The sequence below is a fragment of the Python bivittatus genome, unplaced genomic scaffold (genome assembly GCF_059951505.1).
Source record: "Python bivittatus isolate LINGU-HERP-01145 unplaced genomic scaffold, Pbiv_v1 ctg000680_np1212, whole genome shotgun sequence".
NCBI lineage: Eukaryota > Metazoa > Chordata > Lepidosauria > Squamata > Pythonidae > Python > Python bivittatus.
In genome coordinates this window covers 2,133,968-2,278,146 of record NW_028277095.1, presented here as the reverse complement: position 1 = coordinate 2,278,146, position 144,179 = coordinate 2,133,968, and the positions used below count along the sequence as shown (strand labels likewise).

Below are 144,179 nucleotides of genomic sequence, written 5' to 3'. Positions count from 1 at the left end.
TACTTAATGCTGGTCTAGCTAACAGTGGTACAATAAATATAGATTCTTGACTTAGTGACCTTACAGCAGTGTTGTCCAAACTTGGGCACTTTAAGATGAGTGGACTTCAACTCCCAGAATCCCCCCCCCCCAGCCAACTCCAATTCTGGGAGTTGAAGTCCACTCATCTTAAAGTGGCCAAGTTTGGACAACACTGCCTTACAGGAACCTTCTTTTTAGATTATAGTAGTAATTATTCCATGTACTTCAGACTGTGTTAAAGCAACTGTTGGTTTTTTTGGCCTTCCTTTTCACTCCACTGTATGGGCCTAAAGTCCTACTTTCATGGCATCACCGATGGCCAGTATACTCACTACTCACACACTCAGCCATTGTACTCTCTAATACATATGTCTTCTCCTCTATAGGAGAAGAAGCAATGGGAGATGGCAAAAGTCATGGTTAAGAAGTACCCCTGCTCTTCTGATGCTCAACTTCTCTCTCCATGGTCACTTTGTGTAAAAAAAAAAAAAGAAGAACCAAACCTTCTTGCAATTTGAGCCTGACCAGCTGAAAGCAAGCTCTCTCCATATCTGAGAAATTATTTTTTCCTCATGCAATTCAATTAGTAGCCATTGGATGGCAGAAAAACATTACAGAAGTACAGGGGCAGATTTTTCGTTAATGCTGGGTGATCTTATTGTACAAGATGCTTTGGAACTAATGCACCTTTGGAAGTCAAGAAGGCAGAGATAGATTGTGACCTGAGGTTTGAATTAAGAGATCTGCAGGTTCTTGTTTGGTCTGCAAGGCAGACTTCTCTACCCTTCATCTAGAACAATGTTTCCTAACGTATCAACCTCCGGATATCAGCTGGAAGTTCTGAAAACTGTACTCTCAATTTGCACAGATGAGGATAACTGTTTCAGAGTCTCTTTATAAGAATGGGCAACCTACAAACCCATAGCCCTTAGACTCATTCTTTTGTGAAAGGAAACAAAGACAGAAAATTTAGTACCAAGTACAGTACAGTCCTCACAATGCCCTTTAGCCTTAGGAAGCTGACAGGAGTAGAGCAAAGTACAAAATGGAACTTGGCTGTTGGCTAAAAGAAAGTTCCCCACCATTGCATGAGCTCATGAAATGAATTAAAAGCACACAGAGGGCATTTGCTCTGTGCATGTATCATACACACATCAGATTGGGCAAAGCTATATATCTCCTGTTACCAGTTCCATATATGCCATAATCACATCTCCCTTATATTCACCACAATGCCCTCACTTGTATTGAAACGTAACCCATCAGCCTCTTACTCTGCTTTATTGTTTGTGCTCAGTTGTATATTATTTAGCAGCTTTTCACCACTCCCTGATTAATTTCTTCTGGATTGAGAAGGAATCTGATACCTGTTTTAAAAACTGATGGAGTTCCAAGAACCCTACTGGTTATTGTTTGAACTTCTGAGATTGAATTTTAACAAACGTTCCCATCGAATATTTGTATTTCATTTGGCTTGGTGAGAAAATCCAGCTTACTGTGCCTACATGGGCTGCCAACATGGACAACGTTCTAACGTTCATCTCACTGATAGGCTGCCAGTTACAATCCAGTGGTTTACATACAGATCCAGCATTCTTCACATCACACACATTTTGTTACTCTTCATTTTCATTCCCACAATAATCCAGGGGAAGTCACTTCACTTCACTTCACTTCACTTCACTTCACTTCACTTCACTTCACTTCACTTCACTTCTCCTACATGGGCTACAGGAAGCATGGTGTTGATCCAGTTATATCACTTGAGAGGATGGAGTCACCAATTTTCTGATTTAAGTATTTATTTATTTTGCTTGAGGGGAAGTTTAAAATGCAAAATAGGTGCACGTGTGCCTGGTGCAATGCAATTGTCACATGTGACCATGAGGATCCATTCCAAGAGTTCTATTCTAGAACTCTTCCTATGGATGGGTTTGAAAAAATACAGTTTTATAGGGTGTTTTTTTTTTTTTTTTTTTAGGAGTAGATTTAAGGAGCAAAGTGGAAGCCTGAAGCTTTGTAAAGGCTTAAGTTACCATTGATGCCTTTGAACTGTGGTGCTGGAGAAGACTCTTAAGAGTCCCCTGGACTGCTAGGAGGTCAAACCAGTCAATCTTAAAGGAAATCAACCCTGACTGCTCATTGGAAAGATTGATAATGAAGCTCAAGCTCAGATACTTTGGTCACCTAATGCGAAGAGAGGACTCTTTGGAAAAGACCCTGATGCTGGGAAAGATTGAAGGTAAAAGGAGAAGAGGACGGCAGAGGATGAGATGGTTAGATAGCATCACTGAAGCAATGAGCATGAAACTGAGCAAACTCAGGGAGGCAGTGAAGGACAGGAAGGCCTGGCGTGATATGGTTCATGGGGTCATGAAGAGTTGGACACGACTTAACAACTGAACAACAACAACAATATTGTCACCAGCTTGACTTAAAGGGGTTTTTAATTTTTATGGTGGACTACAATCTTTCAGCTGCTAGTGTAATAACAAAACTAATAGTGTGTTGAAGTCTATCTTCCAATTTCCCCAGTGGTTTCTTCTTTTTCTTTCTCCTGCTGTATAGTAAGGCTTGGCAGCCAGTTTTTCAGGATCCTATAAGAAAGACAGACAGACAGACAGACAGACAGAAAGAAAGAAAGAAAGAAAGAAAGAAAGAAAGAAAGAAAGAAAGAAAGAAAAAGAAAGAGTCTTCTTTTTATTTGTAAGCTGCCCAGAGTCATCAAGGAATCAGGTGGCACTGAAATTTGATTAATAAAATAAACAATAAATCCCAGTCCAAGCCTACCCACTAATGCAAGGTGATCATGGTTAGTAATGTACAGTATATTTCGGTTTCCCCATATGAAACAAACCGAACCAGATGATTATTTGTACCACATTTGTTTCTAAAATTTAATTGGCCTCAACTGGACCAAATGGCCCAAACTTTGCAAACCTTTAATCAACTCTGAATAGGAACTGAACCAAAATATCTCACGGTTTGCCTCCTTTGCTCCTTTGCTCATTGTTCATTTTGATGACATGCACACAACTTCACAAGATGGATTTGATGTTTGTTTTGGTATCTTTCCACCATTGTTACAGTATGTACAATATTATTAGTATTATGATTTTCATTTTTTTTTAATAAAAAGCGAAATCAAGATTGGGTGTAAATGCTTTAAATAGAATCCAGCTCTGTTCTTGGTCTAATCCAGAATGGAAAATGCTAGATATAGCCTTGCTGTGGTTTTATTTTGGCAACCCTATAGCTCCCACCACCGCTTTTCTTTTTTCTTTTTTCTCCTTCCTTCCTTCCTTCCTTCCTTCCTTCCTTCCTTCCTTCCTTCCTTCCTTCCTTCCTTCCTTCCTTCCTTCCTTCCTTCCTCCCTCCCTCCCTCCCTCCCTCCTTCCTTCCTCCCTCCCTCCCTCCCTCCCTCCCTCCCTCCTTCCTTCCTTCCTTCCTTCCTTCCTTCCTTCCTTCCTTCCTTCCTTCCTTCCTTCCTAGGCAAGTCTTTCCTTCCTTCTCTCAGACTTCCTCTTAGCTGAAGTGGCTGGGATTTATGACTCTGGTTTCTGTCATAATAAAGCAAGAGGTGGGGAAAAAAAGCGGAGGGAGGGGGGAGGTTAGTTAGGTACAATACAGGCCTACATTTTTTGTACAGTGCTGTTACCATTGTTTAAAAGTCATAATAGTCTGACTGTCTTTCCACCCCCAAACCTGAAAAACAGGGTAGGAAAACAAAATGCAGCTCTTTCCATCTGGGAAGCAAATTTACCACCAGGTTGATCACATTTACAGTATATTTATTTAACTTAGCCTGTAGGGCATTTATTTCAGGCATGAACTTGTTTAGGAATTTTCTGCAATTGTAAGCATTTTGTTCATTATGCAAAGTTGCTCTATAGGTTATTTACAGGTATGATCAATCCCTGCAGTCTGATGTCTGTACCTATATGGTAACTGTGCTTGTTATGTTTATTTCTGGACTCTCTTATTCCATTTTTAACTGTCCATTGAAAACAGAGGTGGGTAACTCAGCCCCCCTTTTCTACTTGTCTCTGGAGATCCCTCGAATAGGTTGCTGAAATTTGGTGGAAAGATTTGGCGGAAACAATTGGGAGTGTTTTTTGTTTTATTTTTTTAAATAATAAAATGAGAAGCAAAATCGGTACATTAATCCTCCTCTAATTTTTATGCACTGATTACACATAATTTTCCACAATCTTCTGGGACTGAAATGTTCGGTGACGCCACTTCTGATGGCTCCCTGCTATGCCAGCAATGGCTTTGAAAGTAGAAAAAAAATCTACATGTACCTCTTTTATGTACATCATTCATTGGGAACAATCTGGACTAAGAGTCAGACTGTACCCAACCCTCGTGAAGTGAGTAAGAGAAGAAGGTAGAACTTCAGAGAGACAAATTCCTCTTTTTGATCTACCCCTCCGCTGTCAGTTGGTTCTCCTTTTCTGTGGTTGTTTTAGAAATACCTTTCCCCATCAAGGAAGCAATTGGGACAATCACCCCAGACTTCTCATCATATGGAAACAGGGATCATCCTCCTAACCTCCTAACCATGGTGTGAATATGCTCAGATCACTCTTTTCGTATGACATGTCCTCATAATGTTGCCTTCATCCCATTCCCAGCTCACAGTTAAGGCAGCTTGAAGTTGTCTCGAGGTCTTTCAGTTTACCCTCTTCTCCTGATGCAATTTTCACTATGGATACAATTGGCCATACTTTATCGACAATGTGGTTTCTGATGTGATTAGGGATAGGATCTGCCCAGCTTCTCTTGGCTACTTTGGGCTGATGAGTTCATGAACTTCTCCTCCAGATGTTAGGAACTATCCTCCTCTCCATGCCACCATACAGCCTGACCAGGACTTTCTGAAGTGCTTGTCATGAATGACACCAGCTCCTTATAAACATGGGTTAAATTTGGTTTTGAGAGGGTTCTAGATCAGCGTTTCTCAACCTTAGCCACTTTAAGATGTGTGGACTTCAACTTCCAAAATTTCCCAGCCAGCATGCTGCACATTTTTGCACAGCCTTACTAAAGATAGTACAAAAAATAACTAAACTCTTTAACACTCCTAAATACATGGAAGCAATAGGATGTTTTCACAAAGACTCCAAAAGATAATAGTATATGGGCCAGGTGAGCTTCTTTGGCAAGGGAATTCCATCAATGGGGTGCCACAACTGAGAAGGTCTTGTTCCTTGCAGTTACTGGTTTAACTTCATTGGGTAGGACCCTATAGAAGACAATCTAAGATATATACATAGAATGGAAAATGTTCACATCATATGAACTGAACTATATTGAGTATTAGTTTGAGGCTCCACCTTTATTTGCTTGTTCTGTTTATTTAATGCTCTTTCCTCTCATTTCTCAGGACCTAACTGATTTCTGAGACCTACTTTTTCTTTAGTCAATGCATGCAAAAGTACTAGTATGGTTAACAAACTTGGGCAGTTGCTTAATTTTTTTAATTAATAATTAATGAATGAACTATTAAGATTAGATTACATTTAACAAGGAGGTTTAAAAAGCCCTATTGTTAGCTGTCACATGTATTATTGCAAAATAGTTGAAAAACAAAATAGATCCCTCCATGGTATTTAAAGGTGTGGGAAATGGATGTTGAAAAATAGATGCAACATAAATGCGAAGTCTACAATAAAGAATAAACTGACTCAACTCTGTCACCATTTATTGGTTATCTTAGCAATGTTTTTCATAATAGACTGGATGTTATACTGGATAGAATATTGAATAATGGATGATTAAACTGTTTGTATTTCATCTTTAGCTCAGAGAGAGAGAAAGAGATGGAGCGTGGTTTAGTAGTTAGGGTGCTGGACTAGGAGTGGGAAAACCTTGCTGGTTGGGTGACCCTGGGCCAACCATTCTCTCTCAGCCCTAGGCTGAGAAGTCAAAAAGTGTTTTTCTATCTACTGGACCAGGATGGTGGATTATGGTCCGTAACCTTCAACAAAGAGCTTTTCATCCTGCAACGGATGGGTTTTGGTTGCTGCTGATAATAATAATACATGCAAATGCACATACATGTACCAATTCATATACATTCACAAGTTTTCCTTTCTTTTTTCCTGTTTATTTATTTATTTATCAGATTTACAGTATATAGCTGCCCATCTCACAAAAAGTGACTCTGGGTGGCTTACAAGCAAAACAACAATTAAAACCATATCACAATATATATATATAAAAAATCAGACATAAATGAGAACAAAAATAAAAAACATAAAGGAATAAAACATAAAAGAACCCCAAGATAGCGGGAGGACAACCATCATTTAGCTTTATTTAACCACTGTGCAGGCTCGCCATGGGATCCCCAGGGTTGATGGAAGAACCACGTTTTCAAGGCTTTCTGGAAGGCTAACAGAGATGGGGTGAACTTCACCTCAGGAGAAATGATGTTCCAGAGGGCAGGGGCTACAGAAGAAAAGGCATGTTTCTGGGGTCCCACCAGATGGAACTCCTTCACAGGTGGGACCTGGAGCATACATCTGCTGGACCTGATGGGACAGTTATATGTAACAGGGAAGAGATGGTCCCTCATTGCACAACACACATATAAAAAGAGTAGAGCTCTGATTGCACGGTTGTGACCATCTTGAGTTTTGACCTCCAAGAAGGATGCTTATCTTGTGCTAAGCCCTTTCCTGGTCCCTACTCATTACTGTTACTGCTTCCCCCCCCCCCCTTTATATTGGTTTATTTTCCTTTTCAAAGCTGTATTCTTGTAGTTTGGTTGGTTGGTTTTTCCAACATTAAATATTGGTTTGCATTGATTTACTGGCATTCATTCCAATCACTTCTTCATCTTCCCATTGCCTGTCAAAATTACGTTCAATTATGAGCCTTAAATGTGGAGCATTTTTTTACAGGTATCCATATTACACTTAATATAGCTCTATTTCTGGCCATGCAGATTTATGGACACTATCTGAAAGCATCAGACATATTGTTCATGACATCATCACATCAAAAAGCTTCTATGATTTTTTAAAACATGGGTACTCCCTGCAGAACCCTTTCAAATGTGCTATGAAATTGTAATTTTTTAAAAGTGTGACCCTTAGCCTGAAAATAGTTGGAGACTCTTGCATTAAAAATGTAATTTTCTTTTTAATATTTCCCAAGTCCTATTAGTGCATGAGATTGGTCAGCTTCAGAGCAGATATATTGCATATTTGTGGTTGGAGCAATCTTTCAACTTCTTTTTTTTATAATAACTTTATTAAATTTTAAAAAACAGAAAGATAAAAACAAACAAGAACTAATAACCAAAGAAGGGGAATAGAAAGAATAAAGAGAAAGAAAGTACACAAAAGTGCAGAAAAAGGAAGGAAAAAAAGCAGAAATACCAAAAAAAAAACAACTTCTGACTTCTTTTGCAGCAGATATAAGTAAAATATACATTAAACCCTTATTCTAAGATTTCAACTGATCATCCATTTTTTCTATAATCTATTAATTTTACTAATCATCACACCCATATATCATAACTTCATTTTTTTCTGTTTTCTGCAAAAAGTCTATAAGATGGCATAAAAGAAAATACAGTATATAATACAAAATAGAACCTAGCATGCTAGCATGCATGGCAAAAATGCCTGTAATCATCCTTAATCTGTTTTGCAGTTAACAATACACACTACAACAGCAAGAGATATCTTGGGATCTTTAGACACCCAAAGAAGTTGCACGTAGAAATCTTCTGTTTGACAGGAAATGGGCTGAGAAGAGGTGTTAGCAACTCACGTGGTTCGGTGAGTCACTGCTCCCATCTTTTCAAGGGCAAAGCCTTTCAGCAGAGGCTTTGCAGTTATTTACCCTCTGACACTGTAGACAGTAAACCACAATGGACCCTCCAAAATGTATTGTTTGTAAGTTAGGCCAAACTGAATGCTGATTTGAAATATATTTTTTTTGTTTCCCAACAAGAGTTGCTGTTGAATCAATTATTCTGAATACGTCTAGTGGGCTAGACCCACTTTGTGGTAGTGGGTTTTATTTCCTTTTTATAACTGTGTATGCCACTACTTTTTCCTCTATTCTGCTTTTGATCCCTTCTTTAGTACTGACCTGGATATCTGAGTGTCTTTAATTTCAACTGTATCTTCCAAATGTGCTTCAAATAAATAAAGCTTTAGTGAGCTTTATCTACAGTAGCTTTGCCTAAAATAGAAGTCAGAAAAATGTTCTTGCACCCCAAATATTGTCTCAGAGGTAGAAAAAGGGGGGGGGGGAGAGAAGACAACACAGAAAGTGATCACCCTTGGGTCCCTGTGATGCCAACTGGAGAACCTGAACTAGGTGATTTTTCTCCCAGTAGCCATGCTTTGCTGCTTCAGAACATCTTGTTCTTTGATGCTATTGTTTTGCTCCTTCAAGAATGCAGTCCTTCCTACAGCTCCTGTTCAAAGCAAATAGCACAGCAAGAGCCAAGTTAGCAATGCTTGTCACAGAAGTACGTGCTTACTATTCTGCAGCTAGATGAACTTGAGAGAACATTCACTTGTCTTTATCGTCTTCTTCTAAAAGTGCTGGGCCAACTATGGCAAATGAATGGCAACCTCTAAGGTGACACCTTAGTGCTGTTTTTCAACCGTAATTTTATGTCCAGATTTTTACATCAAATTATTGCTTAATGATGGCTGATGGGAAAACATATGTAACAAACGATGTGTCCCTTTGTATTGGATTTACTTCTATCACATTTCCAAAAATTATTATTATAAATTCTGAGATACACCAATTGGCAAGGGGTTCAGTTCCACTTCCGTGATGTATCCTTGCAATAGAGAAAAGTGTCTTTCATCTCAATCAATCAATCTCCATCACAATTTCTACAGGAGCAGATTCATCAGATGTGCTATGCTGAGGTATCGCTGTGGCATGGACAGCTGCAGTGCATGAATTTCGGGCATTGACTGTATGAACAGCTGCAGTGAATGAAATCTGCTAACAGCCTCTTTAGTTAACATTTCACATCAATCGATTCTGCATAATAGAGGGACCCTGATGCCTTCTAAATATCTTTTGTTCTTTGTCTTTATCTCATGTTGTCTTGGAACTAATGGAAGGTGGAGTCCATCAGCATCTGGATTGGTGTGGGTTCTCCACTCCTGATACAGAACAGCTCAAAACGTTCCTCTCACAACAGATTAACAATCCTGCAATCAGAAAAGAACAATTATCTTTCTAGCTGGTGTTCTCTACTCTGACTGGCAGCATCAATTGAAGGTTGTAAGCAGGGAGAGGCAGGCCTTTCCTGGCACCTGCTGCACATTTGCTGAAACTGGCAAAGCCAGGAATTGAACCTGCAGGCTTGCCTTGTGGAAGCAAGCCATCTATCATGGAGTTGCATTCCCTTGCTACATATAAGGGTTGGCTGGCTTTGCAGAGAAGTTGTAGTGGTTACTAAGAAAATGATGCAGAACTTTTTGAGCAGTCTAAAGTAAATGCAGTAGATGTCAAAGGGTGGGGTTAAGAATGCCGTGGCCGATCAACAGAAGAGGGATTCTGTGGTTCATAGGTATTCTATCTTTTTCTTTGTATAAAAACAGCAATTTCTTAAAATCAAGTTAGAATTTCTTTTAAACATTTCTCCTTTTCCTTCTCCTCCTGTTCCTTCCCTTCCTGCCTGTAATAACTAGATGGATCTTTTCTTTTCTTTTCTTTTCTTTTCTTTTCTTTTCTTTTCTTTTCTTTTCTTTCTGACTAACATTTCCTCTGAGCAAGTGGGTGATTGCATGAGGCAATCACCAGATTAGTCAGCAAGAATAACTCATTCAGTTAAAGCTACCACCTGCAAAGTTTAATAACAAAATGCTTCTTAAAAACAAGTATTCGATCTCTTCCTAGCCTTTGCTTTCCTTTCATCTTCAAAAGCTATCCATGGAAAAACTCCAAATGTGTCTTACCCGTTGGAGCTGAGGGAGCAGAAGTAGACCAAATTTCCCTAGTCCTGAATCACATTGCCTTGTAAGTATGCCAAATCAATCTAATTCTTAACAAAAGGGTAAGCTTTAAAGTAAAGAAAATGAGGGGCTACCATAAATATATTTAGTAATGTACCTTAGGTTCTGGAGTTATTTTACATATGTTCATCACTGTATTTTTATCATTCCTTTTCTCTTGGAGCTCAAGTCAGACCAGAGAAGGAGGGTGGTTCTTCTCATTTTATATCCCCACAATAACTACCACTTGAGGTAGGACTAAGAGGGTTTTTGGCCAAAAGTAGTCCATGGTTGGGGATAAACTGGAAGTTGGATCTCTCCAGTCCAAACCCAATACTTCAGCTGCTACACTATATTTCCTCCTCTCAATGGCAGCTGACTCAGGCAGTGGTAATCGTTACACTTACAGCATGGATGGAGAACTTTTTCCTCTGAAGGCCACATAGCTTCTGGAATTGGAAGTTGGAGGCTACAGAGACTGGTCTCCCATTCATAAGCATATCCTTGTTCACCTTCATTTATGCCAAAGCCATTCATACACTCCGGTCTTGGTCTTTTTTTCGTCACCTCTCCACCAATCCTGAGCAGTTTCACTGGGGAGAAAAGAGAAATGATGAGTCTTCCTCCATCTTCCCAGTCATCCATTGAAGATCACTGGTTCCTTATTGTCATTAGCACTGGGAACCTGGTGACCCATTCCCAGTTAAACTACTAATCAGCTGTATAGCAGAAGTCAGATTGCTGATTGCTTTCCATTAATGGTAGAAAGAATCTTGTGATCTGTTTCCTACTGATCAGCTGATCCTGTAAGTCTTGGGTGGGTAAGCAGCAGGTCCTAAACCACCCAAACTTTAAAAGGAAAAATAGGAATCCCCCTCAGCTTGATTGTCCTGTTAGAGGTACCAGCAAGTTCAAAGTATATTGCTGGCTGTCACTGAGGAAGTTTTTTTTTTTTTTAAGAAATGAATTAAAAATAACCAAATATGTTTTATTTTAATCATAGAAATTGATGGGATTCCATCATTCTGCAAAATGGATTCTAAATGAGAATGGATTTTAATTTTTTTCCCATCCAATCTGTTGAAAAAACCTACACAGCTCATAGCAAGTGTTAGTTCACCTCAGCCTTGATCCCTCACCTTCCATTGCTGCTTATTAAATAATAAATGAATAAAGATATTTATTTATAAATAATATATAGATAAAGGCACCCACTACAGATTCTTAAAGAATCTGACCTCTGCTCTTTTCAGTATAAAAACAACAACACATACTTTGTCAGAAGCCATTTCTACTGTGGTATTTACCTTTCTCTGAATGTTGCAATAGTGGTCTCCTCAGCAGTTTCAATGTGTCTTTCTTCATGGGTGATACCATGTGTCCTTGAACATTATTTTCCCACACTATAGAACAATAATCTCAAAGGAAATTTCCAGTTTTGTTCTCTGCAGTTTGAGAGGGTGGTGATGGTAAGATGTTAATCAAAACATCCGATATCAATTCTCATTTTGCAGACCTTCCGATGGTCTCTAATGAGTAGCAAGATGATTCAAGTCTCTTTGAATGGAAATGATAGAAAATTAGGGTGAAGAAGCATCCTGATGTGGACATTTTTCTGAAGCCTCTCCTTTATTTTTATGCCATTCACCTACTCATCTTCTTTGGCTTTTAAGACTTTCAAACTGCAAGGGCTAAGATAAAGCTGTTGAGTCTGTCCTGTAAAATGATGTCACTGAGGCATGAAATTAATTGTAAAAAATAAACCAGCTGTATATACAAAACCTGGCAGAGCCTAGTGAATTGTGGAAGAGGTTTTCATGACTTTGGGGATACAAAAAGTATTAAGCATATTTCTGGAGGAAATTGCAATAGCTGGTGGTCATGATAGCTTCCATTCACAGATGGTGATAAAGATAAGACAGTTCTGGGCATGTTTTTACTCAGACATAAGTTGTGTTGAACTCAGAAGAAACTACTGCTGACTAAGCGTGCCAAGGAAGTAATGTTTCTAAAAATGAGCTTGGGAGAGAAACCATTTCACAAAGCTATTTCTCCTTGAATTGTTGGCTCAGTTTAACAAACCATCTTTCTCCCAGGGCCATATGTAGCCCCTAATAACCTTCAGTTTGATTCCACCTCCCCCCACCCAGCATTTCCAACAGCTGCTACCAAACTGTATTTTATAACTTGATAGAAGGGGCAACAATCCTATGAATTGCATTTAATTAATTTAATACATGTAGAATTCAATTAGTTTTTATCCTGTTCTTTCCCATTGTTTTGCCCTAACCCTACCTAGGACAAAATCAATCAATGTTTGGTTCCAAAAATTTGAGTAGTTCTTAATTAACCATCCCCTTGACAATCTAGATGGAAGTATTTACTCTGTGGTAGCAGCTAGAACAACTTTCCCCAACCTGATTCAAAAGTGTAAGATTACAGCCTTCCAGGGCTACAGCTTTCACAAATCCCAGCCAGCAAACACATCTGGATGGAAATTGGCTTTAGACCATTGACTGTCTTCTTCTGGTGATATTTGGCAACAGGATGCTTGGAGGTTCCAGGGGTCAGAAGAATGCCCATGACCTCACAAATCAAATCCAAGTATATACATCTTTTTTTTTAAAAAAAATGCTGAAATCTGGAGATCTATCTGAAGAACGCTAACATGTGAAATCATAAGTATGAACCCTAAAATCTTGAGATAAGCTTTGGTGATGCTGTGAGGTTTAGGATTATTTTTTTGAAGAAGAGCTGGCCATTGGATAAGACCGTAAGATGCTATTAAATGCCAGGGGGAAGAAAGCCAATCTCTAGGCAGCAGTAAGATATCGCTAAGGGTTTTAGCTTCTTCATTTCGTTAAACAGTTTCCTTTGCAGCAGTGACCAGGGTATATGTTTTCATATTATTTCCTAATCTCTCCCATGAGAAAATCTAAATGCCAGAGTGAGTAGTTATTCATTACAGGTATTTGACACAGATGAGATTTACTGTGCTGGATTCTTTGTATGTGTTTTTCAAGGATTAGGACCACCTTCTTTACTGGAACTCTTAGTTATTCCAAAGCTAGTGATTAGACTAAAACAATATTGTGGCAGCCACAGCAGAAATTTGATATGTAATGCCATGGCCTAGCAGGAAATGGTAGTGGGGAAGACCAATGAAAAGCTATCACAGGGCATGTGAAAGTTTTGTAAAGAAAAAAGTGGACAATGTTATGTAAGGCTATATGGACAAGGCCATTAATAAGGCAAAAAAGCTAAGAGATGTTCTCTTCTTCTGATGTTCTTTTGATCCACTGCCCTGAATGAGGATTGTCCAGTCTTTTAAAATGAGAGGGCAGCGTGGGAGGTAAACAAGCACAATGTTCAGAAATGAATGTTCTTGAGAGAGTAATATGAAGAAGAGCCAAACACAAAGGGGTTCATTTCAAAAGAAATAGCTTTTGAGACAGTTTGACATGTTTATTTATGTACTTTCTGAATATCACTATTTATATAACTCTCAGGAACAAAAGGATATGAATTTAAGAACATAAATGGTGCCCTGCTGGTTTGGACCTCTGGCCCATCTAGTCCAGCAGTCTGTTCTCCTACAGTGGCCAACCAACTGAACAAGGGAGCCCACTAGTCTCCCAGCAGATGGCCTTCAGGGGCGATCCCACTGCCATCAAGGTTAATAACCATTGATCCCTGTGACTTCCATGAATTGCTCCAACCCTTTTTTGAAGCCAACCAACCTGGTACCCAGCATCACATTTCAGAGTAGCAAATTTCAATGTTGAATTATATGTTCTGTAAAAAAAAAGAAGAAAGAAAGAAAGAAAGAAAGAAAGAAAGAAAGAAAGAAAGAAAGAAAGAAAGAAAGAAAGAAAGAAAGAAAGAAAGAAAGAAAGAAAGAAAGAAAGAAAGAAAGAAAGAAAGAAAGAAAGAAAGAAAGAAAGAAAGAAATATGTCCTTTTATCTGTCCTGATTTTTCCAGGATTCAATTTCATTGGGTGACCTCTGCTTCTAAATAACCTCCCCGAGTTCTTCACCCTGTTTATGGGCAGAGAAACTGGGGTGAGATGTCTACATAGGTAAGAGAAATTCTCAGATTTTCTATAAATTAGAATGGTCATGTCTGATGAAATCTTCCATTTTCAGAATGTTATCGTGCAATTTGCGACTCATAAAATGCACATGAAAAGGTCTATATTAAAAAATAACTGACACAAAGATGCTCATGTACATGCATACAGATTTAATGCAGGCTTCTTTTTAATGCAAAATTCATAATGGTTGATTTTAACCACGATATGCTCATTTACTTATTTGACTTGTATCCCACCTTTCACCTCAGATTAATCCTTAATGCAATGCATGCACCAGAGCTATCAGATTAGGTTAAATAACGGAATAAAAATCTCTGCAAATCTTTAGCCAAATATCAAAAATTCACTGCATAACAACAACAGCTGTTCAGAACCCTGGCAAGAATGATCTGTCTTTTGTCTTCTAGATGCAGAGGAAGAAAGAATGAAATAAGGATACTGGAAAACAAGGGAGAAATAGATAAATTAGACAGAGAGATTGAGAGAGAATATAGATGCCCCCATGAAATTTTAGCTCTGCCTCCAGCCACTAGTTTGTCCAATCTTGCCCATTATTTGTGCAATGCTTCTCCTAATTGAGCTTCAGATGATGATGATGATGATGAACAGAAAGGCAGGAGAACTGATGTAGTTCTGCAAATACTATAATCCCAAACAATCATTCAGTAAATAAGTAAATACGTTAGAGCATATTGAGCACACAGACAGCACACAAAGGAATATATTGGTTTTGATCTTTTAAAGATTGACGTCTTTTAAACAGTTGGAGTAATCCTAGCTGTTTCCTAAATGTGAAGTCTATCATCTATCTTCTAGTGCAGTGTTTCTTAATCTCAGCAACTCAACTCAGCGTGTAGGCTGAGATTAACTCTGGAAGTTGAAGTCCACACATTTTAAAGTTGCTGAGGCTGAGAAACACTGTTCTAGTGTCAACATGTCGTGGCATAACCTGTACGGTGACGCTTACAGCTGGCTTTAACATTTGGAGCAGAACGATATGGACTGAGATAACTTTTTTCTTTCACATTTTACATGAACTTACCCCATTTGTTCTCCTAAACTTACTTTGGATGGGAAAAGAAGCCCCAATTTATTCTTTTTAGAGTTTTGCAATGCTGTTACAAAGTGCATTTTTATGCTGAAATTTGCAATATTCTGAATGTTGTGATTCAGTTCACTGATAATATAATTACTTAGGAAAAAGCATATGTAAGAAAGAAATGAGCACCATATTATACATTTGCATATTTTAGGTAAAAGTCTGCCCAAAAATACAATATATTAGGGAAAATCATGTGTAAAATGTCCATGTGGAGACAGAGAGAGAAAGAAAGAAAGAATATTAAAAGTATACAGAGTAAGATTATTTGGAGAAAGTCTATAGAAAGAACTAGGAGAAAGGTGCATGATGTGGAATTAAAAAAGCAACCTGATTCAGGAATGAACTGAAAGAAATGTAAACCTGGTAAAACAAGAGCTTCTGACAGGAATTTAGGGGAAGAAAAGTCATATTTCCCATTTTTAGTATAGCCTCTCAAAATGATTGCCCCAGAGTTTATAGTATATTGCATTCATCTTGCTCTGCTCTGCTCATTTGCTTCATGAAATGACAAAAATAGAAACTAAAAACTTTTTTATTAAACAAAATAAGGACCCACACGAAGCATACAGTAAGTAACTAAAAGTAGACATGCTTGGTATGCCTAGAATTTGTCTTTGAACTACGCTTGTTGACTGCAGCATTCCAGGAATTGGGTTCCATGCAAGAAAAGACTGCTAAACTAAGCAAAGGCTTGGAGAAACTCTGCTTCCTGGGGGCCAAACGTGGCATCCAGGAAGCAGGAATCCATCAGTGTAATAAATTTATCCCTTCCAGAACTGAGCCGAGGAAAATAAGCTGAGGCTAAGGAGACAGGGACAAGGATTATAAGTAGGAGAGGGCCGCAGCGCTCTTCCTCTTTGGCCACAGCTCAGAGATAAGCGCATTCCGTTCCCACTGGCTCTATTGAATGTTCCCACCATGTTCCAACAGCAAGAACACTTTTGATGAAATTTCAGGAATGACCTTCTATTTCTCACTGAGAAAAGTGCCCAGAGCGATTCTCAAGATGCTACTAGTCTTGCCAGTTTGGTCTTATATCTTTCCTTGCAATATCCGGTCTACTGAGTGCTGATAACTAATGCTTTTGGCACTAAGATTGTAAGAAGTGAAAGACCCATTGCCAAACCCCTCCTACTCTATCTGGAGCATGTTTTCATCTGGACATTCTTCATTCATTGATGCGAAGTATCTGAGAAAAAATAAATTGTGTGCTTCAATGTGCATTCTGAATAATGGATTGATGGGCAGAAATGTTCAGTGAAAGGGTGAGATAGAAGTGGTGCTCATAAGATAGAGGTTGCCTCAACCTGGCCTGTGAGCAAGGAGCAGGGAGCGACGCTTGTAACAGTAGCCATTGTCAAATGTTTCTATCATTCCTAGTTTATTTTACAGCACAGCAGTTCTGGCACCACACTGTCTTGTGATCTAAGTAGCCATGTTCCATTCATTATGGTGGGAGTAGTGGTGGAGACCCAGGAGGACAGTGTAGGGACCACATCTTAACAATGACGAACAGTAAATTGGTGTACACTAATGACATGATAGTTCAACAAAGATGTTTTTATTGTTAGAGTTATGGAGATCCCATACACAACATTTAATTGTTTGATATATAGTGGATCAAGTAATATCTCTAAAGCTTTAGAGATGGAGCGTGCATGATATGTCCTACAAATGTGGTTATAGTCACTTGGATACTACCCAGTTATTAATGTATGTGTTTCATTAATGTGTAATTCACTTTCCTGGAACAAAAATATTCAGAAAGGTTGGCATATATGAAATACAAATAGTGATGGAGGTGTTTCTTGGTATGAGAAGCAGCTAATTTTGCCATATAATGTTTGATTCTCTCCTATCTACTTTAACTTAGTAATTGTAACATTGATTATATGTAATTATATATGTAATTGTAATATTGCAATTAAGATTGTACTTTGAAATACCCCTTATACATTGCTTCAAAACAAGGTTCGTATGGTGAATATTTCAAATGAAAATCACTTAAAACATAAGAAGAATTTTCTCACCCCTTTCTTTCTCTCTCTCTCTCTCCTCTCACACACAGACACCCAAACCCAAAACTAGTACAATAAAGCTAATTAAATTATTATTATTATTATTATTATTATTATTACTATTATTATTATTCCAATTTATATAGCCACCCATCACAGGTGACTCTGGGCAATGTACAACAAAGCTAAAAACAGTCAATAAATACATTAAAAATATAAAAATCAAAAGAGAACAGAGAGTAAAAGGATGCTAAAAATAAGAAAGCCATCTCAGATAACTGTAATGTTTAACTAACTAATTAATTAATATATCAAATTTGTCACCGCCCATCTCACTGTGGGGTGACTCTGGGCGGTTTACAGTAAAAATAGAATAAACGTTAATTAAAATAAATAAATATTAATTAATTAATTTAACATATAAAATATGCTAAAGACCAAACTTCCTTTATAATACTTCCAAGAGGCTGATGTTAATTAGGTGTTAATAAACTCTGGGAGCATGGTCAAGGTGCCAGCCATCTCCAGGGTCGATTGTAACTTTCCTCACCCCACACAAGTTGGCAGAGCCAAGTCTTCAATTCCCTCTGAAAAATTGGGAGGGTAGGAGCCTGCCTCACCTCTGGGGGGAGAGTATTCCATAGGGTGGGGGCAACGGCAGAGAAGGCTCTCCTCCTAGGACCCGCCAGTCGACATTCTCTCACTGATGGGATCCGCAACATGCCTTCTCTGCCAGACCAGGTGGGACGGGTTAATGTAATGGGGGTGAGAGGTCCCTCAGGTAACCTGAACCCATGAACAGGAGGACACTATCTTGTGTCTTGTGCATCTAAAAGTTGATATTAACAAGCTGAAGGTAACATCTATGCAAGCATTCTATACATTCTATAATTTGCCCTGTAGTATGCCATTTGGCATCTGTCTGATATTTATCCACTATCTTTCTTAGACCAACAGGCAGACTGAAATTCTGGTCAATATATCTTTGGCCAGTATGGAGGGAGGGCTTATATTTTTCATAAGATCCAACATTTGGAACCAGGATCTACACCTGAAGTAGGACTGTGTCCAGGTTTTAAAGGGTCCTCAACAGATGTATGACTTTTGTCTTTTCCTTTCTGAACATACAGGTTGTCCCCAGAGAAAACAGGTTCAAGTTGTTTCCTTTCTTTTTCTTTACAAATGCAATGTGCCTTATTTTCGGATTCTAGTGCATTACGGACTGCAACGTGATAGCCACTGCTAGCTGATATGTTCTTTGTGATCACAACCATGGTTGTTTACATCACAATGAGAAATGACTTCACAATGCATTTTAGGAAAATAAGGGCAGAAGCTACAAGCATGGCCGGCCATGACACTGGAGTTGGGGGTCCATGACAAGTGTCCTCTGTGACACGGTTTGGTGCATTCACAAGCATAAGCTGCTAAAAGGCAGCACGATATCAGTACTGTATAATAATAACTTATTTCCAAGAGGTTAAGCATAATAATTGTTTCACAGTTGTTTTGCCCGGTCTCCTGCCAGAATCTGATTCAAAGAAGCAGACAAAAGGAGATGAATGCCAAGGAGAATGTAAGAAGAAACCAGTTCCTTCCCTGATCTGTTTCTTTATTTCTTTTCACGTCCTTGCTTGTTTTTGTTATTCTATCTTCCAGAGCTGTAAAGGGTCCTCCTGCGGCTTATGCAACGTTAGAATTAGCGGCCGTCAAGAATGCACACGTTTTTTAAGTGAGGCTATGGGAAGAAGTTTTTTTTATTATTATTTGTAACTTTAAAAGAGGGTGAAAAGTTAGTATATTAGCTGATGCTTGGTGTGATGAATCCACTTCTTTATTATTGTCTGTGTTGCCTTTTTTTTCTCTCTTCTACTTTTTTTTCCCTGCACCTTCCGAACTTTTCTTTTTCTTTTTTCTTCTAGTTTAGTTCGTATTAGTTTTTACTAGGTTTATTAAAAACTTCAATAACATTATTAACAGAGAGAGAGAGAGAGAGAGAGAGAGAGAGAGAGAGAGAGAGAGAGAGATGCACACATTTTACCTGCGCATATAAAAGAGACAGGGCTTTGATTACATAGTTGTGGCCATCATTTTGACCTTCTTTTACTAACCCCCTCCTGAGGATGCCCATGGTTGCAGTTAAAACTCATGAAAATCACTGGAGCTTGTTAGTGGTGGTTAGGCTTGGGAGAGAAGTTCATTAATAAAACGAATAACAGACCAAGAACAAAACTATCTATCTATCTATCTATCTATCTATCTATCTATCTATCTATCTATCTATCTATCTATCTATCTATCTATCTATCGTCTATCTATCTCTATCTCTCTCTATCTCTATCTCTATCTCTAATCTATCTATCAATCATCTATCCTGCTAAAACTCTCATATCGTAACCTTCAACTGGGCAAAACGGTGCATCACAGGGCGACAATTTTTGAACCAAGGGACCTGTCAGGCCTATCCCAAGGAACTCCCAGAGACCATGTAAATTCAGTCCAGCAATGTTTATTAGCTACAACCTCTAGCAAGAATCTTCCCAGACTGAAACCCCAGCTCCCAAGTAATGCCAGCCACAACATTGTGAATTCCTCAGGGAGGTGCCAGTCTCATCCTCTTATCTCTCCCTCACGCCTCAGGAGATGAAAGAAAATGTTTTTCTCCCTGAGTCTGGCCTTTATAATTCCATTCCATCACAGTACCTCAAATGGGCCAGCTTATGGAACGCATCCAAAATCCGGGACCCGTGACTCCCGTGGGATTGAAATTTGGGAAATTTGTGGCCGCTTCAGCACCGCTGCGCTGCTGCGCTGCAGCAGTCAGCTCAGGTCACGTGATCATCATGGGTGTGTCTCCAACCTCTTTCCTGCCTCCCTCTGTCCCCTGCGCCCAGATGGCTGGCTGCAAGGCCCAATGGGCAAGCGGCGGTTGGTTGCTTTGGAAACGAGGCAGCAATTTTAAATCTCTTAACAGTGGTGGGCATTGAGGGAAGGATGAGGGAGCAACTCGGATGCCTGCCGGCGAGGTAGGGCTGGCTGGGGGGCGCCGGAGGTCGCCGTGTGAGCCTCTTCCTCCCTTGAGGGAGGGGCCCTTGGGGATACACCAGAATGGGGAGTGGGGGTGCAATTTTCCTCATGGTCCGCGGCTCCCTTTGTTCCACTTCCCCTCAGCAAAGTGGCAGGCAGTTCTGCTGGTTAGCTAAGGAGGAGGAGGCTTCACAGGGACTCTCCTGAGGGTTGTGAGGGGAGGGCAAATGGCACAAACCTATATTATATGTGGAAAGAAAGGAAAGGGGGGGGGAAGGAAGAAAGGAAGAGGAAGGAAGGAAGATATCTGACACTCCCTGCCAGCTGTGGAGTCCTTGGTGTTCTCTGAGCTTGGCTGTTTTCTTGCAAATGTTTCATTACCCGGCTAGGTAACATCTTCAGTGCTAAAATGGGGTGGGGTTTGCTCTCTATTTATGTGCTGGTGGGGGTGGGGGTTTTGTTTTGCTCCTCTGGTAGTTCCTTGATTAGCATCTGTTTACTGCTTGATTGTGGGCCTGGTGGTAACCTCTGCTTATCTGGGTGATGATTGCAGGTGAGGCGATCAGAACCAAGCTCAGAGAACCCCAAGGACTCCACGGTTCAACCCTGAGCTACACATATCCGCCTCTTTTGGTCCCTGCCAGCTTCCCACAAGCAAAATCAGTGGGGAAGCTGGCAGTAAGTCATAAGTTGTTCACATTTCTCACTGCTTTTTTTGCCCTTGGTCATTCTGTTTAGGTAAGGAAATATCTCTGAAATGATGACTCAACAGATCACAGGCTGTCTAGTATATTATATAGGTCTATAATTCTATTATGGGCACTGCACATTGTCAACAATGCCGATATTCAGGGGTCTCCAGTTATGAGCCTGGTCATGGCTGTAGAGAGTTTAATCTGGCCCTTCTTTCTTCAGATGCCTAGTTTCCAAGACAATTAAGACTTTAATCACAGTGCTACTATGCTACAAGGGTATTCTAAATGACTACTGCCAGCCAGTTATGGAATGTTGTGGTTTGGCAAGGAGCCATTTCTTCTCAAGTACAGTAAAACATCACCCGCTTCTCCAGGTGGGATCTCACAGAAGCCTTTGGCTTTTTACTGACAGCTTGTAAGTGACAAACAAAGCTTTGTTCTCCATTCTTTTCTGTTGGTGGTGTGACTCAGGAGGGCTTGCTGTCAATAGCCTGCAACTTTTGTGCCCACACAAACCTTTTAAGTTTTCCTTGTCCTGAAGTGAAGTTTCTATCAGTTGGTGAGTGGGGTGGAAGAGATATTAGCTTCCTGGAGAAAATACTTCTCAGATGTTCCCTACTCAGCTTTTTTTCCTTTTTTTTTAAGGCTAAGTTGCAAAAAGGAAGAATGATCCAGGCATGCTTTGAAACATTTGCAAATTTGCTGAGACCTATCCTAGACATTCCTACTGATTTTTAAAATTTATTTTATTTTGGTATCCTTTTGGAGGGCCAGTATACTATAGGTTAAAGTATTGGATTGGTTCAGGATACCCATGTTTAAATCTCCACTCACCATGCACTTCATTGGGTGACTTTGGACCAATTATTTTTCTCAGCCCAGCCTAATTCACAAGATTGGTGCTGTGAGGATAAAATGAGGGGTGACCTCATGTATACCATCTTAAGCTCCATGGAGGAAAGGTGGAAGATTAATGTAAGAAAATAATTGAGATTGTTGATTATAGCTCTTCTCATGCAACCATTTTCTTAGGTTATACTGATGAGTTTTCTGTTTATGTTTCCTTTCTTTGACCAAGAGTATAATATATCATATGATATAGTTCCTAGTAACTCCTAGCATATAACAATAGATAATGTCTCAACTAGCATATTTGATTGCTATAATTTTTAGGGAATTACCTAATCTGAACAGATGATTGTGTAATTTATCATCGGTGTTTGAATTCTATTGTACTTCTACTATTCAGCTGTTGATAGTCAGCAACCATGATAAAAACTGAACAAGAAAATATGGAATTAAGGTTCCCAGTACAAGTAATTTTATAGAATCTCAGGTATTCTCTCAGTTTTGTAATGACGTTTGCAAGGATATTTTTCTTTCTTTCAAACATGCTACTGTTTTTTTCCTCTCCCCCCCCCCCCGGCCGAGAAGTTTCTCTTAAGGTAAAACAGTTTGATACTCCTTTTAAAGACACTTTTTTCCCCTCTGTGTTTTCTTTAATATACATATTTTTAAACCATCTCTTTTAGTTGTAAATTATGTAGCAAAATACTGAAAAATTGTATAGTGGTACCTCGGGATACGAACGCCTCTGCTTACGAATTTTTCGAGATACGACCAGCTCCGGCCCCAAAAATTTACCTCGAATTGCGAACTCCGCCTCGACTTACAAACCGGATCCGCGGCCATTTTCCCTGCTGCCACATGGTCGCGGCTTCCTGTGGGCGAGATCGCAGTAGCAAGGAGACGTTCGATAAGGCTTGTGGTGTGTTTTGTGGCGTTTGGAAGGTTTTTGGTGTGCTTGTCAGCATGTCATTTCCGGAGGGTTATGCAGCGCAGGAAAAACAACTGACTTTAGACAGGTTTTTCCCCAGAACTGAGCCTGCAGCTAAGAGGCAAAGAAGAGAGGAAACCCCTGAAGGAGATCTCCCCAATGTCCCTTTGGAGGGGGACTCTCCCTCCAAACAATAACTGCCTCCCCACCCCATTCTCCCTCTTCATACTGTGCTGTACTGTACTTTTTTTCATGTTTTTGAGGTTTAAAAATAAAATGCATGTGTTTCAGAACTGTTTAGCCGTATTTACATAGAACCTTATGGGGGAAATTTACCTCGGGGTGCGACCAAATTCGGAGGGCGGAACGGATTAACCGTATTTACATCGAACCTTATGGGAAACTTTACCTCGACTTGTGACCAAATCGAGTTGCGACCAGAGTCACGGAACGGATTAAATTCGTAACCCGAGGTACCACTGTATTTGATGTGCAAGAAAATTCCAATTCAATTAAAAAAAAATTCGGTTTCACATTAGGTACATATTAATATAATTATTAGGAGTGGATGGACTTTTTAAAATTCCAGTTGTGATATTAAAGAGATAACTATAAAGATATAATATCAGGGATGCTTTCTAGAGTAATACTGAATTGGGAATATGTTTGCAAATATAGGCAGTCCTGGTTTAGCGACTGCCTCGTTTAGCAACCATTCGCAGTTACGAAGGTGATGAAAAAGTAACTTTACGACCAATCCTCACATGTATGACCTTCACAGGTCTCTAAAGCAAAGGAAAGCTGAAGTGAGATCATAAACACAGTTGCGTTTCACTTAGCAACTGCTTCATTTAACAACTGAGTTGCTGGTCCCACTTTTGGTTGCTAAACAAGGACCACCTGTTCCCACAATGGTAGCAGGCATAAATACAACAATGGTAGAAATTATAAGTACAATGGATCTAGAATAATCTCATCCACTGCTTATCATAGCAATTCCTTTATTTATTTGTGCTGTTTTCATATTAAGTACCGAAGTGAAACGATCGGATAAAATTAGGATAAAATTTTAGGATGTCTTTCAGATAAACAATCAGATAAAATTTAGATACAATTTAGGATGTATTTCAGGTTGGTAGAGAAGCCTTGCAAATCTATCGAACTGTTTCTGTTTTCCCCATTGTGGGAACTAAATAAGAAATCACTTTATTTTCTTCAAACTCACAACTTTCCAACAGTAGTAGTAGTATACTTTATTGATTAATCATTTGACCATATCAAAGCATAGGCATCAGCCAGAGCAAGACACAATAAAATGGAATAAAGTGAGGTACAGTAAAATAGGATAAAATAGACTACAGTGAGATAAAATAGATAAATAAATAGGTAAGATAAAGTAAGGATAAAAAGAAGGATAAAATAGTATAAGATAAAATGGAATGCAGAGATATATAATAAAATGAATATTAAAATTTGAAAACAGTATGTGTTAGATGAATTCATCACCTTTGCATGCAACCCTGATGTGTTCTATAAAACGTGTTCTCTGTTGGATAGCCCTGACTATAAATTTGACAGTTCTATTGGCTACATATTTGTTTGTGCCCTGAAGAAAATAAGATAATCTTTTGTTAGAGTCCCAATATATGGTTCTGTCAAGTAGTGTCTGTAAGTACTGAGCCCTTACTGAGGCATATAATTGACATCCAAAGTAGTGATAACAAGGGGGCAGGATATAAAAGGAGGAAATAAGTGTGTAGTTAAATCTGCCTGCACACATCACACACACATGTAAAGCTAATGAGGGAAAGGAAGCAGTCTTAAGAGAGATATTTTGGAAGGGCAAAATCTGCCATTATTAATATTTAAAAAGGTATGAATCAGTCTACATTAGTTTGTATCAGCATAGCATGATTACTTCATGCTGTAGATATTTTGTGTTTTTCAAGCCACAAAAATACTTTTTTCTTCCATACACATTTTGCTTTGGACAACCTGGGTATTCTGGCCATTGCCAGACCCTTCATAATGTTTTGTTGCTTGATCCTTTCTCAGCAGAAATGTTTTGTCTTGATTCCTCATTAATTGGTATCTTTGCCTACTGATGTGTTGTGCTGGAATTGTTTGATATCATCTTTTGCCTAGCTTGATAACACTCCAGACAGAACAGTGAGTTTCATATTCTGTCTTCAAAGACTGGGTTGTAAATAGACATATTTTCACCAGCCTGACCTCCAGCTGATGATGCTAAAATGGCACCTTCAAATAGTTGATCTGGTAATGTCATTAACAATCAGCATCAATGGTGTCACAAAGAAGTTATTCTGCAACAGATAATATTCACCTGATATAAATGATAGTTATACTGGAAGAACTGAGCAGGGAATGGGTTTGAGGATGAAGATGGCTTGAAGGAACTTGTGTCTAGCTTCCATAGGTCTTTATGCCCATTTGTAACTGTGGTGGAGGCCCATAGTAACCATTTAGATTCCCCAGTTCCATTTATCTTGGCAACCATGAATGTTTGAGCCTTTCCTTACTCATGTCTTACCACAACACAAACACTGCCCTGGCAACCATTTTTTTCCTGCTGTCTTTTTATGCCATTCCTTTCACAGAAGCCCAATCCATACCTGAGGCAGCTTAAAGTTGTCCTCACAACTTTCGTATTCAGGAATTAACAGGCAATTGGGTGCTGCGGTTTTATCAGGGTACAATCTGATGCATTTTATCAACAATTGGTTGGCATCAGATGACCCCAAAGAGGTCAATCTGCCTGCCAGCTATTGGTCAGTTTAGGCTGCTGCAGACATACCCCATCTTTTTCAGTTTCTAAATACTGTCCCTCTGGGCTATTCTGCTTTGGGAAATGGGAAAATCCAGAACTTTCAGACTGTCCTTTCCACCTCCTTCTCACCAGCATTTTGAGCTGATCCCTGATAGAAAAACATGGCTATGAAATAGGGATCAACTTGGCCAAAGGTGATAGACAAGGGGGAAAGGGAGTCTGTGCAGTATGGTGGAAGGGAACAATAGCACCGAGCAACCTTCCCTCTGCTTGTTAATCAGGTTATTTAAAACAAGGGTTTATAGGGGGTTATTTTGGGGGGTGGGGGAAGAACGCTAAATTCATGTTTTAAATAGTTTTTAAACAGGGGTGTTACAGAGTGAAGTAGAAGGGATCTGATCTGAGGGCTTCACTGACAGGAACTGAGAAGCTGTGCAGTGATTCTCAGGATAGGAGGAGAAGCAAGAAGAGCTAGCTTTTTACCAACCAAGTCTTTAACCCATGGATCAGCTACAAGATTTTGTGGATTAGCTTTGGAGACCTCGTGGATAATGAGATAGCTATTCCCCTTCTTCTACCCCTCCCAGCCTTAGCATTCAGCTGCCTTGATTTTGTGAAAACCCTGTAGTAGCTTTAGACATAAGGCCAAATCTGCAGCTCTATCTGTCAAAATGTGCCTCCTTCCCATGCCAGACTCAGTGATTGGTAGATGCTGTGGTGAAGCTGGTGGAAGGGGAGGGGAACAAAGCCATGAAACCCATAAATCTCTTTCCTTAATATGCCCTACATAGATCAAAATGCCAGCCTTTCCTATGCCAGGATAGGGACTGGCAGTTTAAGTAGGAAATGTTATATCTGTATAGTTTTCTGTCAGCTAACGAACTGGTAGATAGCACCATCTGAGATATGGGGAAGAACCATCTCTTTCTCTCTCCCAATAGCTACCATTGTGTAGACTGTAGAGTTTAGCGGCAGCTCCAGAACTAAGAGCTTTGATGCGCCCAATATGTCCTCCTTTGCAACGTACACATAAAATGCTTTGTATAAGTACAGTGACCATTATGGGGCAATGGATAGCAGGTGACTCCTGACATTAGCAGTTTGTGAAATGAACTAATTTCCACTCTCTGTTTTGCATTACCAACGTTGTTGGTTCCAAAAAAAGAGAGGAGTTGAGTCAACCAGGAGAACGTTAGCAAGCTTTTCTATTAAGGAAGAATGACAGAAAATGTAGTCAAAAAGACATGACTGTGCTGAAAATGCGGTAGGGATGGAAGAGGAAGGAAGTTGAACACAGTGTTTAGCATCACTTAATTTTAACAAGTCATCCAATTGGGTACTTGACAACATGTTTACAAAGTTATGAAACGTTTGAGAATTTCCAAATACTGAGCAAACCAGAGGGGATAGGAGGGGGAAATTGAAAGCCTTTTTGAAGTTGTACTAGCCAGATATATTTCTCCTTTTCTTTTTTAGCTTCTTGTCAGCCACAACTAATTTTGTATTATTATTTCCCATCCTATTGTTTCCAGTGATAGCGAATTGACCATGTCACCAATTCCCAGATACTCAGTCACTTGGGATCTAGTGATGGAAATGTACTCCAGGAATACCCTAATACACCAAAATGTTCATCATACTTCTCTCTCTCTCTCTCTCTCTCTTTGTGCATTGATGTCATGTGTTTATACAGAGATGGGGGGAAGTATCTGAACAGAACTTAAACATCAGCAAAAAAGGTTGTTTGGAACTTCTTGATGAATGTAGAAGGTCTAAGACAGAAGGTGGGAGCCATTGGTTCCTAGTCTGGAGAAAACCATGAAGCATCTTTCACCTGCTTCCTGAGCCAATCAAGAGATTAGCCAACTATTTGTGAATTTAAAAGGGCAAGAGAAAAAAAAAAGCCTAGAACTTCAGCTCTGAAGTATAGAAGCTCTGATTTCTTAGCACTGTTAAGAACAATCAACTGTTGAGTATTAGGCTTCATTCTTGTCTGCAGTGAAGACCCTAATCCAGTGAAACCATTCCTGAGAGTCTTCTGCCAAGACAAGTCTAATTCTGAATCAGGGGTTAAGTGTCTGGAGAGCTGTGAAAATTGGAGAGCTGAAATCTGACCATCTAACCTGTTCACAATTCTCTTGTTGCCTTCACAAAAATTTACTTGGGCTTAAGTAAAATCTTGCAGCATTCTAAGAATGGGTAGAAATATTGTTGCCCAGAGATAGTCAATATTTTGGCGAGATCTATAGACATTTCATCAAAGAAGTAATTCCTGCCTTTGAAATTTGATTTAAGTGATATGACAACTCAATTATTTATGAAAATGTCCACTAATCTGACAACTATGAGAAAAAGTAAAAAAAAACAACAACAGACCAGGTAAAGAGATCAAACAGTGAGATAGGACAGTAAAAAGGCAGGAATTATTTCTATGTGATCAGGTCAGCTGCTTATGTAGAACAGCCATATAACAGAGAACCAGGAACATTTATTGAGAAGTGAGATAGTGGGGAATAACAGTTATCATGAGGACTGACTTTAGATACTAAGATTAGAAAAACATATTGTTTGTAAGCATTCAAAGGCTTTTCCATTTCAATTGGCTTAATATCTTAGGGTAGGAATGTGTTTGGTTTAATACAAAGGTGTGATATCTAAACAGCATTCTATTGCAACAAAATGTTGCAGCATGTTCCTTTGTGGTTTTTAGGTTAACTTTATTTTCAATCAGTGCACAAAACTGTCTTCCTAGTTTTTTTGTTTACTTAGCTTTTGAAAGTACAGTTGTTGCTTAAACTGGAAGCAGTAATGACAAAGCCACCAAGTACAATATGATAGTAACACTGGCACTGATTGAAATACCTGATTTTTTTCTTTACTTTCCAGAATTATCTGTGCATCTTTTTGCAAGGATGTTTATGTAAAGACAGCATTTGGAGGCACAAACATTTGCCTCAAGGGGTTCACCTCATAATATAGTTAAAAAGAACACACCGATCATTGAGATGTAGCTTCTTGCTCTAAAGTCTAAACAATGATTGAAGTTCTGCTGATAGTTTGGGTAGCTTTCTCCAACTTTGGCATCTTCCAAAGGTGTGGACCTTATCTTCCAGAATCCCCTAAACAGTGTGATTATTGTTAAAGAATTATGAGAGTTGATCCACACATCTAAAAAGTTCCAAGGCTGGGAAAGGCTGATCTGAGGATTTGCGAATGCCTTATGTTATTGAACATATAGCCCATGAGTGTTATTTTGTATAAGCCTTGGAAAGCAGACAGACAGATGGAGGCAACACTTTTAATATCTTCATATAGAACCAACCATATAATGAATGAATCTTTATTACAGCCAAAGGCCAGAGACCAACTGTATATGCCTATGGCACCAATATGCGCATAAATACATGCCAAGACAGCATAGACTAGTAAAAAGCTACATTATGGGTAATCACTGGCCTGTGCATTAGATGTTGCTTGTGGTAGGTTAGAATTTGGCTAGCAGCTTCTCCCTCCTCCCCCAAACACAGTAAGTATGCTTAAGAAAAAAGTGTGTATTCTTTCTAAGGGTATTGTATTGTCGCTCACTCTGTCTATTTATCTATATGAGGAATGATAGCTGAGGTCAGAATGATTAAATCTAATGTACCCTGCAAACGCCTGCAAATTGTCTCAAGGTGGCAATCTGGCAACATTTTGCATATTTATTCTAATGTCCATTTTTTGCTTTTTTTAAAAAAGGAAAATGGCCCATAGGAGAGATTTCAGGGGAGAGAGAAGATGGAAAGAATGGGAGGAGAAAAAAGAGAGTAAGAGAGAGACACAAAACAGTTCAGCAAGACTGAGCCTGGTTATTATTTGGACTTCCAGGAAATTCTGTGGAAATAAGCTAGACTGGTAGAGAAATCCCAGAATGTGTTTTTTGCCATGGCAAACTTCTTTTGTATTATTGCTGCTGAGAAAGCTACCTGGAAGCATGTATGCATTAATTAATTAATTAGTATCTGCCAAGCTTGGCTTGAAGCAGACTGTGCCTTAAGAGCAGAAAAAGGCCCAATACTGACCTTACTTATTTTGGCATGTGAACCTAATAGAAATTCTCCTGAACTTAATGCATGCCCCAGTGCACATCCCTTCCTCTTTTCCCTTGATTTCTGTTCCTTTTGTCTTCTGAGAATTTGTCTCAGAGGTGACCCTAGGTGGTGAGTTATCATGTTGTAATCAAAGGTCTTGACTTTAAGCTATCTATTTCTCAGATTTATGGGAGGATGTAACTGAATTTGACATCAGTGGAACTCTTCCTCTGTTAGTCACATTCATCATTCCAACCAATCAGGGATACTGTTGATATAATGACTTCGTTGTATAAGTGCAAAGCTAATTTTCTGTGTGTTTGTGAGTGAGTGATACAAAGAGAGAATGCAGGCAAGGATAAAAGTAAACACACAGGTGCATATTTGTGCAGATTCTGTTTTTCAACAAGGGGGAAATGAGAGAATTTTGGAAATGCAAAGTATATTAATATTGCTATGAAACTTCCTTGATGAAAATGCAACCTTATTCTATCATCCTTTTAAACCTTTATTAAACCACCATACAGGGGTTTTATACGCTTAAAAACCAATGTAATCCACGAGGACTCAATTTTCCTAACCTCTGTTCTTACTTATCTGTTAATAAACTGAAATGAGTAGTACAATCTTAGGTGATCATAGAAAAGTAATGATGTGATTGAGCTGTGCAAATGTTAGCTGTTTGGGTCACTGCTACATTGAAAACATTTTTAGTCTGCTTGTCCCCAAACCTCAAAATATTGATCTACCTGAGTAAGAGTGATAAATTATCTTTTATTGTACAAAACAGCATTACTCATATCTGCAAAAATGATTTTAGCTTGGAAGGAGATCAGTTTCTGATTGCCCAAGGAAACTCAGTGGTATGAAAACTATCCATGAGTTGTTTGCAAGACAGTCGATGTATGAGTGGCTGTTAATCCTAGCAACTTAATCCTGCCTACCACCTTCACTGCTCAGCCCTGGGCAAAGAAGGGACCTCCAGCAAATTGGCACCCTCCCTTGAGAAATCCTCCTTGTATTAACATTCCCAAGCAAGAAATAGGAAGCCAGTTGCAAAAAGGATAGGGGCTTGTTCGGTTTTGGTAGTTACCTAAAAGGGAAATTTAACAGGTGTACAGTAGTCACCATTCATACGAACTGTTGTTTCATGCAAATCTCTTTTGATACAATTATTAAAGCTGTGGGAGCCCTTTTTTTCCTTTGCATGTGGCCATCCTAATATGCAAAGTTCCCTGATTGCAGTCAGAGTGTTTGAATTAGCCCTGTTTACTGGCAGGCACGATAGAGTGTAGGGAATCGGAGAGATGACCTTGATGGAAATAGGCAAGAATGGTTGTATGAGCAAAGAGGGCTGAAACATTCCTTAAATCCTGGGAAACAGGCTAGCATTTTGAAGAGTCTCGGGCAGGCTTCTCCCTGATGCACTGGGATATGAGAGGGAGGGGAGGTAAAGCACGGTCAGGCTGGAAGATTGATGTCAGCCTTTTGGGGTGGACCGTGTACAGTTTGAATGAATGTTTACCTGTTGCTCAGATGACATTACAATGACTAAAGGATAGAATAAAAATTTCAGCTAGTTAACTAAAGCATTGCTCGTAACACTATTAAATATGGGGATTTTTGGAGAACGCAAGAAACATGGACAGTGTTTCTGAGAACGTGAAGCAGAAATGTCCCTGTGGGAGAATGACATAAATATGTTTACGACAATACTGTTTGCAATACTTCTTGATCTGACAGACATCCGTTATTATGAGGACAAATGACACATCCTTCCTGGATGAAGACACTGAAGATCAACTTATTCTGAATGCAGATTCTTTACCACCAGCTTCTCTTGGTGTTATGTTAGTACAGGTCCTCCAGATGTTGAGGCAGTGCTAACCAGTGTGGCTAATGATGAGGGATGCTGAGAATGGTGAGGTGCTAGCTCAACATCTGGAGTGGTTCAAGTTGCTTCTGCTAGCATGGAATAATATTGGGCCTCCATGAGATGCATCCCCTCTCTCTCCCCCAGAAAACAAAACAAAAACAAAAAATCAAAATCCACCGTGGATTAATTTAGCAGATGAAGAAGGAGCAGTTATTTGGAGTTCTCTTCCATGGGAGAATGAACCCTGCTGTTTTTTATCTGGTGATTGCAGAATTAGGACAAAGCCAGACCAAATTTTTGGAGGAGGCTTTGAAAATTCAGTTCTCGAACCCACTGTTTGACACAGGAATTCTGAGCTACAGCACCCTCTACAGATGTTTAGGGTCTGGGTGAAAACCTCTGGTGGGAAACCCTTCACCTCCTCAGCTAATTGGATTCAGTATCAACTTTCTCATAATGTTCAACCAGTACCAGTCCTTGTGTAACTTGCAGCCATCAGAGCCTGTCCATTTTCTGAGACAAACAATAAAAATTGACCTCTCTCTGTAACTTAACATAACAAGTGCCTTCATTCCTTTCTCACATGACTTGTTCTCCATATCTATGACAATTTCTGTTGTCATTCCCTGAAGTGGTTCCAATTTCTCCACTTTCCCCTTGAATAGTAGAGACCAGGACTGAACATGATGCTCCAGATGAGGTCTGAACAATACAAGACTAAAGTGAAACTCCTCCTTCATGGAATTTTGGAATTATATCACTAATAATGTACCCCCAAAACATAGTGACTCTTCTGCATTACATTGAGCTCAACCCCATTGCAATCTTGGGGACTTAAGCTGCTACTCACCAAGAGCAAACCAAACCCACTGGTTCTCTATTATACCATGGGGTGATGTGCGTTTTACTTGCATATGTATGCTTTTTTTTTCATTTCCTTTGTGAAAACTAGCATTTTTATTGCTTTTCTCTCTTTAAAACTGTAATCCAGCCAGAGAACGTCTGCTACTGGGGAGGCTAAGAGTATGCAGATCAAGTAGAAGTGCCAGTGAATGAATTGTATCAGGAGTATTAATGGTTTCCTGTATCATTTTCCTTACATTTTAAACTACACAGTAACTGGACTTCTCTGGGCAGTTTACAAATTAAAAACTGAAAATATAGGAAAATAAACCAAGGGCAGCAAAGTAGATCTGATGAATAAAAGCAGAATGATAAAATCCCAAGGAAGGGTCTGTAGGAGAGATAAGAACACGGATCCGAAACTTTGGTTGACTTGCAAACATGTCCAGAGGCTTAGTCAAAAACAGTTGGAAATCATATCCAAGTGCTCCTAATTTTTTTTTTTTTTCTGGAAGGGAGTTTGTGGTTTGGAAGGTTTGCAATGGGGGTCTTAAATCTCTGCAAGGCGTAAGACATTCATCTTGCTCCTACACATCTCTCTCCAAGCAAAACAAAAATGAAAAAAAGGAGGGGTTTTTGGTTTTTTGGCTTCTCCCATTAGTGTCCTTTGAGGGGTGCAAAAGGATTGCTGGTAAGCCAGGCTACCCTTTTTGCATCTGAATTTTAATAAACCTTCTTTCTTGGACGAGGTGTTCTACCTTATTTGATAGGGGTAGCTAGCAAAGAGCTTTAGATTATGATCTTAGGTGTCTCGAAGCGTGGAAAATGGGAGTGCTGACTGTGAGAGGAGGTTGGGTTAACAACAGTCTTTCTTTTTTCCTTTCTATTTTTCTCTCTCCCAAACTTTATTCTTTATTTTAGAAGATTACAAAATATGAACAGACTACCAGAATACACAATAGCTGCACACAGCCCTTGCACGCAAAATGCAAGATACTCCACCCAGCAGAATTTCTTCTTTGAAAGGAATTCTAAACACATTTCCTTTCACCCACTTGAATAAAAATAAATGCCACAGCAATTTCTTTGACTAGCACTAGTGACTTCCCTAACAAAAGTTCTATACGTAGCTTTTCTTCATAGTGGGGGAAAGAAGGAAAAATAGATGATGATTTTACCAAATGAGGCAGCATATGGAAGGAGAGAACAGATGGGGAACCCTAAAGCCTAGCATTCCCCAGAATGTGGGAGAAGAGGTGGAGAAAAAAGGAACTTGGACTGAGCTAAAGAAAGAATTGGAAGCAAATTTAGGTAAGGGGGGGGAGTTGAGGGAATGTGTTGGGCATAAGTGTCAGCAGATGGATTGAATGACTAAAAATAATACACAGAGAATTGGCCTAGGGAGTAGCTAATTCAAGTCCGTCAAGAAACCTCCTCATAGTCATTAACCAATTGATAAAAAAGAAAAAGACAAATTCTACTTCTAGCAAATGGAACTTCAATAAAACTAAACATTCTAATTATTAAATGGATGTAGTCAAAGTACAACATATTTTACAACTAGTAAAGCAAGACAGCCACATTCAGAGAAATGAAATCACATTGGTCAGATGATGATAATTTAAGTGGAATAAACTGGGACTTCTGGATATGAACAACAATTATTGTAAGGAGGAAATATGAGATGATCTGGAAGTATCCTTGTCCATAGACTTGGGAGTGATGATCTCTTCTTCAGAAGCTAAATACAAGGAGACAAATTATTGGGGGAAGAGGTTGCTCAGTGGAGTAGTGAGTAGGAGGAATGACCTCAATGTGGAATGCTGTAGTTTTTCATCTCTTCACACTTTGATGTTCTAAAACAGAACCAAGTTGGATAAGTCATTTTAAGGTGTCTGCCAAAAAGCTGGCAATGGGAGTGGGTGGGAAAGCTTTTTCTCCTCCTTTCTAGTATGAGGGAAGAATTAAGAGATTCTAGATCAGACTCGGCATCAAGTTGAGCTAACAAAGGCTCAAAAGCATGCATATATTTGCAGAGGCATGCATATATTATAACACTGGTTTATCATTTATTTTCCCCTCTAGGTTAAGCAGAAAGGTTAAAATCAGCATAAGATGTGGCTTGAGCCTACTGTTATAGCTCTTCCCCTAGACAGGCTTTGCAATTTTAATTAGCTGGGTGCCATTCAGCCAGGGGACTGCTGGTGCTGGTATGGGCAGAGGTACTGAAAGAAAACAACGGGGCCCCCAGAGATGCTTTCAGAGGCTCAAGCATCTTCTTGCCTTGAGGTTCTGAAATGAAAAGAAGCTGCCTTTGCCTTTGCTCTGCTGGAATGGAGCTGCTGCTTCTACTGTGAGCTCTCCTCCCCCCATAATTGCTTAACAGAGTAGTAAAAAGTTGATCTTCCTCTTTTTCTTGTCATTTACCAAAGATTTTTGCTTTGCCTTAATAGGAGGGTGGATTCTACACCTTTCCCCCCATCCTTATTCTGGCCTTGTAGATGTCTATCACAGGTGGAGACATAAGGGGGATTATGAGGGAAAAGGGGGATCCTCTTAAGGCACTGGGAATGATTCCCTGTGCTCTGTGATTCACCTCATAGTTCCTGTTCCAAAGCCCTTTGAGTGTATGTTACTTCAGCTGACATTTTCACCACCAGCAAATGCATCTCCTGTTTCAGAAAATGGAGGGGCTGGTGGAAGTGTTACACTAAGAGAAGAACAAAGGCTCTTGGGATCTCTTAAAAACTGCAAGATCTATTATGGCATAAAGTGTCCCCCCCCCCCCCCCCATAGTGGAGGCAGGGATCCCCTTGGTAGGTGAATTGACATGGATTCAGTCTATCCCCCAATAACATCATTTTCAGAGGCTACAAGTCAGTTCAATGTTCTTCCTGATTAGCAACTAGCACCAAGTGCTAGCAATAGAGATTGTCCAAAAAGTGCCTGTTACTCACAGAATAGGGTAAAAGCCACTCATCACTGTCTCCTCCTTTGCAATTAAAGCCCCATGCACAAGAGCACCCAAATTCAGTTGTATTAACATGCAGGCCAGTGAGGAGCTCTCCTGTAACCAATTAATCCCCTCCTTTGAACATTCACTTTGAGAGATACCTTGAAAGAACTCTTCCGTCTATCATTGTTGGAGTGACATGTGCTAAGCCAGCTGGAAGATCTGCCCTCTAGTAGTGCTGTTGCAACTTGGAAGTAGTGCAACACCTTTAGCAAACACTTCCTCATGTAAGGGCAAGAATAAAGCTGAAGGACTCATTACTTGCTTCTCACAGTCAAAAGGAGAACAGCTGAGGTTGGCACACACTTGCTTGAAAGCAGAAAGAGGTTCCCTGTCATCCGGTCAAATCTAAGTTCCAAAATGATTCAAGCTCTCTTGGTTATTATATGCTTAGCAGTTTTTCCATATCAAGGTAAGATTTTGTTTGTTTGTTTCATTTTTCAAATTCTTAGTGCTAAATGATCTGAGAGGTTTCTATGTTTTTTTTTCTTTTGATGATTAACAATGACTTGCCCAACATCAGTTTCTGTAGGCTCACCAAAAGAATGCTCTCAAAATGTAATTTTAGAATAAAATTACACAGATGGTTTTTTGTACTTGTGTATCTTTTTTCGAGCTGGAAACAGAACCTGAGAAAGAAAAGTCCTGAGCATGTTCAGGTTGGAGAGAAAGTTTTTCAAGAATGTGAGTAAAAAGGATTAAAAGACTGAAGAGGAAGTAGAGTTTGTTCGAAGAAAATGTCAGGAAGCAAAATGTTAAGAAAAAGATAAAGTGCTTTTCATTTTAATTTTCATCTAATAGGTCGATTAGACATCATGTAATTAAGCTGACATAATATTCAGCCAAACAGAAGCTAGTGTTATTGTCGTTCTAGAGAATCTTCAAAGTGAATTCCAGCTCATGGGATGCTACTCTTCTCAATGCAAGATTTTCAGATTTCTGCCAGTTGGCAGCACAGAAATGCAGATTTTTTTTCAGTTAGCACCAAATGGGTGAATATTCTTGAATGGATGAACCCATGGTAACTTTGATCTTAAACACATTCCCTTTCATATGAAACTTCTGAGAAAATTTGTTGATCTTGGTATGGAAAGCTGTATTGATGCAACATGCTTAACTACGTTGGTGAAAGTCCTAGTAGGTGTCCCACCAATAGAGTAAGCTTGATTAGAGCCTTGGTGTTCTGGTTTTGGAGTTCAGAATATTTGTAAAGCAGTCTGGTTGGTAAGTTCAGGTAGGGTTCAGTGTTTTGTGCTGGGTTAAGAGTGTTGCATGAATCCCTTTCAGGTCAGGATTCATATGGGGGTACGGTGTGGAGACATACTTTGGTCATGCTTGTTTTTGAGCCTGGGATGTGGGCGGCGCATTCATGCTGGCTCCCTTGATCTCTCAGCAGCCTTTGATACCATCGACCATGGTATCCTTCTGTACCTGTTGAGGGAGTTGAGAGTGGGAGGCAGCATTTTGGCAGTTGGAGTGTTTCCATCTTTGCTTGTGGGTGAGGTGGCACTACTCCATTGAGACCTGAGCAATCTGGGGGTTCTCTTGGATTCATAACTCCACCTCAAAGAGCAGGTGGCAGCTGTGGCCAGCGGGACCAACGTATAACTGCCTATCAAAATAAAATTGGGGAGGTCAAGATCCACTGATTCATGAAGTTGATGGAGGACTTTGCACCCATTACTATCTCTCAGCCCAATCCACTTTGCAAGGGGGTTGTGAAGATAGAATTAGAGTATAGGGAAGAATCGGGCTCCTTGCAATAAAAGTAGACTATAAATATAAGGAATTTTTAAAACATGTCATGAATTAAAATGTAATGAGAGTCTCTGAGGTTCTTATGGCTAAGTAAAAGTACTTTCATGACCAGATCTTCCCCATTTGCAAAATAAGTTGCTGTGATCTATTCTGGATTCTCCCCTCCTACATGTTCAGGACAAATGATGGTGAACATTTGTTTAAATCCATGTGGTGTATTTGCGCAGGCACATGTCTTTTCATTTGTGGAAAACTGTGCCTGCCTATGCTTGCATACCTGTGCCTATCTATCTGCATCTCTCTTTGTGAATATGAGCCTGTGTGTCTCCGTATTTGCATCTGTGTGTTCGTGCATATTTCCCTGTGCCTTGAGAGTACATGCATGACAGTCTTAGGAACCAGTTCCCATGCTTGAAAGCACCCATGTGTATCAACCTCATCAACCTCTGAATATGTTGCAAGCTTGAAATCAGGAACGTGTATAATAATAATAATAATAATAGAACAACTGTGGCAAAAGAAAGTAAAGATAGTAGCAATAGCAATAGGTGCCTTGGGTGCAATCCCAAAACATCTGGAGCACCGCTTGAAGACCATCAGCATTGACAAAACTGCCATCAGTCAGTTGCAAAAGCCAGCTTTACTTGGAACAGCTCACATCCTGTGACGATACCTTTAACACCATCAAACAACATCTGCCTATCCCAGGTCCTGGGGAAGGACTTGATAGGTGGATAAAAATGCCAAATCCAGTCTAAACATCTGGCTGACTATGTGACAAAGAACAATAATAATAATCCCATGTAAGTGACAAGAACTTTTTCTTCATCATCAGTAGCTGCACATTTATCTCCCTTTTTTAGTTTAAAGCAAATACATTGTTCCTGGATTTTGTTTGTTTGTTTTGGATGGTGGTTTAGACTAGCAATGGAACTTACTTTTAAGCTGCGAACTCTTCCATCTCCTTAAAGTTCATGGGTAGAGGAACCAGGCATGACATCATCTGATTACTAAGGTGATCATATGCTCAGGTTTACAATGGAGAACCTCTGTTTGAAGTGCCTTCAGAGGTTGTCCTTGAAGACCTATTGCTTTATTTAGAGAGAGGTTATTTTTAGGTTCTTATTCACAAAATAGCCAATCAGATCAGAATAAAGCCCATAGTAGTCCAGATTTTTTGCTTTCTACAATGGCCAAGCAAATGAATCAGAGGGTGCTTGCAAACCAGAGATGGAGACATACCCTTCTTTGACATTGCTTCTCTAGTACTTGGAGATAAACTGCTCCAAGCTGGGTGGTAACACTGAGTCTTCAAGACTGAAAGCCTTTGATAGACCAGTTCTCCATGAAGTTATCCGTTTCCCTCTTGAAGTCATCCAAGTCAGTGTCCATTACCACATCCTAAAATATTGAATTGCACAGGTTCTTGAGCAAGTCTTCTCTGGCTTTGACAGCAGGCTCTTTCAAAATGTCCACCCAAAGACACCCCTGCTTGTTAGAAGAACTATCTGGTTCTAGTTGGTTTAAAGATTAAAAAAAAAATAGAAAGAACGTGGCCCTGAAAAATTGCTCATGGACTATTCATACCTAGCGAATTGACTGAGCTGACAAATTGATCACTGATTTACAACTCTGCCCACTAAAATGAGATGCTTTGGTAAATAATTTATTATATTATACACAATCTATGTACACATTAACAAATTATCTGCATCCACTTTTTATGAAAACCTGATATTGCTTTGATAATATTGAGGAGGGAGTGGAACAATTGTTATTTTCTGAATTGCATTGAAATGACCACCTGCTAACTATACCCCTAGCAAGTCTCCCTCCATTCAGATCTAGGTTTCTGGACTTGACCTACCCACCCACCTCCCAAAAAAGGTACCTCCATCCCACCCCACCCTCCTTGCATTTGTACTTCTTTCCTTTTCAGGATAGTGTTAGGAAGGAGAAAAAAAGTTTGGTGTGTTTTTTGTAAGTGGAGGGAGAGACAGGTTGCTTTAAGAAATCTGATGGGGGTGGAGAAGCTGGACCAAAAACCACTGTTTAATATGCATGTTTGGACCCGATCAACCCGAATTAGCCCTCTCCCACCTCCTCCTCCAATCCTGCTCTTTGCAATGGACCACGCGTGGTTAACTGGAATTTGTGACACTACTTCATCTTCTAAGCTCAATTCCTCCTGATGCACCTATCTGCATCCCAGTATGTTTTCCATCATCCCAAGTGCTGCTTCTCTGTCCCTCTGTGAAGCACAGTTCTCCTGTCTGATCTCTGTTTCCTCTTCTCCAGCTGTTCTGCCACCTACATATTCTCATCCCTCAGACTGTACAGCTATCCAGATGTTAATATCCAAGTCCTCTAATGTCCATCTTTCCCCCAAAATCCACCAGAAAGAAAATCAGGCTACTCTAAGTTCTGGGAAGATTGCAGTATTTTTTTTTAAAAAAAGAGAAAGCTTATACTTAAAAATTCTACATCAGTGAGAGTGACATATAATAGAATAAAACAAGAAGGTTTCCTTTTTTAAAAAAAAAAAAACCCATTTTTTAAATGGTTCTTGAGCAAGTTACATTAATAGTACATCAGTTAGGTGATTTTGATGAGTTTTCATATGTTAAAGCATGTTAGAAACATAAATGGCTCCAACATTTTCTACAATTCTTTCATTTTCAAATCTGTAGAGGAAAACGGGTGGATCTGAATTCCATATATCCCCATTCTTCTTGTAGCATGTAGTGGAGCCTTTCTAATGCCGGTTGGGGGCTCGGGGAGGTCAGGAAGACTGATTTACTATAAGTAAGCATACGTTGAGCGACAGCTGCATTGAACATTCCTGTCCAGTTGTGTGTTGTAGACTAAAAAACAATCCAGTGCCATCACAACTCACATCGTTTTATAGTCTGTGTAACCAAGTTGGAGGGGGGGGGGACAAATCCTGGAAAAGATGCAAATCTTTGAATAATCTCTGTCTTCAGGACCTGGTGTAACAGCTGCACAGCAGCAGCAGCGCCCAGCAAAATTTGAAAGACTGGGGAGCAGGTGAGATGTTTCCTTTGCCAATCTCCTCATATAACACTGATTGAAGCAGCCAACGCTTCTGCTTGCCTCACAGATGAAACCCTGTGCTAGCTGTTGGCATGTTCTGTTCCCCAGGTTGCTGGTGAATAATTTACTTTCAGGTTGCCTTACCAAAATAGATTCTGGACACCCACACAGAACCTCTTTTGTATCCACTTATTCATATAAAATCAGCTATAGTCAAGGCAGAGAGAATTTGCCACCAGAGCAGAAGAGTGATCATTCGAAAACACCTGATTCCTTATAAGGTGATACTTGAACAAATGTAGAAGTTTCACTTCCAGCAGATTGATGGCAGGACGGTGCTGACGGATCTGACCAGAAACCTACTCCCAAACAGAAAATTTAGCACATATATCCTGATTTTCTAACTGTGATTTCTTAAGTTCTACTTCTAAGTTCATTTCTATGAAGCCTGGTGCCTGGGGAAGAACTGTTATGGCTCCTGGAAGTGTCCGTTGGAACATTAGACATCTCGTATATGGCAGATAAACAGCCACTGCTCCCTTTGAGGCTCTTCTAATTAGAAGTTTCTGAACAAAGTAGCAAGGTATCTACTTAAAAAGCAAGTTCTTAATCAGACAAAACAATGATTCCACCCAGGGAGGGGGACATGATATTATTTCAGGCCAAATTATTCTTTGTGTGAACCCCATTTAGGGTTGGCTCACTAGGTCTTCACATTGATCAAATTTTGTTATAAAAAAGCTAAATATGACTTCATGCTATCGAAGCACTCCAGAGCTGAGAATTTGAGCTCTACCACTCCCCCTCATAAGGTAATATAATGGCTGCTTGCTAGCAGGAAAAAATGTTCAGAAGAGGATCACTGAGAAATAAGAGGGATTAATGTACCTAAATACCAATTGTAGCACTTGGTGGGGGGAAAAATGTGCACCTCTTTTATAGGGATTGTTTTACACACCCTCAACCACCTTCTTCATGGTGTTCTGAATCTGTTCTGCTTGTTTATGTTCTTCTGAAGGGGTCATACCAGAGACAACACCTTTGGCACACTTGGAACCATTCCCAAAATTCATAGCTTGCTATGTAGGATCCATACTGTGGATATATCTTGCTACGTTCATTATCTAGCATTCTTATGTAATGAGCTATAATATGGATCTACGTATTTACTCCCTAATTAGTTTCCTATTATTCAAGCTGAAGTGTAAGTTCTCTGTACAGTTTTTTAAACTCCTCTGAATTAGTCACTACTACTAATGTTTCATAGCTTCAGGCTGGCATTATGGCTTAGGTGTTATAAATATACAAGTGATTTCCAAAGAAGTAAGCAGATGAATGATCTCTTTTACTTGTAAGGCATGTTTGCTCATGATCTGTGCAAAAAGAACAATCCTTGTGAAACAGTCCTTGTGGAAGCGATGATTCCAGATTAAGGTAGCCCTTCAGCCATATTTGGCCCACAGCTTAATTTCAGAGGCCCTTTGTGAGTGATCAGATCTCTGACAAAAAGCCACCCATTCTCCTTTTCTGCAGCCTGCTCTGTGAGGAGGAAGGCAAAAAGGAAAGGGAGCATTGGAGAAGGAGAATGGTGGATGGCCTACTTGCTTTTAGCTTTGTTCCTGTCCACTATTGGTTTACATCTGGCCTCCAACAGATTATTTTTGCGGGAAAGAGGCTCTCCACAGAAAGTTGTCCCCGCCAACAAAGTATTTATGGCATTTACACACAACAAGTTATGATTTGTTAAGCTATTTGTTTGCTAAAATAAACTAGAGTTATTTTAGATAGCCAGTGTGATACAGTGGATAGATGTTAGACAAAGATTGGGGAAGGTCATGTTTAAGTACAAGTTGGGAAAGCCCCTGCATACGCATAGATGTATGTGTAGTGTAACTCTGAATTAGAAACAAAGAGCTGGAACATTTTATCTCTGTGTTCAAATACTCCCTTCCTTTAGGATTAGGGAAATACCCTAGTTGTAGAGAAATATCCTAGTCTTCGTTGGCCTCTGATGAGAAATAGAGGATGCAGTTTCAGGATGGATGTGTCAGCTCATCCAGGCCCTCCCTGAGACTCTGGGCCACAAAAGAGGATCGTGGAACTGCTGAACAGACTCTCAAAGATTCCCAAGCATGAATGCACATAAGAATTCTCTATCAATGTGCAGGTGATTCATAACTCCCTCTCTGACCAATTTATCCTTGACTTTACACTCTTGATAAATAAGCTTATACTCATTCACAGCCCAACCCTCACCCAGCCCTTTGATACTCAGCCTGTTTACTTTGAAAGCTGAAGGCAGGGAGATTTCTAGTTTCTGGATGAAGAGCAGTTTGTACAATGGCCTCAGGCCTTACGAACACCTACATTTTACTTGGAGCAGGAACAATGATGAATGGAGTAAAAGAGAGCTGGTCACGTATGTATATCTTTAGTAATATTTATAAGCTGCCCAAAAGCATACCAGCTCTGGGGCGAATGCAGTAGTTCAAAATACAAAGCAATTAAAATAATGTTAGCCCTTTGAGGTAGTCCAGACGGGAAGCACGACCATGAGTATTAACTTTATCTTTATTGTAAGGTCACATGAACAGAATCTTGCAAGACTGAAAGTATTTCTCCCCCCTTTACTTTCACTTTCTGGAAAACTGGGGGGAGGGTCCCTTCTGAAACACTTCCCATATCCTCCCTCCTCCTGTGGGCTGAGATATCTTTTACATGCCAGTTGACCAGTCTGTGGCTCTTCTTCCTGTCTCCAAGGTCATTCCCACATATCATTATAAATAATGATATTGAACTGGCTAAGATGGTTGTCCAAACAGAACTAAAGGTCAGAAGCTTGCTGGAGTAGTCCCGATATTTTAAAAGCAAGGAAAGATGGCGTTGCCTTTACAAAGAGGGCAGCCCCAACAATTACAACAGTAATTGATGGAGGACAATAAGGTAAAGAAGAATTGTAGATGGAAGGGAAATTGCTGCTTTTTCTGTGCTCTAAGTAAGAGAAAAATAGTAACCTTGTTTGGTAGCAGGGGAGTTGAACCCCTCCCATGTTTCTAGGTGCATCTAGTACAAATGGGGTAGGTACATAATAGTACGAGCAAGAGTTAATCTTTTGCCTGAGGCTACCTCTGAAAAATGTCCCTCAGTCTTAGAAGATACATTTGACAGGCCAAGTGCTAGTTGTGCTAGATTTTAGTTTGTTTCTGAAATTGTCACTCCCTACCTTAAGAAATCTGGTTCTTTTTTTTCTTTCTCTCTCTCTTTTGCCTTGAAGCAGACTATAAACACTGTCTCATTTCTCTGACATGAGACAAGATTTCTGTAGGTGTTTGGATAGCAGGTTTTTCCCCCCAAACCCTGTGGCTATGGATATTTCAGTTTGACTATTGTTTTGTTTCCACTTGCAATTACAAGTATTTTATTGTTGTACTTTTTTTTTTTTTGGTATGGGGGGGAACTTAAATGTGCACAACTTGGGAAGCTTTCATGATAGAAAGACTGGATTAAAAAGTAAATAAATAAATTTCTTTGTCCGTCTCCTAGTTGCAACCTCTACCGTAGGACAAAGAATCCTGAGTTGAAGCAACTTCTGGTATGGCCATGTAGTTTGCTTGGCTGCAGAATGGAAGTGGTTTTCCACTACTTTCTTCTGGGATACTTTCCCAGTTTCCCAGTGTAGTCTGCAGTCCTGGGATTTCAAGTTTTAAAGAGATCCTACCCTGCTTAGTGTTGGGGGAATCAGCAAAGACCAGACAGACCCTGGTGCCTACTGTGGCCTGCAACATTTACAAAACATGTTAAAGGACAAAGAGCAGGTGATCATTGAATGTCCATATGGTGACCAACTCTAAATGCTTCAAGTATTGCTCTGACTCTGAAATCACTGAACTGATTATGTACATGTTCTGAGGTGCCCAGTGTTAACTATGACGGAATGGACTATCCATAGATATTTTAATTACTGAAAGTGAAAAAAAGAAAGAAAAGTCAGCGAGCCCATTCTGAGGGAAGTGAGAGAGCAGTTCATCTGAAAGGAAATCCTAAGAAGCTGCATTTGCATAACAGACTAAGTTTGCTTAGTTTTTTTTATTTATGGGTATGCTAAACCATAATGTAGTTTGCTTCATTTTGGTTTACTGTATTGTATGACTCAGCTCATATTATCCTGCTATGTCTTCTAGGACTCATCATTCAGTACACAAATATGCACAGCTGTTGAGATTTTCTTTCTTTCTTTCTTTCTTTCTTTCTTTCTTTCTTTCTTTCTTTCTTTCTTTTTCTTTCTTTCTTTCTTTCTTTCTTTCTTTCTTTCTTTCTTTCTTTCTTTCTTTCTTTCTTTCTTTCTTTCTTTCTTTCTTTCTTTCTTGTTTTCAGCTTCCAGCTATGAAACACCATTCAGCAAATTGGATAAACACAGAAAACCAGGATTTCTGTCTGTGTTCCATTGGAAAACGATTCCATGTTTCATTGATAACAGAAAGACAAACTATGTGGTAGATGTGAAAAAGGTAGATTAACATGCCAAAGTAAACCTTTCTTTTTTTCCTTATGAAGGGAGCTCTACAAAAGAATTCTGGAGGGCTAACCATTATGAAGTAGTGTATCCACGAAAACTCCATGCATTGCACAGAAGAGATGTAGGAGAAGCTCAGAAGCCTGAGCAAAAGGTAAGAAAAATACCTTCTTGTCATCAACTTATTTATTGATAACTTTGGTCCTGAGTTTTGTTCAAGATTTATGTGATGCAGAGTTAGAATTAGAACTCTTCTACTGTCAAAAGTTTGTCATCAGGTTCTTTGGCCAAAGTGCTAAGAAATTCCCAGGGGTTCTGTGGTTCATTTTGAAGTTTAGGTTGTCCTGTTTTGTAAAGGGAGAGGTTTATAAAGTCACATATATGTCAGAATTAATAGAATATGACAGGTGATGATGGGAGAGAGGTTCTAACTGGGAACCTATCACCTTTGTTGCCTTTTAGATCAGATCTGCTTAGGTCTATGATCCTAGTCTTATCCAAGACCTTGAGATCTTGAATAATATTTGCATAGATGGATTTATAGAGAGAGATGCAAATAAAGAATGCTTTACTCTTTTTAGACAGACTTACAATAAATTTCATAAGACTGCATAAATCTTCAAAGGCATGTTTCACTTTCATCAAAGATTTGTCAAAGTGGAGTAGTCTGAGAAAAGTCCAGGCACAAAGGCTTCTGTGCATGATCAGAAACCACTCATATCGAGACATATGGTTTGGGTGAAACCTACACAGCCCTAATATTTCATGGGAGCAAAGAGTCTGGGCTAAGTCTGGATAACCACTAACTGTCAGCAAAGAGAGCTTTTAGTATCACTTTGCTGCCATCTAATGGTTATCTGGATTTTTGCACTGCTAACATTGCAATATGTGCCTGCTTGGATATTGCTGCTGTTAACAGGTAACTTTGAGGGATCTCTTCTGCCTTTTTTTGCTCTTGGATCATCTTTCATATAAGATGATGGGCAGCTGAGACAGCTGTGAACCATGGGATAGGAAATTACCATCCTTTCTGGCTTCCCAGAATGCACAATTTTGAAATATAACAATGGTGTCTTTAGGTGAAGATGGCGTAGTGATCACAGCTTGAGGTTAGGACTAAGAACCAGATTCAAATCCATCCTCAGCTATGGAAGCTCACTGGGTGACTCATTTTTGAGTCAGTCACTCTGTCCCAGCCCAGCCTAATTCACCAAGCTGTTGTGGTAAAATTTGGAGAAGGAAATCTTGAACTTGTGCAGGAAAGTTTAATTGAAGTTAATAAGGTTTTACTGTGGCTTTCAAGCACCAAATAAAATAATCCAAACTTCACAAATGAATTGAGTGTAGCTCTCCATCTGACACAGTTGTTGAGTTGTTAAGAATGTACACGTTTTATCTGCCATTTTTTTTTGTAAAAAGGGTACTCAGCTGTTATTTATCCATACACTGAACTCTTTGCATTTCAGACCAAGTATGAAGATGCCATGCAATATGAAATTAAAGTGAATGGAAAGAAAGTGGTCCTTCACCTAGAAAAAAATAAGTATGTTAACTGAGAAGTTCTCTTAACTTTACTTAGACACTGTGAGACAGTTATATCTGGGGACATAATCTTTTTTTTTTTTTTTGAGAGAGAGAGAGAGAAATATTAATTGTATTGTTTGTTTGGGAAATCAAAACTAAATTAAATGATACTGTATAGGAGAAGTGGATATAGTTATTGAACAAACATGAAGCTGCTGATTTTCAGTGACTGGTTCACACATATTCTAAACCATGATTTAGTTCACCATGGTTTATTCAAGAAACCACAGTTTCCTTGATGTTATGCAACAAACTAAGCATAAAAATAATTTGCAAGTCTCAGTGGTTGGTTTCACTCAACAGACTAAGTCAAAAACAGGCCATGCTATGGATAAGTATGGCACTGTAATTGTAATTTGCAAATTATTTATGTGGCTTGTATTATGCTAAGCCTAATGAATTATGGCTTTTCCACTGTCATTTTAAAATCCTGAAGTCCAGAGAGTAAGCAAAGAGGGCTTTTGTGTGTTTGAACTAGTGAGACAATTTTTATTCCTCCAGCCCAGGGGAACATTGGGAAGAAATTATGTGAAGGGTTTCAGGACTCTGTCCATCTGTCTGTCCACAAGCAGGAATATCTCCTGTGTCCCCAGGAGGGCTAAGGAGACAGATTCAATGTCTCACTTACTTATGCCTGATGTTAGCACTGAAGGTTATGTTTTGCGATGTGATGCACATTTTGTCATCTTTAATCACAGTTTATGGTGGTTACCAAATTAGGATAGCTTTCTAAAAATAGAACAGGACAGGGCCAAATCTAGTGTTGTGGGAGAAACTGTAAAAGAAATACCATTCAAAAGTGGCTGGAACTAGTTTAGGACAGCGGAGAAAAACATTCCAGGAAAAATCTCCCAATGCTTGCTTATGGGGCAGGCAGTTGCGCCAACTGCTTCATTCTAAGCCTCCGTCCTTTCTTCCTCTGATCATGTGACCCAGGGTGGAGCACACACAGCTGTGGACTTCCTAGTGCACAGGTACACAAAAATAAACACAGATGCAAGGGTCTATCTACTTTTCCTAAGTTATATTTTTCATAGCAGGGTGCAAATATTCATTTTGAAGGGCATTCAAGTGGATCTCTTAATCAAAAGTTTTTTTCTCAATCAATACAGCAAGTTGATGTCAAAATTCAAATTGGTTTTGGATTATTTTTGCACATCTGTAGAAATGGTCTCCCTCTCCAAAAAAAAAAGGGGGGTGGGATTCAAATGTCTAAATTCATTCAACTGAACAAAGGTAGCTTTTTCAAACTGAACTAAAAATTAAAACACAATTAGAAGTTCTGATTGAATCTGACCACAAATCTAAATTGAATCCATGATTTGAACATGAGTGTGCCTAATTTGCACAACTCTAATTTTAAAGAATGAACACCTAGAATGAATAAATGCATGTTGATTATGTCAGTACAGAACTGAGAATTTTCATTCCTGCTTTCTGTGCTACACTGCTGGACCATACACAATTCTAGTTAAAGTTGAACCATTCAAGGGTCATAATCTTGTATTGCTTGAATCACCTAGGTTAGTTATGAAATATTACAGAGATTTAAAAATGATTGCTTACACATTTAAGCTGCTCCACAGACTCCCCATCAATCTGTATAATGTTTCCTAAGAGCCCTACATAGCTGTTCAACTTGCATCAGAGTTCACATGTTAAAGAATGAAAGGTATGAAATTTCATTCCCTATTAAAGCATGAAAGGGGACATGACCTAAACAACCCCAAATTTCAACACATCCCTTTAAAACACACACACACACACACACACACACACATACACACAGAGCCTGGTCTTTCTTCAGAACACCATTTCAGTATTCTCAGTGGTGCTGCACTTGAACTGTAAATCAAGATATTAATAAAGATAAAAAATAGACTTGCCACTTGGCTTATATCTGCATAATAACTAACCAGTAGAACAGGTTTTTTGTCTTTCACTGACTGGTCTAGCCAGGCCTCAGCATTTTTATTAGCAGCTTTGTTGCAATATTGGGAATAGACATGGACTGAAATGATTTCTGCCTTGTAAATAAGCTACTAACACACCTAAAAGAAGGTGTGCCATTTTCATTGCCCTAAAACTAGTAAATGCCACCTCAGGGTGAAATTAGTACAGCAGTCACTGCATTGTAAAAATGGGAAGAGTTCTTTAGAGTCTCTGCAGCCCTCTGATGCAATTTAATGCACCATTATAAATGCAATTTAAGACCCAGATACACACTGGGTGCATTTGGAATGACTCTCTGGCTTTCATGTGAGAACGTCTTTTTGAATTAACCATGTTATATGTGCCCTCTAAAGATATGCTAGCCTTATTATTAAGTATGAGCTATAAAGAAATTGCCCTAGATGTGTGTGTATATCACTTCATCTTATCCTGTTGGAGACATTTCATGTCAAATTAGAGGATGTGTGGTTTAGAAATTCTGGTGCTCCCCTTTCCGTTTGTTTAAATATGTAGGCTGTGTAGAACGTCAAGGGTAGCACCTGGATGACCTTGTTTGGGCTTGGAAGTGAAGCAGGGCTAGAACTGGTTAGTCCTGAGAGGGGAGACCAGCAAGGAATATCAGGGCTATGGCTAGACTGGAAAAATAGAAGAAGGCAATGCCAAGAAAACTGCTTGGAAGTGTCTGCATAGTCACCAGGAGTAGAAAGTGATTCCACAGTGTTCGTTTAGAAGTTTAAGAGAGGGCTTCCAAATGAAGGTTCAAGGCATCCATCCCCTTGAGGTTGCTTCATGAAGCTACATTGCTGTTCTCTGCAGACGTTCCAGCTTCATCTGGTTGTTGCAGAGGCCAGAAGAGTCAAAGAAGAGGCAATACAAAACATCTTCTCCTGATAAATCATGCCACCTCTGTGCCTTGATGAAGAGAATTGCACAGCTTCCTTGGTGCAAAGCTCTTTGCTGAGGCAAATCCAGGCTGCTCTGCACACCAATTAAATCAGCACCATGATGAGATTCAAATACCTGCTTCTCTCCTTTGATATAGAAAAATATCCTTAAAATGTCATTATACAGTAGTTGGGGACTGATTATGCAATTATCTCTGTTCCTACTTAATTCCTGGCTTAGATAACGTCTTCTTTGTATTCTTTCCAGGGGACTTTTTTCCAAAGACTACAGTGAGACCCATTATTCCCATGATGGCAGAGAAATTACAACAAGCCCTGAGACTGAGGTAATACCCAGAGCATCTTACTTTTATGAACTAAATTGAGAAGAATATTTGTACAGAATATTCCCAGTATTCATGTACCAGACGAGGCTCCTCAAACAAGAAGGTCTGTAAATCTATGAGGTGTCTAATACTGAACATGTTCTGCATCTGGATGCCTGGATTGTTAAAACCCTTTCTCTTTTACTCACTGAATTAGTAGGGCAGTATTCCAATCAACCAGTTTTTTCCTACTGATTGAAAACAAATATGTTGGGGAGGGTGAGCCCCACAAATAGGTTTGTTGCACGAATGAGAGTTCTCCGTCTTATAGGGTCTACTTTGCTTTTTAAACTAGATTAAACTGATCAATGCAAAATCATTTGTTTTGGATACCAATAGTGATAGGAAGTCATTTTGCTTTTCTATGGAAATCCATTCTATGTGTCTCATGCTAAAAGGAGTCAGAGCTTATGGCTCCCCCCGCCACTACAATATCACAGCCCTGACGCTTCCTGGAGTCCTTAGCCAAATCCCCCCCAGACTGATCCAAAAGTGCACCCTGTGTCTCCAAAAATTGCCTACTCCTGGCTTAACAACTTCAAAGATTGTACAAACTGCTGCACTTTTTCCTACTTAGTGTGTAATAGAAATCTCCTGATTTTAATTTCCACATTTGTGCTGCTTCCAGGAGATGCTAGGAATCAAAATTCAACACTGCTTGGAATCTCCCAGGGTACATGGGCATCCTGAGCATAGTGTTAGTGTTGCATAATTATGCCTCTGTTGTATGTTTCTGAAAGCTTTCATTGCGTGGGCTCAAGGAAACGATCCTGTAATTGATATCATAAGTAAATGTGGAACTTTTCCTACATTATGATAACATTTCAGAATGCAGGACAATCAGCAGGTCTGAAAGTTTGTTCTGCAAATCCTGTGGTGCAGCACTAGAGTTGACCTCCAGGAAGAGAAGTTTGGTGAGAAAAGGGCTTGTAACTTGAACAGAACATTTTATATTCCTTTGTTGATTGTCTGCCCTTTTCCAGAAGTTCTTAGCTTTTGCCATCAATGGTGCTCCCCCTGCAGTGATATTCTGCTCTTCCAAATAGCCAAGAGTTATTATCTATAAAACGTATTTGTTTGAAATTCAATGTCTTTTGGCATTTGTGTACTGCACATGATATTTCTCTTTGTTATAGACATTCACTTCCTTCCGTAGATTCAGAACAGTTCAAACCCAGTTCTATTTGAGAACAAGCATTTGCAGGCCATATCTATCTCACTTTCAATCAGCACTGATTTTCGTACACTTGAAGTTCAATTTCTGTGGGAGGAGGACAAGCATTTGCAGGCCATATCTCACTTACAATCGGCACCGATTTTGCTCCACCTTAAGTTCAATTTCTGTGAGAGGACACTTAACCTTTTTTGGGACTGGGTGGCTTTGTGCTTGCTCAGAGATCTCAGCTTTGGAGCCTTATCACTTGGGGAATAGGTTTTGCTCTCTGCACCTCAAGGCGAACCTTACAGATGCCTCCCCACCTCAATGTTACTGATCAGTTAAAGAGTGCAGGGCTTGGTGGGGAGAAATGGTAGCAGTGGCAGCAGCCAGGGAGGCTCTTTTGAAGGTGGAATAGCACCCACCTGTTGGGTCAGTACTAGGGCTACAAGTCCTGGGCTGAAAAAATGTAGATGACCACTAGATGTCAGCAGTGAGATGGAGTTTTCTGTATTGCTTTGGTGCCACCTAATGGTCACCCTAATCAGAATGCAGGGAGGTTGGCTACCATGTTCCCCCATAACCTGCTTCTACCTGCTGTTTCAACTAACATATACAGATTTAGGCCCACCACCTCATTTTTTTCTGTTTATCAATTCTTACTAATTTACATGAACTGATTATCTGGAACAAATCTGTCCTCATAACAGAAACATCTCGCCTGCTTAGGGAGTCAGTGAATTCCCATAGAGCAGTGTTTTTCAAACCTGGCAACTTCAAGATGCATGAATTCAACTCCCCAAATTCCCAGAATTTTCTGTAGAAATTCTGTAGATTTTCTATAGAAAAAGACACTATGTCATAATATACGTGAGGGAGTCATTGCTTTGAAGACAGTTCCAGATCTGGCCTGTGAAAATCAGTAATTGAAATAAAAACACAACAAAACTGTGTCATGTTCCTCTTCCTTTTTAGAACTTCTTTCTGTAGAAGTTCATCCCACATCCTTTTTTGACAAGTCCAAAGAGCTTTCTATTTTTATCCCTCCTTTGTGGTGATATCTGTTTTGCACAAGGCAGTTCTCTTAAAGAATTCTAGAGAACTTTTTAAGGAAATGTCAACAGCCAATTAAATGTTACAAAACTGTTGAGAGCACAGCAGGATGTGAACTGAGAACAGCTCCATGCTGCAACACAAGCTAAAGAACCTCATTTAAGTTAAAATGAGCAAACACCTGTTTTGGGTCCTAAACACTGCATGGACTATGCTGGAAAGGGAGTTGATTTTTTTTTAAAAAAACTTATATTATAAAATTCTGTGGGTGCCAATCAATTCCACTAGAGAGCAAAGACCTGCCTGTGCCAACTGGCATGAGGTGAAAAAAAGAGCAATGAACCCTGGGGGTGGCTAGCACCTTGAAGATGCTCCCCTATGTTAACATCTTACTGACCATCAACATCTTGGAAGATATTACTTGTGTATGTGTTTGGTTTTATTCTATTTTTACTGTATTTTATATTGTTTATTGTATTTTAATATTTATTGCTGTTTTATTGCGAACCGCCCAGAGTCACTTTTTGTGAGATAGGTGGTATCTACATTTGAAATATATATATATATTTCAAAATAAATATATTTTATTTATTTATTTATTTGTTTGTTTGTTTATATATAAACAAACAAACAAACAAATAAATAGCCTTGGTGAAAATATGCAGGAACCGTTACCTAGACAAACGGGGTGGGAAATTATTGAACAGGGAAAGTGAGGCCTTTGATGGCGAATGTGGAAGATTTGAAAGTGCCACACTGGTGCATCAGATAGGGACTGAAGCCGTCATTTCATTTCCCTTTAGTTTCTTTTCATGCATTGTTTCTTTTTTCTTTTTTTTCTTTTGAAATCCTAAGTAATTTACACACTTACATGCCAGCACCTCCTCAGTAGTAAATTTAAATCCATGTGTAAAATTAGAGCTCAACTATTTTTTTTTTACAGAATACTTTTTATGGGAACTTTTTTGAGATTTTTTTTTTATGGCCTCAGCCCAGAAAACATTTCCCCATCCAGGAATGATGGCGTCAGAATTCTTGAAATCTGGAGGATCCCATATTCCCTAGTTCTGCAGTAGTAGTAGTAGTACAGAATGAGAGTGTGCATCTTCCGTAGAAACAATCTGATGGTGACATTAAAAAGGAGTAGTTGCCTTGATCCAGGAATTTGCAGCACCAGGAAGAACGATAGAATGGAATGGGGTTAGATTCCGGCAGGTTGTCCAGAGAGTATGGCGAAGAAAAATGAAGCTGGCAGCTACAAGGGTGCAATCAAAGCTCTGCCTGTTCTTTGTTGCATCGTAATGGTGCCACCAACTTGAGTTTTTCGACAATACCCTGTGGATTCCCCTGGGTTCAGGTTATGCAGCCCAAAGTTCTCCCATGTAAGCTCCATTGAAAGGTTCAGTGATTTGGGAGCACGCTTGTGCAGTGACACTTGCTTTTATGGAGACTTGTGTTGATCCTGTGTTCATCTTGGAGAAATCAGTACGAGACAGGTTTTCTGTCCCCCTGACTCAAAATATTCTGGACTGGTTTCTGTCTTCCTCGTTACTTCATGTATGTTGTGGAATACATTGGAACTGTACTCCTGCTCACCAAATCACACTCCACACTTTGCCCAGTGCAGTTCTCTTGCCTCTCTACAGGATCACTGCTACTATGATGGTCGCATCCAGAATGATACTGGCTCGACTGCAAGCATCAGCGCGTGCCATGGCTTGAAGTAAGAGAGAGTCTTGTCTTTTACTTTTTTATCAAGAATGAAGATGTTGCTATTATTATTGCTCTTGAAGATGTCGCAGTTAAACAGTAGAACATGAGTTTTTCATGCAAATTAGTTGGGTTCTATCCTAGACATCTGCAGAATTAAGAAAGACTTTAGTTGGATACCAAGAAGAACTGCTGCCAGCTAGTAGAGACAGGATGGAGCTAAATCATTTATGTCTAAAGTAGCTTGCAAGCCCTTGTCCCCTTTGTATATAGGAGGTGATATTACAAGGAAAGAAGATAAGTAGAAGTTGCCAGATTGGGCACTTTGCTAGAAGGTTTATAGGAGGGAAATATATGGTTAATAGCACATACAATATTTCACCCCTGTGAAATAAAGACATGCATGAAAACTGTTTGAATCTTAAGACTTAAACTATCTCCATACAGATATTGTACAGATATTTCATCATTGTATTGAGAATATGGTGTCTCCTGTATTCTTCTGATCATAGCTGTACCTTTGAGAAGCAGGAGAAAATGATAGGAATGCTGGGGAAAGAAAATAAGTCTCAGGGAGTTTTAAAGAGGGATTGAAAAAGAGAGGAGATGTTGGCTTGGTTAGTTAAAACTGGTTATCCACCTCTGATGACTCTGTTGAAAAAGAGTCTACAATTCTTTTACAGAGGGTATTTCAAGAGCGATGGTGAGAAGTATCTTATTGAACCCTTGAAGCTCTCAGACAGTGAAGCCCATGCAGTCTTCAAATATGAAAGTCTAGAAAAAGAGGATGAAACCCCCAAAATTTGCGGGGTAACCAACACTACTTGGGAATCAGATGACCCCATCAAAAGGACCTCTCGGATAAGCACAAGTGCTGAAGTAAGTCTCATATTAGAACCTCAAGCATATACCATGGTTTGAGAACAAGGGTTCATTTACTTGTTTCTAAATTGTAGAGTAAAAGAGAAATCCTCTAGGAGCGCTTAGAAAGAATTCATAGGAGAGGAACCCTCATTCTCAAACACTATTCAGGCCATGCCGTCCGAGACAGAATATGGAAACCAGATGAACAGAAAAACATACCCCAGGTTTATCGCATTTTCTACGGCCATGCAAAGCTTACTTTGGAGATTTGGGTTCAAAACTGATTTAATTGAGTCTCTAAATCATCTCTACTTTCTGAATTGGTTTAGAAACTTTAATCAGATTATCAAACCGGATCCCTCTTTTATCCATGCAAAGAAGACTCGGGAAGGGAGAGAAACTGGTCTGAAATATTGATTCAAAGTGCTTTAAACTTGACTCAGTTTTCCAATTTGATGTGAATCATCAAACTGGATTGAAGCAATGATTTGAATCAAAACTGACAAACTGAATCTGGTCACAGATGATCCTCATAGTCGTAATGTTTTCCTCCTTTATCGGAGGCAGAAAAAGTTGAAGACAAAACGGTCCGTCCAAAATCCCAGACATGGTTCCTTCCTTCCTCTGGTGGCAGAGGTTGAAACTGGCTGAAACATATCCAGAAGTTCAAAACCCCAAGTTCTTCAGCTGAAATATGATGTACTTGGAATAATGGCTGTTGTTGCAGTGCAAATACCAAAATGCAAGTGCAGATTCCAGAAATGACTATGAAATCTGCTGCTTGCCCACTGACCTGATGCTTGGTTTCACTCTTTCTGGCACATCAAGATTGTTTATCCTCAGCAAGTTGTGGTTATATATGTTTTATTGGTCAATTATTTGATAGTTGTGTCAGACTTTGAATATTCTAGTCTTAATTCCAAGTCATGGCATCTTCATTCAAACTAAATCTTGTGCAGCAGAGTTAAGAAAGAGGTAGTCAGAGACCAAGGAGACAAACTGTATACTGGAATTGGCAATCTTGGGCCCAACAGATGAGCTATCCGACCCTGCATGTAGTAGTTCCATACCCTGAAAGTCATGAGTGCACTTGCCTAGGGAAAGAAGCAAGTAATGCACCCTCACACATTCAGATTTTAGCCCTCAGTATTCATCATGAGCACTTTGGGTAGTCTGAGACAATATTTCAGTAATTTTTAAAGGGTTACATCAAAAGAAATAATTAAGTCTTTGCCCATTTTGAGTGAGGTCAGTTGAACAAAACACCTGATTGCCTCCCCCCCAATTGTCTTTGTTTGCATACTGTGATGTCATTGCAAGCAAGATTTAATTGGTTACATAGGATGAGGATATCACCATGTTTGTTACACAATTGGTTGGGATCCTTTGAGAAAAGGAAGGAAAAGTGAGAAGGTCACAGGAGCAGCAGAAATTTTGACGGGCTCAAAAAAAGGTCAAATAAGTGATTTCTTTACTTGCTTGTTCTTATCCCTGTTAGATTCTATGGAAAGCTAGGTATCCATATACAGATTTATCTCTAAATATAGGCATCATAAAATTTTCAAAATGGGTGCAGTTGGAAACAAGTGCCACACAAAATGATATACAAAGAAAGTGATTCATGACACTAGAAACTTTTTTTTAAGATGTCAGGTTTTGTTTCTGCTTGACAATTGATTTTCTAATGTACCTATTGCTGAGAAATTTCTCTAAGTGCTAAAGTTTTAACAAGCTCTCTCCTTATAAATATCTTCTTCAAAGAGCCAGTATTTCTGAAATTTCAAGTACTTTGACCAGGGAGTAAAACAAGCAGTTTTCTGATTATCTGATGACCCAACATTCCTTTTGGCTGCAGGAGGCAACATGTCTAAACGATCTTCTGTTTACTGTTTGGTTTAGAAACAGGAATATTTGAAGGCCAAAAAGTATGTTGAACTTTACATAGCTGTAGACCACACAGTGGTAAGTATCCTAGATATCATTCTATTTTCTTTCTGCATTGAGCACAAAAATTTGTTTCTGTCTTTTTTAAGGTGGGCATTTTTGAAGACATTACCAAACACAACATTCTAACTGGATTTTATCTTAAAGTGTTCTTTATAATGTACTCTGATAATGTTATTTGACCCAACCAGTATTTACAACATAAGAGATGTGTGAAATTTAACTATTCTCTATTCTGCATATTTGTCCTTCCTGGACTCAATCTAAATTTTAATAATAGTTTCTCCAGAAATGTCAGATCAGGAAGTTGAAGTTAGTTAACATGGAGAAGAGTATATGAGATTTTGAAATAGAGAAAAGAGCTAAGGAGAACCATCACACGCCTCTTCTCCCTGGGCAATCAACATTCTCAAATCCAGAGCAAATGTAATGAGGAGAATTTTGAGTTAATCAGTGGGTGGGTGGGCAACTCTGTAGTATGTTTCACTTTCCTGTATTTTCTCATTTATTTCAAAACGGTTAAATTCAGTTTGTTGAACTTGCACTGAAATATAAATATATACTTTGGCATCCATGCCTCCCAACATACTTTTTTGTTTATACTTCTGCTTCATACAGTTTTTGCAAATACATTTCCCTAACAGAAAACATTTTAAACTTATTTTTATGAATATATTTGAAATTGATTTCCTTCATATGTGTGTGTGCATGTATGAATTTCAACCTAACTGAATTTCAGTTAAGGAATTAGTTCAAGAAGTCAAAATTACATACTGTAATTTTCATATTCCAATGAAAATTACATAAATTTCTCCCCTACCACTGGCTCTAACACATTCTAGCCTTTGGATAAAAGACAAGAGCCACATTTGACTTAGCCAATCTCATTTGCAGCAATGCAGCATTTGTGGAAAAAGAACTCCTGGGGCTTCTTAGAATACGTGCACATTTTTTCCCAGCAAAATAAAACTATGTTCATGACCTCAAAAGGAGCCCATGAATTAAGATATCTCCCAGATACCAGTCTGAGCTTCCTCTTTTAGCACTATAACAAAAGGGAACATCTTATGCAAATTCTTTTCAGGGAAATTCGTCTCAGGCTGATGTCATTTAAATTCAGTTTCTTCCTCCTCAGCAGTGTGACTACAATGACATTGTATTTCCATATAAAGTTATTTACTGCAAAACTGTAAGCTCCTTATTCTGCTGTAAAACAACTATCCGTGTGAAAATGAAAAATGAAATTTTGTTAATTCAATGATTTTTCACCAAAACTCACTGTCTGCAAATTTGCAAACAGTCCTTTACCTGCTATTCACTTAGTTTAATGGTGCTCATTCCACCCAACATTGCTCAGTCAGCACTATGATTTCAAAACAGTTTCACATTTCTTTCTCGCATTGGGATGGAGAAAGCTGGCATAAAAGATAATTTGTAAAAGCGTGGCTGCCTGTGTGATACTCTGTGAGAATGACCTTGGGAGGCAGGAAGAAGAGCCGCAGGCCAGACAGTGGTCAGACAAGAGGCTGCTGGGTCTGCAGGAGGAATGGGGAAGGGGCCAACGCCTCAGAAGGGACCCTCCCTAGTTTCTTGGGCTGTAAAGACGGAGGGGAGAGATTCGCTTTCTGACTTGCACGATTCTATTAAAACTTACAATAATGTTAGAGCTAGTACTTCTAGCTCTTAAATACTTTTTCTCTAACAAAGAGGAAAGCCATGTGTGGTTCTGAAAAGTTAATAATGTGAATATATTGATGGCAAAAAATGTAGGTAAAAAATCAGCACAAAATAATTGATATGAATGCTTGGATACAAAATGATTTTTTTAAAAAAAAATCTCAATCACGAAGTCCACTGATTTTTAGGTCTCTTCCTTTTCCTCACATGTTCTTTCTCCTTCTCCTTCAATCCCTTCACCCCAAAATTATGGTCTCCTCTTAACATTTTTGTCTTTTCTGTAGTTCAGGAAGTACAGCCGCAACATGACTGGAGTAAAGACGAGAGTATTTGAAATAGTCAACTATTTAAATGTGGTAAGAGGACATGGCAAAGGTTATTTCACTTTTTGGATTTAAAAAAACAGCCACCACCACCCAGATTTTCTCTGGCTGTGTTCACACAACAAGCTTAATCAGATGAAGAGACCCTGGAGATGCACTTCCACAAGCATGTAACTTTCGTGGCTTCAAGTGCAGTGAACCTAGGTCATTTGGTAAGCTTGTGATCCAATGTGTAAGGCAATCCCAGAAAATGGGTTAATTCAGTCACCAGGTTACTAAGCAAGTTATGTGAATATAGCCGCTGTGTTGGAAGAACGTAAGTCCAAAACTGTTGCATGAATTCAATCAGTGAATCTGTAGCCTGATGCTTTCAGGGCTGTGGTTATTGTTCTGAACTTGGAGATTAGAAAGAAATGGATCAATAATGCTAATCTAAACTAAACTGATTAGTGAACATGTTCCCTGAAAAGAAAGCAGGAGAGAGGAACCCAGACTGTGGCACTTAGGAGGAAGTTTAATCCACTCATCTTGTACCGCTTCCCTCCTATTAGCCTTGTTTACCATCTTCACAGTTGATAACCAGCTAAAATCAGGGAGGCAACAGGAGGATCAGCGGGTCAAATCTCCCTCTAGTCCTCCTCCTCTTCTGTCTCTTGAATAAAGAGAATAATCACCTGGTTCTTCTTTATCATTTTACTTCTCCTGCTTAATAAATTATTATTATTCCCAAATATATTCCATTTCACCTGCATGTAGAGGTCAATGTCAGTTGCCTTTTAGTCTTGAAATGTTTCTCAAGGTTTACTTGTGTCTGAGTTTCTGATCGAAGCTGTGTTCACCCCACAGGCTTACAAAGCTTTACGTATTCACATAGCATTAACTGGGCTAGAAATTTGGTCCGACAGAGATAAGATAGTGGTGGATTCATTTGCCAACATCACTTTGCGTCGCTTTTCAGAGTGGAGGCAGTCAGTTCTGCTGAAGCGCAAAAGGAATGATAATGCTCAATTGCTCACGTATGTCTCACTGCGGGGAAAGGGAATGGGGGTGGGCAGGAGTGGAGGAATATGGGAACGTTTAGTGCTGGCGCAGAACGTCTGGTCAGTGCTGCCTGTTTTAAACCACGTGTGCACACTTTTTCTGCGTCAAAGCCAACCATTTTTTCTTAGCAGAGAGCTAGTTTTGAGAGTGGCCAAAAACTCAGCTTGATTTTATTTCACCTGGATTTAAAATTGAAACTCAAATTATTACCCTGTCATGAATGTCCTAATTTTCATCTTCTATCATTTAAACATTCTGTTTTGGTGAGAACTTTAATGTGCTTCTGAATGTCAAAATGTTAGAAGACAGAGACTGTGTACCAGAGGCCTCGGACTGCGTGTTTCTGGTTTAAAAGTCACAAAAATATTTTTTGCCATCCTCAGAAAGATATCCTGAGATGTTAGAATAAAGCAGGCCCTGCCAGTCTCCCTTTTCCAAGCTCATCTACTCTTTAATAACACCACAGCAGAAACCTGATTATTAAAGATACCTGCATTTGGGGTTTTTACAATACATGGAATGTAAATTAACCTAATGGGCTGGATTCACACAAGATGCTAACCTCCCTTCCCAACCTAAGCAAGGTTAACACCAGCTAAGCTTAGCGTATAGTGCAAATGTATCCTGGATGTGTTTAACAGACCCGGTTAAAAGGCTTGTGTGAGCACAGCCTAAATTGAATCTTAACTTCCTGTAAGCTGGCATTAACTGAGGATGGAGCTAGGGGCTTTGCAAAAAGCCATAGGGGGTTGCATATGCCCCCGGGGTACAGATTGTGCTCCCACATTCTACAGATTGTATCCCCCCTTCTTTCTTATAGGGATATTGACTTCACTGGACCAGTTATAGGATTGGCTTACGTGGGAACCATGTGCAGTCCTAGCCATTCGGTGGGAGTTGTTCAGGTTGGTGGAAAGGATACCTGTTACCTCTTTGTGGGCAATGAAAACTTTATTCCAAGAAAGTTAGGATCTAGATTGTGCATATGGCCGAATTAATATACATTGAGAAAAGGAGAGGATTTTAAATCTGTTAAAGCTCCAGTATTTTAAGATCCTGTAAGAAAACTTCTTATTAGTTAAGAAGTTGTCGCTATACATTTCATGAAAAACATTTTCTTAGCCATGTTAGAGGGAAGCCACATGGAGGTTAAATTTTTTTACTCCTTAATAAGCAGGATCATAATAGTATAGGGTAACCCATAGCCTGTTTGCTCAAGAAGGTCTCATTTTGATTCACAAAGAAGGATCAACTCTCCCTTAAGACTGTTTAGGACTGCAGCTTTCATTCTGGAAAGCTGGAAATGGGGCTGTGTGGATACTCTGAAAATGCCAGCTCATAGCAAAAGGCACTGAGTAGTTTTCAGACTGAAGTTGCATTTTGTTTATAAGTTTATAAGCTGGAGTTTTGGTAACTAAATGAATGCCGACAAACAGATGGATACATAGCTTTTGGCTTTTCCTGTGCTGTAGCTGCGGGGCTTTTGAATTTTTGTTCTGAACACAAGTGTGTGCGCATGTTCTGGAATCATGGTGCACACATGCATTCAAAGGAGGTGGAGGCATGCTGAGAGGGTACAATCCTTTTGTTTCAGGCTTCAGACGAACAATACACTTTCCCAGCCCTTCTCCATGTCAAAAACCAATCAACAATAACAAAATTTGTTGCATATAGAAAATTAGCACTCTGCAGAAAGGTTCTCACCCCTTCCAATCCCTGTGAGGCTAGTTTTCTACTTACATCTCACTTTTTAACAGAGAAAAATAATAGGAAGACCCTATCGTATAATAGCATTCCAGTGAAATCCACCTCTACCCTACTAAAAGAACAACCAAACTTTGTTGCTTTGATGGAAGAAACAAAGATGCCATTACTTTTTGCAGTAAACCAATCACCCCTGCAAATTATTAATCTCTCTCTTTTTTTTACTCTTTATTTTTCATTAGAAAGTGCTTGAACAAAGGTTTCAGCTCAACGCTAGTAATAACTGAATTCACCTTTGGTTTCCTGGCTGAGTAACAAAGTGTTCTCTTTTGTTCAGGATCACAACACCAGCCCAATTGCTATTGGGGCTATAATGGCCCATGAGATGGGTCATAATTTTGGCATGAATCATGACAAAAGCTTCTGTACCTGCAGGTCTGACTCTTGCATTATGGCTGCAGAGCTCAGGTAAGGGTTCTGGAGGTTTTAGGAAAATGTTAATGTCTTTCAGATGAAGTTATTTTTAAATGGTTGCAATTCATTGTTAAGTATGCTGAGAGCTTACACAAATGAAATGATCAGGGAGTTACAGAAGAGTGGTGTTTGGACAAAGGAGTGCCACTATACTGTGTATAATTAAAATGTCTCTTTTTTGAAAGGTAGAATTGCTCTCAACAACTGAATAGCCATCATTCAGTGTCTTCCTCTAAAGCACAACATTTTAAAGAAATAGCACAGGAAGTGCAGTAGAAGAAACCTAATATTAATAACTGTGATGGATGAAACAGGAAGCCAAGTTAGACATTTAAGGCCTTCCTAAAGCAGGATGAGAGAAGTAATTCTGAACCATCCAACTGCAGGAGGAGAAAGATGAAGTAGCATCTGTTAGGTGGGCTTGCTTTCAGCTGAACATTGCAAATGTTTTACAGAGGTTTTCCCCCCTTGCCCTTTTTCAAGGTAGGAGACATGTCATGTCTCTCCCTATATTGCAGCCTGCTGAAATCAACAGGTAGCAACATATTTTCTTGCTGTTCCATGTCTAGTTTTGCTTTACTTCATAAGAAAAAAAAGGAAGGGAAAGGGAAAGGGAAAGGAAAAGGAAAAGAAAAGAAAAGAAAAGAAAAGAAAAGAAAAGAAAAGAAAAGAAAAGAGTCTTGTCTTCTCAGGAATTGTCCTATTACAAAACTCCCCGTGATCTTTTGTGTAAGACTTTTGCATAGCCTTAGCAAATGTGCCACCTGTTGGGAAATTTCTGATTTCTTCTGCGAAAGCCCTAGGACTTTGTTGCCTCATCTTTTATGCAAGGGCCACAAGGTCAGGAAGCTTATTCTGGAGAATGCTACGCAGCCTTTCCTGTCCTTATCAAAGGATTTCTGTGCGTCATGCTCACTTTTTACACTTCTAGGTTTTTTGCACAGAAGGCCTTGCTTAGAAAACATCTTTGCTCAGTAAACACCCCCAATGGGTCTGGTGCACCTTTGAGCTTGAAAGAAGCCTATGTTGTCCACTCAGTGGCCACCAGCAGGTGGTCTTTGGGTTCTTGCTTTCACCCACTAACCTGAGCCCCAGCAATGACTCCTAATGGTTTGCATTAGGAAGGTGCTCGGGTGGGCTTCTGTTACAGCGCTTGCTCCTCTTTAAGTAGCACTCTCAAAATTCAGTGGTAAGCTGCTGATGTTATGACCATTTCAACAAAAGAAGTCAAATAAGTATCATAAGTCTCCATTTGCCTTAAAAAATCCATTTGTTTTAAAAAGGACCACCCCCCAAAAAGAAGAAAAGAAAAAGAGGGCCAAAATTCCACTGTTCTCCCTTTAATGATATTATTGCCACACCTTCTTCGCCCTGTCAGCAACGTCACTCTACAGTATCATTTCCAGACTCCCACGTGGAGGCCGAGTGAAAATGAAAATGAAAGGCAGCCCACCCGACACAAGAAGGAGCTTCAGCCAGTATCATCCCATGGAGCTCTCAGTGCAAATTCATTTTGTTCGAAAAGAAAAGAAAGCTAGTGGAATTACAACTGAGGGAGCAGAATCTGGGAGGAAGATCAAGCGGTACAAAGAGATCTCTTAGCTGCTTGGTTAGCCTTAGAGAAAAATCACAGGATTTGTTCTTTAGCCATCCCTGTTCCATCTTATATGTTTCTGCAATGAATTCTGTCCCTTGTCCAAAGATGGATGATGTCATGGTCTGTGTATCATTTCATCTTTACAGCTATAAGACTCCCCAGCATTTCAGCTCTTGTAGTCTCCAGGATTATGAGAAGTATATCATGGATCGAACCCCACTATGCATTATCAACAGGCCCTTGAGCAAAGAAATTGTTGCAACCCCAGTCTGTGGGAACGACTTTGTGGAGGAGGGAGAAGAATGTGACTGTGGCTCTCCAAAGGTATGTTTTATGAACAGGGGTGGTTCCAAGAAATTTTTCAAAAATGGGAATGCTTGCAGAAACATCTGGCCTTTTAAGTGACATGACCACCTAACAGGTTGGTTTGTGAATGGCATCAGTTTGTGTCCTTTATGTACATGCATGTATGCAATGGTTTCCTGGGTTTGAAGAGAGGAATGGAGAACTGATATCTCACTACTGTTTTGGGAAGGCAAAGCATTTTTAGAAATGGGTGATTCACCACTCCAAGAAACATCCTTCCCCACTGAAAACCCCTACTTTGTTGACATGACCATATCATCTATCCCACTATTGTCTTGAGTGCTCCCTCCCAGAACTTGCGATCTTCAGTCTCTGCTCTAGAAAATGGATACTACTCTCTAATAGTAATTTGAGACACTAACAGTAGTTTAGCAAAATGTTCTCCTTATATTTTTAAATGGTGTCAATACACATGTAATGGTCTGTGGAAATGTCCTTGAGAGACAGGAGGAGGAGGACCAGACTAGGCAACGGTCAGATAAGAGGCAGCTTAGCCCGGAGAAGCATTGGGGCATATTAAACACCTCAGAAGCCCCCTCCCCCAGTCTTTTGGGGCATAGAGGCAAGGGCGGGGGGGAAGAGATGTTTTTTCAGGCTTGCAAGATTCTGTTACTGTAACCTTACAATAAAAGTAGTGTTAGTACTAATGGTTGGTGCTTCTTCTCCTGACAACCTCAAAGGGCTGACATCATGAGTAGAAAATCCCTCATGAATAAGCAAAGAATGTGGGCTGCAGGTTATGTGGGTTTCACAATTAGGAGGTGCAGATGTTTTTATTTGTTTTATTCTTTTTAGCACAGGAAATACAAAGATAAGTATGTGTCACATAGGCATGCCATCATCTGTTTGTAGTAAACTAATACTCGGGCTGCCTTCAGCATGCTATTAGTCCCATTCATTTGCTAGCACAAGCCCTTAAGATGAAACCCATTGCAGGAATGTCCTTTTCCTTGTGAGTTTCTCTCTTCAAAGTAGACCAACTAAAAGAGATTAAGCAGAAAAGCCTATAAACTCCTGTGATAATTCTTGGTTTTCAGGACTGTAAAAATGAGTGCTGTGAAGCTGCAACTTGTAAGCTGAAACCTGGTGCAAAGTGTGGATATGGCCAGTGTTGTGAGAATTGCCAGGTAAGTCTTGTTTATTGTTAACAGTAGGAGAGATTTTACCCTGCTCTTTACTAGCCAAATGAAAACGTAATATCTCGGTGCTTGCTGTGATCAAAAACATGTTAACCCTATTCTTATCCCTTCTTCCAGTTTATCTGACCCTTATGAACATGTCCATGTGGAGCACATTTTAGCAAAACTTCAGCACTGCATTGTCTCAATCTAAAATACATTCCTTTGGCATGTTGATTGATTTCTGTGAAGATAATATATATCCTTCTGTGACTGAGTTTGCATGGAAACCCAGTTTATATATATAATTTAGCAAAATGGTTGAGGCTGGTGCCCCATGAACACTTCAAGGAAATAAAAATATATCATGCAGAAGTTCAGCAATTAACTTTTTGCTGCTTTTTCATGACAGTCAAAATGACTTTCATTGACAGCTTCCTCCCTCTACTTCATGGTCAGGCCAGCCCTGCTATTGAGGTCATCAACCTCCAGCAGAAGTCAATGTTATAATTATGGCATATTGTGGCATAGCAAGTATATATTTTTTGTAACATGTAGAGCTTCTGTTTCAGGAATATAGCCTTTCGTGCCAATCATTTTCTCATAGCAAGTAAGATAGATGGGACTTCTAAGCACTACACACAATGTCTTAAGACCTGGAGCCAATTTGTAGCATGGCAGGGATGCCTTGCTTGGTAACCTTCATGACAGATGAAGAGGAGGCTTGAAATGTGTTGAAAATCATGGCTGTGGCTCTTTGATCTCCACTGTTAAAGAGTGATAACTGGGAGGATTTTTTGTTTCCACCCACAGCTTAGGCGAGCAGGAGCGGTATGCCGGGCTGCAAAGCACGACTGTGACTTGCCTGAATTGTGCACTGGCCAGTCTCCTCAATGTCCCATGGATCGCTTCCGCATGAATGGGCACCCATGCCAAAACAACATGGGCTACTGCTACATGGGGAAGTGCCCCACCTTGGCAAACCAATGTACTGCTCTCTGGGGGCCAGGTAAGTCAATCTTAGGATTTCAGAAGAGCGGCATTGAAAAGGATTAAGTCATTCTCACTGATCAAAGATACGTCCTCCTTTCTACCCATAGTAAATCATCATTCCATTTCTGTTCTATTAGAGATGGAATAATTGTCATTTTTCAAGGTTAAGTTCTTTCTTTGGCGCCTTTAGAGCCCGGTTGTCCAGGCTTTTGGTTTAAAGCGCCAATCATCCCTAGTGGACATGGCCACCAAAGATGATGGCAGTTGTCAACTGGAAATCTAGAAAGACTGATGTAGTGGGTTGTGGATGGACAAAGATCTGGGTCAATATATTTGTATGTGTATGTGTGTATGTATGTGTGTGTGTATATATGTATGTGTATGTGTATGTCTATGTCTATGTGTATGTATGTATGTGTGTGTGTGTGTGTGTATATATATATATATATATATATATATATATATATATATATCCCATATATAGACTGCTATTTTGCATATTACAGCAACAGCTCAAAATTGTTCTCTAACACTCTGTTTTAAATCAGCAGGCATTCAGTTTCCCCTACAGCCTCTGATTTACCAAGTGGTCTTGTGCAAGTTGCTAATAGTGCCTTCTGCTTTGTGTCCATAAAAATGGAATAAGCAACTTTATTGCAACACTGTCTGGGCTATTGAATGCCTTATGCATAATGAGGATTAGATAAATAACTGGTTACAAATACCAATTTTAAGAAGTGAATATTAACTACACATATTCCTAAGTCCTTTGAGATATCTTCAGCCATTCTTTATCCTGCTGGCTTGTTACAAACTCAGGTGTTTGTCTTGGTTCCCCCCTCCCTATTACAGGTGCAAAAGTGGCTGCAGATTCGTGTTTTACGATCAACCGGAATGGGGTTTATTACGGCCACTGCCGAAAGGCAAATGGCACATACATCCCATGTGAACGAAAGTAAGCAATTCAAATTATTTCCTGCTCTGATGCTGATGTCATGTAAGGGTAATATAAGAAAGATTTCCAGGTCACCATCTGTGGGAACGTGATTCTGTCACCTTGCTAAACCAACAGAAACATGAGCCATGGCTAATTGTCCTGCGTTTTCCATCTTGGGTTACAAGATGGAGCAAAAGTGGGATATAAATGGAGTGCCATGAGAATAGAAGTGCTGTGAGAAGATTGGGTGAGAAAGTATAACGAACCTTTCTCTCTGGACTCTCGCTACCCAGCAATACTTTGTTTAACTGCATGTGACTGAATCAGCCCCGTTTGTCTGAGATCATGAATTGCACTCAGCCATAAACCATGACTTACAAACCACAATGGCTGGTTTAACCACATGTTAAACTAAAATCAAGCAACAAGCCACATTATCTTTTAGTGATATGTGTAAATCCAGATTCTGCCTCTCGCTCTTACACACACACAGACCCTTGTGCCATTTTTCCTACTAAAACATGGGCAGTCCTTATTTTATACATCCCTATTTAAATCTGAATTCCTTTTTTCTCCTATCTTTCCTAAACTGAAAGGGAAGAACTGCCATTTTTCAGGGCAATTTCCCTCTCTAATGTTTAATGCAGCTGCCCCTGACCTTTAGATTTCAGCTGGCATCATCCTGGTCATCCACTGGTCAGAGATGATGGGAATTGTAGGCTGGGAATCTGGAAAAACCAAGGTGGGGAAATCCACTTTATCAGTTATCCAGGTGGATAAGGGACACATTCCCTGCTCTAAAGATAAGAAACCAGACCCAAACTATCCTGACTCTCAAAAGCAGGGAAATCATGTGAGCTTGTTGCAGATACAGGAACTGTGTTTCCCTATTTTTTCAAATCTTGATACACCTCTTGAGATTTTTCAATTATCTGTTAGACAACCCAGTTCATTTTGAGGCTGAGCACACTTCTGGTCATCCATCTCTACTTTTTTAAAAAAGATGTTAAGGTTAATCCAAGAACAACTGATGTTTGCCGATGAGGGAGGAAACAGACCTCTCATTGATCCATTCTTTTTAATAAGAAGGAATTGGCTGTTTCCTTTTCAGGGATCAAAAATGTGGCAAGTTATACTGCACAGGTGGGTCAAGGATGCCTTCAACTGGAAGCCTGGTGTCATTTGATACATGCAAAGGCAGCTTTCCGAGGAATAATGAAGAAGACGCTGGAATGGTTGGTCCTGGAACGAAATGTGGAGAAGGAATGGTTAGTAAAGATTAACTCTAATTTTTGTGCTGTAAGGTCTGATTCCCAGGCTGTTCAGTAAAATAATTTTGCAATGGATCTTACTGAAAGCTAGTTTAAATTTTCTATGTAGAAGAAAAAGAATCCATCTACCCTTCTTTTTATTTTTGATTTGTTTTGTTAGTTTTTCCTTCAAGCAACAACAACGACAACAAAAAATCAGGTGAATGTCCAGGGCTGTTTGTTTCTTCTAAGAACAAAATGCCTGGCATTCTCATAGCATTGTGCTTCTCCCCTGAAGCACTTTCTTGGCAGATGGTTGAGAGGTGGTCCTTTCTCTTAACTTGCAGGTATCTCCATAGAGAAGATGGAAGAGAGATGAGAAAATCAGGGCAAGAGCTGGTTGTGACCTAAAGGTCACCAGTTCAAAGAAGCCACTTAGAAGTGCTGAAGCCATCCCAAAGCTTATTTGAAAGCATCAGGAATCACTTCCTCCTGTCTTGTTATACAGTGTGGAACCTCAAAGTAGTCTATTGAGTATCCTGGTTTTGTTCTAAGGAATGACAGACTTCAGCTGTATGAGAAAGTGCTATCTTGCTCTTTTGATAACGTCAGAATTTGCCTTTCAGGTGTGCAGCAACGGGCAGTGTGTTGAGATAGAGATGGCCTACAGATCTACCAACTGTTCCAACAAATGCAAAGGACACTCTGTAAGAATTACACATTCTGGCTAAGGAATGCTACATGCGCTTTAGCGGGCTTTAAGGCTGTTCTGCTTAGAGATAGGGCTCGGGAGAGCTTCCTCTGTTAAGCACGTACGCCTGGCTGTTTCACCTTTTCCTTTGCAGTATTCTCTGCTCCTCTTTCTTCTTCTAGTCTTTTCCAATGTGCTCTTTGTTTCATTTGCTCCTCTTGCCACACCCTTTCTAGAATAATGCATATGTTGATCCCTGAAAATAAGCCACACTTTCTTTTTATACTGGCATAAATCTGAAGCAGCTGCAAATAATCCATTAGAGTTTATTTGTAAATATATTTGGGATATTTACATCTATATCTAAATAACAGTTTGTTGCACTAAAAAAGGAAATGAGGAGGATTGACCACAGCGCACTTCAACCTAAACATGAAAACAAACCATGAAATGTATTATTATTGTTATTGTTATTATATTATTATTAAAATCCATCATGAAAGTCAGTTTCCATCAATTAAAGGCAGAATCAAAACTACCTATAACAATGCTTTTGTTGCACAGAGATTGGGGTTAGGTGGAACTGTGTGTGTGTGTGTGTCTGTGTGTGTATGCCTTTTATAGGTAATTTACATAATTTCTCTTTATTGTTTCCTTTTTGGTTCTCCTTTTTTATTTCTCTATTTTTCCTTCTTGGTGTCATTCTGTATAATGCAAGTTAGATACCTCAGAAAAGATTTACTTCCAGATGATATTACAGTCTAGATTATATTTGTGACTTGCTTTTGGGCCTTTTGGCTATATATGTACCCTCACACATACACACATAAAGTGTGTGTGTGTGTGTGTGTGTGTGTGTGTGTATGAAATTACATTAAATAAACTGGGAGGGAGGGAGGAAGGAAAGAAAGAAGGAAAGAAGGAAAGAAGGATGGATGACAGGTGCATCTGCTCTAAGTTAATGTTTTCCTGATGTCTTTGACCATCACAAGAAATCTCAAAGCTTGACTTAGTCCTTCTCAGACTGCTGTCCTGCTCAAGTGCGCTGACCACAGCTCTCATACTAACCAAAGAAGAGTGCCCTGCTGTTGTTAGGCTTAGTCTTATGACTCAGCCTAGCACCAGATTGAAGAATAGTGACTTGGCTGTTCAGATAGTCTTTGGGACTGCATCCTGAACAGCACCTTTGGTAGAAACTCTTCATTTCTTTTTCTCTGTCAGAGGCTTTGGGGGGGTTTCCATCTTTTTCTCTGTCTAATTTGGTTCAGATTTTAAACATAGTTTTATGGTTCAATACTCTCTGGCTGCTTTGGACTTCATAAACATGCAGAGGAAATGTTGACTGCTTCTTTCCCCTTTATCTGCTCTGAAGCCAAATTCTTGGTCTGTGCTGTCCTAGGTATGTGACCACGAACTGCAGTGCCAGTGTGAAGAAGGATGGGCGCCACCTCACTGTGATGACCCCACAGCAAATAGATGTGAGCTAATTCAGGGGGGCACAGCGTTCTGGGCTTTCTTCTCAGAATCTACAGGATGACTAGAGGTTATTTTTGCCCCTGGGATGAGCGGAATGTCCTAATAACATTTGCCACCAAATCTGGAAAGGCTGATTCTGGGCATTTTGGAGGTCTTTCTTTTCTCAGTGGATTGTATAGCAAACGTACCCCTGTATGATTTCTTCATCAGTAAGCAGAAATGATGGAGGGAACTCTTTTTAGCTGCTACCAATTAATGGGTCAGGGGTGTCTGCAGGATGTGGTTAAAAAAAAAAAAAGGTAAGTTGGCGGCTGCAAGAGTGCAATTGAATCTATTCTAATTCTAGACAGATTAAATAATCTTGATTCAAATTAGGGTTCGAAATCTCCGTTTTTGTATTGTGATATATCAATTGGGTATTGTTAACTATTAGCAAACTCTACTTTAACTGGAGGGCTATTTTTTGTCTCATTATGCACATGAAGGAGAAAGAAGACGGGGAAAATGACTAAGTTTAAGCCTTGCTGCAATTTATTTAACCTAAGCCATTTAACCATGGGTAGCGAGATTGTGATTAACCTGAAGCTACCTAGTGGTGAAAGTCCAACTTCTTAGATCATAGTTTGGTTCTTAATTATCCTGCTACATCCATTCACATGACTATCTTGGGAGACAGATTAGAATCAACCCTTCCTCAGTCCAGAATTCTTAGCCAGCATGGAGCTGAAGTCCCAACACATCTAGAGGTCCTGGAGTTGGGTTAGGCTGTGTTAATCTTAAAAAGTGATGACTAGTGAAAGACATTCATGAAATGAGGCTTATATTCCTGGTCTTCCTAAGTTAAATCTGATGCCCAGAGTTGGTTTAGAGTTCGGTGGCACCTAAATTTAAATTAATTAATTAATTAATTAATTCTGGCCAATTCTCAACAGTGGCTGTTACGAAAATCCCATCTCCTCTATAAGAAATGCCAGGGCTTGGAGCAACAGAATTGTCTCCCATGTTTCCATTGTGACTCCATCAATATAACTTTAAATGTATTCATGGCTTTTTCTCTTTTTCCTTTAGATATCATCATCATTGTTGTAGTTGTAATAGTAGTCTTAGTAGTCATTGCCATCATCCTTGCAGTTGTCTTCCGCTACTACATTTTAAAGAGGAAACAAAGTCAAAGGTGAATTGAATATTCTTTTGAATGTTCTCCGCTAAGTTTTTTTAGGGGTGGATTACCAGGTGAGCTGAGTCCCATACAACAGCAATGGTGGGTTCTCCTGACTGAATGGAGAGGCCGAATGTAAGTTGACTTGGAAAAAACTCTGTAGGACTGAATATTCAGTTCCAGAAATCTCTCTGGCTGAAGTTACAGATTTTGACTGAAAGAACTGCATTATATATAGAAAACAAGTTCCAGGATATCTGTAGGGGACTAGTTATCTCAACAGTCAAAGAAAAAGAAGTATTTTAAGATCGTACAGAATCTGAACCATTAGTAGAAATATTGGGAGTGCCAATTCTGATATCATCATCATCATCATCATCATCATCATCATCATCTAAATTTGTTATGTCTGCCTCAACAGTGTATATCATCATGTAAATTCTTTGTAATTTAATTTAGATGTTTCACAGGACCCTTTGAACTAATGCATAATAAAGTGGAAGGGAGGGAGGGAAAGACAGGCAGACAGACAGACAGACAGGCAGGAGACATTTCACGTATTTCCATGTTTACCTTGACTTTGGTCTTGGGTGTAGTTCAGAATTCTCTCCTCATTCTAATCTTCTACTACTTCATGGCAGCACTCACAAAAGCGTAGCTGGAGCCACGAATCCTGCCTTCTCTGGCCCCGATCAGAAGAGGAAACAGCATCTTGGCCCAGTGTCCGGTCATTCCGAGGTGAGAGGACAAATGGGCACTCAGAGCTGGGTAGAACTCAAAGACAGCAGCTGTATAAAATGCCCAACCCATTTGTTTCGTGTGAAGCAATAAGAAGCGTGATTCTCCAGTGGCAGTTTAAGGAATTGGGGGCCCAATCTAGGTTTGGAGGCTCTTCTCCCTGCCCACAGCCCCCGGAACAACTCTACAGATGGATTTCTGCAAAATGCAATGTTGAAACTGGGCTAGAACTGGGAAAGGGGCCAAAATAGTGCCTGAACATAGTTTGGGAGCTGTTCAGCAACATGCAGGCAAAACGCCTGCATTTTTTATTCTTTTTTCAGAGAAAGAAAGTTGTAATTGTTGTCTTTGTAGCTGTGGTTGTAAGATAAGGTCAAACAGTCTGTTATCAGTGAAGATGTACCATAATCCTTTGTCATTTTCAAAAACAAGAATAACACAATTGCTATAGTTACTGGACCAACCTCTTGTTTGCACAATAAACTAAATAGAATGAGTTTGCATCGCAAAGTAAACCACAAAATAATTAAGGTTAACCCTAATGAAACTCTGCAGGTGTGCAAGTGCACCTGCTAGGCTTTTAACTGATCTGGCTAAGTCTTTGAAGTTCTTGGCTTTAAAATTTTTTTAGATATATTCAAACATTCTGCTATTTCCTCCTTTCAGATGAATTCATCTAGATTTCTCCTCCCTCCAACTTCATCCCAAGCAAATAAACCACCAGTCTGTGTTGTAAGTAGAAGTAAATGGAATAATTCTTGCTTATGACTCTAAAGCAGCCTTTAACAAACAAATAAATATATTTAACAAACCAAATAAAATATGCTGTAAGGTGATGTGCGGTGGTATGAATGAATGTACACATTACACTAAGTCAAGTATGTTTTCTTTTGTTTGAGGTTAGTATGCTGTAAGAATCAGATTACGCTGCTTTTATCAATCATGGGTTATGGCTTAGTGTGAAATATAAACTAAGCATTGTAGCTTATTCAATATATTATGATTAGAACAAGATATAGCTTATTGTGATATGTGAATGTAATTATTATTAATATTCTCCCACAACAAATGTGAAGAATTTTCACTGTAATTTATCAATGTTTATTTGGATACATTACCTATTGGAATCAGTGTGGCTTCCTTATGAGCAGATATAGAGAGAATTTAATTGTATTTTAGAAAAATACATATGCATTTAGAACACTGATTTTCAAATTTGGCAACTTTAAGATACATGGACTTCCCATATTCCCCAGCCAGCATAATCTATAACCTTGCAAATGGAAACCTAATAAGCTTTATTATGAAATGTCATGATTCTCTCAGAAGAGGATTCTAGAATATTAGGGAGTTCACACAGATGCTCTCTTAGGAATACACTAAACTGATACTGTTTCATTATTAATAGAAAATCCCAGTCGAACAATTCAACCACACCCCAACAGCATATCAAAATGCCAGAATGGTAAGTTTCTAAATGAATGGTCACTTGATCTAAGAACTTCAGAATACTGATCGACATTCCCTCCTACTTCTACTAATTTCCTGGCATCTTTTTTTGGAATGTTGTATCTCATTCTGTATAGCCTATAGAAAAGTGAAGATAACATGGAACTAGTGTTTTTGAGGTCAAGGAAATCAACTGTTCTTCATCTATGCTTAAATTTCCCAAACATGACTAGGTAGATTGAAGAAACTGCATTGGATGTGTGAAACTCCCCATTGCTCAGGGATGATTTAGTGCATCCTTGCACTGCACATGGAGTTGGACTAGATGGCCAAAGAATGAATGGACCAAGCCCATTCATACATTCTATGATTCTATGATATCCAACAAACTGATTGTGGATTTCTACCTGAATTTTCTGTTAGAGCTTTCCTCAAAAGAATCATGGAAATTATTGCTTCGTGAAAGTGCTGAGAATTTCCAATTCATACAACTGCACGTTTTAAGAAGAAAGGGAACAAGTGTTAATTTTTGTTGCAGACAGATGACTCAAACTTTAAGCATAACAGGAAATGTGTTCTCCATCAGGTGTTTTTGCCTGTCATTTTAAAGCACTTTTTAAATGTGTTTTGACTACTGTGTGCAAAGGTAACTAAAAAAAGTTCCCATTTGCTTTCATTTCAGCCCATTGTAAAACCAAACATTCCTCCACCTCCTGTGCCACCAGCCAAATCAGCCATACCTCCAGCCATGGTATGTCAGCTTCCTAATCATGACTCTTCCACGATGTTTTGCTCCTTTATAGCAGGATGTTGGGTCAGGGTTGTGGTTAGAACACTTTCCAGGCGGTGTGATATTTTCAATTTTTTGAGACTGCTGGATGAAAAATAAGGTAAAGAGCTTCCGTGGGGAAATATTCAAGTGGTGGGTTACTGGTGGGGATTTCTCAGTGAGCCTGAAGCTCCAGGGATCCTGCCCTCCCATACAGCTGCCCAGCTTGCTTATTGAGTATGGCTAACCTAGCAGTAATTCAGTCCTTTCTTCCCAATGCCAGGAGAGGACCCAGAGCCTTTGGGAGGGTTGCGTATCAACTCTAGGTCTGATGCTTTTGCAAAGGGAAGATGAATTGCCACTAATATACTGAGTTGCATTCTGGCCTTATTCTTGAATCTCCATCCACTTAGGGCAGTTAATCTATCATAGTAACAGGATGATAGTACTCTCATGGGAACTTTGTCCTACCTCCAGTTTTAATGGGAAGAGGTTTGGACATGTCCCATTATTAAATACCCATCCCCTATGTATGAACTTAACAGGCCAAAATTTCAAGATTTTATCCGTGCATTTCTTTTTTCAAAGAGACGACTTCCGGTATGGAAACTGAAGTGGTTTAATCTTGGCACAAAAATTGTCCCACTTCATTATGAATTGCCTTTCAAGTTGTGTATTCCACTCTTTGTAGCCAGCTGAGTTCCTTTAAACACACGTTTCTGAAGCTTTTGGGTTACAGTACTTCTTGCAGAGGCAATGATGAAATATCCAAGAATGGTGCCAAAACACGGGGAGATGGGCGGGAGAGAAATCAAATAAATAAATAAATAAAATAAATTATGTGGAAGCTGGCTCCTCTCTTGAGATGCTTCATGGTTTTCATGATAACACATGTTCTCCTTGATGCCATTGTTTCTATTTACAAGCCAGCCAAGGTTTAGATCAGGAGTGCCACAAGGAGTGCCATAGGAAATTCATTATGCTTGGTTTAAAGCAAGTGACCAAGAGTAATTCTAGAGCAATTCTTTGGCTCTTATTTATTTATTATTAGAGCTATAAACTGCTGACTCAACTAAAGACTCTTGGCTGTTTACAAGTGGCAGTTTACCAGTAATATACTCAGCATATAGTAAATGGCTGGTTAATACTGAACAGGAATAATTTGGCACTTCTCTTACAGATGGAACCAATAAATTCAGCTCCTTCTTCTCACATCAAGTGTAAGCCAGCTCCTCCACCTCCACCCCAGGTAAGGGGCAGGTACATGATGGAAACATAGAACGTTGTTAAGATGTTAAACTTAAAGAGTCATGACTATCTGTCACAGGGACAGAAAGATTGAGAGGCTATATTTTGTACTCACGTCACAAGACGTCTTCTTTTCTGTGGGAAGAAATGGGCTCTTGGGTGAATTTGGTAGGACTGGGTTTTCTTTCTTTTTTCCTCTCTTTCCAACTGAACAAAGAGAGAAAAAATTGCATCCCTGTACTTTACAGAATTCCCTAAATAAATCTGGTGGAGAATGTTGAAGGCCCCTTTTTGTTCAACTCAAAGGATTACCTGCAAACTGGCTGAGTAGGCTTCTTGATGAGAAATCAAAGCATGGAAGCCATATATTAGATACCTTGTGCAAAAAGAAAAAGAGTTCAAAAACAGGTGCACGCTCTTAAGAATACAGATGTGAAATATGTGCATGCTGAAAAAACGTAATGAGACTCAACTGTTCAGTGCAGAAAAGTGCCATTGTAGGAAATGGTGGCATATGACCTTTGATGCATGGATCATTGGCCAGAATGGTACAAAGGGAATCGTGCATCTAAGCAAACATTTTCAAGGTCAAACGATCTAGAATAGAGAAACTGCACTGGTGGGATGAAGAAGTTATCTGTGGACAATTGGGTGGAACTAGATCTACTACACCTTCACATTTTGTTTGGCTGTTAAGTCCTGAAATGAAGCATCCTGGGGACCTGAATACTTCATTTCAGGAAGGATCTATATATATGGGGTCTGCTGGATCCAGCTCCTCCCACTGATTTTTTTTCCAAACGCATGGTCACCAGCTAGATCCGTCTGAAGCTATCATAATCAATAAACATACAGCATACTTTTTTTTTCAGGAAAAAAACCCCCAAAACAACGAAAGCAAAGCTTATTTTGGGTGGGGGGAAATGCCCTTCTTTACCTGTTTATTGCTTCCTTCCCTATTCCACTTTGGTTTGCTTTCCACGATTAGGATTGATGGCTTGAATCAATTTATAAGGCTTTGCTCTGGGTCATTTGACTCCAATATTGTTTTGCTTCTGTTTTCAGGCACTGAAACCCCCAAGTAATCTCAGGGTGTGAAACCAAGAAAGAATCGGAAATAATACTGATTGTCTGATTTCAAAACCCCTTTTCCATCTTCTCGGCTCCCTTGTCTGCCAAGGAAAACCGAATGGCTGATGTCTTTCTTACAAGTCTAATGCTTCCTCTGCAATGGGGAATGTCATGTGAACTTTGGGGGCATCGTCACCTGCAGTCCCGACTCTAAAGATGGAAGCTGATGGGTGTCTCTTCAACTCTCTTCCACTATATCTCCGTATATCCCACTGGGAGATCCTGGTACAGGTGGGATGATTTGGTGAATTGTGAACTGAGCCAGAAGATGCATGGAAGCACTGATGCTTCCATACGAGATTTAAAGCCCATCATTGCCAACTGTGAACGAGATCCAAAGTTAGAGAAAGCTTTTTGCTACTTAATGCAAGTGGGAACAGAAACCGTCCTGCCTACTGAATTATTCAGTTTATTCTGATGGAGTAGAAAGTGACCAAGCCTTGTGTGATACCCCCAAACCATACAGATATTTGACATTAGTGAAGGCTGATCTCTTTGAGCCTTGTCTCTACCTGGGCAAACACAGAAGCAAGGATGAGATTCTGGATGTCTAGTGCCTCATTGCTTATTGCTCGAGCACTTTTCACTATACAATTGTATGAGGTCTGCCAACTTTTTTCACCAGATTCTGCTCCTGTTCCCTGAGGCTACATGTGTCCTTTGGCTGAATTTCAAAAGCCATTGGCAAGTGGGTCTTCCGGGCTTCTAGTAGAGATACTTAATCTTTCCTTTCAGGGTGTTGCTTGGGAGAAAAGAAATAGAGAGAGAATTTAAAAAAAAAAATGAGAGAGAAAAAGAAATGGGGTTCCTGGTGGTTTTTGCCTCTGGACAGCCCTGACCAATTTACCAAGGACATTTGCAGGGGGGGATCAAGGTAGTGGCTGTGACCATGCGATTGAAGCCCCTCCCCTTTTTTACATCTGTGCATTAAAAGAGGCAGGGCATTTATTGCCTGGCCGCAGCTTTCCTCTTGACTTTTGGGCTCCCCTGTGGATACCCCTGAGTATAACCCTAAAGGGCCAGCTGCAATCTGCAACTAGGCTCTCATGCTGTCAGAAGCTTCTCCTACTGATTTTGCAGATCAACCTTCTAGTAAAGGGAAAGGCCAATGAAACTTTTGCAAGAAAACGGCCAAGCTCGGAGAACACCAAGGACCCAATAGCTCAACCCTGAGCCATATACGGTATATTCTTGATTATTGAAAAGGACAGGGACAAGGACAGAGACAGACTTGAAGAGTTGATCACCCTAAGTGGTAGGAGGAATTCACTGTTAGCATTTGAATAGACTGAGATCTCCATGGAGGTCATTTTAACTACCTTCTTTTTGTTACATTACAATTAAAAAGAACATTAAATGCTTAGATCTTTCATTGGTAACATTTTCATTTAGCAGCTGAATTGTTCATGGATTAAAATGGGGTTAGTTTGGGGGCAGAATTGCATGAAACAGTAAGTACAATGTTCTCTTTTTTTATAAGTGCTCCTGTTTGAAAAGGTCAGTAGTGTGACTAAGGGAGATGTTAGGAAGGTGCAATAGGATCCAATAGATTTAATGTGATTTGAAAAAGCAGGTCCAGGAACAGAACCAAAAGCATATACTTCCACTGATTTTTTAAAAATTATCTTTTAAGTGAGGCTGCTTCTGAAATCCTCCACATCTGAATTTCTTTCTGCATTTGTAACCTTTTGAATGACCTGGCTTTTGGTCATGATACAACAAGGCCTGGAGAGGTAAGCCCTTGGCATTAAAGCCAACTTTGCCTGATGAGTGAAACAAGTGGGCATTTCTGAAGTGGGTGGGACATGGTTCTCTACTGCATGTTCTCTGCAGCACAAATGGCCCAGTTTGACATGTGGGAATCACCATCAAAGGTACCTAAACTGCAGTGGTTGCATCTGTTCTATCACTTCTCTTACAGAGGCATTAGTTTATTCTACAGTAGACATGGGCAGACTTTTCAAATGCCAAATGTTATTTAAAAAAAATATATATTGGAATTGTACAAGGTTGCAAAGTCTTAAAAAATTTCAACCATCTCAACCTCAACGTTTTATGTGTTCTTGTGTAAGAAGGCCAAAACCTTGCATCTTCTCAGCTGAAACCTTGCAAGATTTCATTGGAGAACACTGACATCTTGTGGGATTTGACACGCTTCTAGGATTTTGGCTGTTTTAATAGAATTAAATATATTTGTATTTCATTTTAAGTTTCCATCTATGCATAAACACTTTATATCAAACCTCAAGTCCAGATGGGGAGTCAGGTGTAAATAGAGGAGGTACGTTTCTGTTAGGAGCGAGGGAGCATCTGTACTGTCCTGGGGCCAGTTGTCACCAACCCTCTCTTTCCTGTGACTGGATTGACCAAGATCGGTTGCCAGAACTGAAGAAGAATGGGTCCTTGTGCTGACTTGAATGTGAATAGACTGATCTGCGTGATAGGATTCTCTAGCCTACTCATGGGGTGAGATGGAGTTTGCTTCTAAGAGTTGGGTACAGATAATATGTGCCCTTGACAAACATGAATAGAGATCACTATTGCCCATTATGCACATTAGGATACACTGTTCATGCCTGGAATCTTCAGAAACCAGGATGTTTACTGGGAAAAAGCAGGCGGTTGGAGGAGAAGAAAATGTGCAGGTGAAAAGAAGGGTTATATTTCTCTTCTTGATCTCTGTTACTCTCCTGCAACTTCTCCTCCATGCCTACTGGACTGTTAGAAGCAAATGGCAAATTGTCAGTCTGGTCAAAGTCTCAAGTTAAATGCAGATAAACTAAACATGTGTTGCAATTTCTCAGTGATTTGGCCCCTGAAAAATGAGAGGTTCTTCTCTCCTTTTTGGAATGCTTGAGCCTTTCTTTCAGACTTGCCTGGTGGATGTTTTTGAGCTTATTTTGTTGTTGTAATTGGCAGCGGGGATTTCTCTTAAACTCTTCTGTTACACATCTTCCCATCCCAATCTGGAAAACTGCCATGGAAGTTCTTTCCTTGAAGGCTCCCCTTAGAAATAATAGAAACATGGGAAGCCAAGGAGGCTGCAAACTCCTGAGACATGCTTGTACAAGGAAAGGCAGAAGTTATTTGCCCATGCCCTTGGCATTGGTAACTAACTTACTCTAAGACCACATTCTTACTATCAGCAAGATTTTGCAGAAGATATTCTCTTTTGCCAGCTTAAAGAACTGGTAGAAAGAAATGTAGGGAAACTTTTCTGCATGGCATTAGATAACTTCTTGATTTACCTAATATTTGCTCCATACAATCCAATGGGACTGGCATTGGAAACTATCCCATTGGGTGATGTCTTGTGCCTGAGATAAATGAACTTTCCATTGATTCTTTGTTCCCTTTGCCTCCTCCCAATGCCAACCCACGCAATTACTTTTGTTCTTAGCATAAACACTTTCACATCTACTTGAACTGTGATTTAAAATATTATTTTGCTATCTGTAAACATATGTATTTGGAATAATACCTATATTTAAAATGTTCTTAAATAAAGTCAAAATTTTCTTGTAAAAATAAACATGATTGTGTCTTTCTTGTTAAGCTGCAGATGTTTGTGGTCTGTCCTCTATGGAGGATTTATGGCACTCCAGGACTAACAACAGCTAGGCCAGCTTGGAACAATGTTCTCCAAGGTTCAGCTTAGCTGTAGTTAAGCTGACTGTTCCCGAAGTGCCTTCACTGTTACGGTTCTCTTTGTTTCTGCTCCCCAATACTCTGCCTGCTGTGCCACAGTAGTACATTTTCCTACATATAGCAACAGTACACTTATTAGTTCTCTACTAAAAGGCATTAAGTAGAGGACAACTCCTGGTGATGACAGGGACACAATGCTATAGTTTTCTTGGGAACAGTCCAGAAATAGGTTGCTGGAGACTCCTTCCATGATGCCTGTCTTCCTTCCTTCCTTCCTCCCTCCCTCCCTATCCATCTATCTATCTACCTATCTATCCATCTATCTTCTGGCATCCCATCCAAGGACTAATCTAGCTGATTCACCTTAGCTTTTTAAAATTAGAGTCAACTAGATCCTGGGATTCAGCTACCACATGGGTGCTGTAATGGAGGTTAAGACCCTTATGGAGTGAATTCTGTTTAACCATTTGCCATCTGCTGCAGTCTAGATAGGCAATGGATGGGGCGGGTGGGGAGCCTGCTGGAGAGTGCTGGATCTTGTTAACTATTGAGGAGGAAGTATTCTCTATACCGCAGGCAGATGCTGATTGATGCTTTTTGGATCTTAGACTCTCTCCACATTTTTATTTTTATTGCACCCCTTGGAGCCTGCTAACCTTCCTGCCCCAAATTCAAATCTGGATACTGCTACTGGAAGTTCTGAAATCATCCAACTGGAAGCTACCTCCCAAACCCAGATGGTGTTAGAACAGGCAACACTAGATGAAACTTCTACCCTGGCCTTTTTCCAGATGTTGGAGGGTGTAGAGCACATCTCAAACACCCACATACCTACATTGATGGAAGACTCTGTATGTCCAGCTAATCCACGGATAGTACCTTTAGGCTCTGAGTGACTCTGTCCTACAGAAGGGGAGGTTCCTGTCCTCTCCTGGAATGTTGCAAGCTGGAAAGCAAAGATCTCAGATGCTTCATTTATGGAATATATTTCTTTCTTTGATCTTCTTATGTCTCAAGAAATATGAGCTATGGAGGATCTGCCAATGCTTGGATATATTCCCTATAGTTTGAATTCAGTACTTGGGAGAGAACAGGTCAGACCATCAGGTGGTTCTATGAATTCTATGGTTTCTGTCAAACTTATTCTTCCACTACTTATGCTGCAGTCTTGCTCAGATGTGGCTCTAGCTCTTCTCAGATTTAAGTCCTACTCTGTCTTACTTGTTAATCTATACTTTTCCCCATGTTGTGGTCATAAGGAAATAATTTGTGGGATCAGTTTGATACTTACATCAATTTGTTATTATATCAATACCCAGACTCTATAATTGTAATAGCTGGTGACTTTAACACACATATTGGCCAGTCCGATGCCATTCAAAAACAATGGGTGTGTGTGTATGCCACTGGCTGTACTTCCTGAATGGTTAGTGCCCCACTTTTGCCAAACCCCTTGAATTACAGCTGAAAGTCCTGACTTCGCTCCCATCTGGGTGTGTTTCCTTTCAGCTTCAATGTGATGGTGTACAGAAACCAAATGCCAAAACAGTTATCCTTGTTCCAATATTTCTGGTCCTGACTGTAGTTTCCTTGCAGCAACATGGAAGTAGGTGACCACTGCCTTCTCCTGAGCTGCTTTTCAACCTCCTACCCTACCCCTAATGGGTTCCCACCCAAGTAATATTCAAATCAACCCTGCTCAACTTTCAGGCTAAGATTGGCCAAGTGATGACCCCTACTGAGGACCCTCTGGATTCAGAAAGGTGGAGGTTCCCTGACTGCAGTATCCTACCATTTTTGTGCTCTTAACTAGGCTAATTCTAGCTTTGCACCCTACCCAAAAACTCAGGAGACCTTAAAATAAGTAAATGACATCAGTTTTAAATGTTTAGATTTTTAAAAAGCTGAATATTTTTTAAAATTTCATCTGTATGTGTGGAGCAATCCTGACATCTACTGTGCAGAAGTCTCAACTGCATCTTCAACCCATGTTATTTATTTGTTTCACATGCATCAGGAACAATGTGTTATTATTCTACAGCTCACATTTGGCCAGAAAATTTTGTGAGCAACACAGCTAAATGAAGCCCACCAGATACATGAATTTTGCTAATGTAAAGACAGTAAACTTTACATTTCTGTTGCCAGATCATCTTTCACACACATTGTTCTGATGACATCCAGGATAAAAGCAGGGATCACATTGGATGGGAAGGGAAGCCATTTCTAATTTTTAGTAGATAGAACTAACTTTGGTTTTGAAAATTCTGAGACAAGCTGATATTAGTGACAGATGTGAGTTTCCAGGCACAGGACATGGATCTGACATTGTCTTCTGAATCAGAAACCAATTTGACCCCTCAACGTTTGGACCAGAAAAGAGATGGGAATGTTCCAAGGGGTGACCATTAACCAACCAGCTGGACATGACATCACTGGAAGGGCACCGATGTCACAGAAAAGGACATGGCTGATTTTTTAAGCCAGTATTTGGTTTTTTCAGAGTGGAATGGGATGAAGAAGCCCCTAGGAGGCAAGCCACTCCCATTCCCACCTTCAAAAGCCCACCTCTGCCTCCTTCCAAGACCCAGTAAAAAAACTGCCAAATTTCAGCATTGCAGTTTTAAGGGTGGTGGGAGTAAGAATAGATATTAGAGGACTGGGTTTTCCAGAGACTCATCCTTTCACTTCCATTCCTATTTTGGAGGGGGGAAAGCTCCCCAAATAGTGCCACTAAGATTCCTCACTTTGCCACTGGTTCTCTTAGTACGGTCTTCATTCATAATTCATAATTCAAAAGTATGAATTCATAATTCAAAAGTATGTATTTTTTTTCACCTTTATTAAGTCTATTGACCATATCAAGTATAAAGGAAATAAGATGTATATCTTACTTTTTTTTACTTCCAGGTTTCACAGCCATATATTATCCTTTGTGAAAATCATTGTTTTCACTCTTCTGCTTTTTATTGTCATAGAAATAACCTTAGACTTCAAAATGCTATCTAAGTTTCTCATTGACTTCCTCCTTAAGGCTAATTTCCTCTTAACTTCTCCAGCACATTTCCACCTTCAGTTATTCTTAAGCCCAGGAATATGAAAACACCACCTTCACTTCTTCACCATCATCTGAAAATGCTTGAAGAATTCTGGTTGACAGTAACTTAAATATTAAATAGTTAGATATTACCCTAAACAGGTTTTCTTTTTTCCCAGTTTCCATGTATATGTTCCTAATGGGTTTGCCGAAGTCTTCTTTACTTTCAGCTAATAAATAGTGTCATTTCAGTTCCTCAGATTGTTGGCGCTTCAGTCTTCATTCCTGATTTCAGCTCTCATCTCTTCTCCCTCTGGCAGTATTGCATTTGCTGCATGAGTTAAATAGGTTCGAAGACAGTATGCACTGTGGTCCCACTGCTGGCCTGTCCCTATTCTTATCCACTTGGTTCTTATAGCAGCTTCTTTCCCGGAGTAAAGTTGGTGATATGGACCAGTGTTTCTCAGCCTTGGCAACTTTTTGATGTGTGGACTTCTACTCCCAGAATTCCCCAGCCAGCTGAGCAGGGCTGATTTGAATAGAACTTGGGTGAGAATCCATTAGGAGTAATGTAGGAGGTCAAAAAGTAGTTCAGGAGTAGGCAACAGTCACCTACATCCATGCTGCTGCAAGGAAACTACAAGGATGTGTCCATGAGGTCATCAGGAGTTGAGCTCCACTCCAGAGCATCTTTATACCTACTATTCACTCCCGCCACATCCAGGCACTAGTCTTCTGGGAAAGACTCCAGGTCGGTGGGGCTTGAACTTCCAGAATCTCCAGGCAGGCTGAAGGAATTCTGAGAACTAAAGGACAGTTTACCAAAGATACCCCAGTGCTTAAGTCAGGAGTAATGAACCTGATGCAAGGCATCCACAGAAGTTTCTTACAAATGTTCAGTACAGGAAGACATTTCTGTGCATGTGGAACTTACACACTTTTTTATTCACTGGAATGTACTGGACAAAGGGTATCCTGCAAGTGCAGAGTGTTTCAGCAAGGCAAATGGTACCACTCTTGTACCTCGGTGAGTCACATTGTCTCTCCTCTGTGTTATTATCAGTTTTATTGAGACAAACTATGGCTACCTTGAGTATCTTATTCTCTCCTTTCTCTCTCTCTCTCTCTCTCTCTCTCTCTCTCTCTCTCTCTCTGTATCATCAAAGCATGCCCAGAAGGGGGAGCAAGAGGACAACCAGAATTTATTCCACAAGGAATGAAAAAGAAGCATTACAAATCATCTTTCACTACTATAATAGATTGACTCCAGGTAAACCAGACAGGAAACACAACCAGATCAGTTAATTGTACTTTATAGTAAGTTTACATCAACACGATTGTGCAAGTCTGAAAGTACAATTCTCCTTTGTACTTCTCCTTTAACTCTGAGAAATTACGGAGAGTCTGTTCTGAGCTCCTTGCCCCACCTACTATCCAGCTGCAGATTACGCTGTCTGTTACCTGACTGTTCCCTAGGCAGACTGTTCCCTGGGTCCCTCTCTGAATCCAGTCTCCCAAGATCATTCCCACATATCATTACACAAGCTCTTTGCTTCCAGCCTTGCCATCTTCAGCCTGTTACAAAAGTCTTGAGAGGCAACTTTTCATTTGTTTGTAATCAGACAAAAGTTACATATTTCCTCATCTAGAATATCATGAGCCGGTCTCAGGACTAGGATTCAGATTCAGAATCTGAAGAAGCTGCTCCAACTGAACCTGTGGAGTGTCAGCCTCAGGATACACTAAGCCAAGAGTCACATGAGGCTGACCAAAGGCAGGCACCACCTGGACAGCTGGAGCAGTCAGATGATCTTGCTGATGTCAGGCCTCCCAGCCCCTGCACCTGGTGAGTTGAGCAAAGAGCAGAGCAATGTAGGCATATGAGGCTTCTTGCCAAGCAAGGGAGTAAGTCTCTTAATCAGTGACAGCTGGCTGCAGCCTGATTTAAGAGGCAGCTCTGACCCATGCCCCTTTTGCTGGAAGCATCCAATCTCTGGGTCTTGTGTGATGCTTTTGTGTGGATTCTACTCACGAATCTCTGGACTGGCTGACAACCCTGAATTGGCTCTTGGAACCCTGTGTTGGATTAGGACTATTCTTCTGCATGGTCCTCTTAAAATCAAACTCTCCAGACAGGCTCCTGTTTTGTTTACATTCTTTGTTTGCTGCTTAACTCTTCAGCCTTTAAGTGTTAATCTCCATAGCAAGTGTGTGTGACCGAAACCTGAAGCAGGATAGAGTGTAATGAACTTTGGCCTTATTGATTTTAGTAGGCTTCCTCTAATAGAGGTGTATATGTGTAGCTCAGGGTTGAAGTGTGGGGTCCTTAGGGTTCTCTGAACTTGGTTCTTTTCCTGAAAATGTTTCATTACCTGGCTAGGTGATGTCTTCAGTGCTTGAATGGGATGGGGTTTGCTCTGCCCTGGCAGTTTTGGTGGGGGTTTTGTTTTGTTCCTCTGGTAGTTCCTTGATTGTGTGCCTGGTGGTAACCTCTGCTTATCTGGGTGATGACTGCTGGTGAGGAGAAGTTCTGCTCTTTTGGTTTCTTTTCTATTGTCTCTTTTGAATAATGTGTAGATGCTGTTTATCTCTGTCTGTTGATTGCTGCCTTGTCTGAATACCAAGGTTCAAAGAATTCCCTTGCATTTTTGGATTCAGATTCACTTGCATTTTTGGCTTTAATTTCTCCAAATATTTTATTAAACTTATTTAAAGTAATAGTAAAGTTGAAAATATCCTTGACCTTCAAGAGATTTTCTGCAAACCTGCATAGAGTTGGGTTTCTTAAACCACATTACAGCCAATGGAGTATGTGCATCTCAACTGTGTGCAGATGAGAGAGATTGGATGAAACAGAATGGAAAATAGAGTTGAAAGATATGTATGTGGACAGAGTCTACCAGTTTATTTTAACTTACACAACACCTTCATTGAAATGTAGGGATTGGAAATACTGTCCATGCAAACACCAGAATTCTTGAATTAAATCCTTGGAAAATGTATTAATTATTCATGAGAGAATTACACATTTTTTCCATCAAAACAGTTTGAATTGCACGCCTACATTCTGTTTTACTAACAAACTAGAATTCACTTATTCAAAGGCAAGGTTATTGCCTTCAGTGGACATCACTCCAAAGAAGGAAAGCTAGAAACAGAAGGCAGTGAAACTTTGAAATAATGCATTTTTTAAAAAAAAGATGGAATACTGAAACAATTGCACTGAAAATAGAAAAGAGGTAGACAAGAGGAAACACAAGTCTGGAAAAAGCTGCACTCTGCTGTATGCTTGGTTGGGAGTGGGACTCCCTGTAGGCAGTAAAACTACTTCACAGTAAAAGCACTTGAAGCACGTCAACATTTTAAGAATGCCTTCTAATTTGTTTCAAGGTGGTGATATCGTACTTTCCTAGACACATTTCTCCTCTTCATGTTTGGGTTTAGATTGTCACTGATGACCCACTCCATTTTTTTATAACTCTGGAGAATGATCGCACCAGATGCAAAGGGATGACTCTGAAACAAATGGGTGTGGATTGCTGACCGACCTATAGCAATTTTCAAATGCTGCAGATAACTACCCCCCCCCAAAAAACCCCTCAATTTAGTGGCGTTTACTTTCAGAGGGGGAATGGATAACATTTTCAGCCCAAATGGGGGAATGTGTTTGATAAAACTAAGAAAGGTGGGCAGGTGATTGATGATTGATTTGTGTTAGCATAAAGCAGCTTTCTGCTGGCGGAGCTGGCCATGGTCCTGAAACCGCCATGGCTGCCCGAGCGAGTCGCGCACGCCTTGCCTGAACCCGTCCGAGCCAGAACATTTCCCAAGCCCAGGCACGAGGCCTGCTTGCCGGGGTGTTCTCCTGGGGAGGGGCTGCAGCTGCCTCGGATCCCCACGCCGCCACCGCCCTCTCCATCCCGCCACCGCCAGCGCGTGGGGAGGGGGGAGGCAGCGAACGGGCCGGCTGCTCCATAGACCTCCGCTGCGGCGGCGGCGGCGGCGGCGATGGGAAAGCGAGGGGGAGGGGAGAAGGAGAAGCAGAAAGGCAGAGGAAGGGAAGAACCAAGGAAAAGCATCGAGAATTAAGCAAGGGGGATAAACGTGGGTGATAACAATAAAGCTATGTGAAGAGAGATGGAAAAGGAGGGGCTGGCTTTGACTGCAGTCCGGTGCATTCTTGGTACCATAAAGCGGAAAGCCACGAAACTTTGGAAGGAAGATGCATCGGAACTGCACTCTGAATTAAGCCTGAAGTGCCATTCAAGAGATGCAAGGAGGGAAGAGAAAATAGAGGCCAACGGGAAAAGGAAGAGGCTTATGAATGGAAGGAATGTCTGGAAGGGGCTGAAATTCTTGGCCGGGGAGAAAGCGAGGGGGGAAGGCGTGGCTTGGGCGCGAAGGGTGGGACTTCGAGGCCCCTGGCCATGCCTCTGGCCATGCCTCCTCGTCACTCACGAGGCCGGCCAGCCCGCCCCCTTCGCAGACAATGTGCGGCTCCGATATATAAGGCGCTGCTTTCCAGAGCCGCAGCTGCCGGGAATTCCCCCCGAGGTGCCTCTCGCAAGTCTTCCAAGATGAGCTGCACGCTGGAGGCGCTGAGCAATCCGTCTTACCGGCGGGTGGCCGAGAGCCGGACCACCTTCAGCCGGGCCAGCGAGTCGCCGTCGAGTCCTGGTCGCGGAGCTCGCCCAGCCCGGCCTCGTCGACTCACAAGCGCAAGGTGGGCCTGGCGCGGACTTCCTACGCCTCTTTATTACAGCCACAGGCCAGAGACCAACCATCCATGCATGTGGCACAAATATGCGCATATATATGTTCCCAGACAGCACAGGCTAGTAAAAAGCTACGTTATGGGCAATCCCTGGCCTGTGCCCTAGAAGCTGCTTGTGGTAGATCAGAATTTGGCTTGCAGCTCCTCCCTCCTCCCCCAAACTCAGTAAATATGCTTAAGAAGAAAGTGTGTATTCTTTCTAATGGTGGTGTGCTGTGGCTCACTCTATTTCCCTACAATGGGAATGATAGCTGAGGACAGAATGATTAAATCTAATGCAAATGCCTGCAAATTTCTCATGGTGGCAATTAGCAACACCACAGCTAATGTATGTTTTTTGCTTGAAAAAAAACATGGCACATTGGAGAGATTTCAGGGGAGAGGGAAGATCCATGAGAGCTCATTTCTCCTAAGCACTGTTCTTGCTTATCTGTTAATAAACTGAAAGGAGAAGTACAAGCTTAGGTGATCATAGAGAAGTAATGATGTGATTATGCGAACTGTGTGCAAATGGTAGTGTTTGGGTTGGTGCTACACTGAAAACATTTTTAGTCTGCTTGTCACCGAAGCTCAAAATATTGATCTACCTGAGTAAGAGTGATAAATTATCTTTTATTGTACAAAACAGCATTACTCATATCTGCAAAAATGATTTTAGCTTGGAAGGAGATCAGTTTCTGATTGCCCAAGGAAACTCAGTGGTATGAAAACTATCCACGAGTTGTTTGCAAGACAGTCGATGTATGAGTGGCTGTTAATCCTAGCAACTTAATCCTGCCTACCACCTTCACTGCTCAGCCCTGGGCAAAGAAGGGACCTCCAGCAAATTGGCACCCTCCGTTCAGAAATCCTCCGTGTATTAACATTCCCAAGCAAGAAATAGGAAGCCAGTTGCAAAAAGGATAGGGGCTTGTTCGGTTTTGGTAGTTACCTAAAAGGGAAATTTAACAGGTGTACAGTAGTCACCATTCATACGAACTGTTGTTTCATGCAAATCTCTCTTGATACAATTATTAAAGACGTGGGAGCCCTTTTTTTCCTTTGCATGTGGCCATCCTAATATGCAAAGTTCCCTGATTGCAGTCAGAGTGTTTGAATTAGCCCTGTTTACTGGCAGGCACGATAGAGTGTAGGGAATCAGAGAGATGACCTTGATGGAAATAGGCAAGAATGGTTATATGAGCAAAGAGGGCTGAAATATTCCTTAAATCCTGGGAAACAGGCTAGCATTTAGAAGAGTCTCAGGCAGGCTTCTCCCTGATGCACTGGGATATGAGAGGGAGGGGAGGTAAAGCACGGTCAGGCTGGAAGATTGATGTCAGCCTTTTGGGGTGGACCGTGTACAGTTTGAATGAATGTTTACCTGTTGCTCAGATGACATTACAATGACTAAAGGATAGAATAAAAAATTCAGCTAGTTAACTAAAGCATTGCTCGTAACACTATTAAATATGGGGATTTTTGGAGAACGCAAGAACCATGGACAGTGTTTTTGACAATGTGAAGCAGAAATGTCCCTGTGGGAGAATGACATAGATATGTTTACGATAATTATGTTTGCAATACTTCTTGATCTGGCAAACATCCATTAATATGAGGATAAATTACACATCCTTCCTGGATGAAGACACTGAAGATCAACTTACTCTGAATGCAGATTCTTTACCACCAGCTTCTCTTGGTGCTATGTTAGTACAGGGATAGGCAACCAGTGATCCTCCAGATGTTGAAGTGGCAGTGCTAACCAGTGTGGCTAATGATGAGGGATGCTGAGAATGGTGAGGTGCTAGCTCAACATCTGGAGTGGTTCAAGTTGCTTCTGCTAGCATGGAATAATATTGGGCCTCCATGAGATGCATCCCCTCTCTCTCCCCCAGAAAACAAAACAAAAACAATCAAAATCCACCGTGGATTAATTTAGCAGATGAAGAAGGAGCAGTTATTTGGAGTTCTCTTCCATGGGAGAATGAACCCTGCTCTGTTTTTTATCTGGTGATTGCAGAATTAGGACAAAGCCAGACCAAATTTTTGGAGGAAGCTTTAAAAATTCAGTTCTCAAACCCACTGTCTGGCACAGGAATTCTGAGCTACAGCACCCTCTACAGATGTTTAGGGTCTGGGTGAAAACCTCTGGTAGAAGACCCTTCACCTCCTCAGCTAATTGGATTCAGTATCAACTTTCTTTTGCCATGAAGAATTGCTCTTAATGTTAGTCCAACAATGGATTGGTTATATATAACGAATAACAATAAGGTACCAATCCTTGTGTAACTTGCACCCATGAGAGCTAGGCTATTTTCTGAGACAAACAATAAAAATTGACCTCTCTCTGTAACTTAACATAAAGTGCCTTCATTCTTTTCCCACATGACTTGTTCTGCATATCTATGACAATTTCTGTTGTCATTCCCTGAAGTGGTTCCAATTTCTCCACTTTCCCCTTGAATAGTAGAGACCAGGACTGAAGATGATGCTCCACATGAGGTCTGAACAATACAAGACTAAAGTGAAACTCCTCCTTTGTGGAATTTTGGAATTATGTCACTAATAATGTACCACCAAAACATAGTGACTCTTCTGCATTACAATGAGCTCAGCCCCAAGCTGCTTCTCACCAAGAGCAAACCAAACCCACTGGTTCTCTATTATACCATGGGGTGATGTGCGTTTTATTTGCATATATATGCCTTCCCCCCCCCCCCGCCAATTTCCTTTGTGAAGACTAGCGTTTTTATTGCTTTTCTCTCTTTAAAACTGTAATCCAGCCAGAGAACGTCTGCTACTGGGGAGGCTAAGAGTATGCAGATCAAGTAGAAGTGCCAGTGAATGAATTGTATCAGGAGTATTAATGGTTTCCTGTATCATTTTCCTTACATTTTAAACTACACAGTAACTGGACTTCTCTGGGCAGTTTACAAATTAAAAACTGAAAATATAGGAAAATAAACCAAGGGCAGCAAAGTAGATCTGATGAATAAAAGCAGAATGATAAAATCCCAAGGAAGGGTCTGTAGGAGAGATAAGAACACGGATCCGAAACTTTGGTTGACTTGCAAACATGTCCAGAGGCTTAGTCAAAAACAGTTGGAAATCATATCCAAGTGCTCCTAATTTTTTTTTTTTTTTCTGGAAGGGAGTTTGTGGTTTAGAAGATTTGCAATGGGGGTCTTAAATCTCTGCAAGGCTTGAGATATTCATCTTGCTCCTACACATCTCTCTTCAAGCAAAACAAAAATGAAAAAAAGGAGGGGTTTTTGGTTTTTTGGCTTCTCCCATTAGTGTCCTTTGAGGGGTGCAAAAGGATTGCTGGTAAGCCAGGCTACCCTTTTTGCATCTGAATTTTAATAAACCTTCTTTCTTGGACGAGGTGTTCTACCTTATTTGATAGGGGTAGCTAGCAAAGAGCTTTAGATTATGATCTTAGGTGTCTCGAAGCGTGGAAAATGGGAGTGCTGACTGTGAGAGGAGGTTGGGTTAACAACAGTCTTTCTTTTTTCCTTTCTATTTTTCTCTCTCCCAAACTTTATTCTTTATTTTAGAAGATTACAAAATATGAACAGACTACCAGAATACACAATAGCTGCACACAGCCCTTGCACGCAAAATGCAAGATACTCCACCCAGCAGAATTTCTTCTTTGAAAGGAATTCTAAACACATTTCCTTTCACCCACTTGAATAAAAATAAATGCCACAGCAATTTCTTTGACTAGCACTAGTGACTTCCCTAACAAAAGTTCTATTTCCTTCATAGTGGGGGAAGAAGGAAAAATAGATGACGATTTTACCAAATGAGGCAGCATATGGAAGGAGAGAACAGATGGGGAACCCTAAAGCCTAGCATTCCCCAGAATGTGGGAGAAGAGGTGGAGAAAAAAGGAACTTGGACTGAGCTAAAGAAAGAATTGGAAGCAAATTTAGGTAAGGGGGGGGGAGTTGAGGGAATGTGTTGGGCATAAGTGTCAGCAGATGATTGTTCACGTGTTGTTGTGGTGAATGACTAAAAATAATACACAGAGAATTGGCCTAGGGAGTAGCTAATTCAAGTCCGTCAAGAAACCTCCTTATAGTCATTGACCAATTGCTAAAAAAGAAAAAGACAAATTCTACTTCTAGCAAATGGAACTTCAATAAAACTAAACATTCTAATTATTAAATGGATGTAGTCAAAGTACAACATATTTTACAACTAGTAAAGCAAGACAGCCACATTCAGAGAAATGAAACCACATTGGTCAGATGATGATAATTTAGGTGGAATTAAGCTGGGACTCCTGGATATGAACAACAATTATTGTAAGGAGGAAATATGATATGATCTGGAAGTATCCTTGTCCATAGACTTGGGAGTGATGATCTCGTCTTCAGAAGCAAAATACAAGGAGACAAATTAATGGGGAAGAGGTTGCTCAGTGGAGTAGCGAGTAGGAGGAATGACCTCAATGTGGAATGCTGTAGTTTTTCATCTCTTCACACTTTGATGTTCTAAAACAGAACCAAGTTGGATAAGTCATTTTAAGGTGTCTGCCAAAAAGCTGGCAATGGGAGTGGATGGGAAAGCTTTTCCTCCTCCTTTCTAGTATGAGGGAAGAATTAACAGATTCTAGATCAGACTCTGCATCAATTGAGCTAAGAAAAGGATCAAAGGCATGGATATATTTGCAAAGGCATGCATATATTACAACGCTGGTTTATCATTTATCTTCCCCTCTAGGTTAAGCAGAAAGGTTAAAATCAGCATAAGATGTGGCTTGAGGCTACTGTTATAGCTCTTCCCCTAGACAGGCTTTGCAGTTTTAATTAGCTGGGTGCCATTCAGCCAGGGGACTGCTGGTGCTGGTATGGACAGAGGTACTGAAAGAAAACAACGGGGCCCCCAGAGATGCTTTCAGAGGCTCACGTATCTTCTTGCCTTGAGGTTCTGAAATGAAGAGAAGCTGCCTTCTCTTAGCTGCCCTTTGGGATTGAGTATGCAGACTCTGACATTTGCTCTGCTGGAATGGAGCTGCTGCTTCTACTGTGGGCTCTCCTCCCCCCAAAATTGCTGAACAGAGTAGTAAAAAGTTGATCTTCCTCTTTTTCTTGTCATTCACCAAAGAAATCTGCTTTGCCTTAGTAGGAGGGTGAATTCTGCCCCCTTTCCCCCCCTCATCCTTATTCTGGCCATGTAGATGTCTATCACAGGTGGAGACAGAAGGGGGATTATGAGGGAAAAGGGGGATCCTCTTAAGGCAGTGGGAATGATTCCCTGTGCTCTGTGATTCACCTCATAGTTCCTGTTCCAAAGCCCTTTGAGTGTATGTTACTTCAGCTGACATTCTCACCACCAGCAAATGCATCTCCTGTTTCAGAAAATGGAGGGGCTGGTGGAAGTGTTACACTAAGAGAAGAACAAAGGCTCTTGGGATCTCTTAAAAACTGCAAGATCTATTATGGCATAAAGTTTGTTTTTTCCCTGTAGTGGAGGCAGGGATCCCCTTGGTAGGTGAATTGACATGGATTCAGTCTATCCCCCAATAACATCATTTTCAGAGGCTACAAGTCAGTTCAATGTTCTTCCTGACTAGCAACTAGCACCAAATGCTAGCAATACAGATTGTCCAAAAAGTGCCTGTTACTCACAGAATACAGTGGTACCTCTAGTTACGAATGCCCCTACTTACGAATTTTTCGAGATATGACCAGCTCCGGCCCAAAAAATTTACCTCGACTTGCCAACTCGCCTCAGTGCACGAACCAGATCCGCGGCCATTTTTCTGCCCGTGCCACGTGGTCTGCGGCCATTTTCCACCCCTGACGCATGGTCCGTGGATGCCGGAATGGATTAACAGTAATTATATTGAACCTTATGGGAAAATTTGCCTCGTGTTGCGACCAATTCAAGTTGCAACCAGAGTCACGGAACGGATTAAATTCGTAACGCGAGGTTCCACTGTAGGGTAAAAGCCGACTCATCACTGTCTCCTCCTTTGCAATTAAAGCCCCATGCACAAGAGCACCCAAATTCAGCTGTATTAACATGCAGGCCAGTGAGGAGCTCTGCTGTAACCAATTAATCCCCTCCTTTGAACATTCACTTTGAGAGATACCTTGAAAGAACTCTTCCGTCTATCATTGTTGGAGTGACATGTGCTAAGCCAGCTGGAAAATCTGCCTTCTAGTAATACTGTTGCAACTTGGAAGTTGTGCAACACCTTTAGCAAACACTTCCTCATGTAAGGGCAAGAATAAAGCTGAAGGACTCGTCACTTGCTTCTCACAGTCAAAAGGAGAACAGTTGAGGTTGGCAAAGCAGAAAGAGGTTCCTTGTCATCCGGTCAAATCTAAGCTCCAAAATGATTCAAGCTCTCTTGGTTATTATATGCTTAGCAGTTTTTCCATATCAAGGTAAGATTTTTTTTGTTTGTTTCATTTTTCAGATACTTAGTGCTAAATTACCTGAGAAGTTTCTATGTTTTTTTTTTCTTTTGATGATTAAAAATGACTTGCCCAACATCAGTTTCTACAGATTCTATAAATTGCATAGATGGCTTTTTGTACTTGCATATCTTTTGTCAAGCTGGAAACAGATCCTGAGAAAGAAAAGTCCTGAGCGTGTTCAGATTGGAGAGAAATTTTCCAAGAATGTGAGTAAAAAGGATTATTAGATTGAAGTAGAGTTTGTTGGAAGAAACCATCAAGAAGCAAAATGTTAAGAGAAAGATAAAGTGCTTTCCATTTTAATTTTCATCGAATAGGTCGATTAGACATCATGTAATTAAGCTGGCATAATATTCAGCCAAACAGAAGCTAGTGTTATTGTTGTTCTAGAGAAACTTCAAAGTGTATTCCAGCTAATGAGGTGCTGCTTACTCTTCTCAATGCAAGATTTTCAGAATTCTGCCAGTGTTGGCAGCACAGAAATGGAGATTTTTTTTTCAGTTAGCACCACATAGATGAATATTCTTCAAAATCCATGGTAACTGTGATCTTAAACACGTTCCCTTTCATACGAAACTTCTGAGAAAATTTGTTGATCTTGGTATGGAAAGCTGTATTGATGCAACATGCTTAACTAGGTTGGTGAAAGTCCTAGCAGGTGTCCCACCAATAGAGTAAGCTTGATTAGAGCCTTGGTGTTCTGGTTTTGGAGTTCAGAATATTTGTAAAGCAGTCTGGTTGGTAAGTTCAGGTAGGGTTCAGTGTTTTGTGCTGGGTTAAGAGTGTTGCATGAATCCCTTTCAGGTCAGGATTCATATGGGGGTACGGTGTGGAGACATACTTTGGTCATGCTTGTTTTTGAGCCTGGGATGTGGGCGGCGCATTCATGCTGGCTCCCTTGATCTCTCAGCAGCCTTTGATACCATCGACCATGGTATCCTTCTGTACCTGTTGAGGGAGTTGAGAGTGGGAGGCAGCATTTTGGCAGTTGGAGTGTTTCCATCTTTGCTTGTGGGTGAGGTGGCACTACTCCATTGAGACCTGAGCAATCTGGGGGTTCTCTTGGATTCATAACTCCACCACAAAGAGCAGGTGGCAGCTGTGGCCAGCGGGACCAACGTATAACTGCTATTGTGCACCAGTTGTCCCCATTCCTGGACTGGGAGTCCCTGCTCATGGTCACTCAAGGTGCCCTTGGAAACTATCCAGAAGCTTCAGTTGGTCCAGAATGCAGCCGTGCAAGTAGTTTTGGGTGCACCAGTAACACCTGTACTCCATGAGCTGTATTGGCTTCTAATAGTTTTCCAGATGCAATTCAAGGTGCTAGTTATCACCCTTAAAGCCCTACAAGGCATAGAACCAGGTTACTTGAGGGACCACCTTCCCCCAAGAATATCTGCCTGCCCTGCACGCTCCCATAGAGAGGACATGCTTCAGGTTCCTTCTTTTAAATTTGGTTACCTTGTGGGAACCTTTTCTGTAGTTGCCCCTGTTCTCTGGAATGGTCTTCCCACACCCTGTCATATGACAAGTTCCAACTCAGCTCACCTTTAGGAAAGCCCTGGCTTTTCTCCCAGGCATCAGGGGCCAGTGAAGTAGAGTCTCCTTTTGGTTATTTTGTTGTGCTGCTTGGTCACCATTTCATATTTTGTATTACGTATTCCTATTTACATAGCCTATATTTTAACAGTCTGTGGTTCTTTCTTGGTTTATGGTTCGTTTTTTGTTGTTCTAGGCTGCCCAAAGTCACATTGTTGCATTGGGTGGACTTAGAAATCCAGTAATAAAATTATATATATATATATATATATATATATATATATATATATATATATATAGCCAGTAGCACATCTTTGGAAGCTTTCATGATAGAAAGACTGGATTAAAAAGTAAATAAATAAATCTCATTGTCCGTCTCCTAGTTGCAACCTCTACCGTAGGACAAAGAATCCTGAGCTGAAGCAACTTCTGGTATGGCCATGTAGTTTGCTTGGCTGCAGAATGGAAGTGGTTTTCCACTACTTTCTTCTGGGATACTTTCCCAGTTTCCCAGTGTAGTCTGCAGTCCTGGGATTTCAAGTTTTAAAGAGATCCTACCCTGCTTAGTGTTGGGGGAATCAGCAAAGATCAGATAGACCCTGGCGCCTACTGTGGCCTGCAACATTTACAAAACATGTTAAAGGACAAAGAGCAGGTGATCATTGAATGTTGACCAACTCTAAATGCTTCAAGTATTGCTCTGACTCTGAAATCACTGAACTGATTATGTACATGTTCTGAGGTGCCCAGTGTTAACTATGACGGAATGGACTATCCATAGATATTTTAATTACTGAAAGTGAAAAAAAGAAAGAAAAGTCAGCGAGCCCATTCTGAGGGAAGTGAGAGAGCAGTTCAACTGAAAGGAAATCCTAAGAAGCTGCATTTGCATAACAGACTAAGTTTGCTTAGTTTTTTTTATTTATGGGTATGCTAAACCATAATGTAGTTTGCTTGATTTTGGTTTACTGTATTGTGTGAATCAAAGTATTGTGGTTTACAGTTTCTCATGTTATCCTGCCATGTCTTTTAGGACTCAACACTCAGTACACAAATATGCACAGCTGTTGAGATTTTTTCTTTTTCTTTTGCTGATTATTCAAGCTGCCGAACTGTTTCTTTTGGTTCCACCTCCCAAGGAATGTCCATAGTTAGGCTCCAGGCTATGAAACACCATTCAGCAAATTGCATAATCACAGAAACCCTGGAATTCTGTGCTGCGTTCCATTGGAAAAAGATTCCATGCTTCATTGATAACAGAAAGACAAACTGTGTGGTAGATGTGAAAAAGGTAGATTAACATACCAAAGTAAACCTTTCTTTTTTCCCTTATGAAGGGAGCTCTACAAAGGAACTCTGGAGGGCTAACCATTATGAAGTAGTGTATCCACGAAAACTCCATGCATTGCACAAAAGAGATGTAGGAGAAGCTCAGAAGCCTGAGCAAAAGGTAAGAAAAATACCTTTGTGTCATCAACTTATTTATTGATAACTTTGGCCCTGAGTTTTGCTCAAGATTCATGTGATGCAGAGTTAGAATTGAAACTCTACTACTTTCAAAGGTTTGCCATCAGGTTCTTGGGCCAAAGTGCTAAGAAATTCCCAGGGTTTCTGTTGCACATTTTAAAGTTTAGGTTGTCCTGTTTTATAAAGGGAGAGGTTTATAGAGTCACATATATGTCAGAATTAATAGAATATGACAAGTGATGATGGGAGAGAGGCTCTAACTGGGAACCTATCGCCTTTGTTGCCTTTTAGATCAGATCTGCTTAGGTCTATGATCCTAGTCTTATCCAAGACCTTGAGACCTTGAATAATATTTGCATAGATGGATTTATAGAGAGAGATGCAAATAAAGAATGCTTTACTCTTTTTAGACAGACTTACAATAAATTTCATAAGACTGCATAAACCTTCAAAGGCATGTTTCACTTTCATCAAAGATTTGTCAAAGGGGAGTAGTCTGAGAAAAGTCCAGGCAAAAAAGGCTTCTGTGCATGATCAGAAACCACTCATATCAAGACATATGGCTTGGGTGAAACCTACACAGCCTTAATATTTCATGGGAGCAAAGAAGACTGCAGGATTACCAGATCTGGGCTAAGTCTGGATATCCACTAATTGTCGGCAAACAGAGCTTTTGATATCACTTTGCTGACCTCTAAGGGTTATTTGGATTTCTGCAGTGCTAACTTCGCAATCTATGTGCCTGCTTGGACTATTGCCATTCTTAATAGGTAACTTTGAGGGATCTCGTCTATCTTTTTATGCTCTTGGATCATCTTTCATATAAGAAGATGGACAGTCCATCCTCAGCTATGGAAGCTCACTGGGTGACTCATTTTTGAGTCAGTCACTCTGTCCCAGCCCAGCCTAATTCGCCAAGCTGTTGTGCTAAAATTTGGAGAAGGAAATCTTGAACTTGTGCAGGAAAGTTTAATTTAAGTTAATAAGGTTTTACTGTGGCTTTCAAGCACCAAATAAAATAATCCAAACTTCATAAATGAATTGGGTGTAGCTCTCCATCTGACACAGTTGTTGAGTTGTTAAGAATGTACACGTTTTATTTGCCTTTTTTTTTTTTGTAAAAAAAGGTACTCAGCTGTTATTTATCCATACACTGAACTCTTTGCATTTCAGACCAAGTATGAAGATGCCATGCAATATGAAATTAAAGTGAATGGAAAGAAAGTGGTCCTTCACCTAGAAAAAAATAAGTATGTTAACTGAGAAGTTCTCTTAACTTTACTAAGACACTGTGAGACAGCTATATCTGGGGACATAATCTTTTCTTCCCCCAAGAGAAATAGTAATAGCCCAAATTTCAACACATCTCTATTTAAAGAAAATTAAAAACACACAGAACCTGCTCTTTCTTCAGAACATTTCAGTCTTCTCAGTGGTCTGCACTTGAACTATAAATCAAGAAAATAATAAATAGATAATAAATTGGCTTACATCTGCATAATAACTAACCAGTGGAAAAAACTAACCAGTTTTTTCTCCTTCACTGACTGGTCTAGCCAGGCCTCAGCATTTTTATTAGCAGCTTTGTGCAATATTGGTTATAGACATGGACGGAAATGATTTTCGCCTTGTAAATAAGCTACTAACACACCTAAAAGAAGGTCTGCCATTTTCATTGCCCTAAAACCAGTAAATGCCACCTCAGGGTGAAATTAGTACAGCAATCACTGCATTGTAAAAATGGGAAGAGTTGTTTAGAGTCTCTGCAGCCCTCTGGTGCAATTTAACACCTAGCATTAAGACCCAGATACACACTGGGTGCATTTGGAATGACTCTCTGGCTTTCATGTGAGAACATCTTTTTGAATTAACCATGTTATATGTGCCCTCTAAAGATATGCTAGCCTTATTATTAAGTATGAGCTATAAAGAAATTGCCCTAGATGTGTGTGTATATCACTTCATCTTATCCTGTTGGAGACATTTCATGTCAAATTAGAGGATGTGTGGTTTAGAAATTCTGGTGCTCCCCTTTCCGTTTGTTTAAATATGTAGGCTGTGTAGAACGTCAAGGGTAGCACCTGGATGACCTTGTTTGGGCTTGGAAGTGAAGCAGGGCTAGAACTGGTTAGTCCTGAGAGGGGAGACCAGCAAGGAATATCAGGGCTATGGCTAGACTGGAAAAATAGAAGAAGGCAATGCCAAGAAAACTGCTTGGAAGTGTCTGCATAGTCACCAGGAGTAGAAAGTGACTCCACGGTGTTCATTTAGAACTTCAAGAGAGGGCTTCCAAATGAAGGTTCAAGGCATCCATCCCCTTGAGGTTGCTTCATGAAGCTACATTGCTGTTCTCTGCAGACTTTCCAGCTTCATCTGTTTATTGCAGAGGCCGGAAGAGTCAAAGAAGAGGCAATACAAAACGTCTTCTCCTGATAAATCATGCCACCTCTGTGCCTTGATGAAGAGAATTGTACAGCTTCCTTGGTGCAAAGCTCTTTGCTGAGGCAAATCCAGGCTGCTCTACCCTCCGATGATTTAATCGGATTTAAGCACCATGATGAGATTCAAATACCTGCTTCTCTCCTTTGATATAGAAAAATATCCTTAAAATGTCATTATACGGTAGTTGGGGACTGATTATGCAATTATCTCTGTTCCTACTTAATTCCTGGCTTAGATAACGTCTTCTTTGTATTCTTTCCAGGGGACTTTTTTCCAAAGACTACAGTGAGACCCATTATTCCCATGATGGCAGAGAAATTACAACAAGCCCTGAGACTGAGGTAACACCCAGAGCATCTTACTTTTATGAACTAAATTGAGAAGAATATTTGTACAGAATATTCCCAGTATTCATGTACCAGACGAGGCTCCTCAAACAAGAAGGTCTGTAAATCTATGAGGTGTCTAATACTGAACATGTTCTGCATCTGGATGCCTGGATTGTTAAAACCCTTTCTCTTTTACTCACTGAATTAGTAGGGCAGTATTCCAATCAACCAGTTTTTTCCTACTGATTGAAAACAAATATGTTGGGGGGGGAGTGAGCCCAACAAATAGGTTTATTGCAAGAATGAGAGATCTCAGTCTTATAGGGTCTACTTTGCTTTTTAAACTAGATTCAACTGATCAGTGCAAAATCATTTGTTTTGGATATTTTGGATTCAATAGTGATAGGAATTCACTTTGCTTTTCTATGGAAATCCATTCTATGTGTCTCATGCTAAAAGGAGTCAGAGCTTATGGCTCCCCCCGCCACTACAATATCACAGCCCTGACGCTTCCTGGAGTCCTTGGCCAAATCCCCCCAGACTGATCCAAAAGTGCACCCTGTGTCTCCAAAAATTGCCTACTCCTGGCTTAACAACTTCAAAGATTGTACAAACTGCTGCACTTTTTCCTACTTAGTGTGTAATAGAAATCTCCTGATTTTAATTTTCACATTGGTGCTGCTTCCAGGAGGTGCTAGGAATCAAAATTCAACACTGCTTGGAATCTCCCAGAGTACATGGGCATCCTGAGCATAGTGTTAGTGTTGCATAATTATGCCTCTGTTGTATGTTTCTGAAAGCTTTCATTGCGTGGGCTCAAGGAAACGATCCTGTAATTGATATCATAAGTAAATGTGGAACTTTTCCTACATTATGATAACATTTCAGAATGCAGGACAATCAGCAGGTCTGAAAGTTTGTTCTGCAAATCCTGTGGTGCAGCACTAGAGTTGACCTCCAGGAAGAGAAGTTTGGTGAGAAAAAGGCTTGTAACTTGAACAGAACATTTTATATTCCTTTGTTGATTGTCTGCCCTTTTCCAGAAGTTCTTAGCTTTTGCCATCAATGGTGCTCCCCCTGCAGTGATAATCTGCTCTTCCAAATAGCCAAGAATTATTATGTATAAAACACATTTGTTTGAAATTCAATGTCTTTTGGCATTTGTGTACTGCACGTGACATTTCTCTTTGTTATAGACATTCACTTCCTTCCGTAGATTCAGAACAGTTCAAACCCAGTTCTATTTGAGAACAAGCATTTGCAGGCCATATCTATCTCACTTTCAATCAGCACTGATTTTCGTACACTTGAAGTTCAATTTCTGTGGGAGGAGGACAAGCATTTGCAGGCCATATCTCACTTACAATCGGCACCGATTTTGCTCCACCTTAAGTTCAATTTCTGTGAGAGGACACTTAACCTTTTTTGGGACTGGGTGGCTTTGTGCTTGCTCAGAGATCTCAGCTTTGGAGCCTTATCACTTGGGGAATAGGTTTTGCTCTCTGCACCTCAAGGCGAACCTTACAGATGCCTCCCCACCTCAATGTTACTGATCAGTTAAAGAGTGCAGGGCTTGGTGGGGAGAAATGGTAGCAGTGGCAGCAGCGAGGGAGGCTCTTTTGAAGGTGGAATAGCACCCACCTGTTGGGTCAGTACTAGGGCTACAAGTCCTGGGCTGAAAAAATGTAGATGACCACTAGATGTCAGCAGTGAGATGGAGTTTTCTGTATTGCTTTGGTGCTACCTAGTAGTGATCCTAGTCAGAGAGTCGTAATATAAATATGGCCATGTCAACTAAAATGATGTGACGGAGTCATTGCTATGAAGACAGTTCCAGATTATTTCCTTTGGTCTGTGAAAATCAGGAATTGAATTAAAAATACAACAAAACTGTGTCATGTTCCTTTTCCTTTTTCAAGCATCTGTCTGTAGGAGTTCATCCCACATCCCTTTTCAACATGTCCAAAGAGCTTTCTGTTTTTATCCCTTCTTCATGATGATATCTGTTTTGCACAAGGCAGTTCTCTTAAAGAATTCCAAGAACTTTGGAAGGAAATGGCAGCAGCCAATTAAATGTAACAAGACTGTTAAGAGCGCAGCAGGATATGAACCAAGAAGATCTTGGTGCTGCAAAACAAGCTAAAGAACCTCATTTAAATTAAAATGAGGGAACACCTGTTTTGGGTCCTTAACTGTGCATGGACTATGCTGGAAAGAGAGTTGATTTAAAAAAAACAACAACTTGTATAATAAAATTCTGTGGGTGCCCCATCAATTCCAGTATGATGGGATTCTGAATGGCTTTAAGCCTGAAGAGCTTTTATCCTGCCTGTGTCAATGCTCTATTACATCAGTAACCATGCTCTGAACAATGGTTATTAGTACATTTTATTGATGATTATTTGTATGTCGTGTCTTCCTGGCAGCTGAAAAGCAGGAAGTTTTAAAATAGTAGAGCATAGTTAATTATCAGCTTCCAAACAGTACTCCAGAGCAAGCAGATCTGCGAGAAGTGTTGAAGTTCCAGCAGCTGGCCAGGAACGGTGGATGAAGTTTCTGATCTTGAAGACACTTTGGGGTCATTGGGTGGAATTAACTGGCAGTAGATAAACTCCACATGAAACATAATTTCTACTCTGGTTTCTCTTCAGATCATATAAATCTTTCGCCTATCGATGGGATTTTTATCCACAGGATGCAGAGAGATGGGTGTAAATAGCTCTAAAAGGGGATCCTTCAGATTAATGATATATCTGTTGGTGTAGAGAGCAAAGACCTTGATAACAAATATGCAGGAACCGTTACCTAGACAAACGGGGTGGGAAATTATTGAACAGGGAAAGTGAGGCCTTTGATGGCGAATGTGGAAGATTTGAAAGTGCCACACTGGTGCATCAGATAGGGACTGAAGCCTTCATTTCATTTCCCTTTAGTTTCTTTTCATGCATTTTTTTTTAATTTGAATCTCCAAGTACTTTACATGCCTATATACCAGCACCTCCTCGTTAGTAAATTTAAATCCATGTGTAAAATTAGAGCTCAACTATTTTTTTTTTACAGAATACTTTTTATGGGAAATTTTTTGAGATTTTTTTTTTATGGCCTCAGCCCAGAAAACATTTCCCCATCCAGGAATGATGGCGTCAGAATTCTTGAAATCTGGAGGATCCCATATTCCCTAGTTCTGCAGTAGTAGTAGTAGTAGTACAGAATGAGAGTGTGCATCTTCCGTAGAAACAATCTGATGGTGACATTAAAAAGGAGTAGTTGCCTTGATCCAGGAATTTGCAGCACCAGGAAGAACGAAAGCATGGAATGGGGTTAGATTCCGGCAGGTTGTCCAGAGAGTATGGCGAAGAAAAATGAAGCTGGCAGCTACAAGGGTGCAATCAAAGCTCTGCCTGTTCTTTGTTGCATCGTAATGGTGCCACCAACTTGAGTTTTTCGACAATACCCTGTGGATTCCCCTGGGTTCAGGTTATGCAGCCCAAAGTTCTCCCATGTAAGCTCCATTGAAAGGTTCAGTGATTTGGGAGCACGCTTGTGCAGTGACACTTGCTTTTATGGAGACTTGTGTTGATCCTGTGTTCATCTTGGAGAAATCAATACGAGACAGGTTTTCTGTCCCCCTGACTCAAAATATTCTGGACTGGTTTCTGTCTTCCTCGTTACTTCATGTATGTTGTGGAATACATTGGAACTGTACTCCTGCTCACCAAATCACACTCCACACTTTGCCCAGTGCAGTTCTCTTGCCTCTCTACAGGATCACTGCTACTATGATGGTCGCATCCAGAATGATACTGGCTCGACTGCAAGCATCAGCGCGTGCCATGGCTTGAAGTAAGAGAGAGTCTTGTCTTTTACTTTTTTTTATCAAGAATGAAGATGTTGCTATTATTATTGCTCTTGAAGATGTCACAGTTAAACAGTAGAACATGAGTTTTTCATGCAAATTAGTTGGGTTCTATCCTAGACATCTGCAGAATTAAGAAAGACTTTAGTTGGATACCAAGAAGAACTGCTGCCAGCTAGTAGAGACAGGATGGAGCTAAATCATTTATGTCTAAAGTAGCTTGCAAGCCCTTGTCCCCTTTGTATATAGGAGGTGATATTACAAGGAAAGAAGATAAGTAGAAGTTGCCAGATTGGGCACTTTGCTAGAAGGTTTATAGGAGGGAAATATATGGTTAATAGCACATACAGTATTTCACCCCTGTGAAATAAAGACATGCATGAAAACTGTTTGAATCTTAAGACTTAAACTATCTCCTTACAAATATTGTACAGATATTTCGTCATTGTATTGAGAATATGGTGTCTCCTGTATTATTCTGATCATAGCTGTACCTTTGAGAAGCAGGATAAAATGATAGGAATGCTGGGGAAAGAAAATAAGTCTCAGGGAGTTTTAAAGAGGGATTGAAAAAGAGAGGAGATGTTGGCTTGGTTAGTTAAAACTGGTTATCCACCTCTGATGACTCTGTTGAAAAAGAGTCTACAATTCTTTTACAGAGGGTATTTCAAGAGCGATGGTGAGAAGTATCTTATTGAACCCTTGAAGCTCTCAGACAGTGAAGCCCATGCAGTCTTCAAATATGAAAGTCTAGAAAAAGAGGATGAAACCCCCAAAATTTGTGGGGTAACCAACACTACTTGGGAATCAGATGACCCCATCAAAAGGACCTCTCGGATAAGCACAAGTGCTGAAGTAAGTCTCATATTAGAACCTCAAGCATATACCATGGTTTGAGAACAAGGGTTCATTTACTTGTTTCTAAATTGTAGAGTAAAAGAGAAATCCTCTAGGAGCGCTTAGAAAGAATTCATAGGAGAGGAACCCTCATTCTCAAACACTATTCAGGCCATGCCGTCCGAGACAGAATATGGAAACCAGATGAACAGAAAAACATACCCCAGGTTTATCGCATTTTCTACGGCCATGCAAAGCTTACTTTGGAGATTTGGGTTCAAAACTGATTTAATTGAGTCTCTAAATCATCTCTACTTTCTGAATTGGTTTAGAAACTTTAATCAGATTATCAAACCGGATCCCTCTTTTATCCATGCAAAGAAGACTCGGGACAGGGGGACAAACTGGTCTGAAATATTGATTCAAAGTGCTTTAAACTTGACTCAGTTTTCCAATTTGATGTGAATCATCAAACTGGATTGAAGCAATGATTTGAATCAAAACTGACAAACTGAATCTGGTCACAGATGATCCTCATAGTCGTAATGTTTTCCTTCTCTATCGGAGGCAGAAAAAGTTGAAGACAAAACGGTCCGTCCAAAATCCCAGACATGGTTCCTTCCTTCCTCTGGTGGCAGAGGTTGAAACTGGCTGAAACATATCCAGAAGTTCAAAACCCCAAGTTCTTCAGCTGAAATATGATGTACTTGGAATAATGGCTGTTGTTGCAGTGCAAATACCAAAATGCAAGTGCAGATTCCAGAAATGACTATGAAATCTGCTGCTTGCCCACTGACCTGATGCTTGGTTTCACTCTTTCTGGCACTGAGCATGAAACTGAGCAAACTCAGGGAGGCAGTGAAGGACCGGAAGGCCTGGCGCAATATGGTTCATGGGGTCACAGAGAGTCGGACACGACTTAACGTCTAAACAACAACAAAAATTGTTGGCACATCGAGATTGTTTTTTCTCTGTCTTTGTTTGGATATTGTGATGTCATTGCAAGGAAGGAGATCTAATTGGTTACAGAGGATGAGGATATCACCATGTTTGTTACATAATTGGTTGGGATCCTTTGAGAAAGGGAAGGAAAAGTGAGAAGGTCACAGGAGCAGCAGAAATTTTGATGGGCTCAAAAATAGGTCAAATAAGTGATTTCTTTACTTGCTTGTTCTTATCCCTGTTAGATTCTATGGAAAGCTAGGTATCCATATACAGATTTATCTCTAAATATAGGCATCATAAAATTTTCAAAATGGGTGCAGTTGGAAACAAGTGCCACACAAAATTATATACAAAGAAAGTGATTCATGACACTAGAAACTTCTTTTTAAGGGTTAGGGTTTGAGGGTTAGGGTTTTTTAAGGGTTAGCTTTTGTTTCTGCTTGACAATTCATTTCCTAATGTACCTCTTGCTGAGATTTCTCTAAGTGCTAAAGTTTTAGCAAGCTCTCTTCTTATAAATGTCTTCTTCAAAGAGCCAGTATTTCTGAAAGTTCAAGTACTTTGACCAGGGAGTAAAACAAGCAGTTTTCTGATTATCTGATCGCACAACCTTCCTGTTGGCTGCAGGAGGCAACATGTGTAAACAATCTTCTGTTTACTGTTCGGTTTAGAAAGAGGAATACTTGAAGGCCAAAAAATATGTTGAACTTTACGTAGCTGTAGACAACAGAATGGTAAGTTTCCTAGATGTCATTCCATTTTCTTTTTGCATTGCACATAAAATTTTGTTTCTGCTTTTTTTAATGTGGACATTCTTGAAGACATTACCAAACACAACATTCTAACTGGATTTTATCTTAAAGGGTTCTTTATAATGTACTTTGATAATGTTATTTGACCCAACCAGTATTTACAACGTAAGAGATGTGTGAAATTTAACTATACTCTATCCTGCATATTTGTCCTTCCTGGACTCAATCTAAATTTTAATAATAGTTTCTCCAGAAATGTCAGATCAGGAAGTTGAAGTTAGTTAACATGGAGAAGAGTATATGAGATTTTGAAATAGAGAAAAGAGCTAAGGAGAACCATCACACGCCTCTTCTCCCTGGGCAATCAACCTTCCCAAATCCAGAGCAAATTTAATGAGGAGAATTTTGAGTTAATTAGTGGGTGGGTGGGCAACTCTGTAGTATGTTTCGGTTTCCTGTATTTTCTCATTTATTTCAAAACGGTTAAATTCAGTTTGTTGAACTTGCACTGAAATATAAATATATACTTTGGCATCCATGCCTCCCAACATACTTTTTTGTTTCGACTTCTGCTTGACACAGTTTTTGCAAATATGTTTCTCGAATAGAAAACATTTTATTTTTATGAATATATGCATTTGAAATTGATTTCCTTCATATGTATGTGTGCATGTATGAATTTCAACTTAACTGAATTTCAGTTAAGAAATTAGTTCAAGAAGTCAAAATTACTTAGTGTAATTTTCATACTCCAATGAAAATTAAATAAATGTATCCCTTACCACTGGCTCTAATACATTCTAGCCTTTGGGTAAAAGACAAGTAAGAGCCACATTTGGCTTGTCCAACCTCATTTGCAGCAATGCAGCAGTTGTGGAAAAATAACACCTGGGGCCTCTTTGAAGATGTGCACATTTTTTCCCAGCAAAATAAAAGTATGTTCATGATCTCAAAAGGAGTCCATGAATAAAGCTATCTCCCAGATACCAGTCTGAGCTTCCCCTTTTAGCACTATTACAAAAGGGAACATCTTATGCAAATTCTTTTCAGGTAAATTCGTCTCAGGTTGATGTCATTTAAATTCAGTTTCTTCCTCCTCAGCAGTCTGACTACAATGACATTGTATTTCCATATAAAGTTATTTACTGCAAAAGTGTAAGTTCGTTATTGTGCTATAAAATAACTATCCGTGTGAAAATGAAAAATGAAATTTTGTTAATTCGATTATTTTTCACCAAAACTCACAGAGTCTGCAAATTTGCAAACAGTCCTTTACCTGCTATTCACTTAGTTTAATGGTGCTCATTCCACCCAACATTGCTCAGTCAGCACTATGATTTCAAAACAGTTTCACATTTCTTTCTCGCATTGGGATGGAGAAAGCTGGCATAAAAGATAATTTGTAAAAGCGTGGCTGCCTGTGTGATACTCTGTGAGAATGACCTTGGGAGGCAGGAAGAAGAGCCGCAGGCCAGACAGTGGTCAGACAAGAGGCTGCTGGGTCTGCAGGAGGAATGGGGAAGGGGCCAACGTCTCAGAAGGGACCCTCCCTAGTTTTTTGGGCTGTAAAGATGGAGGGGAGAGATTCGCTTCTGACTTGCACGATTCTGTTAATGTAGCCTTACTATAATGTTAGAGCTAGTGTAGTGAAGAACAATTCTCTTGCACTTCCCAAGAAAATATAGCATCCAATTAAGGAAAGCTTTTAAATAGGATGACCAACATTTTCTTCAACAAGGAAGAAAATGATGTGCGGTTCTGAAAAGCTAATAATGTGAATATATTGATGGCAAAAATGCAGGTTAAAAAATCAGCACAAAAGATATGATTGCTTGGATATAAAATTATAATTTATTTTTTGTCTGAATAAAAAGTTTACTGATTTTTAGGTCTCTCCCTTTCCCTCACATGTTCTTTCTCCTTCTCCTTCAATCCCTTCATCCCAAAATTATGGTCTCTACTTAACATTTTGTCTTTCCTGTAGTTCAGGAAGTACGGCTACAACATGACTCATGTAAAGACAAGAGTATTTCAAATGGTCAACCATATGAATGTGGTAAGAGGACATGGCAAAGGTTATTTCCCTTTATGGGTTTGAAAAAACAACCCCCACCACCCAGATTTTCTCTGGCTGTGTTCACACAACAAGCTTAATCAGGTGAAGAGACCCTGGAGATGCACTCCCACAAGCATGCTAACTTTTGTGGCTTTGAGTGCAGTGAACCCAGGTCATTTGGTAAGCTTGTGATCCAGTGTGTAAGGCAATCCCAGAAAATGGGTTAATTCAGTAACCAGGTTAATAAGCAAATTATGTGAATATAGCCGCTGTGTTGGAAGAACGTAAGTCCAAAACTGTTGCATGAATTCAATCAGTGAATCTGTAGCCTGATGCTTTCAGGGCTGTGGTTATTGTTCTGAACTTGGAGATTAGAAAGAAATGGATCAATAATGCTAATCTAAACTAAACTGATTAGTGAACATGTTCCCTGAAAAGAAAGCAGGAGAGAGGAACCCAGACTGTGGCACTTAGGAGGAAGTTTAATCCACTCATCTTGTACCGCTTCCCTCCTATTAGCCTTGTTTACCATCTTCAAAGTTGATAACCAGCTAAAATCAGGGAGGCAACAGGAGGATCAGCGGGTCAAATCTCCCTCTAGTCCTCCTCCTCTTCTGTCTCTTGAATAAAGAGAATAATCACCTGGTTCTTCTTTATCATTTTACTTCTCCTGCTTAATAAATTATTATTATTCCCAAGTATATTCCATTCCACATGCATTTGGAGGCCAATGTCAGTTGCCTTTTAGTCCTGAAATGTTTCTCAAGGTTTACTTGTGTTTGAGTTTCTGATCGATGCTGTGTCCACCCCACAGCTTTACAAAGTTTTAAATATTCACGTAGCATTGATTGGCCTAGAAATTTGGTGTGACGAAGATAAGATTGTGGTCAATTCATCAGCCGGCATCACTTTGGATCGCTTTTCAGAGTGGAGGCAGTCAGTTCTGCTGAAGCGCAAAAGGAATGATAATGCTCAATTGCTCACGTATGTCTCACTGCGGGGAAAGGGAATGGGGGTGGGCAGGAGTGGAGGAATATGGGAACGTTTAGTGCTGGCGCAGAACGTCTGGTCAGTGCTGCCTGTTTTAAACCACGTGTGCACACTTTTTCTGCATCAAAGCCAACCATTTTTTCTTAGCAGAGAGCTAGTTTTGAGAGTGGCCAAAAACTCAGCTTGATTTTATTTCACCTGGATTTAAAATTGAAACTTAGATTATGACCCTGCCATGAATTTCCTAATTTTCCTCTTCTATCAATTAAACATTCTGTTTTGGTGACAACTTTAAAGTGTTTCTGGATGTCAAAACATTAGAAGACAGAGACTGTGTACCAGAGGCCTCTGATTGAGTGTTTCTGGTTTAGAAGTCACAAAAAATTTTTTTGGCATCCTCAGGATGATATCCTGAGATGTAAGAATAAAGCAGGCACTGACAATCTCCCCATTTTTAATATTTACCAATGATGAGATGATTTTCCAGGAAGCATCATTTTCTCCAACAGCTCTCAGAATGAAACTTCAAGTATAAAAATGAAGCAGGCCAAGTCAGTTGATACCCAAGAAGAATTATGAACCTAATTTATAGGAATATTTGAACTAAATTGGCAGAAATCTCCATTTATTCACTTACAAGTTGCAAAAACAGATATCAGACATACTGCCTCTTCTCACCCCCACCCCCATGGTATCTTCTCATTAGTTTGTTCCTTCTCATCAGTTTGGTTGTATTCACACAAGCCCTTTTAATCTGATTAACTGATGTTTTGGTTCACATTCTGCACCAAATCATAAACGAAATGAACAGGTGCATTTACACAACAGTTAAACCAAAAGTAAAGTAAAATAATACTTTATTTTTATAAAATAAAATCTAATCTTGGGTAACACTTGTGGTTAGTAGGTTGTATGAATGCATCCGCTAGATCTTAATGTGGCCTGGTTAAAGATGCTGTGTGAGTTCAGCCTATACAGTGTATTGTTATATAATCTCATGAGTGGGAAATTGGCATGTTTAGTGGCTGACATCTAAAATCTATTGGACACATGCACTGATAATTGTGTTGCAAGCAATCCTACAGGATATGGGCATAACCAGTGAGTCTTAAGGAATATGTTAGGGACTAGATGGAGGACAGATCAAACGTGGAAAGGGGAGTATAAAAACCACATTTTTGAAAATGCCATCCATTTCATTTTTCCCACACATGTTGATTTGTTCTATCACTCAGCCACCTTTTCTAAGCTCATCTAGTTTGTAATACTGCCATAACTAAATTGATAGAAGAAACCTGATTATCAAAGACACCTGCATTTGGGGTTTTCACAATACATGGAATGTAAATTAACCTAATGGGCTGGATTCACACAACATGCTAACCTCCCTTCCCAACCTAAGCAAGGTTAACACCAGCTAAGCTTAGTGTATAGTGCAAATGTATCCTGGATGTGTTTAACAGACCCAGTTAAAAGGCTTGTGTGAGCACAGCCTAAATTGAATCTTAACTTCCTGTAAGCTGGCATTAACTGAGGATGGAGCTAGGGGCTTTGCAAAAAGCCATAGGGGATTGCATATGCCCCCGGGGTACAGATTGTGCTCCCACATTCTACAGATTGTATCCCCCCTTCTTTCTTACAGGGATATTGACTTCACTGGACCAACTGTAGGATTGGCTTATGTGGGAACCATGTGCAGTTCTAGCCATTCGGTGGGAGTTGTTCAGGTTGGTGGAAAGGATACCTGTTACCTCTTTGTAGGCAATGAAAACTTATATACAGGCATAACTATGGAGTCCTTGGGGTTCTCTGAGCTTGGTTGTTTTCTTGCAAACACTTCATTACCCAGCTAGGTAACAGAACTAGAATGGGATGGGGTTTGCTCTCTGTTTATATACTGTGGCAGGCTCTGCCAGTGTTGGTGGGGTTGGGGTATTATTTACTGCTTGCTTGTGTGCCCTGGACTGAGCAAACACTGTGTAGCACAGATAGGCAGAAGACTGGCAGAGCACATCCATGAACACCAACTAGCAGTCAGAAGACATGATGAAAACTCCTTAACCTCACAACACATGGACAGATATAACCATAGTTTTAACTGGGAAACTGTCAGCATTTTAGACCAAGCTAGATCCAAAAATGCAAGGGAATTCTTGGAAGCTTGGTATTCAGACAAGGCAGCAGTCAATAGACATATAGAGATAAACAGCATCTACACACTATTCAAAAGAGACAATAGAAGACAAAGGACAGAACATCTCCTCACCAGCAATCATCACCCGATAAACAGAGGTTACCACCAGGCACACAATCAAGCAGTGAACAATACCCTAATCAAGGAACTACTAGAGGAGCAAAACAAAACCCCCACCCCCACCAGCACTGGCAGGGCATGCCACAGTATATAAACACAGAGCAAACCCCATCCCATTTTGGAGCAAACTGAAGGTGTTACCTAGCCAGGTAATGAAATGTTTGCAAGAAAAGAACCAAGCTCAGAGAACCCGAAGGACCCCACAGTTCAACCCTGAGCCACACATATTCACCTCTATTGGTACAGGTATACGTTTATTACAAATAAAGACTCTTCTTGGTTTTGATCCACATCAGTTTCATACGTATTTATTTACAAATTTGACATTGCCAGTTTATGCCGCAATTGATGGAATTTCTGCACAATGCATTGTAGATATGTAGAACAAGCCTTTTATATGCCTGAACTATATTTTGCAGGTCAGGAGGAGTCAAAGGAAAAGTGTGTTCTAATCTGCAAATCAGCTACAGCAGGTCAAATCACGTTACAATACTTCCAGACAATGCTTCTGAACAAAATTACAAACACGAATCATCTTTCTTTCATTCCAAGAAAGTTAGGATCTAGATTGCGAATACGGCTGAATTACTGTACATGGAGAAAATGAGATAATTCCAAATCTGTTCTTTTTTTTAAACACGCACAAAAAAGCTCCAGTACTTTAAGATCCTGGAAGAAAACCATGTTGATTAAGATGTTGCTATACCTTTCATGAAAAACATTATCTTAGCTGTGTTAGAAGGAAGCCACATGGAAGTTAAAAAGTTTTGCTCCTTAATAAGTAGATTTAGGATTGTGGTAGTATAGGGTAACCCATAGTCTGTTTGCTCAAGAAAGTCTCATTTTTATTCAGAAAGAAGGATCAACTCTCCCTTAAGTCTGTTTAGGACTGCAGCTTTGATTCCAGAAGGCTGGAAATGGGCATGTGTGAATATTCGGAAAATGCCAGCCTGTAGCAAAAGGCGCTGAGAAGTTTTTGGACTGAAGTTGCACGTAGGTTTTAGTAACTAAATAAATGCCAATGGATGCATAGGTTTTGTTCTTTTCCTATGCTGTAACTGCAGGGCTCAGTGCTAGTAACTGAATTTACTTTCGGTTTCTTGGCTCACTAACAATAGACAAAGTGTTCTCTTTTGTTCAGGATCACGACAGCAGCCCACTTACTGTTGGGGCTACAATGGCCCATGAGATGGGCCATAATTTTGGCATGAATCATGACAAAAGCTCCTGTACCTGTAGGTCTGCCCCATGCATTATGAGTGACATGATCAGGTAAGGGTTCTGGAGGTTTCAGCAAACCCGTTAATATCTTCCAAATGAAGTTATTTTTAAATGGTTGCAATTCATTGTCAAATGAAGTATGCTGAGAGCTTATGAAAATGAAATGATCAGGGAGTTACAGAAGAGTGGTGTTTGGACAAAGGAGTGCCACTGTACTGTGTCTAATTAAAATGTCTCTTTTTTGAAATGTAGAATTGCTCTCAACAACTGAATAGCCATCATTCAGTGTCTTCCTCTAAAGCACATTTTAAAGAAATAGCACAGGAGGTGCAGTAGAAGAAACCTAATATTAATAACTGTGATGGATGAAACAGGAAGCCAAGTTAGACATTTAAGGCCTTCCTAAAGCAGGATGGGAGAAAGTAATTCTGAACCATCCAACTGCAGGAGGAGAAAGATGAAGTACATCTTTTAGGTGTGCTTGCTTTCAGCTGAACATTGCAAATGTTTTACAGAGGTTCCCCCCTCCCACCCTTTTTCAAGGTGGGAGACATGTCATGTCTCTCCCCTATATTGCAGTCTGCCGAAATCAACAGGTAGCAACGTATTTTTTTGCTGTTCCATGTCTAGTTTTGCTTTACTGAAGGGAAGGGAAGGGAAGGGAAGGGAAGGGAAGGGAAGGGAAGGGAAGGGAAGGGAAGGGAAGTCTTCTCAGGAATTGTCCTACTGCAAAACTCCCCGTGATCTTTTGTGTAAGACTTTTGCATAGCTTTAGCAAATGTGCCACCTGTTGAGAAATTTCTGATTTCTTCTGCAAAAGCCCTAGGACTTTGTTGCCTCATCTTTTATGCAGCGGCCACAAGGTCAGGAAGCTTGTTCTGGAGAATGCTACGCAGCCTTTCCTGTCCTTACTGAAGGATTTCTGTGCGTCATGCTCACTTTTTACACTTCTTGGCATTTTGCACAGAAGGCCTTGCTTAGACAACATCTTTGCTCAATAAACACCCCCAATGGGTCTGGTGCACCTCTGAGCTTGAAAGAAGCCCATGTTGTCCACTCAGTGGCCACCAGCAGGTGGTCTTTGGGTTCTTGCTTTCACCCACTAACCTGAGTGTCAGCGATGACTCCTAATGGTTTGCATTAGGAAGGTGCTCGGGTGGGCTTCTGTTACAGCGCTTGCTCCTCTTTAAGTAGCACTCTCAAAATTCAGTGGCAAGCTGCTGATGTTATGACCATTTCAGCAAAAGAAGTCAAATAAGTATATTAAGTCTCCATTTGCCTTAAAAAATCCATTTGTTTTAAAAAGGACCACCCCCAAAAAGAAGAAAAGAAAAAGAGGGCCAAAATTCCACTGTTCTCCCTTTAATGATATTATCGCCACACCTTCTTTGCCCTGTCAGCAATGTCACTGTGTCATTTCCAGACTCCCTCTTCCTTTTTTTAAATATGATTTTTATTAAAGCTTTTTAAAGAGAAGATAAAAACTAATATAAAGTAAGGAAGAAAAGAGAAAGCAAAGAGAAAGCAAAAAGTGCAAGAAAAGAAAAAAAGGTGAAGAAAAATAGAAAAGAAAAGATACGAAGTGCCTTCTGACATTCTTCACAGCAGTTATAAGTACAATTATATTTTAAACTCTCAAGTTACATCATATTACTCTTCTTTCTATAATCTATCCAATCTAATCATCAAAACTATAAATCATACGTTCATTTTTTTTTTTCATTTTGAAAAAGTCCATAAGAGGTTTCCAGTTGCCAATAAATGTAGATAGTGTCTTTTCTCTAATCAAAGAAATTAATATATTCTCCCAATTGTTCTGGGATTGTTCTAAATCTTAAGCAAAGTTCTTTTTCTCTCTGTTTCAGTATTGCCAAGTTATCCAAATCTTTCTCCATCTTTCTATTTATAACTTCTGTCTTATTTTCCCAAACTTCCACTTTGTTAGTAATTTGTTTTAAGTCTGCAGCCAGTTGCCCTACAGATTCTACAATCTTCTTACCTTCTTTCTGGTCTTTTTTATCCCTGCAAATTTAACCATTGGTGTCCTCTTTTACCAAATTCTTCAAGCATTTTCAGCAAAAAGTCTGATGAAATGCTGTTATCTGTAAGTTGTTCTAATGAACCTCTCTGTTCTTGCCCCAATTTGTCAGCTTTCCTTGTCATTGCCATGGTGAGAAAGTATGTCACTTTCTACGATGAAAATAAAAGGCAGGGTTTTCCTTTGTTTTTCTGATTTGCTTTCCTCTACCTTTAACATTTTAGTCCCAATTAGCTCTCCATAGTTGCAGTCTCACAGTTTAGCCCATATTACCCTTATCTTGATTTGTAAAATCCACCAATTATCTTCTGTCTTTAATAATAAACAATCAGCATTCCCATGAAGGTCCATTCTGTTAGTCTAATTAGTTTTGCTATTTTTTTTTAATGATTAAAGTGTACACACACACACTAATACAAAACTAAAAGACCTACAAATGAAAAAAGAAAGAAAGAAAGGGAAGAAAGAAAGAGAGAAAGAAACATAAAGGATGACTTCGCCCTCCCTCCAAACAAGTATATGCATTAACAGTAACTTAACACCTCTAATATTATTGAAGAAAGCCCTCTTCATGCCCTTTCTCATCCCTAAACAATAACCAAATTATAAAAAATATTCAACAATCAGTCTAATCTGCAAAAGCATTAAGAGTACCAATTAAAAACATATATTTTAAGCTTAAATAAATAGGTCTATTTTGCAATTTAACTTCTAAATTTTTTCTAAAAAGTAAAACCTAAAAGATCTCTCCCCATAAGCATACAAAAGACCAATAATATATATATTTTAAACTAAACCAAATAAATCGTTTTTACAGGCATAAACATCATCTTACAGTCCTGGTCAGAAAAAGAAAATTCAATATTAACTATCAAAACATAGACAATTTAATTCTGATCTGATAAGTCCACTTTGAATTCCTTTCTCTTCTTTTTGACAGACTCAGTCTTCAGTCTCTTCTCCAAATAAAACCCCAGATAGTAATCTCTTATTCTTTTCCTGTCTATTTTCAGAAAAGGTTTCAGAGATTTGGTGTTTTCCTTCTGTGGGTTCAAAATTGGGTAACTCTCAAAGCCTCAGAGTAACTCTTCTGATCCATTACAGCTTATGTCTCCATACCATTCTCATAATCAAGCAACTTTGAGCCCATCTTCAGATCCACAGGATCTTTTTCCATATCTTCCATCTCTCTCTTATAATCTGGAATTTCTTTAAAGTCCATTTTAAAGTCTTTATTCAAGTCATCCTCAACTTCTATTTTATCCAATGAAATCTTGTCGTCTTCTAGAACCTCTCTTAGTCCCAATTTTAGAAATAGTTTCTGGACACACTGATTCCAAACAGCTAACAATTCTTCTTTGAAAGAAGGATACTCCTCCATTGTGTTAAAAGATATCTTTTTCTTTAATTGCACTCTGGTTCTCTAACTAACTTACAAAGCTCAGTCTTATCTGGTGTTTATTTTCAGAAGCAAAACTTTCCCAAGACAGAAATCCTTGCAGCTAAATCCAAAATCACTTGCTGTATTTTCTTAGGCATTTAAAACAATCCTTTAAAAAGGTGTTTCAAAACCATCTAGCCTCTTGACGGTCCCCAGTGAGCATTCTTTTGCTGTTTCCAAATGTTAAAACATTTCTTTTTGAGCTTTAAACTTACTTTAATCTTTTTCCCAAGATAGAAGGAAATTCTCTCGGTGTACAGCAACTTGCCCTTCAGGAGGTTTTTAATTGTCAGGTAAATCAAACGAATAGGCCGTTTGCAATGTTAATTAAAAGAGGAAGTGAAAGCAAGTCTAGCGTCCATTTGAATGCTCAGCACTGCGGCGTGGGCTCAGTCTGTTTCTCTCAACTCCCACCCACTGGAGATGGCTAGTTTGCAATCTCTCCACAGTAAGCCTCTGTAAGGAGTGCCTGTGGGTGATCCTGTAATCTCCTTTATCTGGATGTGATTCTGAAGAGCTCAACCAATTGCCAGCCCTCTAATTATCACAGGTGCTGGCTCCACAAGCAGGGAGCCATATTCAATCTGCCTTTTCCTCCTGGAAGTCTAATTTTACTATTTTCAAAGGCACTTTTGTCAGAACAAGAAAATATTCTGGTTTTTTTTTAAAATTATTGTTTCCTTTATCGGTTTAAAACTTCCTTGGATCAGAATTTGTTAAGCTTTTTGCTTTTAAATTAAAACCCTTTAAGATAGGTTTTTTCCCCCCCCTCCTCTTAATTTCAAAAAGCCGGTACTCACCAAGAGTCTTTGATCTTCACTGCCATTCAGAATGTCTCTCTTAGGTTGTAAAGTGATTAAGTTGTACAGTGATTAAGAAATTGAGGCTTTTGCTGGTCAAAATGCCCATTAAATGCGGCATTGTAGTTAAAAGCGCATTGTAAATCCCTCAGCTCCCAAGCCGTTCAACTCATGATCCACCATAAGAAACTCAATTCCTGTAGTCAACTCACAAGGAGCAGCTGTTCCAGAGTGCAAATGCGTGATCACAAAGATTTTTCCATATCTCTGGAAGATTTTATCAGCCCGAAACTATGCCCCCCTCATGGAGCTGCTCACAGGAATATCTAACTCACCATCAGTCCTCACCTGGAAGCCTCCAGATTCCCCTTCCACATGGAGGCTGAGTGAAAATGAAAGATAGCCCACGTGACACAAGAAGTAGCTTAACCAACTATTATCCCATGGAGCTCTCAGTGCAAATTCATTTTGTTCAAAAAGAAAAGAAAGCTAGTGGAATTAAAACTGAGGGAGAAGAATCTGGGGGGAAGATCAAGGAGTACAAATAGATTTCTTAGCTACTTGGTTAGCCTTAGAGAAAAATCACAGGATTTGTTCTTTAGCCATCCCTGTTCCATCTTATATGTTTTTGCAATGAATTCTGTCCCTTGTCCAAAGATGGATGATGTCATGGTCTGTGTATCGTTTCATCTTTACAGCTATAAAACTCCCCAGCATTTCAGCTCTTGTAGTCTCCAGGATTATGAGAAGTATATCATGGACCGAACCCCACTATGCATTATCAACAGGCCCTTGAGCAAAGAAATTGTTGCAACCCCAGTCTGTGGGAACGACTTTGTGGAGGGGGGAGAAGAATGTGACTGTGGCTCTCCAAAGGTATGTTTTATGAACATGGGTGGTTCCAAGAAATTTCTCAAAAATGGGAATGGTTGCACAATCATCTAGAGGAATGGAGAACTGATATCTCACTACTGTTTTAGGAAGGCAAAGCATTTTTAGGAATGGGTGATTCACCACTCCAAGAAACATCCTTCCCCACTGAAAACCCCTACTTTGTTGACATGACCATATCATCTATCCCACTATTGTCTTGAGTGCTCCCTCCCAGAACTTGTGATCTTCAGTCTCTGCTCTAGAGAATGGATTCTACTCTCTAATAGTAATTTGACACAGTAACAGTAGTTTAGCAAGTGTTCTCCTTATATTGTTAAATGGTGTCAATACACGTGTAATGGCCTGTGGAAATGTCCTTGAGAGACAGGAGGAGGAGGAGCAGACTAGGCAACGGTCAGATAAGAGGCAGCTTGGCCCGGAGAAGCAATGGGGAATGTTAAACACCTCAGAACCCCCTCCTCCCAGTTTCATGGAGCATAGAGGTAAGGGGGAAGAGATGTAATTTCAGGCTTGCAAGAGTCCATTACTGTAATGTTACAATAAAGGCATTGTTAGTACTCATGGTTAGTGCTTCTCTGGACTACCTCATCGTGAGTAGAAAATCCCTCATGAATAAGCAAAGAATGTGGGTTGCAGGTTATGTGGGTTTCATGATTAGGAAGTGCAGATGTTTTTATTTGTTTTATTCTTAGCACAGGAAATACAAAGATAAGTATGTGTCACATAGGCATGCCATCATCTGTTTGTAGTACTCGGGCTGCCTTCAGCACGCTATTAGTCACATTAATCTGCTAGCACAAGCCCTTAAGATGAAACCCATTGCAGGAATGTCCTTTTCCTTGTGAGTTTCTCTCTTCAAAGTAGACCACCTAAAAGAGATTAAGCAGAAAAGCCTATAAACTCCTGCGATAATTCTTGGTTCTCAGGACTGTAAAAATGAGTGCTGCGAAGCTGCAACTTGTACGCTGAAACCTGGTGCAAAGTGTGGATATGGCCAGTGTTGTGAGAATTGCCAGGTAAGTCTTGCTTATTGTTAACAGTAGGAGAGATTTTACCCTGCTATTTATTAGCCAAATGAAAATGTAATATCTCTTGGGTGCTTGCTGTGATCAAAAACATGTTAACCCTATTCCCATCCCTTCTTCCAGTTTATTTGACCCTTATGAACATGTCCATGTGGAGCACATTTTAGCAAAACTTCAGCACTGCATTGTCTCAGTCTAAAATACATTCCTTTGGCATGTTGATTCACTTCTGCGGAGATAATATATATCCTTCTGTGACTGCGTTTGCGTGAAAACCCAGTTTAAATAAGGGTGGGCAATGTTTGAGATTGGTGCCCTAACTCAACTTCCTGGCTTTCTGGAAGGTTTTAAGAGGCCATCTGGTGATGCTGTGATATTCCAAAGGACGGTTTTTGGCCCTTTGTTTTTTTCTCTGAAACTTTTAGGGTAGAAACAGGTGCAAGAGACCTCTGGAAGTCATTCCCACCCTTCAGTCCCTACCCTCTCCCCAAAGCCCTAAATTCAACTCTTTTGGTAGCACATTCTGGAGTTGCCCATTCCTTCTATATGGGATCCCAATTGAATCTATACTAAACGTTTTGAGCAGAGTGGCCCAAAACATTTTGTTATTTCCATCTTCCTATCACAAGTCAAGATGGAGAGCACCAGAAAGCAGCCAAGTTTTTTTTCACCACATGAGACAGAAAATTCTATGAATGCTTTTCCCCATACAAGGAAATAAAAATATATCATGCAGAAGTTCAGCAATTAGCTTTTTGCTGCTTTTTCAGGATAGTCAGAATGATTTTCATTGACAGCTATCTCACTCTACTTGATGGTCAGGCCACCCCTGCTATTGAGGTCATCAACCTCCAGCAGAAGACAAAATTATAATTATGGAATATTATGGTATATTATAGCAAGTATATTTTTTGCAACATGTAGCGCTTCTGTTTCAGGAATATAGCCTTTCGTGCCAATCATTTTCTCATAGCAAGTAAGATAGATGGGACTTCTAAGCACTACACACAATATCTTAAGACCTGGAGCCAATTTGTAGCATGGCAGGGATGCCTTGCTTGGTAACCCTCATGACAGATGAAGAGGAGGCTTGAAATGTATTGAAAATCATGGCTGTGGCTCTTTGATCTCCACTGTTAAAGAGTGATAACTGGGAGGATTTTTTGTTTCCACCCACAGCTTAGGCGAGCAGGAGCGGTATGCCGGGCTGCAAAGCACGACTGTGACTTGCCTGAATTGTGCACTGGCCAGTCTCCTCAATGTCCCATGGATCGCTTCCGCATGAATGGGCACCCATGCCAAAACAACATGGGCTACTGCTACATGGGGAAGTGCCCCACCTTGGCAAACCAATGTACTGCTCTCTGGGGGCCAGGTAAGTCAATCTTAGGATTTCAGAAGAGCGGCATTGAAAAGGATTAAGTCATTCTCACTGATCAAAGATACGTCCTCCTTTCTACCCATAGTAAATCATCATTCCATTTCTGTTCTATTAGAGATGGAATAATTAGAGATGGAATAATGTAGTGGGTTGTGGATGGACAAAGATCTGGGTCAGTATATTTGTGTGTGTGTGTATATGTGTGTGTATGTATATGTGTGTGTATGTATGTATGCATGTATGTATGCATGCATGTGTGTATGTGTGTGTGTGTGTATGTGTGTATGTGTGTATATATCTATCTATCTATATAGATATAGATATATCAGTAAACAGCATAAAACGGTGTAAAACTCCAAAGAATGAAATTGCTCAGTCTTTTGCAAGTTTCTTGGTAGAAAAATCCAGCTGTATTCAAAGAGGCCTATGCCCAGGAAAGTGTCTAGATACCATTAAAGTTTCTTTACTCATCTGAACTTTTATGAACCAATGTATACATCAGCTTTCTGCAACTTGGGCATTTCCTAGTGTGTAGACTTCAATTCCTAGAGTTCTTGGTAAGGGCTACTCTGCCTGAAGAATTCTGGGAACTGGACACATATCTGGAGGATAACCAGGTTGGAGAATGATGACATAGAGGAATGAATTTGGGATTTGAATTCAAATTCTACTACAGCCATTGATTTACCAAGTAGTCTTGTGCAAGTTGCATAACAGTGCCTTCAGCCTTGTGTCCATAAAAGTGGAATAAGCAACTTTATTGCAACACTGTTTGGGCTATTGAATGCCTTATGCATAATGAGGATTAGATAAATAACTGGTTACAAATACCAATTTTAAGAAGTGAATATTAACTACACATATTCCTAAGTCCTTTGAGATATCTTCAGCCATTCTTTATCCTGCTGGCCTGTTACAAACTCAGGTGTTTGTCTTGGTTCCCCCCTCCCTACTACAGGTGCAAAAGTGGCTGCAGATTCATGTTTTACAATCAACCGGAAAGGGGTTTATTACGGCCACTGCCGAAAGGCAAATGGCACATACATCCCATGTAAACGAAAGTAAGCAATTCAAATTATTTCCTGCTCTGAAGCTGATGTCATGTAAGGGTAATATGAGAAAGATTTCCAGGTTGACATCTGTGGGAACGTGATTCTGTCACCTTGCTAAACCAACAGAAACATGAGCCAATTTCTGACTGGCTAATTGTCCTGCGTTTTCCATCTTGGGTTACAAGATGGAGCAAAAGTGGGATATAAATGGAGTGCCATGAGAATAGAAGTGCTGTGAGAAGATTGGGTGAGAAAGTATAACGAACCTTTCTCTCTGGACTTTTGCTACCCAGCAATACTTTGTTTAACTGCATGTGACTGAATCAGCCCCGTTTGTCTGAGATCATGAATTGCACTCAGCCATAAACCATAACTTACAAACCACAATGGCTGGTTTAACCACATGTTAAACTAAAATCAAGCAACAAGCCACATTATCTTTTAGTGATATGTGTAAATCCAGATTCTGCCTCTCGCTCATACACACACACAGACCCTTGTGCCATTTTTCCTACTAAAACATGGGCAGTCCTTGTTTTATACATCCCTATTTAAATCTGAATTCCTTTTTTCTCCTATCTTTCCTAAACTGAAAGGGAAGAACTGCCATTTTTCAGGGCAATTTCCCTCTCTAATGTTTAATGCAGCTGCCCCTGACCTTTAGATTTCAGCTGGCATCATCCTGGTCATCCACTGGTCAGAGATGATGGGAATTGTAGGCTGGGAATCTGGAAAAACCAAGGTGGGGAAATCCACTTTATCAGTTATCCAGGTGGATAAGGGACACATTCCCTGCTCTAAAGATAAGAAACCAGACCCAAACTATCCTGACTCTCAAAAGCAGGGAAATCATGTGAGCTTGTTGCAGATACAGGAACTGTGTTTCCCTATTTTTTCAAATCTTGATACACCTCTTGAGATTTTTCAATTATCTGTTAGACAACCCAGTTCATTTTGAGGCTGAGCACACTTCTGGTCATCCATCTCTACTTTTTTAAAAAAGACGTTAAGGTTAATCCAAGAACAACTGATGTTTGCCGATGAGGGAGGAAACAGACCTCTCATTGATCCATTCTTTTTAATAAGAAGGAATTGGCTGTTTCCTTTTCAGGGATCTAAAATGTGGCAAGTTATACTGCACAGGTGGGTCAAGGATGCCTTCAGCTGGAAGCCTGGTGTCATTTGATACATGCAAAGGCAGCATTCCAAAGTATAAAAATGAAAAAGATGTTGGAATGGTTGATCCTGGAACAAAATGTGCAGAAGGAATGGTTAGTAAAGATTAACTCTAATTTTTGTGCTGTAAGGTCTGATTCCCAGGCTGTTAGTAAAATAATTTTGCAATGGATCTTACTGAAAGCTACTTTAGATTTTCTGTGTAGAAGAAGAAGAATCCATCTAGCCTTCTTTTTATTTTTGATTTGTTTTGTTAGTTTTTCCTTCAAGCAACAACAACAACAACAAAAAATCAGGTGAATGTCCAGGGCTGTTTGTTTCTTCTAAGAACAAAATGCCTGGCATTCTCATAGCATTGTGCTTCTCCCTTGAAGCACTTTCCTGGCAGACCATCAAGAGGTGGTCCTTTCTCTTAACCTGCAGGTATCTCCATAGGGAAGATGGAAGAGAGATGAGAAAATCAGGGCAAGAGCTGGTTGTGACCTAAAGGTCACCCGTTCAAAGAAGCCATTTAGAAGTGCTGAAGCCATCCCAAAGCTTATTTGAAAGCATCAGGAATCACTTCCTCCTATCTTGTTATACAGTATGGAACCTCAAAGTAGTTTACTGAGTATCCTGGTTTTGTTCTAGGGAATGACAGGCTTCAGCTGAATGAGAAAGTGCTGTCTTGCTCTTTTGATAACCTCAAAATTTGCCTTTCAGGTGTGCAGCAATGGGCAGTGTGTTGAGATAGAGATGGCCTACAGATCTACCAACTGTTCCAACAAATGCAAAGGACACTCTGTAAGAATTACACATTCTGGCTAAGGAATGCTACATGCGCTTTAGCGGGCTTTAAGACTGTTCTGCTTAGAGATAGGGCTCGGGAGAGCTTCCTCTGTTAAGCACGTACGCTTGGCCGTTTCACCTTTTCCTTTGCAGTATTCTCTGCTCCTCTTTCTTCTTTTAGTCTTTTCCAATGTGCTCTTTGTTTCATTTGCTCCTCTTGCCACACCCTTTCTAGAATAATGCATATGTTGATCCCTGAAAATAAGCCACGCTTTCTTTTTATACTGGCATAAATCTGAAGCAGCTGCAAATAATCCATTAGAGTTTATTTGTAAATATATTTCGGATGATATTTACTGTACATCTATATCTAAATAAATCTCAAAGCTTGACTTAGTCCTTCTCAGACTGCTGTCCTGCTCAAGTGCGCTGACCACAGCTCTCATACTAACCAAAGAAGAGTGCCCTGCTGTTGTTAGGCTTAGTCTTATGACTCAGCCTAGCACCAGATTGAAGAATAGTGACTTGGCTGTTCAGATAGTCTTTGGGACTGCATCCTGAACAGCACCTTTGGTAGGAACTCTTCATTTCTTTTTCTCTGTCAGATGCTTTGGGGGGGTTTCCATCTTTTTATCTGTCTAATTTGGTTCAGATTTTAAACATAGTTTTATGGTTCAATACTCTCTGGCTGCTTTGGACTTCATAAACATGCAGAGGAAATGTTGACTGCTTCTTTCCCCTTTATCTGCTCTGAAGCCCAATTCTTGGTCTGTGCTGTCCTAGGTATGTGACCACGAACTGCAGTGCCAGTGTGAAGAAGGATGGGCGCCACCTCACTGTAATGACCCCACAGCAAATAGATGTGAGTTAATTCAGGGGGGCACAGAATTTGCATCACAACTAGAGGTTATTTTGTCCCTGGGATGAGTGGAATGTCCTAATAACATTTGCCACCAAATCTCCAAAGGCTAATTCTGGGCATTTTGGAGGTCTTTCTTTTCTCAGTGGATTTTCTCGGTGGATTTCTCAGTGGATTTTATAGCAAATGTACCCCTGTATGATTTCTTCATCAGTAAGCAAGAAATGGTGGAGGGAACTCTCTTTAGCTGCTACCAATTAATGGGTCAGGGGTATCTGCAGGATGTGGTTTAAAAAAAAAAAAAATAAGTTGGCAGCTCTAAGAGTGTAATTGAAGCTTGGCCTGTTTTTATGTGCATCACTACACCCATAAAAATGGGTGGCGCTTCCATCATACCATCGTAGCCACCAATTTATATTTTTGACCACGCCCTGTGGACGTGTAATGAATACCCTTGTCCTATCTCCAGAATATTTTTATTTTGGAGGTTGGAGAAAATGGCAGCTACCACTGGTCATTAAGAGTTAAGGCTCTATTTATTATTTTTAAGAAAATTAGTGATACGCCATCATGGCCCTTCCACAAATGATAAATCTGCTCCTCTATGAGCAATTCCATTTTATCATAGAAATAATTGTATTAGTCATTTTCTGTATCCAAAGCAATTCCCTTACATTCCCTTATTTTGATGTTCATAATCACCTCTTAGGTATTTTTTTATTAATTCCATATTGCAGATGATAGAGAATCCTCTCTAAATGGTTTAGCCTCAATTCATACAGTAGGAAGCACCTACATTAATTTTGGACTAAATTATAGCACGGGAATGGGAATTTATTCTAATTCTAGACAGGTTAAATAATCTTAATTGAAATTAGGGTTTGAAATCTCAGTTTTTATATTGTTATATATCAGTTGGGTATTGTTAACTATTAGCAAACTGTACTTTTATTGGAAGGGCTATTTTTTGTCTCATTATGCACATGAAGGAGAAGAGAAGAAGGGGGAAATAACCCTAACCCTAACCCTAACCCTTGCTGCAATTTATTTAACCTAAGCCATTTAACCAAGGGCAGCAAGATTGCATTTTTTTCCCCCCAAGTATGACAGGTATCCTGACAATTATAAACAATTTTAGTAACTGTTCACCATGTTTTAAGGTACATCAAATATCCACTTCACCCTATAACTCATCTCTTAACTAAAGAACAAAATCCAAATGCCTAGTCATTCATTCCTTGTCAGCAAAAGTCCAGTAAGGGTTACCAGAAATAACTACTTATCTATTTTAACCTTAATCATGTAAGCCAACCCTGTAGTCCTTTCCTGAACTTTTAACAATCTTGATTTTTAAACCCTTCAAATGATACCCCAGAGCTTGTTTTCTTTTCATCTTTTTTTGTCCCTTTTCGAATTTTTTTTCAAAACTTGAACAGAACTTTTTTGTACATCCAATAAAAAAAGCTTGTCCCATTTTTGTTCTGTTTTGTTTTGGTGTCCCTTCTCAAAAATCCTTCAGGACTTTAACAGACCTCTTTTGTATATCCAGTAAGAAAAGGTTATCCAAATCACTTTTCTGATGTAATACTTGTATATCACCTTTAAGTATTAAGTCATCAACCACTTTGATTTGTATGTCCAGTACATTTTTTTCCATATCCTTCTCATAAATTGTCACATTTAGATCCCCATTCAAATTAATTCCAAACTTATCAGGTGCAGCTTGTTCTTCTTGTTTAGCATCATTAACATACCATCTATCCATAATATCCAATAATTTCAGACAATTGTTCAAAAATATCAAAATTTCCACTGTTAAAGTATTTCACTCCACTCTTTGTTAACCAGTCAAATTTATGTATTCTTCTCCTTCAATTGTAATCTTTATTTTCTTCTAGCGCCCATTAGTGTCCAACCTTCAAAATCCCATCTTATCATGTTTTTTTCTTAAGAAAAGCCAAAAAATCAGTTTCCCATGGGAAGAATCCTTCTAATTAATTTGTTTTTGCTTTTTTAAAACTTTGGTTTGCTTTTTTATTACTTTGGAAACATTAAGACTCTTCAGAATGGCAAGTTTTACAGCATTCACTGGGTAAGTCACCTTTTCCTTAGAGAAAGATTTGTTAAATATGATTTTAAGGATTTGGAAAAATATTTTTTGAATTAAACAGCAAAAGGATGTTTAGAGTGTTGGTTCTGGAAAGTTAACAATGGGCTAAGGCTCCAGATGGTCTTGGAATTATAATTTTAAATTAATGGGCAGCAAAATTGTGATTACCCTAAAGCTACCTAGTGGTAAAAGTCCAAATATAGACTTCCTAGATCATAGTTTAGTTTCTTAGTTATCCTGCTACATCCAATTGCATGACTATCTTGGGAGACAGATTAGAATCAACCCTTTCTCAATCCGGAATTGTTAGCATGGGAGTTGTAGTCCCAACACAATTAGAGGTCATGGATTTGGGTTAGGCTGTGTTAATCTTAAAAGATGATGACTAGTTAAAGACATTCATGAAATGAGGTTTATATTCCTGGTCTTCCTAGGTTAAATTTGATGCCCAGAGTTGGTTCAGAGTTGGGTGGCACCTAAATTTAAACAAACAAACAAACAAATAAATAAATAAATTCTAGCCAATTCTCAACAGTGGCTCTTAGGGAAAACTCTTTTCTTGTGTATGAGAAATGCCAGGGCTTGGAACAACATGATTTTCCATTGATCATCTCCTGTGTTTCCATTGTGACTCCATCAATATACAGGTAGCCCTTGAGTTACGCCTATTCATTCAGTGACCATTCAACTATATGCCAGTGCTGAAAAAATGGAGTTATAACTGGTCCCCGAAGTTACGCCTGTTGCAGCCCCCCTGCAGTCATGTGATCATGATCTGGGCACTTGGCAACCCATTTGCATGTACCCCATGATCATGCGATCTCCATTTGCAACCTTCCCAGTTGGCTTCCCACAAGCAAAGTCAATGGGGAAGCCAGCCGGGGAGGTTGCAAGTTGCTCTGGTAAGTCTCCCCCACCCACCCTGACTTTTCTTCACTCAAACACACTACATCCTCCTTTCCCCCCTTTGCTCTCCCACATTGTAATGGAAGGAGACTGGTATGGGAGATCCAGGCTATCAGGAGAGAGGTAGCGCATTCCAGAAAGGGGGACAAGGCAAGCACTTTCTCAGTCCACAGCAAGACCGTGAGAAGAAGAAGAGGTTTAGACTAGCCCCTCCCTAGAGTATCACGGGGTATATCCACTAGTTGCTGTAGTGTAGAGTTAGTCTAGCAAGATTCTGTCTAGAGGGTGTAAGCAAATAAAGGAACTGTACTGGACTGAACTGTTGCATCGTTGTTCTTGGGCTGAGCCTGACACACATGCACTGTGTCCTCCTTCCACCTTTGCTCACTTGCACACACCAGCAAACTTCTGGTTGTCCATCTGGTGCATGCAAGTGAGTGAAGGAGGGAAGGAGAGTGCTGGTGCATGTGAACAAGCGAAGGGAGAAGGGAGGCCAAGAAGCACCTGAGCTGCTTGCTGGGGCTGCTTGCCACCCTGCAAGACAGGGTGCAGGGCAGCCAAAAGGGCAGAGATGGGGGCAGAGATAGGTGGGTTGGAGGAGTTAGAGGCAGTCCCTTACCTTACTAAAGCTCAGGATTGGGTGGGACCAAGCCCAGAATGGCTTGGATTGGGGTGGGTACTCACTTAACGACTCACGATTCTCGATTAACAATGGTAACCAGGACTGCTGGGATTGCAGTTGCTAAGTGATGTAGTCACATGATGTCCCGCTTTACAACCGCATCACTTAGCAACAGAAATTCCAGTGCCAATTGTGGTCGTAAGTCAAGGGCTACCTGTAACTTTAAATCTATTCATAGCCTTTTCTCTTTTTCCTTTAGATATCAACATCATTGTTGTAGTTGTAATAGTAGTCTTAGTAGTCATTGCCATCATCCTTGCTGTTCTCTTCCACTGCTCCGTTTTAAAGAAGAAACAAAGTCAAAGGTGAATGTTCTTTTGAATGTTCTCTGCTAATTTTTTTTAGGGGTGGATTACCAGGTGAGCTGAGTCCCATATAACAGCAATGGTGGGTTCTCCTGACTGAATGGAGAGGCCGAACGTAGATTGACTTGGAAAAAACTCTGTAGGACTGAATATTCAGTTCCAGAAATCTCTCTGGCTGAAGTTACAGATTTTGACTGAAAGAACTGCATTATATATAGAAAACAAGTTCCAGGATATCTGCAGGGGACTAGTTATCTCAACAGTCAAACAAAAAGACATATTTTAAGATCATACAGAATCTGAACCATTAGTAGAAATATTGGGAGTGCCAATTCTGATATCCTCATCATCCTCATCATCCTCATCATCATCTAAATTTGTTATGTCTGCCTCATCAGTGTATGTCATCATGTAAATTCTTTGTAATTTAATTTAGATGTTTCACAGGACCCTTTGAACTAATGCATAATAAAGTGGGAGGGAGGGAGGGAGGGAAAGACAGACAGACAGACAGACAGGCAGGAGACATTTCACGTATTTCCATGTTTACCTTGACTTTGGTCTTGGGTGTAGTTCAGAATTCTCTCCTCATTCTAATCTTCTACTACTTCATGGCAGCACTCACAAAAGCACAGCTGGAGCCACGAATCCTGCCTTCTCTGGCCCCGATCAGAAGAGGAAACAGCATCTTGGCCCAGTGTCCGGTCATTCCGAGGTGAGAGGACAAATGGGCACTCAGAGCTGGGTAGAACTCAAAGACAGCAGCTGTATAAAATGCCCAACCCATTTGTTTCGTGTGAAGCAATAAGAAGCGTGATTCTCCAGTGGCAGTTTAAGGAATTGGGGCCCAATCTAGGTTTGGAGGCTCTTCTCCCTGCCCACAGCCCCCGGAACAACACTACAGATGGATTTCTGCAAAATGCAATGTTGAAACTGGGCTAGAACTGGGAAAGGGGCCAAAATAGTGCCTGAACATAGTTTGGGAGCTGTTCAGCAACATGCAGGCAAAATGCCTGCATTTTTTGTTCTTTTTTCAGAGAGAGAAAGTTGTAGTTGTTGTCTTTGTAGCTGTGGTTGTAAGATAAGGTCAAACAGTCTGTTATCAGTGAAGATGTACCATAATCCTTTGTCATTTTCAAAAACAAGAATTACTATAGTTACTGAACCAACTTCTTGTTTGCACAATAACTAAATGGAATGAGTTTGCATCACAAAGTAAACCACAAAATAATTAACGTTAGCCCTAATGAAACTCTGCATGTGTGCAAGTGCACCTGCTAGGCTTTTAACTGATCTGGCTAAGTCTTTGAAGTCCTTGGCTTTAAAAAAGTTTTAGATATATTCAAACATTCTGCTGTTTCCTCCTTTCAGATGAATTCTTCAAGATTTATCCTACCCCCACCTTCATCCCAGGCAAATAAACGACCAGTCTGTGTTGTAAGTAGAATTAAATGGAATAATTCTTGCTTATGACTCTAAAGCAGCCTTTAACAGACAAAACAAATACATTTAACAAACCAAATAAAATATGCCGTAAGGTGATGTACAGTGGTATGAATGAAGATGTGAACATAAGCAACACATTTCCTTGAATGTAATTATTTTTAGAACTAGACAACCTGTGACCTGTTGGGTCATCACTTCAGAGATATTTCCTTACCTAAACAGAGATACAGAATGACCAAGGGCAAAAAAGCAGTGGGAGCGTCAGCACCATTTGCCTTTCCCTCACAACCCTCAGGAGGGCCTTGGTTAAGCTGTCGCCTCCTCCTCCTTGGCTGACCCGCAGAACTACCTGCCACTTTGCTGGGGGGAGGTAGAACAAAAGGAGCCACGGACTGTGAGGAAAACTGCATCCCTGCTCCCCATTCCAACATATCCCCAAGGGCCCCTCCCTTGAGGGAGGAAGAGGGCTCAACCATTGACCATCGGCACCCACCCCCCATCCATTCCTACCTCGCTAGCAGGCATCCAAATCACTCCCTCATCCTTCCCTGTTAAGAGATTTCAAATTTCTGCCTCGTTTCCAAAGCAGCCAATCGCTGCTCACCCATTGGGCCTTGCCGCCAGCTGACAGAGGGAGGTGAGTACGCCCATGATGACCACAGGACCTGGGCTGACCATGGCAGTGCATCAGTGCTGAAGCAGCCACAAATTTTCCAAATTTCAATCCCAGAGGAGTAATGGGTCCTGGATTTTGGATGCATTCTGCAAGTTAGCCCATTTGAGGTACCTTGGTTCAAAAATTGTTGCCCTGTGACTCACCATTTCACCCAGTTGAAGGTTACAGACACGAGAGTTTTAGTAGTATATAAATTCCCCCATAACAAATGCAAAGAATTTTTTCTGTAATTTATAAATGTGTATTTGGATACATTACCTATTGGACTCAATATGGTTTCCTTATGAGCAGATATATAGAGAATTTAATTAGCAAAATAAGTATGCATATAGAACAGTGTTTTTCAAATCTGGCAACTTTAAGATATGTGGACTTCAATTCACAGAATTCCCCACCAGTATGATCTAGAACCTTGCAAATGGAAAATGAATAAGCTGCAGATTTTTTTAACCTGATTGTTGAAACATACATACTAATATTCTGAAACACAATAAGCAATTTCTGATTGCTTGAATTAATATTTGCTTCCTGCATTGTAAATCCCTGTGTAGAGTAGGGATAATCTGCATAATTTCCAGTGTTTCAGAAACATGATTCTCTCATAGGGAGTTCTAGAAAATTAGGGAGTTCACACACATTCTCTCTTAGAAATACACTAAACTGATACTGTTTCATTATTAACAGAAAATCCCAGTAGAACAGTTCAACCACACCCCAATAGCATATCAAAATTCCAGAATGGTAAATTTCTAAATGAATGGTCACCTGCTCTAAGAACTTCAGAATACTGATAGACATTCCCTCCTATTTCTACTGATTCCCTGGCATCTTTTTTGGAATGTCATATCTCATTCTGTATGGCCTATAGAAAAGTGAAGATCACATGGAATTAAGTGTTTTTGAGGTCAAGGAAATCAACTGTTCTTCGTCTATGCTTAAATTTCCCAAACATGACTATAGAAAGCCTATCTAGGTAGATTGAAGAAACTGCATTGGATGTGTGAAGCTGTCCATTAATGTAGCATTTTCCACAATGTATTTCCAGCAGAGGTATGATTATTTCATAAACTGCTAGCAAATCATTTAGAGATACAAATTATTGGAGTGGATTAAATCAATATTCTGATTTAGACAGATTTCAACAAAATTGCCAATGAAAAGTCAAGCACAATGGGTGAAGTATATCAACACCCAAATGGATGTACACATCTTATTTTTATTTATTTATGTGGCCCCCCAACTCACTCATGGTGACTCGGGGCAGCTTACAGAAATAAAACCCCAAATACAAACCCACTACACCCCACCCTCCTGGCAACAATACGTTCAAACAAACAACTTGATGGGCTCCATATCAACATGGGATCTCCAGGCCTGCTGGCAAAACCATGTCTTCAGGGCTTTCAGAAGAGTATCAAGATGGGGGGCAGTCTTATCTCCGCAGGGATGATGTTCCACAGGGAGGTAGCCACCACAGAGAAGGCCCTTCTTCTCACTCCCACTAGATGGACCTCCTTTAGGAAGGATAAAGTCACCTGGTCCAAAAAATGAATGGACCAATCCCATTCATATATTCTACGATCCTATGATATTCAATAAATTTGTTGTGGATTTCTACCTGAATTTTCTGTTAGAGCTTTCCTCAAAAGAGCCATTGAAATTATTGATTTCTTAAAGTGCTGAGAATTTCCAATTCATGTAACTGCATGTTTTACAGAGAAAGGGAACAAGTGTTAATTTTTGTTGCAGACAGATGACTCAAACTTTAAGCATAACAAGAAATGTGTTTTCCATCTGGTGTTTTTGCCTGTCATTTTAAAGCACTTTTTAAATGCATTTTGACTACTGTGTGCAAAGGTAGTTTTAAAAAGTTCCCGTTTGCTTTCATTTCAGCCCATTGTAAAACCAAACATTCCTCCACCTCCTGTGCCACCAGCCAAATCAGCCATACCTCCAGCCATGGTATGTCAACTTCCTAATCATCACTCTTCCATGATATTTTGCTCCTTTATAGCAGGATGTTGGGTCAGGGTTGTGGTTAGAACACTTTCCAGGCAGTGTGATATTTTCAATTTTTTGAGACTGCTGGATGAAAAATAAGGTAAAGAGCTTCCGGGGGGAAATATTCAAGTGGTGGGTTACTGGTGGGGATTTCTCAGTGGGCCTGAAGCTCCAGGGATCCTGCCCTCCCATACAGCTGCCCAGATTGCTTATTGAATATGGCTAGACTTAGTAGTGTGGAATCAAAACGCAGGACACAAATGCAGAATAATCAAGGCTTCACTGCAGTGTTTATTGAGCAGTACGTACTGGAGGGGGACCCACCAGAAGTTAGTGGGAGGCACTCCCCTACAGGCAAAATGGATGCTCTGATATTTATTCAGTTCTACAAGAAGGGGAAGGGAAAAGAAACGTATATGCATACATATTCATATGATGATGCAGGCATACCTAAATAAGCAATGGTTCTCAAGTTACTCTCTGCCCCTCTGTTATCTGTTAACTGCTAGTAAAACAATAGTGTCACAGAGAAGAAGACACACATTAGTTCAAGGTGCCAAATGCCAGGAAGAAGGCATCCTCCCTCAGGGCAGATGCCCAGGTTGCTATGGGGATGTTTGTGATAAGGAGTTTACAACCGGCCTGGTTCACATCAGCTTCAAGGATGCTTCCACATGCCTTTATGTTTCAATCTTAGTAAGGCGATCCCATTCATCTGAGGCCTCTAAAAACTTGTCTTTTTCACCCAAAGATTCATTTTTCTCACAGTAGTAATTCAGTCCTTTCTTCCCAATGCCAGGAGAGGACCCAAAGCCTTTGGGAGGGTTGCGTATCAACTCTAGGTCTGATGCTTTTGTAAAGGGAAGATGAATTGCCGCTAATAATTTGAGTTGCATTCTGGCCTTATTCTTGAATCTCTATCCATTTAGGGCAGTTAATCTATCATAGTAACAAGATGATAGTACTCTCATGGGAACTTTGTCCTACCTCCAGTTTTAATGGGAAGAGGTTTGAACATGTTCTATTATTAAATACCCATCCCCTATGTATGAACTTAACAAAGCAAAAAAGGACGAGAGGCTATACTTTGTACTCACATGATAATATGTCGTCTTTTCTGTGGGAAGAAATGGGCATGCTGAAAAAACATAATGAGACTCAACTGTTCAGTGCAGAAAAGTGCCATTGTAGGAAATGGTGGCATATGACCTTTGATGCATGGATCATTGGCCAGAATGGTACAAAGGGAATCGTGCATCTAAGCTAACATTTTCAAGGTCAAATGATCTAGAATAGAGAAACTACACTGGTGGGATGAAGAAGTTATCTCTGGACAACTGGGTGGAACTAGATCTACTACTTTGTTTGGCTGTTAAGTCCTGAAATGAAGCATCCTGGAGGCCTGAATGCTTCATTTCAGGAAGGATCAGGGACTATATGGGCTCTGCTGGATCCGGCTCCTCCCACTGATTTTTTTCCAAACGCACAGTCACCAACTAGATCAGTGTGAAGCTATCATAATCAATAAACATACAGCATACTTTTTTTTCAGAAAAAAACCAAAACAATGAAAGCAAAGCTTATTTTGGGTGGGGGGAAATGCCCTTCTTTACCTGTTTATTGCTTCCTTCCCTATTCCACTTTGGTTTGCTTTCCACGATTAGGATTGATGGCTTGAATAAATTTATAAGGCTTTGCTCTGGGTCATTTGACTCCAATATTGTTTTGCTTCTGTTTTCAGGCACTGAAACCCCCAAGTAATCTCAGGGTGTGAAACCAAGAAAGAATCAGAAATAATACTGATTGTCTGATTTCAAAACCCCTTTTCCATCTTCTCGGCTCCCTTGTCTGCCAAGGAAAACCGAATGGCTGATGTCTTTCTTACAAGTCTAATGCTTCCTCTGCAAGGGGGAATGTCATGTGAACTTTGGGGGCATCGTCACCTGCAGTCCCGACTCTAAAGATGGAAGCTGATGAGCGTCTCTTCAACTCTCTTCCACTATATCCCTTTATATCATTTTATCTCCCATTATATCAAATTGGGAGATCCTGATAGAGTCGGGATGATATTGTGAATTGATAACTGAGCCAAAGATGCATAGTAGTATACAGTTCTGTTGAATTTTTTTTTTTTTTTTAGTTATCTTTTAAGTGAGGCTACTTCTGAAATCCTCCACTTCTGAATTTCTTTCTGGATTTGTAACCTTTTGAATGACTGATGCTGTCTGGAATTTTCCATTGTCGTCTTTTCTTTTACTTTCCTTGCGTCTTTGTGTGGAGGAGGAAGAGACACTGTTGGCTCAGTTTTCACTGCAGATAAACTTGATGTGTGTTGAAATTTGCCTTGCAATTTCTCAACAGTTTGGCCCCTATATAAAAAAAAGGTGGTTCTCTTTCTTTTCAGAATGCTTGAGAATTTCTTTCAGACTTGCCTGGTTTATGTTTTTGAGCTTATTTTATTGTTGTAATTGGCAGTGGGGACTTCTTAAACTCTTCTGTTACACGTCTTCCCATCCCAATCTGGAAAACTCCCATGGAAGCTCTTTCCTTGAGGTCTCCCCTTAGAAAATAATGGAAACATGAGAAGCCAAGGAGGCTGCAAACTCCTGGAGATATGCTTGTACAGGCAGGTTGGAACAATGTTCTCCAAGGTTCAGCTTAGCTGCAGTTTAGCTCACTGTTCCCAAAGTGTCTTCACTGGTATGGTTCCCTTTGTTTCCACTCTCCATTACTCTGCCTGCTGTACCACAGTGCTACATTTTCCTACATATAGAAACAAAACCCTTATTAGTTCTCTAGTAAAAGGCGTTAAGTAGAGGAGAACTCCTGATGATGACATGGACACAACACGACAGTTTTCTTGGGAACAGTCCAGAAATGGCTTGTTGGGGACTCTTTCCATGATGCATGCATGCTTCCATCCATCCATCCATCCATCCATCCATCCATCCATCCATCCATCCATCCATCCATCTATCTATCTATCTATCTATCTATCTATCTATCTATCTATCTATCTATCTATCTATCTATCTATCTATCTATCTATCTCCTGGCATCCCATCCAAGGACTAATCTAGCTGATTCATCTTAGCTTTTTAAAATTAGAGTCAACTAGATCCTGGGATTCAGCTACCACACCGGTGCTATAATGGAAGCTAAGACCCTTATGGAGTGATTTCTTATTAACCATTTGCCACCTGCTGCAGTCTAGATAGGCAATGGATGGGGCGGGTGGGGAGCCTGCTGGAGAGTGCTGGATCTTGTTAACTATTGAGGAGGAAGTATTCTCTATACCGCAGGCAGATGCTGATTGATGCTTTTTGGATCTTAGACTCTCTCCACATTTTTATTTTTATTGCACCCCTTGGAGCCTGCTAACCTTCCTGCCCCAAATTCAAATCTGGATACCGCTACTGGAAGTTCCGAAATCATCCAACTGGAAGCTACCTCCCAAACCCAGATGATGTTAGAACAGGCAACACTAGATGAAACTTCTACCCTGGCCTTTTTCCAGATGTTGGAGGGTGTAGAGCACATCTCAAACACCCACATACCTACATTGATGGAAGACTCTGTATGTCCAGCTAATCCACGGATAGTACCTTTAGGCTCTGAGTGACTCTGTCCTACAGAAGGGGAGGTTCCTGTCCTCTCCTGGAATGTTGCAAGCTGGAAAGCAAAGATCTCAGATGCTTCATTTATGGAATTTCTTTCTTTTTTATATATTCTTATGTTTCAAGAAATCTGGACTATGGGGATCTGTCAATACCTGGATATATTCCCTATAGTTTGAATATAATACCTAGTACAAAACAGGGCAGACCATTAGGTGGCTTGAGTTCTATGGTTTTTGTCAAACTTAATGTTCCAGTACTTACCCTGGAGTCTTGCTCAAATGTGGCGCTAGTCTTCCTGCTCAGATTTAAGTCCTACTCTGTTTTACTTGTTAATCTATACTTTTCTCCACTTCGTGGGCATAAGGAAATAAATAATTTGCGGGATCAATATCCAGACTCTAATTATAATAGCTGGTGACTTTAACACACATATTGGCCAATCTGATGCCATTTTGCAAAATTGCAAATGGCCAATGCCCCCTAAAACCAATGTGGGCTATTTGCTGACCAGACAATCTAAAAACCAACACTGTAACATTACAGGCTTTTGTTTGGCTCAACTTGTGAACAGTTTTGATCTAGTTATACTTAATGGCACTGTCGGGTGATATAAAAGGGGGGCTTACATTCTGGTGCCATAACGATTTCCCAGAACTTTGTTTATCTTATAGCGTACTTCTATATTGGAACTCTGTCTGATAGTGACCACTTACCACTAATTTGTCTTTTTGATTCTAAAACAAATCTTGCATCGTTAGAAGTAGCCCACTGCCCTATTGACGTTACAACATAGGGATGAGTACAGAACAAATGGTCTCAAGGTCTGGCCAAAGCTTTGGGCTTTTGACCTCAGAGCTCTTGCTTCAAAGTCTGCTCAGCCGATTCATATGAACAAGTGGTGTCATTGTATCTGTCAATTATCAACAGCCAGTGTTTATGGACATAAAAGGTCCAAACCTTGGTACAATAATGATTGCGTCAAGGCTACAAAGGCTTTGATGCAATATCTGCAGATAAATGGGAGGATCACTTCTGTAACATCTTTAAAAGAGAATCTGCTGTAATCTCAGACGTGATTCCGTCTTGTAGTGACCTCCTGGATTGGTCGCCAGTGTCCATAGCTGAGGTTAAAGATCTTATTACCCATTTAAAACCAGGTAAAGCATCTGTAGGTGATTTCATCTCCTCAGAATTAATAGGGGAAAAGAATGATTGGTGGGCCTCAGTTCTGGCCACTTCATTCACACATATTAACCACACGGGCCAATTTCCATCTGATTAGAATCAAGCTATTGATGTACCATTATACAAAAATAAAGGAAATAAACTTGACCCTACAAGTTATAGACCTGTTCTTTTATTAAATATAATAAGTAGACTTTATCCCAGATTTTTATATCTAAACTTAATGGATTGGGTACCAAATGAAAATATTATTGCTGAAGTACAGGCTGGATTTAGACGGAAATGATCAGCATTAGATCACTGTGGTTTTCCACTGTTTGGCAGAAAAATATTCTGCGCCCCCTTGAGGTTCCCTTTTTGCAACTTCTGTTGATTATAAGTCATCTTTTGACCTAATACCAAGGGAGAGACTGGGACAGTCTGAGACAGTCTACTGTTGATAAAAGGCTGTTCCAGTTATTCAAGCACTTTACTCAAATACCTCCCTAAGAATTGGATGTACTCCTTGGGGACGTTTATCTAAAGCAGTCCCAACTTAGAGAGATATAAGACAAGGTTGCATATTAGCTCCACTACTTTTTAATCTATATTTAAATCCAATAATCCAAGCACTTGCTGTTCAGCCCATCATCCACCCATTTTGGCTGATTGTTCGATCCCAGCACTACTGTATGCCGATGATGTAGCTATTGTGTCTACTTCACAGATGGGAATGAGAAAAGCACTCCGGCACTAGGTTTATTCTGAACAGAACAAAAGCTATCAATAAACCATCAGAAAATCAAAGTCTTAGTGTTTGCCCAACGTTATAAAATTCACAGATGGCGAATAAATGGGACTCAAATTGAATAAGTGTGCACCTATAAATATCTTGGAGTGCAGCCCCATGGTTCTCTGTCCTGGAACGCTCTTATTTTTTGAACCAGGCAAGTGTCGCTCTACAGCTCTTGTAAGATTTTACCACTCAAAAGGAGCCCGTTATATCCCTGCAGCTTGCAAAGTTTTCCTAGCTAAGGTAGCTCCTTCATAGCTCCCAGATTTGCTCTTTTGCAAAGCTTAACATTCTTGAAACTATTCAAAATAAGTTTATTCGAGCCTGATGATTCCAGAAGTATCCAAAATGCCATCTTACAGGTATAGTCTCATTGGACACTACAGCATGGTTTCTTATTACCTTTTGGCTAAAGTTAATCCTACTCGCTATAGGTGTGGCCCCATTAGTACTTACAGATCATTTTAAATCATCATGGCTTAAAAAAGCCCTAGATAAAATTCATTTACTGGGCTTCTCTATGGAAAGTTTGTGCTCATTAGGTTTTGATAATGTTAGAATTATCCTCAAACAATGAATTTGGGATATAGATCTCCAAACAAATTTAAACAAGGGTTCTGTAATGGTATGTGGAAAAGACCTTGGGAGACGGGGCGAAGAGATGCTGCAGATGCTATGCAGATAAGAGGGAGCATAGCCTGCAGCTGGATACTGGGTGGAGCAACAGGCTCAGAAGGGACCTCCCTAGTTTCTTGGGCTCTGAAGGAGATGGCAGGAGATTTGTACTTTTCAACTTGCAAAATTGATGTCAGCCTTCCCAGGTAGACCAGACAGGAAACACAACCAGATAAGCTAATTCTATTTTATTGTAAGGCTTAACAGAATCTTTGGCCTTTAGCAGTTGAAGTATGTCTATATAACTACCATCTCTAACCTAGGAACAGCTGGTTTCCATCTCAATAGCCTCAGCCTTTACACACCTCCTATATATTCTTCCTGTCATTCCTGGGTCCCCTATTTCTTCAGTGTGGGTATTCAAGCCTCCTATTAATAGTATTCTGTCCTTTCTTGAAATTTGCAATAGAAATCTTCAGTGTCTTTTATAACTGAATCTAGGGATATACAGTATATTTCTGTAACACTGATATTTGCAGGATAGCCATTAATTCTATGAGATATGATCTGTTATTTATTGAATTACAGCCCAACGCATCATCGGCATCATACTTAGCAATATCCTGTTTTAATACCATTTTCAATACCATCTGTGCCCACACTTCTTGTGGCTTTGGCCTGGTCACATCTTCAAATCCAGGTCTACTGTGAAAATTTGGAATTCCTCCCCAGTAACTAGAAGAGTCTTCCAACCTGGAAGATCTCATCATCTGGCACCCAAATTTCTCCAAATGTTTAGAGCCACAACCACATGTTTTTCTTAGCAGTACATCAGAGGTGGTTTACCACTGGCTTTTTTCAAATTTGATTTTGGAGGTCCTCCTTCCAGAAGGTTTGGCTTCCCTCACACTCAAAGAGACCCGTCCCCCTTTATCCCAATTGAGAACACTTACCTTCATCACTTCCATGTCAACCTTACCAGAAAAGTGACCCTATGCAGAAGTGCTGCTCCCACTGTCATCAATCTCACGGTCACTGAATTTACTGAGCACTCCCACCACACCAAGGTGCTAGTCTTCTGGGAAAGCCTCCAGTTCTGTGGGGCTTGAACTTCCAGAATCTCCAGGCAGGCTGAAGGAATTCTGAGAACTGAAGGACAGTTTACAGAAGATATACCAGTGCTTAAGTCAGGGGTAATGAACCTGATGCAAAACATTCACAGAAGCTTCTTACAAATATCCTAGTTGATTATTGGCAGTACCAAAAGACATTTCTGTGCATGTGAAACTTACACACTTTTTTAGTTACTAGAATTTGCTGAACAAATTCAGAGTGCTTCAGCAAGGCAAATGGTACCACTCCTGTACCTCAGTGAGTCAGATTGCCTCTCCTTTGTGTTATTATCTGTTTTATTGAGACAAACTATGGCTACCCTGAATATCTTGTTCTCTGCTTCTCTTTTTTTGGTATGATCAAAGCATGACCAGAAGGGGGAGCAAGAGGACAACCAGAATTTAGCCCACAAGGAATGAAAAACAAGCATTACTAATAACCTTACACTACTATAATAGATTTCCTCCCTCATGTCAAACTTCACTTACCCTTAACTAATTATGAATCTCTGTACATTTCTTCTTGCAGACATATACATTAACTCTGACAGCTTTAACCTAGCAGCACAAAAGCCTCAGACAGTCTGGCACCAAAGCCAATCAATAAGTAAAGTTCATTTTTTCTAATAATCCTTTGCCTGTGGGAATCATATGTTCAGGAAAGCTAAGCCTTAGAAAGTTTTTTTTTTTTTTTTAATGTAATCTCACATTGTTCATAGGCTTAAACTGGGCTCCAGTGTAGCGGTCTGATTGCAAAGTTTGCAGGATCAGGTCTAGATATTAAGAAAGATGGGTGGATGACCTACAGCAGAAAATCTAAATGACAGTCCTCTAGGCTGGGCCAGAGAGTTAGCTAAATAATAGAATTTGCTGCTTTCGAAAAGCTGCCATCTGAACTAGCTGGATCTCTTCCTGGGTTTTCAGTAGTTCTGTCGGAGCATGAATTCCCGTAGGTGCATACCAAGCTTCCACCATAACAACCAAGCAATATAGCTTTTACATCTTTATTGTATGAACCAAGTACAGATTGCATAATGGCAGCTGCAAGCTACCATACCTGTAGAGGGAAAACTCGGTCTGCAGGAGTCAACATTTCTCAGAAGACTTATTTTTTCAGGAAAGGCTTCTGTGATTTTTTTTCTTCCCTTCCCCACATCTCTAGAAAACGAAGGCCACATTGCAGGATATTTTCTCTAAATATTCTCCATCATTTTCATCCCCAACCTTTCCTTTGATGCCTAGGAACAACCTGAGGTCCAGGATGGCCTAGAAGATGCAAAAGGAGGACCAGAGCAACAATACAGTTGCAGGGTATGAAAGCACACACCTAAAAATAAAGACCAAAAAGGAAAAGCCAAGATCCTTGAGCCCACGAGGACTCCAGCCCAACTGATGGAGACATCTACCGCTTCTTTCTTTTATTTATTTAAAGAACGTATCAGGCCACTCACAGTTTGTGACTCTGGATGGCGTATATTGATTTTAAAGAATCAAAAACAAAGAACTCAAAAACAAATACAAAATGGACTAATATAGCTATTCACAATATGATACCCAGCTGTGGTTGGGTACAACAGAGTCTCACTCTCAGCCCAGAACAGCTCATCCAACTTCTTGTTCCAATGCACGGGAGCAGGGCCAGGTCTTTGTGGCTCTACAAAAGGCTAATAGGGTGAGGGCCATCTGAACTTTTGGGGGGGGGAGTTGCTCCACAGGGGAGGGGCAGCAACAGAGAGGCACATCTTCTACATCACAACGCTGTTTGAAAGAGAGGAACTGAAGCATGACCATCCTGGGCAGCCTCACGGGATAGGCAGTGCTACCCAGGGACAGGCCCTCCTATAAATAAGCACTGTTAAACTGTTGTTCCTGCTTGGAACCTTTTTTTAATACTCAGCTGGAAACTGACTTTCTGTGATTGAAGGCCATTATTCTGTGTCCTGTGTCCTGAGATGATATTGAACAAGCCTTGACCTTCTTCTCTGTGACATCCTTTCAGGTGCTTTGAGAGTGCCATCATATCCCTCAGTCTTCTATTCTCAAAGCTAAATATTTGCAGTTCCTTCCACAGAACCTGGCTTCTATTTCCCCAGACATCTGCCTTGCTCTCCTCTGTATCTCTTCCGGATTGCCTGAATCCTTCTGAAATGGGTGGTGCCCAGAGAGGGACACAATACTTGAAGTGGGATCTGACCAATGCAGAAAAAGCGGAACGAATATGTTTTGGGATTTGGAAACTGTGCTTCAATGCAGCCTAAAGTTGTGTTTTCCTTTCTTTGCAACCATATCTCATTGCAATCAGTTACTATGCCAAAATATTTTTCAAAAGTGCTGCTACCAAACCAAGTATAGCCCTTGACTTGTAATAGTATATTACAATAGTATAATAGTACACTAATAATATAGGGATACTGTTAATGTGCCATCCATCCTGCTGCCTAAGAATTCCTCTTCCTTAGCGAATTGAAGTCATCGTGGGCATAGTGTTGTATTGTGTTAATACCCTTATCCAGGGGGATTTCAAAGCCCAGTGTCCTTTTCCCTGCCATGACTTCTGTAAATCTCCGTAGCCTATCCCAGCTAAAATTTGGCCAGAAGCATTCACAGCGCATTTATGAGATTTGGTTTTCTGTTCAGATGAAGTTAGTGATTGGAAGTTGGAAGAGCCATGAACAAAATACTTCCTCTTCAGCTTTAGACTGGCAGCTGGTATCAACCTCTGCAGGTTTGGAGAACCAGTTAAAAATGGTCTGACTGTGGTGCTTGATAGATCTGGATGGTTTCTTCAATGCACTTGGGAAATTTCCACATTGTTCATTGGCTCCACTGATGATACTGTAGTTAACATGTGGAACACAGAGATGGTCTAGGTAGTTCACACTATTGCTTCAAAGTGCCATCTTCCCTCCTGTGGAGTCAGATTGGTCCCTTAGTTTACTATGGTGCTGAGAATGATGAAGTTGATGAGATGTCAGTTGAAGTGCAAGAGGAGGAACCTTCTGGATGGAACTGATTGTGTATGGAGTGAGGACCAGCTGAAGGCCCAGCTGAACTTACTCTGCCTCAGATTCCCTGGACCCATTTCAGTCAGGCTTTTTTCTATGGAAATTGCTTTGGTTGCCTTGATGGATGATAGCACCAAGAACTGGATGGAAGAAATACAGTTCTGCTAGCTCTCCTGCATTTCTCAGTGTTTTCTTTTTCTCTTAATACCATTGTCCTTATTATCCTCCTCGATTACTCAACAGGATTCAGCCTGGAGGCACTGCTTGACAGCATTCAGGTCCTTGCTCCTTGGCTAGATCCAGAAGGTGGTGTTGGGGAACTGCTCGTCAAAACCTAGGCTGCAGGTCCAGATTATCTATCCCTACCCCTAGCTGCAATCCTTCTTAGAGGAAAAAAATGGATTATAAATATAGCGGAATACATGTAATGTAATTAATAACCTATTATTAGAAGAAGAGGAAGATTCATATGAGCATTATATTGATCTAACACTTTTTCTTGCCTTAAATCCAGGTAACACAAATCTTAGGGGTCCCCCCCCATTCTTTTTTAATCCACACAACTGTGAAATTTAGGTTGGGTCTAAGTCACCTGGTGAGTTTTACAGCCCAGGTCAAAATCTCATTCCATTACTCCACGGATTTATAACTAGTGACTATCAGACAAGATTCCAAGGTGAACTGGTAAAACGTTGCTGATGCCTGATTCTTTGAAAGCACAACGATTTTAATTTGAATCCCCTTTTCCCCTTGAGATGCTTTGTAAAAGCTTGGGTATACTGACAGAGATTGTCACCTTCCAGCATATTTATCCATCTCAGCCCCCAGCTGTGCATTATTAGTATGCAAAGGACATGCTTGGGTAATTGCTTGCTGATTGACAGGTTGCTCCATGTGATGCCTCTTTTGCATCCCAGGGACTGGTTTTGCAATCAAAGGCAGGAGCGTGGGGAACAGCAATGGGACCACTCATTCGTTCGCTTTTAGACCATCTTCAGGGCAAAGGCTGGCATATTGACACATTCTAACTGACATGAGAGCCATAAAAGAATTCCCTACATATGCATGACCTCAGTGATCTAAGAACCAAGTGGGAGGAAAGCATAGGTTGGGACAGGGACTGATCCATTTATAATAGTTATTGGAGAAAAAAGACATGTATGTTTCCATAGGATTTCTGTCTCTCTGTCTCTCTCTCCTGCTCTGAAGAACCAGAAGAATTCTTTCATCTTCCACTTGTCCATCAGGAAATGTGACAGGTGCAAAAGCAACCTATTGCAGTCCTGAAATTATGCACTGATCCAGAGAAAAATCCTCAACATGCTTCAGAGTCATAATAGATCAATCTGAACTCTATCCTTCAATGTTCTT

At 40.1% G+C, this 144,179-nt stretch overlaps 2 protein-coding genes across 2 annotated transcripts; both read left to right on the top strand.

The window, feature by feature from the left end:
* The first annotated feature begins 35,574 nt into the window (after nt 1-35,574).
* LOC103062522 (zinc metalloproteinase-disintegrin-like NaMP) lies at nt 35,575-79,845 on the top strand. The gene is made up of 25 exons (XM_088152088.1): nt 35,575-35,725; nt 44,680-44,792; nt 46,105-46,181; nt 49,328-49,406; nt 53,301-53,377; nt 54,048-54,243; nt 56,128-56,190; nt 58,134-58,205; nt 59,019-59,188; nt 60,034-60,118; nt 61,255-61,385; nt 63,135-63,312; nt 64,392-64,481; nt 65,286-65,481; nt 66,318-66,420; nt 67,514-67,670; nt 68,279-68,359; nt 69,743-69,821; nt 70,888-70,993; nt 71,620-71,716; nt 72,383-72,448; nt 73,125-73,181; nt 73,848-73,916; nt 75,115-75,183; nt 76,248-79,845. Exons 1-25 carry the CDS (start codon nt 35,674-35,676, stop codon nt 76,278-76,280), a joined length of 2,496 nt encoding a protein of 831 aa, XP_088008214.1. The 5' UTR covers nt 35,575-35,673; the 3' UTR covers nt 76,281-79,845.
* Nucleotides 79,846-94,061: 14,216 nt separating this feature from the next.
* On the top strand, nt 94,062-134,273 carry LOC103055975 (zinc metalloproteinase-disintegrin-like NaMP). The gene is made up of 24 exons (XM_088151898.1): nt 94,062-94,158; nt 97,068-97,180; nt 98,371-98,447; nt 99,902-99,980; nt 103,735-103,811; nt 104,484-104,679; nt 106,278-106,340; nt 108,343-108,414; nt 109,229-109,398; nt 111,047-111,131; nt 112,860-112,990; nt 117,917-118,094; nt 119,039-119,128; nt 120,317-120,512; nt 121,477-121,579; nt 122,682-122,841; nt 123,449-123,529; nt 124,298-124,376; nt 128,271-128,376; nt 128,995-129,091; nt 129,748-129,813; nt 131,183-131,239; nt 132,392-132,460; nt 134,241-134,273. Exons 1-24 carry the CDS (start codon nt 94,107-94,109, stop codon nt 134,271-134,273), a joined length of 2,430 nt encoding a protein of 809 aa, XP_088008024.1. The 5' UTR covers nt 94,062-94,106.
* Nucleotides 134,274-144,179: the final 9,906 nt, after the last annotated feature.

What these genes read in the sequence shown, in the direction of transcription:
- LOC103055975 (XM_088151898.1), top strand. Translation starts at nt 94,107, where the DNA reads ATGATTCAAGCTCTCTTGGTTATTATATGCTTAGCAGTTTTTCCATAT. An exon ending in CTTCACCTAGAAAAAAATAA is followed by an intron (nt 98,448 to 99,901) that starts GTATGTTAACTG and finishes TATTCTTTCCAG; the next exon opens with GGGACTTTTTTCCAAAGACT. An exon ending in TAGCTGTAGACAACAGAATG is followed by an intron (nt 106,341 to 108,342) that starts GTAAGTTTCCTA and finishes TCTTTCCTGTAG; the next exon opens with TTCAGGAAGTACGGCTACAA.
- LOC103062522 (XM_088152088.1), top strand. Translation starts at nt 35,674, where the DNA reads ATGATTCAAGCTCTCTTGGTTATTATATGCTTAGCAGTTTTTCCATAT. An exon ending in CATATCAAAATGCCAGAATG is followed by an intron (nt 73,182 to 73,847) that starts GTAAGTTTCTAA and finishes CTTTCATTTCAG; the next exon opens with CCCATTGTAAAACCAAACAT. An exon ending in CTCCTCCACCTCCACCCCAG is followed by an intron (nt 75,184 to 76,247) that starts GTAAGGGGCAGG and finishes TTCTGTTTTCAG; the next exon opens with GCACTGAAACCCCCAAGTAA.